General features: G+C 43.8%; 5 protein-coding genes and 1 pseudogene across 6 annotated transcripts; 4 read left to right on the top strand and 2 right to left on the bottom strand.

Annotated features, from left to right (window-relative positions):
• Positions 1-3,051: 3,051 nt before the first annotated feature.
• On the top strand, positions 3,052-20,544 carry LOC121552128 (synaptotagmin-14-like). The gene is made up of 12 exons (XM_041864861.2): positions 3,052-3,064; positions 5,250-5,300; positions 9,198-9,344; positions 11,594-11,749; positions 11,858-12,111; positions 13,558-13,728; positions 15,622-15,795; positions 15,893-15,985; positions 17,296-17,473; positions 17,691-17,747; positions 18,710-18,825; positions 18,929-20,544. Exons 1-12 carry the CDS (start codon positions 3,052-3,054, stop codon positions 19,127-19,129), a joined length of 1,611 nt encoding a protein of 536 aa, XP_041720795.1. The 3' UTR covers positions 19,130-20,544.
• On the top strand, positions 11,369-11,539 carry LOC121553137 (annotated as a pseudogene).
• Positions 20,545-24,855: 4,311 nt separating the features above from the next.
• LOC121552392 (exostosin-like 3) lies at positions 24,856-64,411 on the bottom strand. Its single transcript, XM_041865279.2, has 6 exons — positions 64,204-64,411; positions 33,179-35,797; positions 32,259-32,386; positions 29,432-29,576; positions 27,061-27,189; positions 24,856-26,428 (listed from the first exon to the last, which is right to left on the bottom strand). Exons 2-6 carry the CDS (start codon positions 35,318-35,320, stop codon positions 26,219-26,221), a joined length of 2,754 nt encoding a protein of 917 aa, XP_041721213.2. The 5' UTR covers positions 35,321-35,797; positions 64,204-64,411; the 3' UTR covers positions 24,856-26,218.
• Positions 64,412-67,468: 3,057 nt separating this feature from the next.
• Positions 67,469-72,169, top strand: LOC121552393 (ribosomal oxygenase 1-like). The gene is made up of 15 exons (XM_041865280.2): positions 67,469-67,759; positions 68,059-68,190; positions 68,433-68,560; positions 68,654-68,753; positions 68,840-68,953; positions 69,118-69,224; positions 69,418-69,525; positions 69,673-69,707; positions 69,827-70,005; positions 70,232-70,336; positions 70,561-70,702; positions 70,900-71,020; positions 71,351-71,450; positions 71,560-71,646; positions 71,820-72,169. The coding sequence occupies exons 1-15, from the start codon at positions 67,673-67,675 to the stop codon at positions 71,886-71,888; spliced, it is 1,614 nt and encodes a 537-aa protein (XP_041721214.2). The 5' UTR covers positions 67,469-67,672; the 3' UTR covers positions 71,889-72,169.
• A 280-nt stretch (positions 72,170-72,449) lies between these two features.
• On the bottom strand, positions 72,450-73,760 carry LOC121552395 (NADH dehydrogenase [ubiquinone] 1 beta subcomplex subunit 1). The gene is made up of 3 exons (XM_041865284.2): positions 73,592-73,760; positions 72,878-73,022; positions 72,450-72,628 (listed from the first exon to the last, which is right to left on the bottom strand). Exons 2-3 carry the CDS (start codon positions 73,015-73,017, stop codon positions 72,592-72,594), a joined length of 177 nt encoding a protein of 58 aa, XP_041721218.1. The 5' UTR covers positions 73,018-73,022; positions 73,592-73,760; the 3' UTR covers positions 72,450-72,591.
• Positions 73,761-73,881: 121 nt separating this feature from the next.
• On the top strand, positions 73,882-94,103 carry LOC121552394 (cleavage and polyadenylation specificity factor subunit 2). 2 transcript variants are annotated; one of them, XM_041865282.2, is made up of 15 exons: positions 73,882-74,005; positions 74,333-74,498; positions 74,785-74,944; positions 75,130-75,235; positions 75,357-75,486; positions 79,203-79,318; positions 79,527-79,714; positions 80,193-80,483; positions 83,674-83,774; positions 83,992-84,195; positions 84,512-84,667; positions 86,358-86,580; positions 87,063-87,401; positions 91,494-91,628; positions 93,858-94,103. In XM_041865282.2, exons 2-15 carry the CDS (start codon positions 74,350-74,352, stop codon positions 93,858-93,860), a joined length of 2,301 nt encoding a protein of 766 aa, XP_041721216.1. In that variant the 5' UTR covers positions 73,882-74,005; positions 74,333-74,349; the 3' UTR covers positions 93,861-94,103. The 2 variants fall into 2 exon arrangements, with proteins under 2 accessions (XP_041721216.1, XP_041721215.1); XM_041865281.2 differs by having other exon boundaries at positions 93,502-94,103.
• Positions 94,104-116,839: the final 22,736 nt, after the last annotated feature.

Below are 116,839 nucleotides of genomic sequence, written 5' to 3'. Positions count from 1 at the left end.
CCCTAGTTAATCCCTACCACATTCATGTGAACTCTTCCTTTTCTTTCCTAGATTATTTTCCTTCTTTCCATGCTCCCTTTCCTTTCCTTCTTTCCTAGCTTCCTTTCCTTCTTTCCTAGTTTCCTTTCCTCCTTTCCTAACTTCCTGTCCTTCTTCCTTTCCTTTCCTCTCTACTGGCCGTGGTTAATCACTACCACATAAATGTGGACTCCTCCTTTTCTTTCCTAGATTCCTTTCATCCTTCCCTCTCTCCCCTTTCTTTTCATCCTTTCCTAGCTTCCTTTCCTCCTTTCCTAGCTTCGTTTCCTTCCCTCCCTCCATTTTCTCTCCTCCTTCCTTATCTCATTTTCCTTATATCCTTACCTTTCCTAGTTACTTTTCTCCTTTCTTAGCTCCCTTTTCCTAACTTTTTTTCCTTTCCTCCTTTTCTTTCCTAGATTCCTTTCCCCCTTTCCTCGATCCCTTTAATTTCCTCCTTTCCTAGCTCCCTTTCCTTATCTCCTTACCTTTCCTATCTCCCTTTCCTTGCTTCCTTTCCTTCTTCCTTTTCTTTCCTCCTTTTTTTCCTAGATTCCTTTCCTCGCTCCCTTTCCTTTCCTCCTTTCCTAGCTCCGTTTCTTTTTCTCCTTTCTTAGCTTCCTTTTCTTCCCTAGCTTTCCTCTCCTCCTTCCCTATCTCCCTTTCCTTATCCTTTCCTTTCATAGCTTCCTTTCCTCCTTTCCTAGCTTCCTTACCTTCCTTACCTCCCTTTCCTCGCCTCCTTCCCTATCTCCCTTTCTTTATCTCCTTTCCTAGCTCCCTTTCCTTATTTATAAAATTTCCTCATTTTCTTTCATAGATTCCTTTCTTCCTTTCCTTGCTCCCTTTCCCCTCCTCCTTTCCTAACTCCTTTATTTTCCTCCTTTCCTAGCTTCCTTTCCTTTCCTCCTTTCCTAGGATTAACCATGGCCAGTAGAGAGGAAATGAAAGGAAGAAGGAAAGGCAGGAATTTAGGAAAGGGAGCTAGTAAAGGAGGAAAGGAGCTAGGAAAGGAAATGAGATAAGGAAAGAGAGATATGGAAGGAGGAGAGGAAAGGGAGGTAGGGAAGGAAGCTAGGAAAGGAGAAAAATAAATGGAGTTAGGAAAGGAAAATGAGCGTGGAAAGAAGGAAAGGAATCTAGGAAAGAAAAGGAGTAAAGGAAAGGAAGGTAGAAAAGGGAGCTAGGAAAGGAAGAAAGGCGCTATGAAAGGAGACAAGGAAAGGGAGATATGGAAGTTAAGAAAGGAGCAAAGGAAGCTAGGAAAGGAGGAAAAGAAAGGGAGCTAGGAAAGTAGGAAAGGAACCTAGTAAAGAAAAGGAGGAGTTCACATTTATGTGGTAGGGATTAAAGGGATAAATATTCGGGATCCCTTTAACCACGGCCAGTAGAGAGGAAAGGAAATTAGGAAAGGAGGAAAGGAAGCTAGGAAAGAAGGAAAGGAAAGGGAGCGAGGAAAGGTGGAAAGGAATCTAGAAAATAAAAGGAAGAGTTCGTAGGGGTTAACCACTGCCAGTAGAGAGGGAAAAAAATGAAGCTAGCAAAGGAGGAAAGGGAGTGAGGAAAGGAATCTAGGAAAGAAAAGGAGTTCACATATATGTGGTAGGGATTAATGGCAGCCAGTAGATGGCTATAGTATTGGTTTTAGTTACAGGCTGCTGTGGGGCTGCAGCTGGATGCATCTCATGATGCTCGCTCTGTGTCATTCTGAAAAAAAAAAAGGAAAAAAAAATGTTCTCATGGTACACTTTCATTTTAAGCACATTATCTGGATACTTTTTCCATAAAGTCAAAGCCCGCCATATAGTTACTGTTTATCTGGGCGTTATTACCAATTAATTGTAATCAAGTTGATACCAGCACAAAAACACAGAACATGCAATAATGGAAAAACGGATTAATATTGATAACTACACAATTTCCATTAGATTTATGAAACTATACTGAACAAAAATATAAACGCAACATGCAACAATATCAAAGATTTTACTGAGTTACAGTTCATATAAGGAAATCAGTCAATTGAAATAAATAAATGAGGCCCTAATCTGTGGATTGAGCATGACTGGGCAGGGGTCAGCCACGGGTGGGCCTGGGAGGGCATAGGCCCATCTACTTGGCAGCCAGGCCTACCCACTGGGGTGCCAGGCCCAGCCAATCAGAATGAGTTTTTCCCCACAAAAGGGCTTTATTACAGACAGAAATACCCCCCCATCCCCCTTCAGACGATCCCACAGGTGAAGAAGCCAGATGTGGAGGTCCTGGGCTGGCGTGGTTAAACGTGGTCTGCAGTTGTGAGGCCGGTTGGAGGTATTGCCAAATTCTCGAAAACAACGTTGGAGGCAGTTTATGGTAGAGAAATTAACATTCAATTCTCTGGCAACAGCTCTGGTGGACATTCCTGCAGTCAGCATGCCTATTGCACGCTCCCTCAAAACTTGAGACATCTGTGGCATTGTGTTGTGTGACAAAACTGCACATTTTAAAGTGCACCTGTGCAGTGATCATGCTGTTTAATCAGCTTCTTGATATGCCACACCTGTCAGGTGGATGGATTATCTTGGCAAAGGAGAAATGCTCACTAACAGGGATGTAAGCATCTCCCAAAATTTGAGAGAAATGAGCTTTTAGTGTGTATGGAACATTTCTGGGATCGGTTATTTCAGCTCAGGAAACATGGGACCAACACTTTACATTTTGCGTTTATAATTTTGTTCAGTGTATAAATATGACAAATATTTTTACTTAATGACAGTATGCATTACATAAAATAGCCTATTTGATACACACATAATGCATTAATGTTGACCTATACACTTTTTTATACATAATCCATCATGCAAATGAACAATTATTAAACTATTCATTGCAAATAACCTACTAGTTCTCATCGCACAGTAACCTACTAGTTCTCTACAGTCAGTGTGCGGTGTCGATGAACAGCGTCAAACAATGCCCCCCTCCTTCAAACAGAATAATAACTTACTCCCAGTTTTCACCCCCTTGCCTTGGACCAGTCCGAAACAGAACATCATGGCGATTGATGGTAAGTACACCGCCAACTTGCATGGGACATAGCTAGAATGCTTTGTGACAGTACCATTTATTCAGCAAGATAGATGTCTAGTAATGATATAGATGCACATTGCTGTGTCCGGTCAGCTTGGGCTGTAGGCAGCCTACATAGCAAGACGGAATGCTGAAGAGTAGACGCAAGAGGCAGGGATGTTGCGGTACCTTTATCGGATGCGCGCGCGTGACACTTTACTGAACCGCGCGAAGTGGTGCTGAAGTGGACAGCGACCAATACAATAAATGTGAGTCGGACATTACGTTGTCTTAGCTTAGTCGTATGCATGAACGTGTCCAAATCTTGATAGGCTACACAAATGCTTCGTTAGAAACAGGGTAGCATAGCCTAGTAAGTGTTCAAGTTTATTATAGGATAATAGGATGGGAACTTGAGGAGTGGTGCAGTCAGATAAATGCTGTCAAAGGTAGCCTACCTGTCAGTTTGTCTTTTTAAAGCTCCGAAAATGGATAGATTAAAAGCTGCATGGCTGCTTCTGGGCAATACTGTATGTGATACACATTTATAGGCTACGTGGTCACGTGTTGGTTGCTATCCCATCTCAGCACTGGAAGTGCTGCAGTCACACCTGGCAAATGTGGTGATATGAGAGGGAAGAGAGAGAGGAGAGACTCTCAGCTGTCAGCTGGTGAATGTGCTGGTCCTTAGCCAATACTCATCTATACTTTACTAGTCATTGGTGTAAATACACGAAATGTTTATCAATTTCTTAGGCTTAGCTTTTCTGTAACCTATATCCATTTTTTTTAGGAGGCAGGCTTCGGCTCAACAGAAAATGGCATTGAGAGCAAATAGGAAGCATTTTCTGTAAGCTACAGATATTGCAGAAGATAGAAATGCTTTGCCTATTTTAAAGTGGTTTTGGTTTTTACCTGACTTGTTTGCTACATGCCTGATAGAAAATATAGAAAAAGAGACTGATAGAAAAGCTCTACTGGTCATATAGGGCTACTGTCAAAGTAAAAGCATCATACATTTCTAAGCAGTAGCCTGTTTTGCACTATTTGAGCAACCTCAACGGGGAAGGAAAGCGTTAACCAAGCTGTTAGTCAAGTGGCTTAGACTCACAAGACAGAGTAGTGTAGAGGTTGATTTGTGTGAAAGGAGAGAGGTTGCCTCAGTGCCCTGACTGCCCTTGCTGCCTTATTGACCTCAGTGATGTCTTTCTATTTCCTTCTTCAATGTTGACTTCCTGTGTGTGCTCTGTCTCTGTAAACTCACACTCCATAGGGAGTATAGTACACATTCAGTAGTGAGAGTGTAGTTTGAGGGTGAAGAGCCAAGAGTCGGAGCTACTGTATGACTAAGAACTATAGTGCACTCTCTCTGTAGCCACTCAGAACAGTAAGTCCTACATGGCATAGTGCCAAGTATGTGTCTGTCTGTGTGTGTGTGTGTGTGTGTGTGTGTTTGTGTATTCATGTGTGTTTGTCTTTATTGTCTTATGAGTTTGTGAAGGTTGGGATACGGGGTTAAGAACATTGATCTATTTACAGTGCATTCGGAAAGTATTCAGACCTCTTTACTTTTTCCACATTTTGTTGCGTTACAGCCTTATTCTAAAATGGAGTAAAAACAAAACAATCCTCATCAATCTACACACAATACCCCATAATGACAAAGTGAAAACAGGTTTTTAGATTTTTTTGCAAATATATTATAAATAAAAACAGAAATAGCTTATTTACATAAGTATATACTTTATATAACGTAACAAAATATGGAAAAAGTCAAGGGGTCTGAATACTTTCTGAATGCACTGTATATAAGTATACTCTGTGTTCTCTATTCTATTTTACTTCTCAACGTTTCAATTAAATGCTTTAATGGACAGACACGTTTTGTTCCATTTTAAACCCCTATTCAGTTATGATTACTCACAGATAAGGAATTGAACCCTTTAGTGAATTCCTCCAGTGAAAGAGCTTCTCAATATGTAATGGGACAGTGCCTTGATAAATCTAATTGAATGTAATTAAACACTTGATAACTCCATGAGATTAGTTGGCTCGAGTTAATTAGTGTGACATCTGCCTCAGTAGCCTATGGAGGAGCCAACATAGGAGCCAACATATGGCGTCCTTTAGACCCAGAGCAATATCTTAACCCCTGACCCCTGACGCTCGTACTTACCCCTTAGGTGGTGGTGGGAGGAGCTGTGGCGTGCATGAGCTCATCTGTGCCAGACGAGGTAAGATCGGGGGGCTGTCCTGTTTGTCTGTCTGTCTCTCTGTCTGTACTCTACTGTACTCTATACTTCCTTGACTGTCTGCTTGACTGTACTTGTATCCCCCTAAAAGTAGAGAGATGGCTCCATCAAAGCACTTAGCTATCTGTTTTGCTTGTTTGGAACTTTTGAGTATAGAGGGCTACTCTATAGTTACACACTTCTAGAAGATTCTATATCTGTGTGTGACAGTGGAGGCTGGTGGGAGGAGCTATAGGGGGACGGGCTCATTGTAATGTCTGAAATTAAATTAATGGAACGGAGTCAAACATGTGGTTTCCATATGTTTGATACCGTTCCAAAAAATTCCATTCCAGCCATTACAATGATCCCTCCTCCTATAGCTCATCCCACCAGCCTCCACTGGTGTGTGAATTATGAATGTGTGGCATGTCAAGTTTTAGACCTCTTCTCCAGAGAAGGCAACAGTATTCATGATTTATTTACCACATAGGTTTTGTTTCATATATGGGGGGGCATATGTAAGCAACGTTTGCAGATTAACCACTTGCGTTTAAATAAATGTGCCCTACATTTCCTTAGTAACCTCAAACACGCATACAATGGCACTCTGATACTGGGTCCTGAAAAAGAGTTCAACAAATATTGCCATTGCTACCATGCTCAGCTAGTCAGGCGGCAGGTAGTCTAGCGGTTAGAGCTGTGGGCCAGTAACCGAAAGGTAGCTGGTTCTAATACCAGAGCCGATAATGTGAAAAATCTGTCAATGTGCCCTTGAGCAAGGCACTTAACCATAATTTGCTCCAGGGGTGCTGTACTCCTATTGGCTGACCCTGTAAAACAACACATGTCACTGCACCTATCTGGTGTATGTGACAATAAAGCATTTATTTTTTTGTCTGAATGTAAACAGCGAATTATGCAAAGAGGAAATACTAGAATAAATATGGCCTTTTTTTCTTTTCTTCTTAGCAATATTTAATTGTCATATCATAGACTATTTTTTCATTACAAACATGGTACACATTTGTCAGAGGAACTCAGCTGTTAACATATACTCCATTAGTTGGATGTCATATGTTCATGTTCTTTTACTTTAAATTCGTTTTTTTTTTGTGAACTGCATTTTACAGAATTTTGTTTCTGTTACCTGGAAAACAAATGTAGCCCTGCGGCTTGGGAGTTCAAGTTCAGTTCACATACTGTACAGCAGAACGTGGTTGTTGTTTTCTTTCTCTGATGCTCGGTTCATAGATTGCCCTTGGGAAAACACAACACACACACAAACACATGCACATGCACACGCACATGCACACGCACACGCACACACACACACACACACACACACACACACGCACGCACGCACGCACGCACGCACGCACGCACGCACGCACGCACGCACGCACGCACGCACGCACGCACGCACGCACACACACACACACACACACACACACACGCACACACACACACACACACACACACACACACACACACACACACACACACACACACATACATACTGTACATACACACAAACACACACACACACACGCACACACACCACTACCCATTCACCTCCACCCCTGCTCTTACACACACACACACACACACACACACACACACACACACACACACACACACACACACACACACACACACACACACACACACACACACACACACCAAATCCACTCTTCTGCTATGGAAACTCATCATACGAACCCATCCCATCTGTCAGTATGAGATGAATAAGTCCACAGTATCCATGACTTCACTCACCACCAGCCTCCATTGCCTTATAACAGTAATCCTTAGTGAGTGCAGAGCGGGACAACAGCATCTCACTACGAGTGCTGATCTAGGATCAGCTATCCCTGTCCATATAATCATCTTCATTAAGATCTAAAAGGCAAAACTGATCTTAAATCAGCACTTATACTCTGAGACTTTGTGAATACAGGTTCAGGTCAGGTTAGCATGGGGCTAGCTAATGGCTAACGCTCCACCAGCGTCTGTCAATGAGAGAGGCATCCGGTTACTGCAGGTGTTTGAATTATTTAGGAGCAGTTGACATGCAAACAGCAGTAGCTTAGGAAGTGTCACCACCACACTCAGGTCAGGGACAGGGACATACAGCACAGTACAGTTAAGCCTGGCTTTTGGACTTCAGGGTCACTTCAGGACCGAATTTGACTCAATTACCAGAATTGTCACCAGTGAGAGAGGATGGGTACTGTAACTGTGTCAGGTGTTGGGTGTTGAGAATCAAGGAATTGTTTTACCAAATGCGAAAGATCACCACATGGTCTCGAAGCGTTGTTACAGCTTTTGGTTATGTTGGACTCAATATTAGGATCATAACCAATTTTTGTGGTTTTGGACTTATTAGAAAGTCATTTTCTTTGTGTTAGACTCAATAATTACCTTGGATAACCGGATTACCACTAAGAGGAACAACACACAACACTGCTGTTTTGACAGAATGGAAGAATTCACCGTAGGCTAGACGTGAGGCATTTGAGACACATACTGAATTGAAGGCTGCTAGAATGGAGAAGGTGAGCTGTGCACATGGGTTATTGTTCTCATATCTCTCCCTCTCTTTCCCTATTTTCGCTGAGCTTTGACTATCAGTCTATCCTTTTGGGAGAGAAGGAGACAGGAGAAGCCACTACTTCTTGTCAGTTCTCAGGCTTTAGTGGTCTCTGCCTGTTGCCATGGTGAGAAGAAGAGATAGTCCACGAGAAGTAGTTCCTTCTGAACTCAGTCAGGGTTGGATGAATGGTGGACCTTTTCCTCTGGAGATGTAGTGTGAACGAGAGCTGTAATGCCTTCACTCCTCAGGCAATAGAAGTTTTCATATTGATGATCTTCCGCCCACGATACTCTGCCAACGACCCTTCATAGTTTCTGAATGATTCTCATTGTTTCTGAATTGTTCTGTGGCAGTGCATGTGCATGTCAGATCTAAATGGAGGCTCTCATGTGGACCTTTGATGTATGTTCGTAACCTTTCTGGCAGCTCTGTGTAATTTTTGTAACTTAACGCCCACTCATACACCTGTGGCTATTCAATGGCCTGTATATTGTCCATTAACTACCCTGTTTCCATAACTACAATTCCAACTACAACCCCAAATGAATGGGAAAGATAAGCACCATATCATTTCCAGATCTTATTTGGTGCTTACTCTTTCCATTCATTTGGGGTTGAGGCATATAGATGGATCGACAGAATTGATGGCGTGAGACATGGATTCATCTTGACATCTGACACACTTACATTTTTGACTGTAATATCTCTTTAAAGCTATTTGTGCCCAAGAGTTGGTTTGTCCCTGTTTGTCCCTGTATCTCTGGTCCCCTTTAGCTCAGTTGGTAGAGCATGGCGCTTGCAACGCCAGGGTTGTGGGTTCGTTTCCCACGGGGGGCCAGTATGAAAATGTATGCACTCACTAACTGTAAGTCGCTCTGGATAAGAGCATCTGCTAAATGACTTAAATGTAAATGTATCTGCTTATCAGTGAAACTCAGTACCTCAGAGGCCTCCAGTAAAAATAGCACATCAGCAAGAACAGTGGGATGCTGCTTAGTAACATGAAGTGTTGTTGGCCTGCATAAAAGTGTCTGCTGAGCCTTTCAAGTGAAAAATGAATCACAAACTGAACTGTACTGTGATGGTGACACTATCGGGTCATTCACTAGGGAGCATACTCACACTGTCTCCTTCATTTGTCTCTGTTGTCTTCTCCCCCTCTTCTTTTATGTCTATATATGTCTGTCTGTCTGTTCTCCTCTCTCTCTCTCTCTCTCTCTCTCTCTCTCTCTCTCTCTCTCTCTCTCTCTCTCTCTCTCTCTCTCTCTCTCTCTCTCTCTCTCTCTCTCTCTCTCTCTCCTCAGTGTCTCCTGAGCTGCTAGGGGTCCTGTCTTCCATTGCGGCCTTCATGGCCCTGATGGCTGTCTTTTTTCTTTACCTCAGCAACAAGCTGTCAGTGGAGAGCACAAGTGACCTGTCATGTCTAGACGACTATAGGCCCGACCAGCAAGGTAAACCCGTCAAGGTGTATAACACTCAAAGTCTGTAAACAGTTTGTTTATTGTTCTATGGGCCTGTGCTAGTTTCTCTGACAAAAATTAAGCCTAGTTCTGGACTGAAAATAATATTTTTCTTGTCCAGGTTTAGGCTTAATATGGGTCTAGGAAATTGTCCCAAAATGATACAAATAAATCCATATATACAGTATGATTGTCTGACTATGTGATGAGTACTGAGGATATGAAGAGGCAGGACGCAGACATCAACAGTTTTAAAGGTTTACTTAACACTGAGCAAGAGAACAACAAAGAGCGAGTACACGACAAGACACTAACAATCACACACAACACATCACTGAACAGTCCAGGGCTATATAGTGGTGGTGATGAGATGATGAGGTGCAGGTGCGCTGGAGGTGATTAGGGTGCGTTGGGTTTCCATTCCGGTGTTGCCGAGGTGGTGCGCTCAGTCCGGTGGCTCAGTAGACCGGCGAATCAGAGCTGGTGAGATACATGCTTGTGGGTGAGAATGTTGTGAATAGACATTATCCTTATTCCCTACCACAGATTCTCCTCCTCATACTTGTATAAAGTGTAAGTCATGGATGTCAGACAGTAATACCTGGACCACACACTCTCATGAACCAAATGTCCCTGCCAGAGCTGAGATGATGAGATAATCTAGAACCCACCAGACAGTGTGGAGAAGGACAGAAGCCCCAGTCATCAGCGAATCCACCAAACATGGCGTTCTTCAAGAGCTTCGGTCAAAACCTACCATCTGTCAACATCTCCTCCATCTTGGATTCAGTCAGCAGCAGAGTGGACAACCTAGCCAGCGCTGTCACTGATGCCACCTACAGCGTCAGTGACCAGCTGACCGAGCTCAGCGACCAGGTCATCAAGAAGGTGCAGACAGAGGAGGAGGAGGCTGCAGAAACGGCAAAGGGGGGCCAGGACAGCAAGGAAGGGAAGGCCCAGGAAGGGATGGCCGAGTCAGTGAGGAGCAAAATCAAGCGGCAGGCTTCTGAGGCCTGCTCAAGCTTGACAGACTACAGCTCCAAGCTTAACCAATCCAGTGACTTCGGTTTGAAGAACAACCAATCGAGTGACGTGACCGCAGAGGACTATGTTCCAGCCCAATTGGAATGGGTGTGGAAAGACGGAGGCTGGCGAGCCGTAAAACCAGGGGAGAGTTCTGCGGACGACAAGGAACAAGAAGAGAAAAGGAAGGAGGAAGAGAAGAAGAAGGAGGAGGAGAAAAGGAAGGAAGAAGAGAAGAAGAAGGAGGAGGAGAGGCTGAAACAGGTGGAGGAGAAGAAAAATAGCCATCAGGAGACCATAGAGGAAGAGCCCGAAGATATAGAAACCAGCTTGTCCCCTAAAGAGAACCACGCTACTTGTCAGGACAAAAAGGGCCAGAAAGAGGACAAATCCAATGGGGTCCACCAGAGTGACGACCATAGCGATCCACCACAATCTCCTTGCCATGAGGAAGAGTCGAGAGCATCCAAAAAGAAAAAGAAGGGGGAAGCTGAAGAGGAGGAGAATGAGGTGAGCCCTGAGGGAGATGGAGAGCGGAACGAGACTGAAGCCGCTATATCTCCTGCTTCTGAGAAAGAGAAGAAAGAGAGTGACAAGAAGAAAGAGAAGGGGAAAGAGAAGAAAGAGAAGGGGAAAGAGAAGAAAGAGAAGGGGAAAGAGAAGAAAGAGAAGGGGAAAGAGAAGAAAGAGAAGGGGAAAGAGAAGAAAGAGAAGGGGAAAGAGAAGAAAGAGAGTGACAAGAAGAAGAAGACAGGGGATAAAGGTGAGAGGGTATGCTGCTTCCCTCCAAATGTCTCTCTGGATCTCTCCTCCTACACTCTTCTACCACCTCTTCTGTGACATGTTAATGAACTGAAGTCAAAAGTTCTAATGCTGTCTGTGGCTGTCATGTTTACACTTTCAGTTCTTTCTCCTCACGGCTTTACCTATTTCTCTCAAATGATTGTTATAGATGTTATAGCGGAATAGCTTACCAGTTAGAAATATGATAATTTTCTTCTCTGACGTTCAGCTAAGATCAAGTGTAGTATCCATTCTTATCAGTCTGATATCTACTACTTCTCCTATCTGGAGAACATGAAATAGATTTTTGAAACAGGGAGATGGAATATGGGTTAAAAAAATGCTCCTTACATTTTTGGGGGACATAAGTTGTGTCTTATGTTGGCTGATTGTCATGATGTACTATGATCTTGTGTGTGTATCTGTTTGTCCAGACCAGAGCTGCCCAGACCAGAGCTGCCCAGAGCGTGGCTCTGAGGAGGACAGATCAGGGAGACACTCTGAACCCTCAGCCCAGCACAGAGCCTCAGTCTGGGACAACAGACATAAACCCACCAGTGATCACAGCAGTGAGGCCTCCATTGGACAAAGTGAGAAAATCATTGATGTGACAACAGACATAGAAACGCATGCACACACACACATCCAAGATGTTTACTAAGTCACAGATTAATCGTATCCATCACTCTGTTCCACAGCCGACAATATCCAGCGGATGAGACGGGGCTCTCCACTCAACGAGCTCCAGCCTCCCCCGTATCAGGATGTGGATAGACCGGTCCGGGTGTCTCGCTCGCGGTCGGAAGCAGGGGGCCTTGAGGATTCGTACCCAGACGGCAATGGTACAAGGTGCTCCAGCGAGGCCAGCGTTGACCAGGACACTACGAGTTACCTCAACAAGGGCTATGATGAGGATGTACCTAGTGACAGCACTGCCGTCCTGGGACCAGAGGTGAGCTAGGACAAAGACACTCATACACCAGATGGTGGACTGTTAGCATTTCCTATAGGAAACTGTGTCACGCTAGCCAGGCATGCCAACACTACCTGGGCATGCTCACTGGTGTAACACAAACTCCGCAAGGTGGGGGGGCCCAAACACAAATGTCTCTCAGCCTCATGGCAAAATGTGTAGAATAGCAGGAAAATTGCTTAGGGATTCTTGAAAGTCGGGATAATCCTTGTCCGGCAGGGAAACTATATTTCTATAGTTTACATTTTTATTTTGTTGGATTATTTGAATTTAAAATGTACATTTAGGGGAATTTTATAAGGAAAATATTTGTTTTGGGAATTTTCAAAATACTTTCAATATTATTCATTTCCATGTTGGCTCTATGCCTGGAAATGTACTTGTCCGGAGCAAACAATCCCAATTTCAAACTCTAAAAAGTGTTTAATAATGGATATTAACTGAGAAATTATATTATGTAGTTTCTTGCAATAGCCTTCTGTGACTTTAAAGAATATTGTTTCTCAAAACAATGATTCATAAAAGATGTGTCCGGAGATTTGGTGAACTCCGTCAGATTTGTAAAAAATCCTAAATGAATCAGGAATGAGCAGGGTCAGCTATACCATAAGGACCCCTTATTCATGTCCTCATTACATGTAGTGCAACAAGACCACTCATGGTCTGTAAAGTTATTGGGATTCCATATTTTGTTTTTATTGAACTTTTATGTGTAGAGGCAAAAATATGTCTGTTTTGAGTATCTGTTGTCAACTCCGTCACTGATGGCTAACCCCCTTAAAATATTTTTTGGGGTCAATATCCTGAAAAGATTGTTTAATCACTGTTCTATAACAATTGCTTAAACAATGGAAGTGTTTGCTGTGCTAGACCTAAGGGATAATGTTTGCTTTATAAATGTTTTTTTATGTTCTAAATGGGGGGGCTTGCTCGAACCTTGTGGTTTCATGCATTAAAATGAATCTTATCATCCTCCCTCTCTCCTCTTTCTCTCTTTCACTCTCTGTCTCTCTAACACCCCCCTCCCACAGGATGGTTCACCATCCCATCTCCCCTTCACCCAGTGCTGTGTCCTGCTCTAAGGGCCTATATCTACCCTCACTCTGTGATGTCGCAGATGAGGACTGACTCTAACAGATTCATGCATTAAAATGCATATTTTCTCTCTCTCTCTCTCTCTCTCTCTCTCTCTCTCTCTCTCTCTCTCTCTCTCTCTCTCTCTCTCTCTCTCTCTCTCCTCTCTCTCTCTCTCTCTCTCTCTCTCTCTCTCTCTCTCTCTCTCTCTCTCTCTCTCTCTCTCTCTCTCTCTCTCTCTCTCTCTCTCTCTCTCTCTCTCTCTCTCTCTCTCTCTCTCTCTCTCTCTCTCTCTCTCTCTCTCTCTCTCTCTCTCTCTCTCTCTCTCTCTCTCTCTCTCTCCCCTCACAGGATGGTTCACCCTCCCAGCTCCCCGTGGGCTATGAGCCCGAGCCACTGGCCAAGTACGGCACGCTGGACGTGGCCTTCGAGTATGACTCGGGCGAGCAACACCTCGCCGTCACTGTCACCGCGGCAACCGACATCCCTGCGCTCAAACAGACAGGCAACATCGCGTGGCAGGTGAACTTTACTGTTGTACTTGTCTTTCTTGCTCTCACACTTAAACATATTTTCTTACTAGCACTGATTTTGCTGATAGCGGCTATTTTGAAGAAAGTTTTACTTGCAATGATTGTGATATGTGATCGTACCTTCCTTAGTTGCCAGCACTGACTGCAAGTTGCTCTGGATAAGAGCATCTGCTTCAGTTGAAGTTATATGGAAATTATAAACTCAGCAAAAAAAGAAACGTCCTCTCACTGTCAACTGCGTTTATATTCAGCAAACTTAACATGTGTATGAACATAACAAGATTCAACAACTGAGACATAAACTGAACAAGTTCCACAGACATGTGACTAACAGAAATTGAATTATGTGTCCCTGAACAAAGGGGGGGGGGGTCAAAATCCAAAGTAACAGTCAGTATCTGGTGTGGCCACCAGCTACATTAAGTACTGCAGTGCATCTCCTCCTCATGGACTGCACCAGATTTGCCAGTTCTTGCTGTGAGATGTTACCCCACTCTTCCACCTCGCCCTCACCCTCCGATCCAACAGGTCCCAGACGTGCTCAATGGGAATGAGATCCGGGTTCTTCGCTGGCAATGGAAGAACACTGGCCATGGAAGACATTCCTGTCTTGCAGGAAATCACGCACAGAATGAGCAGTATGGCTGGTGGCATTGTCATGCTGGAGGGTCATGTCAGGATGAGCCTGCAGGAAGGGTACCACATGAGGGAGGAGGATGTCTTCCCAGTAACGCACAGCGTTGAGATTGCCTGCAATGACAACAAGCTCAGTCCGATGATGCTGTGACACACCGCCCCAGACCATGACGGACCCTACACCTCCAAATTGATCCCGCTCCAGAGTACAGGCCTCGGTGTAACGCTCATTCCTTCGACGATAAACGCAAATCCGACCATCACCCCTGGTGAGACAAAACCGCGACTCGTCAGTGAAGAGCACTTTTTGCCAGTCCTGTCTGGTCCAGCGACGGTGGGTTTGTGCCCATAGGCGACGTTGTTGCCGGTGATGTCTGGTGAGGACCTGCCTTACAACAGGCCTACAAGCCCTCAGTCCAGCCTCTCTCAGCCTATTGCGGAAAGTCTGAGCACTGATGGAGGGATTGTGCGTTCCTGGTGTAACTCGGGCAGTTGTTGTTGCCATCCTGTACCTGTCCCACAGGTGTGATGTTCGGATGTACCAATCCTGTGCAGGTGTTGTTACACGTGGTCTGCCACTGCGAGGATGATCAGCTGTCCGTCCTGTCTCTCTGTAGCGCTGTCTTAGGCGTCTCACAGTACGGACATTGCAATTTATTGCCCTGGCCACATCTGCAGTCCTCATGCCTCCTTGCAGCATGCCTAAGGCACGTTCACGCAGACCCTGAGCATCTTTCTTTTGGTGTTTTTCAGAGTCAGTAGAAAGGCCTCTTTAGTGTCCTAAGTTTTCATAACTGTGACCTTAATTGCCTACCGTCTGTAAGCTGTTAGTGTCTTAACGACCGTTCCACAGGTGCATGTTCATTAATTGTTTATGGTTCATTGAACAAGCATGGGAAACAGTGTTTAAACCCTTTACAATGAAGATCTGTGAAGTTATTTGGATTTTTACGAATTATCTTTGAAAGACAGGGTCCTGAAAAAGGGACGTTTCTTTTTTTGCTGAGTTTACAAAATGAGACAAAACATATTATAAACCTTATGATAAGGCATTATAAAGGCTCATACATGCCTATAACAAGCTATAAAGCATTATACCAAACTCTCCTCCTGGAAATCTACCACCTTTATTTAGCACACCTTATCAGGTATGTTAGGTTAGGTTTGGACTGAAAACCTGCAGGACCATAGATCTCCAGGAAGATGGTTGGGCAGCGCTGCTTTAAGTAAAGTGTTACCTATGTAGGTACACCTGGTACTACTGCCCACTAAGAAGCAGCGGGCCAAGACGGGGGTGCAGAGGGGGCCGTGCCCAGTGTTCACAGAGACCTTCCGCTTCTCCCGGGTGGAGCAGGAGGCACTGGCGGACCACGCAGTCCGGTTCCGCCTCTACAGCATCAGGAGGATGAAGAAGGAGAAGGTTTGGGGAAAAAACAAACATGTATGCAATCATTTTTGTAAGTCTTTTTGGATAAAAGCATCTGCTAAATATATTATTATATTATTATTTATGTTAGGTGTTGGGCGAGAAGGTTTTCTATTTGACTAAACTCAACCTGCAGGGAAAGATGACACTGCCCGTTACACTGGAGCCTGGCACAGCACTAATGGTGAGTGGCTGGGGAGATAGGGGTAGAAAGGGGTGTGTGTGTGTGCGTGTGCTTTTTTTGTTTTACTATACTTGTGAGGACTAGAAAATAGAATTCGGACAAGTGACATTTGGCCAGTCCTAAAAAGGAAAAGGATTAAGGTTTAGGAGTTAGGGTTAGGTTTTGGGTTAAGGTTGGGTTTAGGGAAAATAGGATTTTGAATGGGAATCTATTGTTGGTCCCCAAAAAGTCCTCACAAGTATAGTAATACACAACTGTGTGTCTGGTAGGGGTCTGTTTGTGCAATTTCTTGCCAGTAAGAAGTAGCCTGATTTGTATGATGTCCACTTAGATAAATGATCAGTATAGGCTATCATTTACAATGCATGCACTATAATGGTACAGTAACTCGTAGACTAACCTCGTCCACAGGCTCGAATTGCTGGCACATAGAGCCTGGTAATGGTGTGGATTTACTGAGTGACATGATAATCAATTCAAATTCTGAGCAACTCACACGACTATGAGGCGTGGCTCCAAATCGAGGCGGCAAAGTGTTTGTTATGGTGCACCACGGAAATAATTCCCTGGAACCCAAGGTAGTAGGAACACATCGTAGTAGGAACACATAACACAACATCTTTTAAATGGTAGGTTCGTCTAGCCAGCTATCTAAACTTTTAGTAATCATGGTCGAATTACACTCACTCAGATATCATATTAAAACTGCAAACATTTCTCTCCACCCTATAGCAAAATGCGTAGAATTGCAGGAAATTTGCTGTAAAACTGCACATTTTAGTCTCTGCCCCATGGCAAAGTTAATAGAATTACATGAAATTAGTTATACAATTACTAACTCTTCTCTTCACTCCATGGCAAAATGTGTAGAATTGCAGCAAACTTGCTTTAAAACTTCAACATGTTCTCTATGCCCCATGGCAAGATGTGTGGAATTGAAGGAAATTAACTCTATAATGTTTCGCTCGCAAGGCTAGGGCCGGCTCTGGCTGTATGTGTGGGTATGGATGTGGGTCCGCAGACCCGCGAGCCACCAAGGCCCCTCATGATGAGTTCAGATTTTTTGTCGCCCCCACACATCGAAGTTGCCCATCCATGCGCTAGATAGTGATGGAGTGATAGATCAGCCAATTTAAAAAAGCGGTTGTTTTGTCCGCTCCTGTGGCGGTCAAAAACCAGACGGCTCGACAGAGAGCCTTTAGACAAGGCATAGTCTCACCCAATGCAAGCCATTCAGTTGCATTGTACTGATTCCTACCTGCCTCTAACTCTGCATGTGGTGTTGTCTGTCCTCTCCTTTCTCCCTACAGGGCTGTGGGTCGTTGGTGAGTGTGTCTCGTAGTGCAGGGGCTCTGTCCTACCGTTCCACCGGGGACTCCACACCAGAGATCCTACTGGGCCTCATCTACAACTCCACCACTGGTAGGCTCTCTGCAGAGGTCATCCAGGGCAGCCACTTCAAGAACACAGCCTCAGACAAACCTCCCAGTGAGTGGACAATGAACATTAGGACGTTGTGTCTATTTTCTGTTGTGTCTTTGATAATGTTATGGAGTAGTTGGGTAGCTTAGCATTCAAATCCATAGAACTGAATGCATGCTCTTATTCCTATTGTTGTGGGTCTATCAGCTATTTACTCCAGCAGTCTTTATACTCAAACTCTCTTTCCTCCTTCCTTTGTGGCCCTCTGTGTGGTGTGTCCCAGGTGGTCTGTTTTGTTGTATAAAACAGTTAATAGGGGGACAACTTTACATCATGAGAGGTGAGTCCTCTTATCAATCCATACACCTCTTTCTATCTGTACCAGTCGTCGTCACAATTGTGACTCACTGTCTGTTCCTCTCTGTGTCTACTGATAATTTTGGCATATTGGGAAAGAGAAAAAACATCGTATCGTGAAAAAGAACCAAAAAGTGACTGGTATCAAAAAGCGATTCGTATTCTATTGTGGTTCAACACCATTTTTTTATATTTTTTTATTTTACCAGGTTAGTCTCGTTGAGATTAATAATCACTTTTACGAGAGACCTGGCTAAAATAGCAGCACACAAAGTTGCAGACACATTTACCACATAAAACACAAATAAATTATTTTACACATTGAAAACATTGACAGTTCCCCCCAACCCTTTATTTTCCATAATAGTGTTTAAGCTAGCTTTAAACTAATTTATAGGGATGAGCTCCTGCAATTTCAGGACCTTTTGAAGCTCGTTCCAGGCCGAAGGGGCAGAGAACGGGAAAGCTTTTTCACCTAGCTCTGTACGGGTCTTAGGCACAATCAACAAAACACAGTCAGGTGAGCGCAGGCGGTAGTTTTAATTTGTCTGCTGGACAATGTAATTATGCAAGTAAAATGATAGCTGTCTCAATATGGCCTTTAATATAAAAACGTACTAATGATTTAATCTCTGAAGAGCTAAGGAAGGCCAGCCCACTCTCATATAGAGGGTACAGTGATGAGTGAGGGCTTTGGAGTTAGTAACAAACTTCAGCGCCCCATGGTACACAGTGTCCAGCATATGTAATGATGCCACAGGGGCATACATATACAAGATATCACCATAATCAACTACAGGCACAAAATAATAGAATTACAATAGAATATAGATGACTTGAAGATCTTCTATTGAAGATCTATCTACAGCAATTCGCCATTCGTCTCCACTAGATGGCAGCCCCTCAACATCCTCCCCCCTTCTCTTTTTGTCCCTCCTTCCACAGACACCTATGTGAAGCTGACCATGCTCGACTCCAAGGGCAAGGAGATGTCCAAGTGCAAGACGTCGGTGTGCCGCGGCCAGCCCAACCCTAGTTACAAGGAGACCTTTGTCTTCCAGGTGTGTGTGTGTGAGTGAGTGAGTGAGTGAGTGAGAGAGAATGAATACATTTTACATACATGAACCCTGACAAACAACCCACCCCATCTCTGTTTTCTTCCAGGTGGCCCTCTTCCAGCTGTCCGAGGTCTCCCTGGTGGTGTCGGTGTACAGCCGGAGGAGCAGCATGAAGGCCAGGGAGAGGGTGGGCTGGGTGTCCCTGGGGTTCAACAGCACCGGAGAGGAGCAGCAGGCCCACTGGAGCCAGATGAAGGAGGCCGAGGGACAGCAGGTGTGCCACTGGCACACACTCTTGGAATCTTGAACAGGTCTTAATGAGAATCACAAGATTTGATCTCGATGACATAGAATAACCTGTATAAATAATGGTGAAATTAAATGTTTAAATAGGAGGAGGAATATGATGGAGGATCTTGACCTCGGTGTTGAGAGGGGAATTGGTTCCTTGAGCTTCCTTCAGAGATGCAGACGAGGAGCTGAGGAACAATCCGTCCATGCTATGCATATGAACCTGTCATGGGATGTGTGTGAGGGTGCAGTGCTTTGAGAGGCACGTGGATTCCACATGGAGTCTCCGTTCATTAAGTGCTGCTTTAATACCATTTAATCCGTAAAACAGCCACTTAACCTGAGAAAGACTGAATGGTTCTACACTCCACTGGTTCTTAGCAATGACTTCCTGCTCCTGTCATTGTCAATGGTGACTGTCAGACTGATCTTTTTAATACAATAGCTGATAGACCTCAATTATGAACTGGTCCTGAAATGGATACAACCGATCCTGAAATGGATGCAACTGCTACTGAAATGAACACAACTGGTCCTGAAATGGACCATTCAGTCTCAGATTGAGGACAATTTTGTGTAATTCATTTCCCATATTCTGGTCCATAATAGTATATTTGCATGTAATTGTTTACAGAAGATTATGAAAATATGACCATACATATCTCGTACAATGGACCATTTTCATCCTGAACGGAGGACCAAAGAGTGTGTGGAAGAACAACGACCAAAACAAGCCAGCCCCCTCACATTCTTCCGGGGTTGTACTGACCATAGAAATAGAATTACAAGAAGGGACAAAGCCCCTCAGACCACTGCAAATTAAATGATACACTCATGGATTCACTCAATATGGCCGACATGGTAATTCTATTTCTATGGTACTGACTTCAAATGACACCAGCATATTAGTCATTTCTCAACTGACGCTCGCAGCCATCGGTAACGGGGATGATGCAATGGAAGACTGTTACCATGACTTAAAGCCAGCTGGGCCTGTAACGTGCTGCAACAACTATGCTAACGAGCTATGCTTATTTATACACTTTGTTAAATTTGCGTGACATTATGCAATATCAATTTTACTGATTTGTTATTTTTCGTCCTATTTTAGGGGTTTCTTTTTACAGCTGTTTCATCTCCCGTTATAATACCATGTCTTTGTGTGCATGTGTTCAGAACACAAATACAAACTACATTTTCAGAGTGGTCTTACATAATGTGAGTCACATTTAGCATCATTTGAGAATAGAAAAACTATATTTGTTTTGTTGTGGTACACTGAATCAAACAACTCTGTAGCCAATACCATCCTTATAAAAGACCCAGCACCTTTCATGTATTACACATTAGCGCTACAGTGCCTTAAGAAAGTATTCACACTTTTTCCACAATTTGTGTTACAGCCTGAATTTCAAATGGATTAAATTGACATTTTTTGTCACTGGCCTACACACACTACCCCATAATGTCAAAGTGGAAATTGTTTAAAAAAATAAAATAAAAATAAAACTGAAATATCTTGAGTCAATAAGTATTCAACCCCTTTGTTATGGCGAGCAAAAATGTGCTTAACAAGTCACATAATAAGTTGCATGGACTCACTCTGTGTGCAATAATAATGTTTAACATGATTTTTAAATGACCATCTCATCTCTGTACCCCACACATACAATTATCTGTAAGGTCCCCCAGTCGAGCTGTGAATTTCAAACAGATTCAACCAGAAAGACCAGGGAGGTTTTCCAACGCCTTGCAAAAAAGGGCACCTTTTGGTAGATGAAAAGAAAAGAAAAAAAAAGACACTGAATATCCCTTTGAGCATGGTGAAGTTATTAATTACACTTTGGATGGTGTATTAATACACCCAGTCACTACAAAGAAACAGGCGTCCTTCCTAACTCAGTTGCCGGAGTGGAAGGAAACAGATCAGGGATTTCACCATGAGGCCAATGGTGGACTTTAAAACAGTTGTAGAGTTCAATGGCTGTGATAGGATAAAACTTAGGATGGATCAACAACATTGTAGCTACTCCACAATACTAACCTAATTGACAGAGTGAAAAGAAGGAAGCCTGTACAGAAATATTCCAAAACATGCATCCTGTTTGCAACAAGGCACTAAAGTAATACTGCAAAACATGTGGCAAAGCAATTAACTTTTTGTCCTGAATACATTTTTACATTTTAGTCATTTAGCAGACGCTCTTATCCAGAGCGACTTACAGTTAGTGAGTGCATACATTTTCATACTGGCCCCCCGTGGGAAACGAACCCACAACCCTGGCGTTGCAAGCGCCATGCTCTACCAACTGAGCTACAGGGGACTACAAAGCGTTGTTTGGGGCAAATTCCATACATTACTGAGTACAACTCTCCATATTTTCAAGCACAGTGGTGGCTGCATCATGTTATGAGTATGCTTGTAATCAATAAGGACTGGGGAGTTTGTTCAGGATAAAAACTAAACGGAATGGAGCTAAGCGCAGGCAAAATCTTAGAGAAAAACCTGGTTCAGTCTGCTTCACCTTTCAGCGGGACAATAACCTAACACACAAGGCCAAATCTATACTGGAGTTGCTTACCAAGAAGACAGTGAATGTTCCTGAGTGGCCAAGTTTTTATTTAAATCTACTTGAAAATCTATGGCAAGACCTGAAAATGGTTGTCTAGCAATGATCAACAACCAATTTGACAGAGCTTGAAGAATTTTGAAAATAATAATGTGTAAACGTTGCACAATCCAGGTGTGGAAAGCTCTTAGACTTACCCAAAAAGACCCACAGCTGTAATCGCTGCCAAAGGTTATTCTACAAAGTATAGACTCAGGGGTGTGAATACTTATGTAAATTAGATATTTCTGTATTGAATTTAATAAAATGTACAAAAATTTCTAAATACATGTTTTCACTTTGTCATTATGGGGTATTGTGTGTAGGTGGGTGAGAAAATATATATTTAATCCATCAACACTACAGTATGATCTTCCATAGAAATAGAATCTAGTCATTATATTTCTATGTAGAGAATCACTGGTGAAACAGAGCATTATGGGTACTGTAGTTATGCTACAAGGAGTACAGTATGACAAGCAGGATTCCACGCAGCAGTATCATGTGTGTCATGCTGACTCTGAAGCAGGCCTGGACACTGGGTCTATTTCACATTTCACTGTGAAACACGTTTGATGGCTACTCTAGTACTAGCACCACACCCGCTTTACTGTAACAAGAACCCCCTCCTCCCTCTCTCTCTCCCGGCTGGAGATGAGGTGGCTATTCTCTCATCTCCCTGTGATGTTAGTGGTTCAGTGTTTAGTTCAGGCTTGTTGCCCGACGCCCCACACCCCATTCCCATTGGGTCAGGGCTTCTGCAGAGTGCAGCCACAGCTCGCAGCATGGAGTCAGAGATTGGTGACATATTGCCGTGAGATCCACAGTATGCTGACTGAATTAAATCCCATAGTCTAAGCTGAACATACTCATATTGGCTAATAACGTGTGAGGTTAGAGAACGTCAGGAAATGTATGCCTACTGTTTAATTTCTGTGGTAAAGGAGGAGACAAAAGAACAACACGAGTCATAGACACGTTTTAAACTAACGTCGAGAGATTTTAATTCCATGTCCGGCCTTCAACGGTTTGTTTTACCCTGTCATCAGTGGTCCGTCTGGTACAGAACAGGGCAGGCAGCAGTAGTTGCAGGTGGCTGGGAGCCTAGCCCAGGGTCATATTCATTAGGGCACACTAGCAAACAGCTTTAAAGCATTATTTTTTCTTCTCCCCAAAAAAACTAAACGTATTGGACCAACACCAGGTAGGGACTTCCTGTTTGTCTGTTGGGTGCCTAATGAACAAGACCCAGGGCTGGGCGTGTGTGGGGAAATAGTCCCAGGAGTGCCTAGTTTCAGAACACTTAAACACCTAGCTAGAGGAATGATTGGCGGCTGTTTCATGGCCCTCTTTCTTCATCTGTTGACACTAGAAAACCAGCTGTGCCATTGTCCCGAGGGGGAAAACGGGGAGGGGAGGTGGGACTTCCAAAGCACTGCATGAGACGTAACCCGAGCCGACCCCTCCCTGCCCCAGGAAATGTTAGGAGTGTGTCTGTTAACCAGGTAATTATGCAGGCAGCATCTGGAGCTCAAACTCAAGCCACTGGTATGTGTGAGTGCACATTATTGCAAATGGGTCAGTCAAAACCAGGTTTGAGCACACACCCAGACTGTAGTTGTCTCCAAGACCTGATCTAAGATCAGTTTTGCTTTTCACCTATTAAAAGGTTCAGGTTAGGATTGGCACAGGTTAGAGCTGATCCTAAATTTGTGTTTTAGGGCCAGTTCTAAGTCGAGCGGTCAATGCCACATATTGGTTCTCGTTAGTGTTCTAATGAGGCCCCCCACTGGACATACACTGGTTGAATCAACGTTGTTTCCACGTAATTTCAATGAAATTACGTTGAACCAATGTGGAATAGATGTTGAATTGACATCTGTGCACAGTGGGCCAGTGATGCAAGGTCAGTCAGGCGAGGAGGTTCCGTTGACCAAGATCACATTTCATTTTATTGCAGTCATCATTTCTATTCACAAAGTTAACCCCTTCAGAAGCAAGCCTTAGTATATCCATTTAATATATTCAATTCAATAAATATACAGAAACTATGGGGACGATAATGTGGAGTGCCATAGTTTTAACCTCCCAGAATCAAATAGATTACTATTGCTGATCAACAGTGTCATCATATCTCCTGAATCATCTCAAATAAAGGATCTAGTGTTACAGTTTAGATCCTTAAGTAAAATCAATGGAATGATGCCAGAAAAGGCCAACGTACGTTAATTAATAAGGTCTGTACAGGCACTGCCATTTCAATAGGCGAGGGGGGGTGGTCAACTTATTTTTAGGAGGGGGAAGACCGTCTAAAAGGGGTGGGGGGCAGGGGTGTACCAGACTGCATCCCATTAACAAGCGTTCACATTGTGCACTTTGCAAAATATTGTGCCGTTTATCAGCAGATAAAAATCGTACCTATTTGGCAAAGAAAACATTCACTGAGCATCAATCGTTACAAAATGAAACTTGAGGGACCTGACGTGTAGACGCTGTACAGAGAAGCAGCTCATTTTGGAGGTTAATACTGAATGGAAGTGTGATCTATGACATGATTGGCATGAGTATTGGACCATGACGACAAGGGATAAAAACACCTAAATATCTTCAGTGTCGAAATAAGCTTGTTTTTCACTTCCTTGCACTAAGGTCTGATATATTGATATTTTTTGACTTGTGTTTCCCACAAGTGCCCAATTGAAACCATTATCGAATGCTCCGGGGTGAAGTTTTCCCCTAGGTACAGATCTGGGATCAGCTTCCCCTCCCCCAATCCTAACCGTAAAAAGGTCCAATGCAGCCATTTTTTATCTCACTATCAAATAATTTCTGGGTAACAATTATGTACCTTACTGTGATTGTCTTTAATTAAAATTGTCAAAAATAAACAAAAATAGCTTCTTAGCAAAGAGCAGTGGTCTGAGTAGGGATGGGAAAACTGAAAATTAACTGTTATTGGCACAGAGGTTTGGAACGGTCTTATTTACCGCCTGGTAATGTAACCAGGCAGGCCAAAACTCCCTCCCACCAAAACAGGCAAAAATTTCAGTATTTTCCAACAGCTCTTACACTAAAAGGGCATTATCATTTTCACAGTATTATTCCAACCTCACAGTGTGGAAATATATATATAAAACACAGAAAATGCACATTTTGGACTGCACTGGGCCTTTAACTATTAGTGGGGGAAATGCAAAACTGAACCTAGATCAGAATCTAGGGGCAAATTCACCCTACTCCATTACTGAACACATCATTAGGACTACATAGGAAAGACTACTCAGTCATTTAACATCAACCATTGATAGGTAGCCTAATACCACCAACATCCAAAAAGTCACAAAAAGCCATGTAAATGCTCAATGACAGCTGGTGACAACTATTATGAAAACAAGTAGGCCTACTAGGTGTTTAGGTCCAATGTAAAGCCTTTGTAGTCTGCTGTAGGCTTAACAAACCTGTTAGATAATTCCTTTCCCATAAATTAATTTTCCTATGAATATTTGCTAGATTTATCTGGTAAACATATAGAACTTGTGGCCTAATGGTCCTGTTCTTTAGTCTCCATCTGTAGTCATTGAGAGGCAGAGTGACAAACAGGACACTGTCTGGGGTTAGCTTAGGTCTGCCCATAGAAATATAATCTACTGTGAGAATGCCATGTTCTGAGGGGCTTTGCCCATTCTAGTAATTCTAATTCTATGGGTCTGCCAACGCCAAGATCATCCCACGTCGAGATTGAGATTTACAAAATTAAAACACCACGTTTAAAAAAAACAAGATCAGCGAATAAAATACTTCTGCGACCATCAGTGCTTCTCTCGCGGTTTCATATACAAGAGTAGAGTATATAAATGTAAAATGAATAAAAAAACAACAAAACAAGAAATGAGTGCAATGGACAAACCGTATATACCTCTGCCCCTTTGTTTCTCTCCCAAAAGGTGAAATGTTTAGCTAGCGATTCAGGAGCTCAGGGCCCACTACAACAGTCCACTGTCTCTCTCTCCCTGTGTCAGTTTAAAACCAGTCCGTTTACATTGTCAGTTTGAGTTTGGCTCTGAGAGTCAAGTTAAGTCCTTGGGTAGGCAGTGTTACCACATCTCTATCCTCTTTCTCTCCTTTGTAGGCCCATAAAAGGTGGGGCAAAATGTTTTCTCTGTAGTGGTTGCTGATAAAACACACATGGACAACATGAGGGAAAAAAAAATAAAAATGAAAAGGCTTCTTGATTGGCAGCGGTCCTTCTCTGCTTCCAGCCTATCAGTGGTTCCAGTAAAGGTGTGAGGGGCGGGTCTGAGAGGGTTCAGCCAATTAACTGGAGAGGGTTCTTATTGTACATTCTAGATCCAATTCTTGGGTGTAGGCCCTCACCCCCAAACCTCCATCCATCTCAGAACCAGCCCTCTCTTCTCCCTCCTTTCTTCCGTCCTGCCTGAGTTCCTCACTCTCTCGCTCCGTTCTGCCCAACATTCTTAGCTGGGCCTAGCCCTGGGCTAGATGAACTTGAAGCACTTAGTCTTGTCGTGGGGCAGACGCGTCTTGAAGAGCACAGAGTCCACGCGGAACTGTGTGTAGAGTAAGGGCATGTAGCCGTACACCTTGACAAAGAAGTTGATGCACTTGTGGCGCTCGTGGAAGTGAGAGTCGTCGTGCGACAGGGCCTGCGGGCAGCCGGGGCAGCGGAAGGTCCAACGAGACGTCACCTAAGAGGGAGGAAATGGAGAGGGTGTATCTGTGTGTATCTAATTAAAATGCTACAACCATTTTGATTGCTTTGTCGATACCATGAACATGTGGTCGTAAAATATGGTAGTGTGTGCCAATGAACACTGGGACAGAATACTTGCACATAATTGTATACCACGACCCATATTACAGGGCATAAAATTAGGTTGACTCTTAGGGTTGATTCTTCAGGAAAAGGAAAGTCGTTCATTAGTTACAGGAGTTTACTTCCACTGCAGGCATTATTCACGAGCCTTATTCCTACCAGGGCCAACTTGCCGTCAACTCACACACGCCATCGAAGCCTGTCCGATTTTCCTGAACAAAACACCTGGGAATATTACAAGATTCCAGGTCTCACAATGTCCCCTGGCTTGATTGGCATAATTAGTCCGCTAGTCATAAATGTCTCGCAAACAGATGTCGAGGGAAACGAAAGCGTATGGCAACAATCCAATCTTCTTGTGTTCTGATTTATAATTTGCAACAGAATATTGAGCATGTCAGGTTGAGGAATGGTCGGCTAAGGGAGCAGAAATATAAATAAACAGTGCCCGGGGTGTGTGTGTCTTTTTGAGTATATGTGTGTCTGTGTGTGCGCCCCACTGACCTTGATAGGGGGCTTTCGTGTGATGTGCGACACCAGGAAGTTCATGGCGATATCCTCGCAGTTGATGTACTCATCCACCATGTCGCGGATGGCCTGGGGCATCACATACGAGTACAGGTACGCATAGTACTGCAGCAGAGACAAAACATATAAGGGAATCAACCGGCGTCCTGTTCATTAGAACACACAACGTTATAAAACATTTTGCAACAGAAAATGAAAATGAGGGAGTCAAGCATTGGACAAGCAATCTTTTCTTCCGTTTGGTACCTAATGAATATGGCCCAGGTACAATGAGGAAAGGGTGAGACAGGTCAGACCAAAATAAGTACAAGGAACTTGTGGAGAGGAGGGATGAGGGTGATGTATCTTATACAAGACAGGTAAGTTAATATACAGTGCATTCGAAAAGACCCCTTCCCCTTTTCCACATTTTGTTACGTTACAGCCTTACTCTAAAATGTATTAAATAAATAAAACTCCTCATCATTCTACACACAATACCCCATAATGACAAAGCGAAAACAAGTTTTTGCAAATGTATTAAACCTAAAAAACAGAAATACATTATTTACATAAGTATTCAGACCCTTTACTATAGACTCGAAAATTGAGCTCAGGTGCATCTTGTTTCCATTGATCGTCCTTGAGATGTTTCTACAACTTGATTGGAGTGCACCTGTGGTAAATTCAATTGATTGGACATGATTTGGAAAGGCACACCTGTCTATATAAGGTTCCGCAGATGACAGTGCATGTCAGAGCAAAAACCAAGCCATGAGGTCGAACGAATTGTCCGTAGAGCTCCGAGACAGGATTGTGTCGAGCCACAGATCTGTGGAAGGGAACAAAAATATTTCTGCAGCATTGAAGGTTCCCAAGAAAACAGTGGCCTCCATCATTCTTAAATGGAAGAAGTTTGGAACCACCAAGACTCTTCCTAAAGCTGGCCGCCCGGCCAGACTTAGCAATCGGGGGAGAAGGGCCTTGGTCAGGAAGGTGACCAAGAACCCGATGGTCACCCTGACAGATCCACAGAGGAACTCTGGAGGGATGGGAGAACCTTCCAGAAGGACAACCGTCTCTGCAGCACTCCACCAAACAGGCCTTTATGGTAGAGTGGCCAGATGGAAGCCACTCATTAGTAAAAGGCACATGACAGCCCGCTTGGAGTTTACCAAAAGGCACCGAAAGCTCTCAGACCATGAGAAACAAGGTTTTCTGATCTGATGAAACAAAGATTGAACTCTTTGGCCTGAATTCCAAGTGTCACGTCTGGAGGAAACCTGGCACCATCCCTACGGTGAAGCATGGTGGTGGCAGCATCATGCTGTGGGGATGTTTTTCAGTGGCAGGGACTGGGAGACTACTCAGGATCGAGGGAAAGATTAACAGAGCAAAGTACAGAGAGATCCTTGATGAAAACCTGCTCCAGAGCGCTCAGGACCTCAGACTGGGGCGAAGGTTCAACTTCCAACAGGACAACGACTGTAAGCACACAGCCAAGACAACGCAGGAGTGCCTTCGGGACAAGTCTCTGAATGTCCTTGAGTGGCCCAGCCAGAGCCTGGACTTGAACCCGATCGAACATCTCTGGAGAGACCTGAAAATAGCTGTGCAGCGACGCTCCCCATCCAACCTAACAGATCTTGACAGGATCCGCAGAGAAGAACGGGAGAAACTCCCCAAATACAGGTGTGCCAAGCTTGTAGCGTCATACGCAATAAGACTCAAGGCTGTAATTGCTGCCAAAGGTACTTCAACAAAGTACTGAGTAAAACGTCTGAATACTTATGTAAATGTGATATTTCAGATGATGTATTTTTTTTAACCTGTTTTTGCTTTGTCATTATGGGGTATTGTGTGTAGATTTATGTAGCTCAGTTGGTAGAGCATTGCGCTTGCAACGCCAGGGTTGTGAGTTCGATTCCCACGGGGGGCCAGTATGAAAAAAGAAATGTATGCACTCACTAACTGTAAGTCGCTCTGGGTAAGAGCGTCTGCTAAATGACTAAAAATGTAAAATGTAAAACTTTTTATGAAGGGGTAAAAACAATTTAACCCATTTTAGAATAAGGCTGTAACACAACAAAATTTGGAAAAAGTCAAGAGGTCTGAATACTTTCCGAATGCACTGTATAATATAATAATATCTTCCATTTAGCAGACGGTTTTATTCAAAGCGACTTGCAGTCATGCATACATTTTACGTACGGGTGGTCCTGGAATCAAACCCACTATCCTGTTGTTGCAAGCGCCATGCTCTACCAACTGAGCAACAGAGGACCACCAAACAGAGCTGTGTGTAGCATACAGGTCAGGGCTCACAGGGTTGAAAGGTGTCATGACGGGGATGGAGAAGGGGCTGTACCTTGTGAAAGAAGGCGGCGCCCGTCAGCACCATGGAGAGTTCACAGGAGTAGTTGGAGTTGTAGAGCCATGATTGGTGGTTGACATCCCAGGCATGGAATCTCCCGGGGAAGCCCACGATGCGGTCCCTGGCTTCCCGCCACACCCTGATACACACAACCGGACCAAGAGAAACAATAATTACTTATCACGCCCTGATAAAGACAGTTATACAGTTAGATTCAATGACGGAGAGGAAAAGTCAGCATTATACTGGGGAGAATGCGCTGAGGAGAATTGCATCAAAATGTGAGCACAATATCAACTCAGCAAAAAAAGAAACGTCCCTTTTCAGGACCCTGTCTTTCAAAGATAATTTGTACAAATCCAAATAACTTTGCAGATCTTCATTGTAAAGGGTTTAAACACTGTTTCCCATGCTTGTTCAATGAACCATAAACAATTAATGAACATGCACCTGTGAAACGGTCATTAAGACACCAACAGCTTACAGACGGTAGGCAATTAAGGTCACAGTTATGAAAGGTTAGGACACTAAAGAGGCCTTTCTACTGACTCTGAAAAACACCAAAAGAAAGATGCCCAGGGTCCCTGCTCATCTCCGTGAACGTGCCTTAGGCATACTGCAAGGTGGCATGAGGACTGCAGATGTGGCCAGGGCAATAAATTAAAATGTCCGTACTGTGAGACACCTAAGACAGCGTTACAGGGAGACAGGACGGACAGCAGATCGTCCTCACAGTGGCAGACCACGTGTAACAACACCTGCACAGGATCGGTACATTCGAACATCACACCTGTGGGACAGGTACAGCATGGCAACAACAACTGCCCGAGTTACACCAGGAACGCACAATCCCTCCATCAGTGCTCAGACTTTCCGCAATAGGCTGAGAGAGGCTGAACTGAGGGCTTGTAGGCCTGTTGTAAGGCAGGTCCTCACCAGACATCACCGGCAACAACGTCACCTATGGGCACAAACCCACCGTCGCTGGACCAGACAGGACTGGCAAAAGTGCTCTTCACTGACGAGTCGCGGTTTTGTCTCACCAGGGGTGATGGTCAGATTTGCGTTTATCGTCGAAGGAATGAGCGTTACACCGAGGGCTGTACTCTGGAGCGGGATCAATTTGGAGGTGGAGGGTCCGTCATGGTCTGGGGCGGTGTGTCATCATCGGACTGAGCTTGTTGTCATTGCAGGCAATCTCAACGCTGTGCGTTACAGGAAAGACATCCTCCTCCCTCATGTGGTACCCTTCCTGCAGGCTCATCCTGACATGACCCTCCAGCATGACAATGCCACCAGCCATACTGCTCATTCTGTGCGTGATTTCCTGCAAGACAGGAATGTCAGTGTCCTGCCATGGCCGGCGAAGAAGCACTGCAGTACTTAAATGCAGCTGGTGGCCACACCAGATACTGACTGTTACTTTTGATTTTGACCTCTCCTTTGTTCAGGGACACATTATTCCATTTCTGTTAGTCACATGTCTGTGGAACTTGTTCAGTTTATGTCTCAGTTGTTGAATCTTGTTATGTTCATACAAATATTTACACATGTTAAGTTTGCTGAAAATAAACTCAGTTGACAGTGAAAGGACGTTTCTTTTTTTCCTGAGTTTATATGTACATATTGTATTGTACATGCAGGCCTATAATGAAAATCATGTAGCTGACAACACGGTCTCTACAGCTTGTCAGCAAGGACGGCAATCTACAAGGAGAAGAGACGTAAAGAGGTATGTGTTGTGCATTATTTTCTTTCCCACCCACTCCATTGGCCCTCCTCACCTCTGACGTGCACACAGACACACACACAAGAGACTACAAGGAGTGAGGAGTATCAGCTCCTATGTGCAGCTATCAGACGATATGTTCCAAATTCCTACTTCTGGAAATGTCCATAAACGCTTGCACATGAAGTTTAAACTCTTATCAAACATCAGTCCTATTCCTTGGAGATCTAGCACATTCACGCTATATAAACTCCCAGTAGGAATTTAGCAGTTGTTCTAGGTGAGGAAAAAATATTCCAGGATAATTGATGACAAATGACTCCATTCCTACAGTGAAGCATTCTGCCTGCCTGGGCATGCTGCAACAGTGGCAAAACCATTTGACAATGCTGCAGTCGGGGATTTGGGAAGCTGTTCAATGGTCATCAATTCTTGATATTTACCCATTGATTATTGATGAATGTAATTTATAAATAAATGCCTTATAGGCAACGATCTGTCTTTATCATAACCCAAAATATAGGCTAAGGTTTAATTTCTCCATTGTTTACAAACATCAAAGAATGTAAACAAAGTACATATAGCTTCAAAATATGGTTAAAATATGAACAATAGAGCGCTGTCTATGGATTTGAGAGGCGTTACATTTCCCTAGCTCAGCTGTTCCTTTTCTCTTGTATTTTGAATCCCAGAATTTAGCTTTACACATGGCCCTGATATGATATTCAAGATGAGGCAAGTCTAGTACTGTATGCTCATGTGGCGCTTGAAAAGTCAACATGGTCCATTTCTCTCTTGTTATTCTGTCAGGGTCAGTTACATTAGTGTATGTTTTGGTCTACGCTGTGCTACTGTGCTAAAAATGCTTTTTAATGTCAGTGTGCGTTGAATGTTATTTAAATTGTTTTACTTTTGGAATAAGTGTCAATTCACACAATGCTTGTCAATATCTGTAGACAGATCATCGGTCTGCTGGGTTCCAATGAAAAATGGATCTCTTTGAAAATCAATGAGGTACAAAACAAAATACATTTTCTTTCTCCAAAGAGCTTTGGATTCAATGACTGGTCCCCAGACTCCCCTCTAACTGACCTGAACCCAAACATAATCTCGTCGTGGCGGAGGTGGGCGTCGTCATCGATGGACAAGATGGCCTCCGTCTCCACGGCGTCCCAGGGCAGGAAGCGGTTGTTGAGGCTGTTCTTCTCCGTGCGCACCACCTGCAGGACAGGAGAAGTGTTAAAGGGATCGTTCACAATTTTTTATTTATTATTTTCTTAATTAGTTCACTGTTAATACAATCCCAAGAATGTGTGCATGTCAGCAGTCAAGTTTTCAAAAACAGTATGTTTTGCATCATTTGAGTGAACTATCCTTTTAATGTGGAATTTCATTAAAGTATATATGGTAATGGTCCAAACCACTCCGCCCCCCTTTCTCAACACCTTTATTAGGCTAACCCATCTAACAAAAAACATGAAAGTATGGAATTATCTATTAGCATTCAATAGTAACACGGTTTTTTAAAATGTGTTGACCAATTAGGCTATTCATTCAAGATCATTAAACTATCCTCCCATATCTCCCTGCACAGAGGGAATATCTTTCCTATAGACTGTAATTGGGATACTTGAATATTCTGTTGAAGTTCCCATCTAAAAGACAGACCTTTTCTGTGGACTTCACACTTTCTATTTCCTTTATATCAGCTGGTGTAATTTGGCTGGCTGCCCTGCAGAGTTGTAAGGAACGTTTTTAAGTGAAGCAGGGAGAGCAGATCAAATCAGCTTCAGCAGCTAGACTGATGTACTTGAGCACACTCTCAGACACACAGCCTCCAAGACTGCTGCACCACATCACAAGTTACACTATTTGCATTTCAGAATGGGCTAGACGAGCCAAGCCTTTCAGATCATTCTCTCCCATTCAAGCATATTGTTCAGTCTGAGCAGTGAGCAAGCACTAAGCACCGGGGGCATGTTGAGTATTCAGCGGCGGTGGAAGGTACTCACCACGATGGGCAGGCCGATGTCTGGCCACAGCAGGTCGTCTGAAGGAGGCTTAGGGGAGTTCCACACCACCACCACCTTGTTGAGGTAGGGCAGCCCGTTGAGCCTCTCCAGGGAGTTCATCAGCACCTCCTCCCTCTCATAGGTCAGCATGACCACCGTGAACTGCTCCCGGGGCACGTTACCACCCAGCGCTGCCTGAAACTCCTTCCCCGAGCCCCCCGCACCGCCGCCAATGGGGCGGAAGCCCGTGCCCGAGCCCAGGAACTTGGCCTCCGAGGGCAGCACGGGGTCCAGCGGCGTGTGGGGGAACAGGTGGAAAGGCCCCGGGGCACGGTTCCAGGTCTGGTAGGTGTTGGTTGACGTGTAGGTAAAGTTGCGGAGGAAGCGCGGCGAGGCGTACGGTGGCTCCGTCTCCACAGGGCCCAGGTCCAGGTCGCCATTGTCGGCCAGGTTGGCGTCTGTGCCGGCCATCTTGCCTGCCTTGTGTGGGATCTCCTGGGCGGGCTCCTCGCGGATAGGTGCGGCGGGCACCTGGATGCTGGTCCGAACACTGGCCAGGATGGTGCCCAGTACATTCTCTGAGGTGGAGAAGTATGTCTCCCACAGGAAGCGGCCCTGCCGTCGCATGGCCAGCAGGTCGTTGTCCGATAGGCTGCGCAGCAGGAAGTGCAGCTCAGTGATGCGGGGCTTGGGCACCATGATGGCTGCCTCGCTCCAGCGGATCAGCTCATGGTAGGGCAGCCTGGCGTGGTCCCCAAGCACCACAGGGATGGCCCCCACCTCTAGGGCCTCAAACAGCCGCATGCTGCTGCCTGCCGAGGCCACCAGCTGACAGTCCCCGGGGGAGATGACCAGGGCGAAGGTGGAGGCCTTGAGGACCTCCAGCCGCTCCTCCCTCTCTCCACACAGAGCCCACTCGGTAGGCAGGCTAGGCCGCGGGGTCTTACAGGTGAACTCCACCAGCACCTTGTCCAGGTGGCTGTCCTGCACCGCCTTGAGCGTGCCGATGATGCGGTCGTCGTAGTCGGCTGGCGCGTCTCCCTCCATCTCCTCCTCAAAGGACTGAGGCGGCCCCTCCTGCAGGCTGCTTTTCAGAGACTCCACCCTCTCGCCCTGAAAGGTGAACAGGTACTTCCTCTTGACAGGCACCTGGGGTGGCACCTCAAGGAAGTTGGGCTCAGAGAGGGCATGGACCAGCGGGGACACCACCAAGTCGAAGCCCTCACGGTACTGCTGCTCCAGGAAGGTGGACTGGGCCATCGCCGCTCGGCCCGTGCTCACATTGTACAGGAAGTTCTGCGTCATGGATTTCCTGGAAAGATGGACCAGGAGGTGGTTGTGTCCGTCGGACCTCCAGTAGGGCAGAGCTTTCAGCTGCTTCTCCAGCTCAGAGGGAGCCGGGAGGGGGGAGGAGGGAGTCTCCTGCAGCTCCCCAACCAGCACCACATACAGACAAGCGATGCTGGGGTTGTCCGTCACGTAGACGCTGCTCTTTACCGAGGCGGCGAAGGCCTGCTTGACTAACGGGTCCAGGGACTCACCCCAGGGGTAGGATGCCGGGTCATAGACGTACACAGGGAAGCCAGAGGTCAACGGGCAGCGGGCGTAGTCAAAGCAGGAGCGCAGGCGGCAGGCACGGGCAGACTTAGGCGGAGGCAGGCCCGGGTCGTCCTTGTCGGGTAATAACCTCACGGGCAAAGAGAGCTTGGGCTGGTTCTGGGCCATCAGCTCCTTGTATGAGTGCTCCGTCTGGCTGATGACATTCTTGAGCTGCAGCAGGTCCTGCTTGGCGCTGTCGATGCTCCGCTTGCACGCCTCTATGCGCAGGTTGAGCCGGGAGATCTCCCCGTTCAGCTCCTGCCGCTTGGCCTCCAGCTGCAGCAGCTCCTCGCTGACTGACTCACGGATGCGGCACAGGTCCTGCACGTGCTTGGCTTCGCACAGTTCGCCGCCGGGCCGCGGGCCGAAGATGCGCTTGTCGGGGCCACCCGCCTCGTCGATGGTGGTGAGGTAGTAGTGGGCGATGAGTGGGAAGAAAACCAGGATGAAGAAGAGCATGAAGCTGAGCCAGGTGAGGCGCACGCGCCGCAGCAGCCACGGCTGGCCGCCGGCCCCCACCCCGCCACCGTTACGCTGCATCATTGGTTAGCTATCACTGTTATCACTGGGCTTAGCTCAGCGCTGTGCCGGAGTCTCTAGTAGTCCACAGGGATCAGCAGCCATGGTGCAACCTCGTCAACACGGTGAAATAGTGTGGCCGCTAAACCAACATAATTGTTAAATCGACTTGTTTTGTCCTTAGAATATGTCATCTGAGTGGATCTACTTGATCTTGGTTTTCCTTTTGGTATCAGATGTAGGGGGACTTCATCTTTGTCTTGCTGGTGTGCCATAGTCAAATCCTTGCCATCGTTCCTCTTGTATGGTGTATTTTTATTTCTGACCTATGTGCGCAAAGTGTTGGGGGAGGGGAGCCCCTTCTGGGAAATGCTGGGGAGGAGGGCATGGCTGGTCACAGTCCTGCAGAGTGGCATCATGGGCCGGTTGTGCCCAGTTGGGTCTGTCGAATAGCGAAAGGCCTCCAAATTCTCCTCCAACGTTGAATAACAAGACCTGAAACTGATAAAGAGAAACTATGTCAAAATGAGAATATGTAAGGTCACATAGTTGGCCTTCTAGGTATACCAGAAAAGTCCAGCCTTCACGTCATAGCCCAAATAAGTATCATACCAGAATACTGATGATATCACTAGGATAAATAACATTCTTAACAATAAAATTGTGTGTGTGTAACATCTGTTTTAAGTTAATAAAAAAAAAATCTCTACTCACTGCATCATTTTTACATGAATACAAACTAGCCGATGTGAAAATGTATGTCCCCAAATAATGCTTCTTTGATGGTTCAAACATGACTCTTCATCATGATAACACAGCCTAGTTTTTAATTTCTCTCCACAGGCCTGATACAAAGATCCGTAACTTATCTGATAAGCAGCACTGTACGTACTGCATCAAAACTGCTGACACAAGGTAAGGTTCATAGTAACAGCATCTCATCCCTCTAGACAACATCCTCATTAGGAACTAGCGATTTCTCCTCATCGCTGGCTCTCACAGGCTAAATCATGAAGGAGACAGGTCTTCCTCTTGAACAGCTCATTTCTAAAAAGAGACTGCGGAATCACAATACCAACTAGGCTCTGTGTTGGAGGAAACAGTAACAACAACGTTTTGGGTTTGCAATCAGCAAACCATTAGCAGATAAATCAAAGCGCTGATAGGAAAGACATACTGATTAAATGGTAAGGGCAGCCAGGGACAGGAGGAAAGACCAAAAAGGACATTTTGGGCATTAGTTCTCAGACAAGAGTCCTAATGCATCAGATAAGAATGAAAATAGCCTACTCTCTGGCAGACCAAAGACAAAAAAAAAGGCATGGAATACTGAAACTAATCAATGCTGGTTCTCTACAGTCTCGGGGAAAGCCAACGAACACAAACAGGACAGAACTAGACTATTTTTCTGAAGGCCAGAGAGTACCGTATCTTCACTGCAACATGTTGGTAAGATAGGCCTTCAGCCAAACAAGCCTTATCAACTAGGCCTACACACTAAACCCAAAACACTGTGTTCCCTGATAGGGCCAACATTACAGAATGGAGTTCAGATTGAGATTTCACACGGACAATACAATGCATTCGGAAAGTATTCAGACCCCTTGACTTTTTCCACATTTTGTTACGTTACAGCCTTATTATAAAAATTATTAAATACATTTTTTTCCTCATCAATCTACACACAATACCCTATAAAGACAAAGCGAAAACGGTTCTCAAACAAAAAATGTAAATATATAAAAAAAGAAAAAACTGAAATACCTTATTTACATAAGCATTCAGACCCTTTGCTATGAGAATCGAAATTGAGCTCAGGTGCATTCTGTTTCCATTGATCATCCTTGAGATGTTTATACAACTTGGAGTCCACCTGTGGTAAATTCAATTGATTGGACATGATTTGGAAAGGCACACACCTGTCTATATAAAGGTCCCACAGTTGACAGTGCATGTCAGAGCAAAAACCAAGCCATGAGGTCAAAGGAATTGTCCATGGAGCTCCGAGATAGGATTGTGTCGAGGCACAGATCTGGGGAATGGTACCAAAACATTTCTGCAGCATTGAAGATCCCCAAGAAAGTGACATCCATCATTCTTAAATGGAAGAAGTTTGGAACCACCAATACTCTTCCTAGAGCTGGCCGCCAGGCCAAACTGAGCAGTCGGGGGAGAAGGGGCTTGGTCCGGGAGGTGACCAAGAACCCGATGGTCACTCTGACAGAGCTCCAGAGTTCCTCTGTGGAGATGGGAGAACCTTCCAGAAGGACAACCGTCTCTGCAGCACTCCACCAATCAGGCCTTTATGGTAGAGTGGTCAGATGGAAGCCACTCCTCAGTAAAAGGCACATGACAGTCTGCTTGGAATTTGCCAAAAGACACCTAAAGGACTCTGAGACCATGAGAAACAAGATTATTTGGTCTGATGAAACCAAGATTGAACTCTTTGGCCTGAATGCCAAGCGTCACGTCTGGAGTAAACCTGGCACCATCCCTACGGTGAAGCATGGTGGTGGCAGCATCATGCTGTGGGGATGTTTTTTAGCGGTAGTGACTGGGAGACAGGATCAACGGAAAGATGAACGAAGCCAAGCACAGAGAGATCCTTGATGAAAACCTGCTCCAGAGCGCTGAGGACCTCAGACTAGGGCGAAGGTTTACCTTCCAACATGACAACGACCCTAAGCACACAGCCAAGACAAAACAGGAGTGGCTTCGGGACAAGTCTCTGAATGTCCTTGAGTGGCACAGCCAGAGCCCGGACTTGAACCCGATCTAACATCTCTGGAGAAACCTGAAAATAGCTGTGCAGCAATGCTCCCCATTCAACCTGACATAGCATGAGAGGATCTGCAGAGAAGAATGGAAGAAACTCCCCAAATACAGGTGTGCCAAGCTTGTAGCGTCATACCCAAGAAGACTCGAGGATGTAATCGCTACCAAAGGTGCTTCAACAAAGTACTGAGTAAAGGGTCTGAATACTTACGTAAATATCATATTTTCAGTTTTTTTCCCAAATATAAATGAGCAAAAAAATCTAAAAACCTGTTTTTGCTTTGTCATTATGGGGTACTGTGTGTAGATTGATGAGGGGAAAAAAACAATTTCATCAATTTTCGAATAAGGCTGTAATGTAACAAAATGTGGAAAAAGTAAAAGGGGTCTGAATACACTGTGAATACACTGTATCTGTTAAATGATGCAGCAACAACCATGCTTGAAAATAGGGAGAGGTACTCAGTGATGTGTTGCTGGATTTGCCTCAAACATAACGCTTTGTATTGAAGACAAAAAAATAATTTCTTTGCCACATCTTTTGCAGTAATACTTTAGGGCCTTGTTGCAAACAGGATGCATGTTTTGGAATATTTTTTTATAGGCTTCATTCTTTTCACTCTGTCATTTAAGTTAGTATTGCGGCGTAACTACAATGTTGTTGATCCATCCTCAGTTTTCTCCTATAACAACAATTAAACTAACTTTTTTTAAATCACCATTGGCCTCATGGTGAATTCCCGGAGCAGTTTCCTTCCTATCCGGCAACTGAGTTAGGAAGGACGCCTGTATCTTTGTAGTGACTGGGTGTATTGATACACCATCCAAAGCCTAATTAATAACTTCACCATGCTCAAAGGGATATTCAGTGTCTGTTTTTGTTTTTTTTACACACATCTACCAATTGGTGCCCTTCTTTGTGAGGCATTGAAAAGACTCCCTTGTCTTTGTGGCTGAATCTGTGTTTGAAATTCACTGCTCGACTGAGGTACCTTACAGATAATTGTATGTGTGGGGTACATAGAAGAGTTAGTCATATAAAAAATATTTTAAAAACGATTATTGCACGCAGAGTGAGTCCATGCAACTTATTATGTGACTTGTTAAGCACACATTTACTCCTGAACTTATTTAGGCTTGCCATAACAAAGGGGTTGAATACTTACTGACGCAAGACCGTTTTAATGCCTGGATTCCGTGAGGGCCCTAATGATCTTATTTGGTCCAGAATGAGGCTCTCCACTACCTATTGTTTCTGGAGTGATGATTCACCATCTTCATCTAATTCTTTAAATAATTTATTTGCAGATAATCACCAAAACGCCTAGGCCTACCAGTAGCCTATGCAAATTAGGGAGCCAAATGACCGAATCTCACCGATGCGATTCGGTAGACTACACTGACTGACGAGCCTCACTTTAGCGTCACTGTCTGGCAAGACCGGACATCCTAGGAAAGGAAACCTACAAAATCCTTTGGTTTACTTGTCCCGATGCGATACCATGGACATTTAACCACGTTGCATGATTTATTCAGTCAGTTCGACACCTGTTATAAACTAGTCAACACTTGCTGTTCAGTTGTCAATCAACCCTAATTGCTCCTGTAAGTCGCTCTGGATAAGAGTGTCTGCTAAATGACAAAACAAAAAAAAAACGAACAGTAAATAGCCTAGCCTACTATGCGCCATGACTCCGCGTGGCTGGCTATGTGAAACACGGCAAAGAAAATGAATGAACGTGTCAGATAACAATAATTAGGCTAAGTCGTGGATTTCGACTAATTGTTACCACTTACATTACATGGGACGTTCAAATTCACGAGCATCATGCTCTCTCTCCCTCCCCAGTGTAAATAAAGTTGACTGCAACCAGAGATCTTAATATAATGACGAGATGCTGATGTCCCCCAGGTGGCTAAAAATAACTGTCTGAAAGCCACACCCCTACTAAACTACACCTCCAGTCTTCAGATCTGACCCGCTGGGTCATATCTTAATAACTCAGCACCAAAACACATCATCAACAATCCAACCTGGCTCTTTTTAAAGAAAACCCAACTAAGTGACCCAACGCCTATAACCCAGCAGTTGGGTCAACCAAACAACCCAGCATGTTTTAGTGTAGTGGCTATAAATAAATAGACTGAAACATGGGGTTGCCTATCTGCATTTACTCAATTGGGCTCATCATTAGCTAGATCCCAAATGTGATCTTTTAACTAATTAATTTTATGTTCCAAAGAACTTTCACAAACAGTTCATATAATGTAGGCCTACCTGTTTGGGAAACTTGGGGTAATGTGATTCCAGTTCATCTGTTCTTTTGTATAGTTCCCACAGTTATTCATTGGATGGTTCTCCCATCGATTGGGTTCGCACCTATAAATATCTGGGCATTTGGATTGACAAACATTTAATGTTTAAAAAACATACGGATGAGCTAGTTAAAAAGCTAAGATTTAAATAGATCCTTCCTCTCCCTAAATAGTAGGAAGCGGATTGTACAGTCAACTTTCCTGCCAGTTCCTGACTATGATGACACCATTCAGCTGTGTAGTGTTAGGGCAAAAACCAAAACGTGCACCCCTTGGGGGTTTGGGAAACGCTGCTAGGATATTCTACACGCAACAGACCGAAGACCGCAGAAGAAGGCACAAGGGTGCTCATATGTTTTGGTAATATGCATCTCGCAGTCTTGTCTTGCAAATTCCCCAAGTAGCCTAAAGTTTGCCTCTTCCTCTCTGCTTTTATTTGAATTACACAACTTCCCCAGGCCTTTATAGCCTATCAGCTATAACATGGCAAATAATATTTTTTTGTGATAACTGAACTGTGATTTGAATTAAGTGGAGAGAAAAAAATGAACCAAAAAATTGGTTAGGGATTTCTCTTAACGTTAATGATCCCAACTTTGTTTAAACGTTTTAATGTTAAAACCTTCGCACACCTAGTCTCAAATGGTAACTCCCTGCTTAAATAAAGGCTAAAATATACACTATATATACACATAAGTATCTGGACACCCCTTCAAATTTGTGGATTCGGCTATTTCAGCCACACCGGTTGTGAACAGGTGTATAAAATCGAGCACACAGCCATGCAATCTCCATAGACAAACATTGGCAGTAGAATGGCCTTACTGAAGAGCTCAGTGACTTTCAACGTGGCACCGTCATAGGATGCCACCTTTCCAACAAGTCAGTTCGTGAAATTTCTGCCCTGCTACAGCTGCCCCGGGCAACTGTAAGTGTTGTTATTGTGAAGTGGAAACGTCTAGGAGCAACAACGGCTCAGCCACGAAGTGGTAGGCCACAGAAGCTCACAGAACGGGATCGCAGAGTGCTGAAGCGCATAAAAATCGTCTGTCCTCGATTTGCAACACTCACTACAGAGTTCCAAACTGCCTCTGGAAGTAACGTCAACAATGGTCTGGGGCTGTTTTTTTTGTTGGTTCGGGCTAAGCCCCTTAGTTCCAGTGAAGGGAAATCTTAACGCTACAGCATACAATGATATTCTAGACGATTCTGTGCTTCCAACTTTGTGGCAACAGTTTGGGGAAGGCCCTTTCCTGTTTCACAATGACAATGCCCCAGTGCACAAAGCGAGGTCCATACAGAAATGGTTTGTCGAGATCGGTGTGGAAGAACTTGACTGGCCTGCACAAAGCCCTGACCTCAACTCCATCGAACACCTTTGGGATGAATTGGAACGCCGAACTGCGAGCCAGGCCTAATCGCCCAACATCATTGCCCGCCCTCACTAATGCTCTTGTGGCTGAATGGAAGCAAGTCCTCGCAGCAATGGTCCAACATCTAGTGGAAAGCCTTCCCAGAAGAGTGGAGACTGTTATAGCAGCAAAGGGGGGGACCAACTCCATATTAATGCCCATGATTTTGGAATGAGATGTTCGACAAGCAGGTGTCCACATACTTTTGGTAATGTACTGTAAAAAATAAAAAAGACACCCATGTCACCAAAAGTAAATGTAGACTGTTTTAGCATCTTTAAAATGGGCCTCGACAGATTATTTATTTATTTTTCTCCCATATTTCGCCACAGCTAAATGACTTCAGCGGAAACACTGATTCACACACACAGCATTGATCAAGCCAGACACAGTTAATGTGAGAATCAATGATAATCTAATAATCGGCGTTGCAAGGCAGTGTTAAGCTCCTAATAGAGGGCAGCGCCGTGGTGCTGTCCGTTTGCACTTGCACTTTCGGAGAAAGACAACCACAAGGAGGAACCGGCTGAGGCTGTAAAAGGCAGCCCGGAACGCATTGCATTACAGCGGCACGCATTAAGATGCTGTTTCTTTGTCTTCACCTTAAAGCGGCTACATCAACAGGAACATGTAAAGCTCAGCTGAAAACGTGAAAGCTTGGGCCAGCTCTATTTCAGCTCATTATCAAATCAGGAGGCAAAGGCTCTTCTCCCAGAAGGGGGGAGAGGCAGAAGCACAGTCTGATGACCCAGATAAAGGATATTTTCACTTAACTGCTGAGCAGCCAGTCGATGGGTTAGTCAGCAGATCGGTGCTCAGAGCTGGGGAACAGAGCCGTCTATGCATTTGCGATTTCAAAGTTAATTTCATTTCGGCCTGTATAGAGAGGCTGCTATGAACTCGTGAGCTATTAATGTTTAGCTAACTTTCTTAAGTGATAGAATGTGTGTCAGGTGACAGAGATGAGGCAACTTGATGAAGTTGGTATAAGGGGAGTAAAAAGGGAGAATTGAGCCTAGAATCACGAAAAGGGCTAAATGTAAGCCTAGTTAGTTAGCATGGAAGGCTTTAGGCCTATATCTTTATGGTAAAGAGTAAAACCAGGCAGGTCTAGACTGGGCTCCTCAGAGTGTAGGTCCCTATAAAATCTGTGATGCGGAGAATACGGACAGAATCACAGAATCCAGATATAAAAATTGAATTCAGCAATATTCAAAAATGTATTTAACTTTAGTAGGTAATCAACTGAATGTATTGAACTAGAAAACGTATTTGCCCAAGATTATGATAAGACATGAAGAAAATGCATAAGTGATTCATATTTCCCTTCAACTTTCTGAAGAGGCATTGGCGCAGGAATGCCCGTCTGTGTGTGTGTGTGTGTGTGTGTGTGTGTGTGTTTGTCTACCACTTTGTGTAGCTGTTAGCAATGATGCTAACTAATGACAACTGTCTTCCGGTAGATGGAAAGGCTTTCCCAAAACTCTTCTCAATTAAATGTTAAAATTGGACGTTCTATATAAAAAAAGTGTGATTGAGAGTGAAACCTTAAAAAAAGAAAAGAGAAAAAAAAGGAATTGGGTAAAAAATAAAACCAGATTTTATAGGGCCCTAAGAGAAGTGAGTAAGGCAAGCGTCAGTGGCTATAGTTCCAGAGGTTGAGACGAGTTGAGCCACCACTGGCTAACCCTCCAGACATAGTTTAAGAAGCAAACAGTCAGAGGAACAAACTTCCCGGTTCCCACACTATACTTTCGCCAGGCAAGCGACAAGTGCCTCTCTAAATGTTTAAACAGTCTCTCTGCACATTGGCTGGGTGAGTGTGAGAGAGGGAGCCCTAGGACACTTCTGGCCAAAATATCATATCATGCTATTTAAAAGAAATTGGACGGTATGACGGTATTTTTATGTTTTTGAATAATAGAAGTTCGAAATATGCTTTATGAGTAGTGCGTGACCCTAGGGTGGCAACACATACATTCTAAGTGATTTCAATGGGTCTTTCTCATTCTGATTGTTTTATACTGTTCAATTCAACTTCAACCAAAATCAATTTTCAATTTCTGCATTTCCTGCACTAACTTGAGATCATTTCCACACTGCCACGTAGGGCTGCACGATATGGGCAAACAATCTAGGCCTTATTTTTAACCAAATGTTGCAATTGCGATTTGACTTGTGATTTAGAGCAGAACACTTGGGTGAACTGTTGGAATCATGGAAATATAATGATTATTCTAATTCTATAGTTAGAATATAATAGTGGGCACTTTGAATACAGTGTTTGACATGACAACAAATGAAAATGCCAGGGAGGAGTTATTGTGACAGGGTAGGAACCAAGTGTTGACAAGTGTTTCTTAGGGGACCCTATAATCTTTGGCTAGATTGCATTTTTTCTCTTAACATATTCTTGCTTTGCGTATTCCTCTTTGATTTAGAAGATACTGTTGCACATAAAACATGCAGCTGTAGGTCTGCACCACCACTGGTATTATCAGGCTGTATAGCTAGTTACGTTTGCTCTGACCCAGTACATTTATTAGCTAGCTAGCGATTAGTATTAGCGGTTAACAAGATTTAGGCCCAACTTGGTAAGAAAAGACAAACTTGCTGTTTGCAGATGTAAGAAACTAATAGTGTAATTATAGGGCGCTAGTGGATTTATATTAAGATGCAAACTGAAAACACCATCGTTGTTATCAACATTGTTGCATGTGCTGCATTGACCATGCAGACTGAACGCAAGTGTCTCGTGGTAGAGGAACAACAAATGCACTCCTTGAGTGACAGGGGGCGGGACTAGGTCTGTGTGGAAAGCGGCATTGAGAGAGAGAGGAGAACGATGACTAAAGTAGCGAAGTAAACTATAAAAATGGACGTTGCACACGGCGAATCACATTTAACAAACCAAACATTCAAATACCGTTATAGAAGGTAAAGTAAAAACCCAAACTGGTCCGTGCATCAATATCGGTATATCGTAAAATACGGTATACCATCCAGCCCTAGGAGAGAAGGATGGCAGAGACAGAACTGGCAGTCAGGCACATCCAGAGTGTGTGAGAGACAGAGCGAGAGGAGATTAGATGCGAGTGGCCTCATATAGACCGGGGGGCATTGTTTCAACTAGATTTGGGGATGGCAGGAAGAAAGGTTTTGTAGCTTGTCTGCGGTTGTGTGGGTAATGAAAAAAACACCACTGAAAAAAGTCTGCACAGACCTGAGGCCTGCCTGGCTGCAAAGTTATTTTGAATGTGAATTTGACAGAGAGCGAGACAGAAAAACAGTGAGATCCGGGGGCAGACAGAAGGAGAGATCACACAGCCTGTATTGTTAATAAGGCCCAGTGTAATGTGTGTACTCCTCCAGATGGGTAACGAGATCTCACTCAAATATTCAGCTCTTTGATTTTTCTGTTATTCTTCAGTTCTTGCATCGGTGTTGAAAAGTAGCCTACAGTCCTGCAACTCGCAACAACTTATTATATAGGTCTTAAAGGAAAGACTCACACATTTAGAATGTTATATTGTTTTTCTGCAATTCTGAGTGATGTTCTATCGATTCCCTGGGTCATTTAATGTTTTCATGTGTTCCTGAGTTATTGGCGTTCAAGAAGGCAGAAATCCGTCCGGTATGACGTAGCACCATGATAAACTCGCTCTCACTACACTGGAAGTTAATAGTAATACGACTTTTAGATCATCTATCATACATGTCAGATTTCAATACTGGCCGATGTCATAACATGGGAGGATGTCTTCTCTCGAATGAGCCATTTATCATATTTTTTGAAATATTCCTACCTCGAGAAATGTGTAGTTTAACGGAGGGTCTAGCACAGGGGTGTCAAACTCATTTTAGCTCAGGGGCCACATGGAGGAAAATCTATTCCCAAGTGGGCCGGACCAGTAAAATCATGGTATATATAACTTAAAAACAACAACTTCAGATTGTTTTCTTTGTTTTAATACTATCAACATAAAACATAAAGCTGGAGCCTGAGGACAGCGTGTCCAAAATAGTACAAGCACAACATCACTATTAATCATAAAACACCTGAAGTTTATTTGAAAATTCTAAAGAAAAAGAACACAAACACACAATGCCTCAGTGATTCACATAACTGTTTCACAGATCACAGAACTATATCAGGGTGTCTCATGCAGCACTTTAAGTGGGGTTGCATAGTTTATTTGACTCCTGACACCTGGCATCTTTTAGCTTTCACCAGCGCATCAATATCAGGCGTCACATCCTGAGTGGCAGCCAACTTCAGGATGTGATTCAAGTGCTTGTGCGTGAGCCTTGAGCGCAGCTTTGTTTTATTCATGACGTTATCCATCTTTAATGACTTGCAACACAAAGCCTCCTGGTGCAAAATACAGTGAAAAGTCCAAAAATCACGTCCTCCATTTGCAGATTGCACTTTCTCTCTGAACTTTGTCACAACGCCTACTTTTTTTCCGATAATTGAGGGCGCACCATCTGTAGCCAGGCTGACAGCGCGGGACCAGTCCACTCCGACCCTGTCCAGCGCGCCGACGAGTGCAGTGAAAATATCAGCTGCTGTCGTTGTATCTGTCATCGGCACCAACTCCACGAACTCCTCGGTGACGGTCAATGTGTCATCAACTCCGGCGGATGAAAATGGCCAGTTGTGCAACATCTGTAATGTCCGTGCTTTCATCAATTGCAACCGAAAACGCAATAAATGACTTTACTTTTTGCTTCAACTGGCTGTCCAAATCCACTGAAAGATCGGAAATCCTGTCTGCAACTGTGTTTCTTGTCAGGCTGATATTTGCAAAAGCCTGGTGCTTGTCAGGGCACACAATCTCTGCTGCCTTCATCATGCATGTTTTTACAAATTCACCCTCACTAAATGGTTTTGAAGCCACTGCGATTTCATTAGCAATGAGGTAGCTAGCTTTCACTGCAGCGTCACTGATGTCTCGGCTGTGAGTAAACACAGACTGCTGTTTCTTCAGACCCACCAACAGTTCATTCACCTTCTCTCTTCTCCGCTGTCCTTGAAAGTTGTCATCATTTGTCGGCATGAAGACTCACATAGTGGCGACGAAGGTTATATTCTTTCAGCACTGCAACATGCTGTGAACACACCAAACATACAGCTTTCCCATTCAATTCCGTGAATAAATAGAAGGATGACAATTTTTCTTGGAACACTCTGCACTCTGCGTCCACTTTTTTCTTTTTTGACAGAGACATATTGGGGCAATGAGGGTGCCAAAGCACATAATGTTAAAAGTAGAAGCCGTAATAAATATCGCGGGCAAAACCAAGTAGCTCATCCGGACTGGCTGCACTTGCTTGACCTATTTGCTCTGCCCCGGTATAAACAGTTTGCTTGCTTAACACAATTGCTATTGCGCCATCCAGTGGACACAATTGGAACAGCAGTTTCTTTTATTGAAAAATTGCAGCTCATTTTTATACTTTACAAAATCATCTCGCGGGCCGGATTAAACCCGTTTGCGGGCCTGATCCGGCCCGTGGGCCGGACGTTTGACACCCCTGGTCTAGCACATTTTTCCTATTTGTCTGCCTCTATAGTCCAGGGTGCATTGCATGGTGCCATCTCCAGAGATATTATAGAAAGGAGATAGGAATCCAATGAATGAAGGAACGTATAACGCAGCTAGCTAGCCAGCCAGCCAGCCCATAGAGAGAGCATTGCATTGTGGATTTTGTAGTCGACTTGAGCTGCAACAGATTTCCACAACGATTTTCCATGTTGCTGCCAACCTTACTATAACGCCAAAATGAAACATCTGTTCACAAAAAATATTGTTCACATATTAGTGTTATTTAACAATGTAAATTAAAGGAATTAGTGGTTTTGGGTGGATTTTTCCTTTAATTCACACTAAGCGGCCTTTATATGATATGGTTAAGCTTGCTGACCATTAAGGACAGGGGGCCTCGATATACCTTGAGGGGGCATCATCGTTGAGCCGATATACGGCCCGTCATAAACAGTGAACAGCAGGAGGGATTTAGGAATCCAGAATCAGAATACACAGACTTTGCACAGAATGTCTGAGTTTGCTGCTTGCTGAGGCAGCAACTGGCACAGGCCTCTGGAGGTGCTCTGCTACTGAACAGATGATCCCAGCAGATGACACTGTCTGCATCCCAAATGGCACCCTATCCCCTACATAGTGCATTACTTTTGACCAGAGCCCTATAGGCCCTGGTCAAAAGTAGTGCGCTATACAGGGAACAGGGTACCATTTGGGACACAGCCACTGTGTGAGCACTAAGTGAGTACTGGGTAAGAACAGTTTCTGAGAAATGCTCAAACTGTGCCTGTGCATGTCTGATTTTCTAATAGGGTCCTTCCCTTTGTGTTTCAGTAAACTACCAACTGAAATCACTGTAATTTCACAGCAAGGAGAAGAAGAACTCTCAGGAGAAGAAGAATGAGGAAGAGGTGGAAAGCAGCTGTGGAGCAGGGCACAGGGCTGTACAGGACTGTGGGAGGGAGTGGAGAGCAGCAGCTGTTCCAGCCATGGCTCATGCCTCATCTGCAGCCAGCTGACTACCCTGAGGGCCTCTCTCTAGCTGAGTTACAGTGGACCCACAGAGAGAGGAGGAGAGACACAGAACTTTCTTCTTCTAGGACTCCTCATTAATAGCAGATAACTCAGCACCGATAACTAACAATGAGCTGGATTGTGATTAGACTGTGTCTGTGGTGGTGCGCTGGAGCCTCGCATATTGTCTCTACCTTTTTGCTGTTGAGCAGGTCCTGTGTGGCTTAGTTGGTAGAGCATGGCGCTTGCAATGCCTGGGTTGTGGGTTCGATTCCCACGGGGGACCAGTATGTAAAAAGTATGAACTCACTACTGTAACTCGTCTGCTAATTGACTAAAATGTAAAGAAATATGTAAAAATGGTGCGTACAGTGTGTTCAACTGACAGATGGGCCTGGGTGCCTCCAAGCCACCTCTTCAAATATGCCAGATTATAAGAGCAGTTTCAGTGTAGTCCTATTGAGATGTGGACAAGAACAGAAGCAAAAGCCATGATGCATAATTTAGCATGTTGAGAAAAACTATGTCCAACCAAGAAATACTGGAAACATAAATGTGCAGGCTAGCTAACTAATTTTGATTGGGCTTTATTTACCTTCAACTCCCTCTGCAGAACAGACAACCTATGCTGCCTGTGTCTCCCCAACAACGGGGTTTCTCAATGCAAATCAGTGCACACACATCAAGTGTGGCCAGCTATTGTTCACTGTCGAGCTCTATCTTTGTTTGGCACTGTCTGACACGTCTCGTGACAAATAAATTATAATCGCGTTTCGTTTTTGTTGTCGCGAGACAGAATCCTCACACAACCAAGTGAAGAACATTGTAGTGTGTGACCCCCCCGTGCACACCACTACGGTGGCAACTACAGGAAAGACGGTGGTTTAATGTGAGAGGCTCAGCGATGTTAGGATTCTGAAAGTCGTGCAGTGTCTGCCTGCCATTAGAAAACTAGGCGATGCATGGTCTGTGTGATGCATTGGTGCACCCATCGTCAGGATGAGCATCTTTACAAGCGGATTTATAAACTAAAGGGCTGTGAGTGATTGCCATTTGACCCTTTCATTACTACATTCAAATTACAGACAAAGGCCTCATGGTCCTCGTTAAATCATATGTGCCTGCCTAATTCGGCTAGATAGAGGAGGGAGTGGGGTAAGTTAGTAGACACTAGACTAGCCTACATGTTAAAGTATGGTTCTGTACACAGACAGCTTTATAGAGCAGCAGGGCAAACATCTATTGTTATTAATGAAATACAGCATTAAAAGGTCTGCAAGCAATACATCACAAGCATGAGAGAGAGAGAGAGAGAGATAGAGGTGAAACTGCAGTAAATGCAGAAGCACTGACCAGAAAAATAGAGCGAGAACCTTTCAAGACCATTTCCCTAAAATATTTATGACACGAACAGACTGAAAAACACCTCATTTTAAAGCTCCTTGCTTTATTCCCAGTTACCCTTGCAGGCAGCTACATTAAAATAATTTTGAATCATGGGAAACATTTGTTACAGAGGGGGTAGTGCGGGCCCCTCCTGATAACAGCTGTAAATCCACCGGGAGGAGATTCAAGGCCTGAGGATGACCAAGGGCTTCAATTGAAATGCATTACATCTCTTTCCAATCACAGCCTTCTCTCACTTATTCTCTGACCGGGAGTCTTTTGCATAAGTGTATTGGCTTTAAAGCTCAACACTAATTTTCTTATGTCATTGAATGCCCCCTTAAAATTGACATTTCTACTCTCTCTTTTTTTTTTTTTTACACTTTAGGCTGCAGATTAAAAAACTGGCCGTAGGACTCAGACGCAGTTCTAGATGAGGATGCATTGGCGCCCATTAATCATGAGCTGAGGACCAGCGCACGCTTTGGAATTTGAAGGGCAGGGCAACCTTAATTAGTAAACCGGGCTGTAATCAAGCATTATCTCCAGCAATGCGAAGCCAGATATTACACCCCACAAACACTTCAACAGCTTAGCGTTACAGCATTACAACAGTTCATTCAAGGAAAGGGAAAGAATAATTAGAGAGAGAAAAAAGGGGAAGTTCCTTTCTGTATTCTAGAGTGGAGGCGGCTGGCTTCAGTGATTGATTCCATTTCAAATTCCCTGTAGCTGACGCTCTCTCTTGGAGTGTCAGATAGACACGCACGCACGCACGCACGCACGCACACACACACACGCCTCTCCCTCTCTCTGGTCAGGATTGACATCCGCAGCGGTGCGAGTTGCAGCCATCCGAGGCGAGGCGCTGCAGTGAAGTGCCCCAGGGCAGAGGGCACAACAGGAGACGCTGGCTGTCTGTGCTAATGGAGAACTGAAGCAGAGAGCAGCAGAGGAAGCAGCACAGGCTAGGTCAGCTCTATCTATGGCACACAGACAGACAGCACTGCAGTCAGCCAGCAGGACATAGTGCCAGGCAGAGCACTGAGACCAGTTTAACCCACAGGCAGGATCTGTCAAGGAGTGCAATAACGAAAAGGCAACCACACAGAAAAAAACAGGTGCTCTGAAAGTTAATGCCACAACATATTAAGTCTACCTGCCGAACATTGTCAGTGTAATCACTCAAGCTTAGTCATTATAACTGTACAGTCCTATAGTTTCCTTTTGGGAGGTTGGAGTTTGTGCCAGAACTCTCAATTTCTAACAGGTATGAACACAGAAGTTAATCACGCAGCTGACCAAATGAAAGGGACACTTAGAGATTTTGGCAATGAGGGCCTTTATCCCCAGAGTCAGATGAACTTGTGGATATCATTTTTATGTCTCCTTGTCCAGTATGAATGAAGTTCGAGGTCGTTTCATGAGCCAATGCTACTAGCATTAGCGCAATGACTGGAAGTCTATGGGTATCTACTAGCAGATACCCATAGACTTCCAGTCAGTGCGCTAACGCTAGTTAGCAATTAGACTAGTTAGCAACTTCCTTCAAACTGCACGCAGAGACAAAAATGGTATCCATGAGTATATCTGACTCTGGGGAAGTAGATAAAGGCCCTCATTGTCAAAATCCCAAAGTATCCCTTTAAGCAAGATTTTACTTCTGGATTAACAGAGATTAGAAGCATCCCATTGGAAACAGCGGTGTAAAAAATCTGCCAAATTAGCCTAACACTTGCACACTGCAAGCCAGTTCTAACTAAATAAATCCTCCCTCTTGTTCTCTGGCAGCAGCGGCAGCCCTGGTTTCCAGGGCCTCCTGAGAGCCTCTCTCTCTCTCTATCCCAGCCTAGGCAGCTAGCTTAGCCCATCACAGACGGAGGTAAGCCCTGCCAACAGCTGCCAGCCCCTAGCCCCAGCCCACCCCCTCCTCCCAATTCTCCAGACACTGATGGATTGTGGGAGAGGAGCCAGGGTGATTAGCCCCTACCATGGGGGAATTACTTCGGTATACCGCCCCAATGGAGATGGCACCCAAGTCTTAATAGTTAACGGAAACATTCACACGTCATATACCTACATTTCACTTGTATGCATTTTGTATGTCAATGAAAGAGCAACAGTGGCAATATTTGGTGTTGGAGACTGCCATTGATCCATTCCAGTAACAAGTAAGCAACATTCCAGCAGTATCTAGCGAAACGCTTTTTGTTGTGAAAGGGACCCACGTAGACCATGTCCTGTTCATTGACAGCCTATTCACAGGACTTTATGTTCTGCCATCCCTCTAACACAACACACTGACTGGGCTTCCATTCAAATATTTACCCTTGGCCCGTGCTAGCCTAGCTATTTATTTTTAACTGCTTTCATCTTCCATCGGGATCCTCCGGAAAAAAAAGAGGGCAAACGGGGCTCCGGAAAAATGTAGCTCGGGAGAGGAAGGATTAGCTAAGTAATCCCGATAGTGAAGCGGGGCCAGGATTTAACATGCGTGTTCCTCTGCTATCCACCGTCTCTGCCAAGAGCACATGAATTCTGCCACCTCGCTCTCTCACTCCCTCTCTCATACCAACATTCTATCACAGTGCAATACCTTTACTCTTCATGCTGATTTCATCTGCCAACGATCCATTCATGTTCTCTACCTACAGTTGACTACTCTGCATATTCTTTGTAACGCAATGCAATGAACTACAGAAGTGGCGCTTGGCCCATATAAATACCTTTTCCCTCTGACAGAGCGAGAAAGAGAGAAAATAAAACAGACGTTGATGAGTAAGGGTTTAGAGCCCTCCCTGCAACACGAACATTCATCGACAAACACAGCCAAACTTCTGCACTCTCTCAGCGCTGTCGGGGAGAAAGTCGAGCAGACACTGCAAAAGGCAACACCTCTGGCTTATTTGCTCATTTATTGTCATTAAGCTGGCTCCAGTAGACATACTTACACATTAAAAATGAAGTAATTCCCCACGCACATAGACTCCTGAGCAATGGATCAAACGAAGCAGCTGCATCCATTCTCTCACAGGAGTTTCATCACCAGCCTAAGATCACCATGCGCAATGCCAAGCATCGGCTGGAGTGGTGTAAAGCTCGCCACCATTGGACTCCGGAGCAGTGGAAACGTGTTCTCTGGAGTGATGAATCACGCTTCACCATCTGGCAGTCTGATGGACGAATCTGGGTATGGCGGATGCCAGGAGAATACTACCTGCCCCAATGGCGCCGGAGAAGATGGCTGCCGTTTTATAGCCCTCTAACCAATTGTACTGTTATGTGTGTATCTGTTATGTTCGCGTTATTTGTCATTTATTCTGTACATAATGTTTCTGCCACCGTTTCTTATGACCAAAAAGAGCTTCTGGATATCAGGACAGCGATTACTCACCTCGTATTGGACGAAGATTTTTTATTCAACGAGTCGGACGCGAAGGATATTCTACAGACACCCAACAAGGCCCAAATCCCAGTCATTTGCATGAGAAAGAGACAGCGATATCGTGGACGTAGGTCGGGGTGCCTTGTAAGGATCTGACGGCGAGCGAGTAAACTGCCTCTTCCATCAATCCAATGTTCAATCATTTGAAAATAAATTGGACGACCTAAGATTAAGGTTATCCTATCAACGGGACATAAAAAACTGTAATATCTTATGTTTCACCGAGTCATAGCTGAACGACGACATGGATAACATACAGCTGGCGGGATATATGCTACATTTTTACATTTTAGTCATTTAGCAGACGCTCTTATCCAGAGCGACTTACAGTTAGTGAGTGCATACATTTTCATACTGGCCCCCCGTGGGAAACAAACCCACAACCCTGGCGTTGCAAGCGCCATGCTCTACCAACTGAGCTACACGGGGCCTACATTGGCAGGATAGAATGGCTGACTCCGGTAAGACAAGGGGTGGCGGTCTGTGTATATTTGTAAACAACAGCTGGTGCATAAAATCTAATACTAAGGAAGTCTCTAGGTTTTGCTCACCTGAGGTAGAGTATCTCATGATAAGCTGTAGACCACACTATTTACCAAGAGAGGCAGCGCTCCTAGTGGCCGGGGACTTTAATGCAGGGAAACCTAAATACATGGAAACTAATTTCTACCAGCATGTTAAATGTGCAACCAGAGGAAAACAATTACTTTAGACCACCTTTACTCCACACACAGAGACGCGTACAAAGCTCTCCCTCAGCCTCCATTTGGCAAATTTGGCCATAACTCTATGCACCTGATTCCTGCTTATAAGCAAAAACGAAAGCAGGAAGCACCAGTGACTCTGTTAATAAGGAAGTGGTCAGATGACGCAGATACTAAGCTACAGGACTGTTTTGCTAGCACAGACTGGAATATGTTCCGGGATTCTTCCGATACCATTGAGGAGTACACCACATCAGTCACTGGCTTCATCAATAAGTGCATCGATGACGTCGCCCCCACAGTGACCGTACGTACATACCCCAACCAGAAGCCATGGATTACAGGAAACATCCGCACTGAGCTAAAAGGTGGAGCTGCCGCTTTCAAGGTGCAGGACTCTAACATGGACGCTTATAAGAAATAACGCTATGCCCTCCATCAAACTGGCAAAGAGTCAATACAGGACTAAGATTGAATCGTACTACACCGGCTCTGACGCTCGTTGGATGTGGCAGGGCTTGAAAACTATTACAGATTACAAAGGGAAGCACAGCCGTGAGCTGCCCAGTGACACAAGCCTACCAGACGAGCTAAATCACTTCCATGCTCGCTTCGAGGCAAGCAACACTGAAGCATGCACAAGAGCATCAGCTGTTCCGAGTGACTATGTGATCACGCTCTCCGTAGCCGATGTGAGTATGACTTTTAAGCAGGTCAACATTCACAAGGCCGCAGGGCCAGACGGATTACCAGGACGTGTACTCCGAGCAGGTGCTGACCAATTGGCAAGTGTCTTCACTGACATTTTCAACATGTCCCTGACTGAGTCTGTAATATCAACATGTTTCAAGCAGACCACCATAGTCTCTGTTCCCAAGAACACTAAGATAACCTGCCAAACTGACTACCGACCCGTAGCACTCACTTCTGTAGCCATGAAGTCCTTAGAAAGGCTGGTCATTGCTCGAATCAACACCATTATCCCAGAAACCCTAGACCCACTCCAATTTGCATACCGCCCCAACAGATCCACAGATGATGCAATCTCTATTGCACTCCACACTGCCCTTTGCCACCTGGACAAATCAAATCACATTTTATTGGCCACATGCGCCGAATACAACAGGTGCAGACATTACAGTGAAATGCTTACTTACAGCCCTTAACCAACAGTGCATTTATTTTAAATAAAAAAGTAAAATAAAACAACAACAAAAAAGTGTTGAGAAAAAAAGAGCAGAAGTAAAATAAAATAACAGTAGGGAGGCTATATATACAGGGGGGTACCGGTGCAGAGTCAATGTGCGGGGGCACCGGCTAGTTGAGGTAGTTGAAGTAATATGTTCATGTGGGTAGAGTTAAAGTGACTATGCATAAATACTTAACAGAGTAGCAGCAGCGTAAAAAGGATGGGGTGGGGGGGCAGTGCAAATAGTCCGGGTAGCCATGATTAGCTGTTCAGGAGTCTTATGGCTTGGGGGTAGAAGCTGTTGAGAAGTCTTTTGGACCTAGAGGAAGAGGAACTACTACGTGAGAATGCTATTCATTGACTACAGCTCAGCATTCAACACCATAGTGCCTTCAAAGCTCATCACTAAGCTAAGGATCCTGGGACTAAACGCTTCCCTCTGCAACTGGATCCTGGACTTCCTGACGGGCCGCCCCCAGGTGGTAAGGGTAGGTAACAACACATCTGTCACGCTGATCCTCAACACGGGGGCCCCTCAGGGGTGCGTGCTCAGTCCCCTACTGTACTCTGTGGTCCTCTGTAGCTCAGCTGGTAGAGCACGGCGCTTGTAACGCCAAGGTAGTGGGTTCGATCCCCGGGACCACCCATACACAAAAATGTATGCACGCATGACTGTAAGTCGCTTTGGATAAAAGCGTCTGCTAAATGGCATATTATATTATTATATTATACTCCCTGTTCACCCATGACTGCATGGCCAGGCACGACTCCAACACCATCATTAAGTTTGTCCACGACACAACAGTGGTAGGCCTGATCACCGACAGCGATGAGACAGCCTATAGGGAGGAGGTCAGAGACCTGGCCGTGTTGTGCTAGGATAACAACCTCTCCCTCAACGTGATCAAGACAAAGGAGATGATTGTGGACTACAGGGGGAAAAAAAGAGGACTGAGTACGCCCCCATTCTCATCGATGGGGCTGTAGTGGAACAGATTGAGAGCTTCTAGTTCCTTGGTGTCCACATCACCAACAAACTATCATGGTCCAAACACACCAAGAGAGGGCACGACAAAGCCTATTCCCCCTCAGGAGACTGAAAAGATTTGGCATGGGTCCTCAGATCCTCAAAAAGTTCTACAGCTGCACCATCGAGAGCATCCTGACTGGTTGCATCACCGCCTGGTATGGCAACTGCTCGGCCTCCGACCGCAAGGCACTACAGAGAATAGTGTGTACGACCCAGTATATCACTGGGGCCAAGCTTCCTGCCACCCAGGACCTCTATACCAGGCGGTGTCAGAGGAAGGCCCTAAAAATTGTCAAAGACCCCAGCCACCCTAGTCATAGACTGTTCTCTCTGCTACCGCACAGCAAGCGGTACCAGAGCACCAAGTCTAGTTCCAAAAGGCTTCTTAACAGCTTCTACCCCCAAGCCATAAGACTCCTGAACAGCTAATTATGGCTACCTCGACTATTTGCTTTGCCACCCCACCCCCCTCTTTTACGCTGCTGCTACTGTTTATTATTCATGCATAGTCACTTTAACTCTATCCACATGTACATTTTACCTCGACAAACCGGTGCCCCCGCACATTGACTCTGTACCGGTACCCCTGTATATAGCCTCCCTACTGTTATTTTATTTTACTGCTGCTCTTTAATTATTTGCTATTTTTTACTTAACCAACAGTGCGGTTTTTAAGAAAATAAAAAGTGTTAAGGGCTTGTAAGCATTTCACTGTAAAGTCTACACCTGTTGTATTCGGCGTATGTGGCAAATTAAAGTTGATTTGCAGTGCCAACTGTAAAGTTTGGTGGAGGATGAATAATGGTCTGGGGCTGTTTTTCATGGTTTGGGCTACACCCCTTAGTTCCAGTGAAGGGAAATCTTAACCCTACAGCATACAATGACATTCTAGATGATTCTGTGCTTCCAACGTTGTGGCAACAGTTTGGGGAAGGCCCTTTCCTGTTTCAGTATGACAATGCCCCCCAGTGCACAAAGGGATGTCCATACAGAAATGGTTTGTCGAGATCGGTGTGAAAGAACTTGACTGGGCTGCACAGAGCCCTGACCTCAACCCAATCAGACACCTTTGGGATGAATTGGAACGCCGACTGCAAGCCAGGCCTAATCGCCCAACATCAGTGCCCAACCTCACTAATGCTCGTGGCTGAATGAAAACAAGTCCCCGCAGCAATGTTCCAACATCTAGTGGAAAGCCTTCCCAGAAGCGGAGGCTGTTATAGCAGCAAAGGGGGGACCAACTCCATATTAATGCCCATGATCTTGGAATGAGATGTTCGACGGGCAAGTGTCCACATACCTTTGGCCATGTAGTGTATTTTTTTAGAGGTGGAATGAAAAACAGACCTTTCTTTCACAAATTGTGCGCTAAAGGATTAACAGATACTCTAAATGATGATTCTTTAACTAAATATTTAAATGTATATCATTTAAGAAGATTTTATTTGTGGTTTACATGATAACCACTAAAAAGCAACTAAATCCTCTATAAATACGAAAGTAAATACAAAACACTTGTTCAGTTTACCTTAGGTACAACTTAAAGATGTGTCTATCTATGGCAGTGGATAAGAATGCAGAAGTGTTTTTGCTGAAGCACACTAATAAACAAGAAGGCTGAATGAATTAACCTCTACTGGATCGGTGTCCCTTATACGGGACGGTTGTTGCTCAATATGAGATATGTGACTAGAATGGTGTTGTAAACAACAGCCAACTTTCCGGGACATAGACATGTCTTATATGGGCAGAAAGCTTAAGTTCTTGTTAATCTAACTGCAGTGACCAATTTACAGTAGCTATTACAGCTAAAAATACCATTCTATTCTTTGAGGACAAAACAACAAAACACTTATCAAGGCAACTGGTTTGGTACATTCACCTGTGAAGGTAAATAATGTACTTACATTCAGTAATCTTGCTCTGATTTGTCATCCTGAGGGTCCCAGAGATAAAATGTAGTGTGGTTTTGTTTGAAAAATCAATTTTTATATTCAAATGTAGGGAACTGGGTTCTACAGTTTGACCTGAGTCCACACCCACCCCGCCATCTAGATGTGTGAAGGTTAGTGTATTTTCTGTAGGGAAGCTAATGATCTATCATTTATGACATTCATGGGAGTGTGCAAACTTAAATTTTGTATTACCATAGCATTTTTGTATGTTCTCTATAGTTACAGTGGGGGGAAAAAGTATTTAGTCAGCCACCAATTGTGCAAGTTCTCCCACTTAAAAAGTGAGAGGCCTGTAATTTTCATCATAGATACACGTCAACTATGACAGACAAATTGAGATTTTTTTTCTCCAGATAATCACATTGTAGGATTTTTTATGAATTTATTTGCAAATTATGGTGGAAAATAAGTATTTGGTCACCTACAAACAAGCAAGATTTCTGGCTCTCACAGACCTGTAACTTCTTCTTTAAGAGGCTCCTCTGCCCTCCACTCATTACCTGTTTTAATGGCACCTGTTTGAACATGTTATCAGTATAAAAGACACCTGTCCACAACCTCAAACAGTCACACTCCAAACTCCACTATGGCCAAGACCAAAGAGCTGTCAAAGGACACCAGAAACAAAATTGTAGACCTGCACCAGGCTGGGAAGACTGAATCTGCAATAGGTAAGCAGCTTGGTTTGAAGAAATCAACTGTGGGAGCAATTATTAGGAAATGGAAGACATACAAGACCACTGATAATCTCCCTCGATCTGGGGCTCCACGCAAGATCTCACCCCGTGGGGTCAAAATGATCACAAGAACGGTGAGCAAAAATCCCAGAACCACACGGGGGACCGAGTGAATGACCTGCAGAGAGCTGGGACCAAAGTAACAAAGCCTACCATCAGTAACACACTACGCCGCCAGGGACTCAAATCCTGCAGTGCCAGACGTGTCCCCCTGCTTAAGCCAGTACATGTCCAGGCCCGTCTGAAGTTTGCTGGAGTGCATTTGGATGATCCAGAAGAGGATTGGGAGAATGTCATATGGTCAGATGAAACCAAAATAGAACTTTTTGGTAAAAACTCAACTCGTCGTGTTTGGAGGACAAAGAATGCTGAGTTGCATCCAAAGAACACCATACCTACTGTGAAGCATGGGGGTGGAAACATCACGCTTTGGGGCTGTTTTTCTGCAAAGGGACCAGGACGACTGATCCATGTAAAGGAAAGAATGAATGGGGCCATGTATCGTGAGATTTTGAGTGAAAACCTCCTTCCATCAGCAAGGGCATTGAAGATGAAACGTGGCTGGGTCTTACAGCATGACAATGATCCCAAACACACCGCCCGGGCAACGAAGGAGTGGCTTCGTAAGAAGCATTTCAAGGTCCTGGAGTGGCCTAGCCAGTCTCCAGATCTCAACCCCATAGAAAATCTTTGGAGGGAGTTGAAAGTCCGTGTTGCCCAGCGACAGCCCCAAAACATCACTGCTCTATAGGAGATCTGCATGGAGGAACGGGCCAAAATACCAGCAACAGTTTACAGAAAACGTTTGACCTGTGTCATTGCCAACAAAGGGTATATAACAAAGTATTGAGAAACTTTTGTTATTGACCAAATACTTATTTTCCACCATAATTTGCAAATAAATTCATAAAAAATCCTACAATGTGATTTTCTGGATTTTTTTTCCCTCATTTTGTCTGTCATAGTTGACTTGTACCTATGATGAAAATTACAGGCCTCTCTCATCTTTTTAAGTGGGAGAACTTGCACAATTGGTGGCTGACTAAATACTTTTTTTATCCACTGTATGTACTTAAAAACCAATTTTGCACATTTGGGAAAACTCCCAGCAGACTTGATACAAAATATTGTGTAGTGATGTAATTCTTCACTGGATCTGAAACTTTGTGCACACACTGCTGCCATCTAGAATCCTACATCACTGTCTGGCCTTTCTCTTGCATTTCAAAGATGATGCAACAAGAAAAATAGAACATATTTTATATTTTTTAATAATACAAGTTCTACATTTGCTTTATGAGTAGTGCGTGACCCTAGGGTGGCAACACACACATTCTAAGTGATTTCAATGGGTCTTCTCCATTCTGATTGTTTTATACTGTTCAATTCAACTTTAAAATATATATATTTTCAGCATTTTCATCAATTTCTGCATTTCCTGCACTCATTTGTGGTCATTTCCACGTAGGGTTGCACGATATGGGCAAACATTCTAGGCCTTAATTTTAACCAAATGTTGCAATTGCGATTTGACTTGCGATTGAAAGCAAAACACTTGGAATCAGTGGGCACTTTGAATACAGTGTTGTTTGGCAACGAATGAAAATGCCAGGAGGAGTTATTGTGACAGGGTAGGATCCAAAGTGTTCCCTATAATCTTTGGCTACATTTAATGTTCTCTCTTAGCTACTTCATGTAGCTAACATATTCATGCTTCGCATATTCCTCTTTGATTTAGAAGATAATAATGTTGCACAAACAACGCACTGATTTAAGTCTACACCATCAATGGTATTATCAGTCTGTATAGCTAGTTACGTTTTCTCTGACTCAATAATTTTTTTTGCTAGCTAGCTGTCTAACTAGCTATTAGCAATATTAGGTAACACGATTTAGGCCCAACTTGACAAACTAGCCTATTGCAGATGTAAGAAATACAAACTAATAGTTAGTTATAGTTATATTAAGAAGCAAACTGAAAACACCATCGTTGGCGTCAACATTGTTGCATGTGCTGCATTGACCATGCAGACTGAACGCAAGTGTCTCGTGGTAGAGGAACAACAAATGCGCTCCTTGAGTGACAGGGGGGCGGGACTAGGTCTGTGTGGAAAGTGGCATGTACAGAGAGTGAGCGGAGAGAGATGACTCAAGTAGCGGAGTAAACTATAAAAATGGTTACACACGGTGTATCACATTTAACCATTAAACCAAACATTCAAATACTGTTAAAGAAGGTAACGTAAAAACCCAAACCGGTCCATGCAGAAATACCTGTATATCGTAAAATACGGTATAACACCCATCCCTACGGCCACATCACTCAAAGCTTGGGCTAGGCGATCGAAAAACATATAATATTATGTTCTAAAAGCATTTTCATAACACTACATTCAACAAGGTTACATAACATTGACCTGTAAAAAACAATGTTGATTTGAGCGTTTCAGTTCCACTTTAAGTTATACATAAAGGGTCCTTTCCCCCTTCTGATAACCAGGTGGCAAATCGCATCTCTGCATGTCTGGCAGACATATCAGTGTGGATGGCGGATCACCACCTCAAGCTGAACCTCGGCAAGACGGAGCTGCTCTTCCTCCCGGGGAAGGACTGCCCGCTCCATGATCTCGCCATAACGGTTGACAACTCCGTTGTGTCCTCCTCCCAGAGTGCAAAGCACCTTGGCGTGACCCTGGACAACACCCTGTCGTTCTCCGCTAACATCAAAGCGGTGACCCGATCCTGTAGGTTCATGCTCTACAACATTCGCAGAGTACGACCCTACCTTACACAGGAAGCGGCACAGGTCCTAATCCAGGCACTTGTCATCTCCCGTCTGGATTACTGCAACTCGCTGTTGGCTGGGCTCCCTGCCTGTGCCATTAAACCCCTACAACTCATCCAGAACGCTGCAGCCCGTCTGGTGTTCAACCTTCCCAAGTTCTCTCACGTCACCCCGCTCCTCCGCACACTCCACTGGCTTCCAGTTGAAGCCTGCATCTGCTACAAGACCATGGTGCTTGCCTACGGAGCTGTGAGGGGAACGGCACCTCCGTACCTTCAGGCTCTGATCAGTCCCTACACCCAAACGAGGGCATTGCGTTCATCCACCTCTGGCCTGCTGGCCCCCCTACCTCTGCGGAAGCACAGTTCCCGCTCAGTCCAGTCAAAACTGTTCGTTGCTCTGGCACCCCAATGGTGGAACAAGCTCCCTCACGACGCCAGGACAGCGGAGTCACTCAACACCTTCCGGAGACACTTGAAATCCCACCTCTTTAAGGAATACCTGGGATAGGATAAAAGTAATACTTCTACCCCCCCCCACAAACATTTTTATATATAAATATTGTAAAGTGGTTGTCCCACTGGCTCTCATAAGGTCAATGCACCAATTTGTAAGTCGCTCTAGATAACAGCGTCTGCTAAATGACGAAAATGTAAATGTAAAAATTTGACCTGTATCAGTGATTTTGACCAGATAGACAGATCTCCTGCAGAGGAGGAGCACCTTATGTACTCACCTATGGTTATAACTAGGTATCTAAATTACCTCACATACACTACCAGTTAAACGTTTTGACACACCTACTCATTCCTGGGTTTTTCTTTATTTTTACTATTTTCTACCTTGTAGAATAATAGTGAAGACATCAAAACTATGAAATAACACATACGGAATCATGTAGTAACCAAAGTGTTAAACAAATCAAAATATATTTTAGATTATTCAAGGCAGCCACCCTTTGCCTTGATGACAGCTTTGCACACTCTTGGCATTCTCTCAACCAGCTTCATGAGGAACGCTTTTCCAACAGTCTTGAAGGAGTTCCCACAGATGCTGATCACTTGTTGGCTGCTTTTCCTTCACTCTGCGGTCCGACTCATCCCAAACCATCTCAATAGGGTTGAGGTCGGGTGATTGTGGAGGCCAGGTCATCTGATGCAGCACTCCATCACTCTCCTTCTTGATCAAATAGCCCTTACACAGCCTGGAGGTGTGTTGGGTCAGTGATAGTCCCACTAAGCACAAACCAGATGGGATGGCGTATCGCTGCAGAATGCTGTGGTAGCCATGCTGGAATGAGTAGGTGTGTCCAAACTTTTGACTGGTACTATATATATGCCATTTAGCAGACACTTTTATCCAAAGAGACTTACAGTCATTTGCGCATACATTTTAAGTATGGGTGGTCCCGGGACTCGAACATACTATCATTTACCGCGATGCTCTGAAAACTGAGCTACAGAAGACCACATAACATTTGGTTTGAAGTGACAATATTTGGGCATGCTTTTTGAAGCATCCTGCCATAGGCCCTACCACTCCCATTGTTTCAATAGCAGCGATGCTAATGCTGGCTGTGGGGTAATTAAAGAAAGAAAACTAAGCCATATTCTCTATCACTTTCTCTTAGGATCAATGGATGAATCACTCAATAAAATGAAGTATATATATACATTTTTGGTGTACCGCCCCTTTTACAGAATATACAAATTAAGTGTAATTTTGCTCTGTTTTGATTATTTTAGATTACATGTCTAATTATGTTTTTGCTATGATTGTTGCTTTTCCCACTAGTTTCTTATTGGTAACAAAATAACTCTAGTTTGTAACCCATGCATGTAAAATATCAATATAGCTAACATATGAAATACAAATAAACTATAGTGCTAAGGCAAACTGAGGTGTGCAATTACCTCTAGTTAGTACCACTATTACTAAGGGGTATCTTTTTTTGGGACCGCTACTGAAGCTTACTGTAACAGAACAATATAACATAATTATCCTAAATCCTTGTTGTTGGTGTGGTGTCACCCTTCTTTGTACCATGATTCACTCCATGCCAATGGTACTGAATTGGCAAAGTATTGTGGCAAGCCAACTTCATTGCAGCATGCAAATCAAATGGGGAAAAGACTAACAAGTTGCATTGACTAGGTAACCAGCTAGCTTACTAGTTAGCTGCAATAAACAGCATTTTGCTGGCTTGTAACACAGACACCAAGTACTTTTGTCACCTTAATCATTTAACGTTTATTTTAAAAAATATCAGCTAGCTAGCTAATGACTTACTGCTGGGTTGACGTGTGTTTCGTGTCATTCAGAGGGAGAGATCAAAGCAAACACGCTCGCGAGGGTACCAAGAACGACCGACACACACACAGTGCTAACGCGCCAGCTAGCTGGCTTTTAAGAGCATAATACTAGAGGCGAAATAGCTAAGTTCATTACTGAATAGTTAAGAGTAATAGACGTCTCCGCACAACAAGAAAAATACAAGAGAAGGGGGTTGGAGAAAAGGCAAAGGGGAACCATGTCTCATCTGAACAATAAACCAGCTAGCCACAACAGGCATGTATTTGCTAGCAGACGAATGCTAGTTAGCTTGCTACTCACCCGGTATGAAGCTCCAAAATGTCTCCAAATAAAACCTTCAAAAGGCTTCAAAAATATATGTCGCGTTATGCAAGTTGATAACAAAATGGCATGCTCGGTCTTGAATGTAACCATGTACGCGTAGCTAGCAAGATCTCCCTATGTGCACGATCAATTTTACAGTAAGCTGCATTGTTGGAGAAGGCTAGGCAAACATACTGAAGCATTCTGGGAGTGGGAGTTGCTGTACCTTGGACAAACTGTAGGTGAAGTGCTACACCCTGTGGCCATAAAAGGTACTGAGCAGTTGTGGTCGTACTCAATATCAAATCAAATCAAATGTATTGGTCACATAGACATGGTCAGCAGATGTTATTGCGAGTGTAGCGAAATGCTTGTGCTTCTAGTTCCGACAGTGCAGTAATATCTAGCAAGTAATATTTAACAGTTCCACAACAAATATCTAATACACACAAATCTAAGTAAAGGAATGGAATAAGATTGTATAAATATATGGATGAGCAATGTCATTGTAAGAGCGGCAGAGGCTAAGATGCAATAGATAGTATAGAATACGGTACATACATATGAGACGAGTAATGCAAGATATGTAAACATTATTAAAGTGGCATTATTAAAGTGACTAGTGTTCCATTTATTAAAGTGGCCAGTGATTTTCTAGTCTGTATGTAGGCAGCAGGGCCTCTGTGCTAGTGATGGCTGTTTAACAGTCTGATGGCCTTGAGATAGAAGCTGTTTTTCAGTCTCTCTGCCCCAGCTTTGATGCACCTGTACTGACCTCGCCTTCTGGATATAATGAGTATGCCCACATGATGTACAGTCGTGGTCAAAAGTTTTGAGAATGACACAAGTATTGGTCTTCACAAAGTTTGCTGCTTCAGTGTAATTAGATATTTTTGTCAGATGTTACTATGGTATACTGAAGTATAATTACAAGCATTCCATAAGTGTCAAAGGCTTTTATTGACAATTACATTAAGTTTATGCAAAGAGTCAATATTTGCAGTGTTGACCCTTCTTTTTCAAGACCTCTGCAATCCGCCCTGGCATGCTGTCAATTAACTTCTGGGCCACATCCTGACTGATGGCAGCCCATTCTTGCATAATCAATGCTTGGAGTTTGTGGGTTTTTGTTTGTCCACCTGCCTCTTGAGGATCGACCACAAGTTCTCAATGGGATTAAGGTCTGGGGAGTTTCCTGGCCATGGACCCAAAATGTCGATGTTTTGTTCCCCGAGCCACATAGTTTTCACTTTTGCCTTATGGCAAGGTGCTCCATCATGCTGGAAAAGGCATTGGTCGTCACCAAACTGTTCTTGGATGGTTGGGAGAAGTTGCTCTCGGAGGATGTGTTGGTACCATTCTTTATTCATGGCTGTGTTCTTAGGCAAAATTGTGTGTGAGCCCACTCCCTTGGCTGAGAAGCAACCCCACACATGAATGGTCTCAGGATGCTTTACTGTTGGCATGACACAGGACTGATGGTAGCGCTCACCTTGTCTTCTCCGGACAAGGTGTTTTCCGGATGCCCCAAACAATCGGAAAGGGGATTCATCAGAGAAAATGACTTTACCCCAGTCCTCAGCAGTCCAATCCCTGTACCTTTTGCAGAATATCAGTCTGTCCCTGATGTTTTTCCTGGAGAGAAGTGGCTTCTTTGCTGCCCTTCTTGACACCAGGCCATCCTCCAAAAGTATTCGCCTCACTGTGCGTGCAGATGCACTCACACCTGCCTGCTGCCATTCCTGACAAAGCTCTGCACTGGTGGTGCCCCGATCCCGCAGCTGAATCAACTTTAGGAGACGGTCCTGGTGCTTGCTGGACTTTCTTGGGCGCCCTGACGCCTTCTTCACAACAATTGAACCTCTCTCCTTGAAGTTCTTGATGATCCGATAAATGGTTGATTTAGGTGCAATCTTACTAGCAGCAATATCCTTGCCTGTGAAGCCCTTTTTGTGCAAAGCAATGATGACGGCACGTGTTTCCTTGCAGGTAACCATGGTTAACAGAGGAAGACAATGATTTCAAGCACCACCCTCCTTTTAAAGCTTCCAGTCTGTTATTCTAACTCAATCAGCATGACAGAGTGATCTCCAGCCTTGTCCTCGTCAACAATCTCACCTGTGTTAATGAGAGAATCACTGACATGATGGCAACTGGTCCTTTTGTGGCAGGTCTGAAATGCAGTGGAAATGTTTTTTGGGGATTAAGTTCATTTTCATGGCAAAGGGGGACTTTGCAATTAATTGCAATTCATCTGATCACTCTTCATGACATTCTGGAGTATATGCAAATTGCCATCATCAAAACTGAGGCAGCAGACTTTGTGAAAATTAGTATTTGTGTCATTCTCAAAACTTTTGACCACGACTGTACAGTGCAAGCAAAATAAAACAATACATCCATAAACAGTCGATGTTATCATTTAAACAGTTAAATTATGTAAACCTAGGGGTATGTAGCAGGGGCATCATATTAAGCACTACAGCCTCTGACAAAAGGTATTGACTAGTCTTGACGCATGGTACATGGCACAGGGCAGGAGGCACTGTTTCAAACCCTCTCCAAACACTAAACTATTATGGCATTAGGCTTAGCAAGTATTGAGGGAGGCAGCCAGCTACCAATAAAAGCACATCTATCATGTTACATAGTGAGAGGCATTCAAACTGCCCTGCTTGTAGACCATGCATACCTCTTTTGAGCAAAGGAAATTCATACATACATTTTATTTACTTATTTTGTATGCTTTTTCGTCAGTAATTAAATATAGAGCAGCATTAATAAAGTAAACACTCAGGAAAGGCTTTAAAAGTAGCCTACACCTTAGAAACACAGATGAAAGGGGGTTAGTTATCATAATATTAGGTACAAACCAATTATGTGTTTAAACCCTGGATGACACATGGAAGCCACCGCGCAGCCATCTTGGGACTCCAAGTGTAAAATATTTAGGAAGCTATAGAAATGCATTTATCAATTTCTACATTCGTTTTTGACACGTTTATTATATTGCAGACACCTTAATGCATACTTTTAAATTATATTATGTGAGCAAAACATAAACAATTACAAATTAAAAAACAGTACTTTTTTTAGAGTACAAATGTAGCTGTTCTCACTACTTAAACACATATAATTTTACCCTTGAAACATTCCATTGAAATACTGTAGAATTCCGTTAATTCCTATGGGCTGTGCCTACTAGGGAGGGGCAATATGGCCAACCCGTGGCGTCAAAGCCACTCAATGGCCAATACAAAGCAATTAGCAGTCCAGGGTTTATATACGTCATTGGGACAAACAATAGGAGTATGACCAGAGATTGCTGCATCTGACAGCCTGCACAGTAGAGGACGATAAAGTGCTTTATCAAACTGGAGTTTGCTGATTTACAATAAAATAACTGTAGGAATATCCCTGTTGTCGCACTATTGATGACGTGAGGAATGAGAAAATATTCGACAACATGGAGAAGAAACATGTGTCAGCTTTTGCATTGTACCAAAATGCGCTATTAGCATCGACTCCTGAAGTTAAAACATCAACTGTGAAGGTACTTGGGGTTAAGTTATTACTACTGGTGTTTGCTCGCTTGCAATTTCAGATAGGCTATGTTTTGTAAAATGTACTTTACAGTGTCCTGTTTTGTTAGCCGGCACACATCAACTGTGTTGCCAAACCAACTGAAGTAGCTAGCTAGCAAATGTATGTAATTTGAAGTAGTGCAAATGTGCATATAAGTAAGGATCATCTGTTTAATCTGTTATTGCTATATGCATCTGCTCAAGTGACTGCTGATTGCCTAAAACCATTTCAAGGCTGACTGCCTCTGCCTACTGGATGCTTTTATAGATTACAGCAAAGAAGCGGAAGGAAAATGGTATCCAGCCCCCCAAATCCATCAAAAAGACCAAAAGGAAACAGATGGGCAAGCAGGTCATCAAAGCGGCACAGAGAGAGAAGAGTGTGGAGAGACTGGCAGAGGTTAGTTTGGAGCATCAGCATATAGCCTATGTAATTGTATGACTGTGGTTCCCTAGGTTTTTCAGTCATTGTGAGTGTTTGAGATAAACTACATTGTATTCAGACTAAGCAGAATCACTGATCTACAATCGCTTTGCATCCCCAAATAGATCGCTACTCATTGTGATCAATATAAGCTATTCTGTGCCTCGCCTGGTCAAACTGATCAACTTAAAACACACTGATTGTCTGGCTGTATGCAGGAGGTACAGTGCGGAGAGGGACTAGATGCTCTGCTGAGTGAACTGGCTAAAGTCAGCAACAGCAGGGAGAGAGCAAGCAAACTTTTCCAGTGGCTCATCCACCCCATTCCTTCCAAGAGCTTCTTCAGGTAAGGATGCCTGTGTAGCCTTTCACAGTACAGTATTGTACTAGATTGCACAGGGAGATATCCTTTGTTAACTATTGACTTCCTTGATCTTAGAGATACATGGGAAAAGAAGCCAGTTTTGATCAAACGTCAGAATCCAGACTATTATACGGGACTGTTCTCCACAGCAGAGTTTGATTGCATTTTAAGACAGGTAAGGTGTCATGACTACCTACACATCTTCTGTGTTTAGTGTCATTTTTGTTGATCAGATAAGGTTTTTGCTATTGATATTTTCAGGATGATGTTCAGTATGGGGTGAACCTGGATGTCACCAGCTACACAAATGGCAAAAGAGAGACACACAATCCTCCAGGGAGGGCGCTCCCATTCACTGTATGGGACTTCTATGAGGTAAAAAGCCAAATGAAAGTCTCCTGATTTGTCAAGTTTCATTTACAAAGTGTGAGCAAGTGTTGGTTAGATCATACCAATATCTGTGTAACATGTTCTAGTTAAAGTCCTTAGTACCTCAACATAATATTGAAACCCAACCTGTTATGTTCCATGTCATCCAGAGTGGTTGCTCCCTGCGTATGCTGAACCCCCAGGCCTTCTCCTCCACTGTGTGGAATGTGCTGTCCATCCTCCAGGAGCACTTTGGCAGCATGGCAGGAGCCAACGTGTGAGTGACCCTCTCTGACAATCTATCTGACCAGTGAGATGCTCTCACACAACATTGAAAGTTATTGAACATGTATGGGACTGAACATAATTTCCTCCTTGGATGACAAACTATTATATTGTATTCTTACCACATGCTGAATGCTGATGCACTTCATGATATTTCAGTAAAAATGTATTTTTTTTGTCCCCAGGTATCTGACACCTCCAGGAACACAGGGCTTTGCTCCACATTATGATGACATCGAGGCCTTTGTGGTTCAGCTGGAAGGGAAGAAGCACTGGAGAGTTTACAACCCCAGGTGACTGTTAGTCTAAATCTAGTTTGTCCCAAAAAGGTGATCAGCACCTATTGCATGCAGCAACCCATTTTGAACATGATTCATGTCAGTACACTCTGCTGAGAAACTAATATATTTTGTGGGATGTTTTTTCCTGTCACTTTTCAGGTCAGAAAATGAGGTCTTGCCTGTCGTTTCCAGTCGTAAGTAGTCCTTTGTCCACTATTGTGCCTATGAATAGACAATCACGACAGATCACTCACTCCCTTGTACCTCAGCCTCAGCCTCAGTCCTTACAGATGGCTTGGTATTCCTCCTCCAGCTAACTTTAGCCAGTCAGAGATTGGGAAGCCCATCCTGGATGTAGTCCTGGAGGCTGGGGATCTCCTTTACTTCCCCCGAGGTTTCATCCACCAGGGGGACTGCCTGTCGGATGCTCACTCCCTCCACATCACTGTCTCATCTTACCAGACGAACAGCTGGGGAAACCTACTGGCAAAGGTTTGTTATTAACCCGCTTAATCCTATGCATTGCTTGTATGGGACACTGTCCAGTTCTTTGTCTAATTTTGTATCAATAAATACATTTTGTGATGTAGATTGGTCATGGATTAATTTACACAGAGTTAAAATATTGCAGGATATAAAATATCTATACAAAAACATGCCTTTACTTGTAATTATAGGCTTGTATTTTGTATGATGCAGAACATGATCTCTTTGACAGGTGGTCCCAGCAGCCCTAGAGATGGCCATGGAGGATGATGTGGACTTCAGACGAGGCCTGCCTGTGGATTACCTGACTTACATGGGGGTACAGAACTCTGACAAGGTACTTCAGACACCACCATTTACCTGTGCCTGGTTTCCAATGTACAATGAACCTCTAAGCACCCACTCTCAGCAGGGGTGTGTTCAGAAGGGTGACATTTTGAAGATGGAGATGTAACAGAGCTGACGCCTATGCCCCATTGCAAAGAACGTCTGTTCTACACAATATATTTATATCTGAACATAATGTAACGTTGCACCCTCAATCTACCTGTGTGCTTATAGGAGGATCCACGCAGGGCCCAGTTCCTATCCAAAATAGAGGGTCTGATGAAGAAGCTATCAACCTTTGCCCCTGTGGATGCTGCTGTGGATCAGAAAGCTAGGGACTATCTCCATGACTGTCTACCCCCAGTGCTCACCGCAGGTACCAAATAAGGTTTTACTTGAAATTGTGATAGGTGGTTGTTTTACCTACTTTAGTTGAACACTTATTGTAAGTCACTCTGGATAATAGCTGCTAAATGACTCAAATGTAAATATTTACTCTAAAATGTCACATTAAATTGACTACTGTGACTGTTCCACATGGCCAGTGTAACTGATTCTGGTGATTATCCACAGAGGAAAGGGCCAGCAGTGTCCAGGGAGCTCCTTCCAGGTGGCAGGATGGAGAGGCTGTGGACATGGGTGTGGCCATCAGGGGCCAGACCAGAGTCAGACTTGTCCGTTCTGGAATCGCCAGGTAGATCTCAGCATGAAATACAAAAGCATGGCTCTAAAGGGTTGACATTTTCAGAAAAGACCCTGGCTCTGTCGTAGCCGGCCGCGACCGGGAGACCCATGGGGCGGCGCACAATTGGCCAAGCGTCGTCCAGGTTGGGGGAGGGAATGGCTGGCAGGGATGTAGCTCAGTTGGTAGAGCATGGCGTTTGCAACGCCAGGATTGTGGGTTCGCTTTCACGGGGGGGCAGTATGAAAACTAAAAAAAATAATGTATGCACTCACTATAACTGTAAGTCGCTCTGGATAAGAGCGTCTGCTAAATGACTAAAATGTCAATGTGCCGCCGCAGGTTATGCAGTGATGGAGAAGCAGTTTGGCTTTACTACACTGCCGACAACTCCAGAGTCTACCACAAGGAGGAGCCCAAGAGCTTTGAAATAAAAGCAGAGGTATGAATGATTCGGTCTCTGTAATTGCCTTGCTAATATAGCAGTGATGTGTGCCTGTCTGAGATGACGCACTGCAGTGATAGCCTTTGTTATGATGTAACTTTTTCAGCACACAGATGCCATGGAGTTTCTGATCCATGCGTATCCAAAGTTTGTGACAGTGGGCAGCTTGCCATGCGAGTTGGCTGAGGACAAGGTGTGTTTCTCAACATGTTATGCAACATTGCTAAAACATGTATGCTTTCTTCTGCATAAAATCTAACCACTTATGCATCTCTGTAGTGCATGGTCAAGCCTTGATGATATACAGTGATTGTGTTGGAGTCTGCAATGCAGTTTTCTTAAAGATGTAATTCCCTGCTCTTCCAGGTGTCCTTGGCTGAGCTGCTGTTTGAGAGAGGGCTTATTCACACTGCAGAACCTCTGCAGCGATCCTGAAGGGACTCCAATACAAGTTTCACAATAGCTATCTGCTGCGCTAGCATCATTCACGTCACACTATGTGTAGGTAGAATTGTTATCTGATTTTAGGACAGCAGTCAAATTAAATGAGTAGTGCATCAGCATTGCCCTCTACAACAAACTCGTCTAGACTCTTCAAACTATATTGTGCAATGCTGGCACTCAAAATTATCTAAAGTCATAGATATGTAATAGCCCTTTAACAATGTTACCCTTTACCTGTTCAGTAAATATTGAATTAAACTCAATTGCATATTGGTGTAAAAGAATCCTTGTTTTTGTGTGTTGCAAATGTCCAACTATGCCTTATTACAGGGTTCTTCAATTCCGGTCCTGGAGGGCCGAAACACTTCTGTTTTGTATTTCTACCTGGTAGTTAATTGCACTCACCTGGTGTCCCAGGTCTGAATTAGCCCCTGATTAGAAGGAGAGGATGAAAAACAGAGGTGTTTCGGCCCTCCAGGACCAGAATTGAAGAACCCTGCCTTATTACTATAGTTGTGTATACTTAAATCACAAATTAGTGACTAGAGCGTGTTTAGATGAAAGGGACATGTTTATTGGTCGATACAGTGACGGAAACGTATCGGGGTGCTTAATTTGAAGACCATCCAGAAAATGTAAATCACACAACAGGAGATGTGACTTCGGCACAATAAATATTCAGAGACAGGTGGGTCTACTTCCAGGTGACTTCCTCGCCAGGCTTCAGCTCCCTATAAATTGGGGAGAATATTCAGAGAACCATTAGTGCCCACTTAGATTATTGCTAAGAATGTATCCTTTCTTATGAAGTCTAGATACTGTCATGCCTGATTCACACTAGGCCAAAGCCATATTGGCCTGGTTTCGCATCCACTATAGTTGCGGGAAAGGACAATGTGAAAACAAAATATCTGTGCCAGCACAGTATGGTTCGCATCTATAGTATCAGTGTGTGTGGGTGCTGCAGATTTATAACTTACCTGCTGTACAATGCGCTTTTGTTTCTGAAAGCGGTAAGCTTCTGATCCTGTGCTCTGTCCATGTAGATCCCGATCACAAAGCCAAGGGGTACAAATATGTTCACCCAATGGTCACGCATCAGGGCAGCAAAGTTCACCATACTTCCTGTTGTTGGTGTCAAAACACACGACATTGTTTGTATACTGTACAACACATCTTTGGTGCAGCTATAGCTGTGTGGCAGCATATCAAGTTAGCATACCAGTCTATTTCCGATGCCAATTTCATAATCAGTTGGTAAAGGATGAACGTCATAACATTACGTTGTGATTCATTTGGCAATCAATTAACTTGCTACAGTAGTTTAAGATAGCTAGATAGCTACCATAGCTAGTTTGTGTCCACATAACCACATCAGCAAATACACTCATTCAGGTAGTTACCGGTAACCATTTATTTTAGTTAGCCAATAACTATCGTCAACTATCGTTTAAGTTATTAACATGTGTTATTAATCTAAACCAGCCAAGTTAGCTCACCATGTACTCAAGAGGACCAGCTGGCTAACGTTAGCTAGCAAGCAATATGCCTCGGTTCTTCCCACAATAATTATACAGTAGGTTGCAATTGCATGATATACATTTTAAGTATTGCACTGCTATAGAAAGACATAACGACTTCAAACTAAGAAGTAACATAGGAAGGCATACAAAAAAAAAAAGGTGAAATTGTACCTTGCCTTGGCCTTCTGCTTCTCTTGCTCACTGGCTCTCAGAGGACGTTAGACCGTACCAACTGCTCTAAAATGGTGCTGTTGCCTTCTAACAGTAAAACATCTAAATACTTTTGAATTCAATAGGCCTTGAACTTGAGAATATTACAACATTCGTCTGGGGAATAATTTTAATTTCAATGTAAAAAAAACTTGTGCCTTTCTTCTTTGAAAAAAATGTTATTCTATTGACGACACGATAAATATGATTTGATGGTACCTCCCAGTGACCTTTCACATTTTCAGCGGCAAGCTTCCGCTTAGTTGAAAGACGTTGACAATCGTTGCTGAAAATGTCATAATATTATAATGTTTGACTGTTCATGTTATTGATTTCTTTGCTCAATTTTAGTGATAACTTATATGGCACTTTATGGTATGTTACTCGTTAATCTATGGCCCATTTTTATAGGACAATTTGTCTGATAGCCAACTTGGCATGCTAGCTAACGTTAGCTAGCTTGGACTGCTAACATTCAATAGGTAGCTTGTCATCTCTAGCTAGCTCTGTATGATGAATAGTGTTAATAATTGCTGTGTAGGTGTATCATGTCCATGGACCATTTATGGACCATGTCTGTTCACATTTTTATAAAGATAAGACCTGTTCGTTGTCAGTCATATTTGCTGCATGTGAAAGTGGTTCCAATATAGCCATATTCTTGATAACTATTTGGAAATGGTATGTGTCTTGTCCCTGCAGTATGACAGCTGAGGAGAATGACTTCTATTATCAAACTGACCGCTGTGTCGGGGGTGCAGGAGGAGTCTGCCCTCTGCTACCTGCTGCAGGTGGATGAGTTCCGCTTCCTCCTTGACTGTGGCTGGGATGAAAGCTTCTCTATGGACATCATTGATGCCATGAAAAGGTAGAACACACATCATAATCTAAGCCAGTAGTTCTCAATGGGGTACTTGGCCTATCCAAAGGGAGTACTTGGTAAGACTCAGAACATAGGCCTAATGATTATTTACACATGAAGGGGTACATCAGGCAGAGCAAAATGTGATTGGAGGTACGGATTATGCTATCTAGACATCCCATTGATTCCTGAAGTCAACAACTAGAACATCCCATTGATTCCTGAAGTCAACAACTACAACTTGTCCCTGTCAATCAGATCTCTTACGGGCCATTCTTTCTCTTATCAATAGGTATGTCCACCAGGTTGATGCAGTGCTCCTCTCCCATCCCGACCCCTTGCACCTGGGGGCTCTGCCCTACGCCGTGGGCAAGCTGGGCCTCAACTGCCCCATCTACGCCACCATCCCCGTCTACAAGATGGGTCAGATGTTCATGTATGACCTGTATCAGGTAAGGGCAGGAGCATGTTAACCTGGTTCCAGATCTGTTTGTGCTGTCTTGCCAACTCAGCAGGACAGCACAAACAGATCTGGGACCAGGCTAGGGGATGTGGGTGATGTCCAACACCCTATTGAACAAGAGGTGACAATGCACTGTAAAACTATTCTCACTATTGTGATCTGTTGTTTTGGTAGTCGCGCAACAACACTGAGGACTTCAACCTGTTCACCCTGGATGATGTGGACTGCGCTTTCGATAAAATCCAGCAGTTGAAGTACTCCCAGATTGTAAATCTGAAAGGTCAGTAAACCATGTATCAGTCTTAAATAATGATTGAATGGTGATATATACTTTCTATTGAGTAATCTCTTTGTTCAAGCTGAAACACTGGTTCAATCAACCTTTCTACTTTTCTGGACAGGGAAAGGACATGGTCTGTCCATCACTCCACTTCCTGCTGGTCACATGATTGGAGGGACAATCTGGAAGATCGTGAAGGATGGGGAGGAGGAGATTGTTTACGCAGTGGACTTCAACCACAAGCGAGAGATGTGAGTAGAGACTGGATAGAGCATGTTTATTTAGCTGCTGAACCTTCAAGGTACAGTACATTACCAAAGGTATGTGGACACCTGCTCATCGAACATCGCATTCTAAAATCATGGGCATTATTATGGCATTGGTCCCCCCTTTGCTGCTGTAACAGCCTCCACTCTTCTGGAAAGGCTTTCCACTAGATGTTGGAACATTGCTGCTGGGACTTGCTTCTATTCAGCCATGAGCAATTGTGAGGTCGGGCACTGGTGTTGGACGATTAGACCTGGCTCGCAGTCAGCGTTCCAATTCATCCCAAAGATGTTCATGAGGTTGAGGTCAGGGCTCTGCAGTCAAGTTCTTTCACACTGATCTCGACAAACCATTTCTGTATGGACCTCGCTTTGTGCATGGGGGCATTGTCATGCTGAAACAGGAAAGGGCCTTCCGCAAACTGTTGGAAGCACAGAAACTGTTTGAAGCACAGAATCGTCTAAAATATCGTTGTATGCTGTAGCATTAAGATTTCCCTTCACTGGAACGAAGGGGCCTAGCCCGAACTATGAAAAACAGCCCCAGACCATTATCCCTCCTCCACCAAACGTTACTGTTGGTACTATGCATTGGGGCAGGTAGCATTCTCCTGGTATCCGCTAAACCCAGATTAGTCTGTCGGACTGCCAGATGGTGAAGCGTGATTCATCACTCCAGAGAACGCGTTTCCACTGCTCCAGAGTCACATGGCGGCTAGCTTTACACCACTCCAGCCGACGCTTGGCATTGTGCATCATGGCTTGTGTGCGGCTGCGCAGCCATGGAAACCCATTTCATGAAGCTCCTGACAAACAGTTCTTGTGCTGACGTTGCTTCCAGAGGCAGTTTGGAACTCGGCAGTGAGTGTTTGTGTTTGTATTTATTATGAAGCTCGGTGCATTCAACATGTCAATACCTCTCATAAATACAAGTAGTAATGAAGTCAGTCTCTCCTCCACTTAGTGCCAGGAGAGATTGACATGCATATTATTAATGTTAGCTCTGTGTACATCCAAGGGCCAGCCGTGCTGCCCTGTTCTGAGCCAATTGCAATTTTCCTAAGTCCATTTTTGTGGCACCTGACCACACGACTGAACAGTAGTCCAGGTGCGACAACTAGGGCTTGTAGGACCTGCCTTGTTGATAGTGCTGTTAAGAAGGTAGAGCAGTGCTTTATTATGGACAGACTTCTCTCCGTCTTAGCTACTGTTGTATCAATATGTTTTGACCATGACAGGTTAAAATCCAGGGTACACAAGCAGTTTAGTCACCTCAACTTGCTCAATTTCCACATTATTTATTACAAGATTTAGTTGAGGTTTAGTGAATGATTTGTCACAAATACAATGCTTTTAGTTTTAGAAATATTTAGGACTAATTTATTCCTTGCCACCCACTCTGAAACTAACTGCAGCTCTTTGTTAAGTGTTGCAGTCATTTAAGTCGCTGTAGTAGCTGACGTGTATAGTGTTGAGTCATCCGCTTTACTCAAAGCCAGTGGCATATCGTTTGTAAAGATTGAAAAAAGTAAGGGGCCGCTGCCCTGGGGAATTCCTTATTCTACCTGGATTATGTTGGAAAGGCTTCCATTAAAGAACACCCTCTGTGTTTTGTTAGACAGGTAACTCTTTATCCACAATATAGCAGGGGTTGTAAAGCCAAAACACATACGTTTTTCCAGCAGCAGACTGATCGATAATGTCAAAAGCCGCACTGAAATCTAACAAAACAGCCCCCACAATCTTTTTATCATCAATTTCTCTCAGCCAATCATCAGTCATTTGTGTAAGTGCTGTGCTTGTTAAATGTTCTTCCCTATAAGTGTGCTGAAAGTCTGTTGTCAATTTGTTTGGTCGAACACAATTATTTCCAAAAGTTTACTAAGGGTTGGTAACAGGCTGATTGGTCGGCTATTTGAGCCAGTAAAGGGGGCTTTGCTATTCTTAGGTAGCGGAATGACTTTTGCTTCCCTCCAGGCCTGGACGCACACACTTTCTAGTAGACTTAAATTGAAAATATGGCAAATAGGAGTGGCAATATCATCCACTATAATCCTCAGTAATTTTCCATCCAAGTTGTCAGACCCCGGTGGCTTGTCATTGTTGATAGACGCCAATAACCTCTTCCACACTCACTTTACGGAATTCAAAATTACAATGCTTGTCTTTAATAATTTGGTCAGATGTACTTGGATGTGTAGTGTCAGCATTTGTTGCTGGCATGTCAGGCCTAAATTTGCTAATCTTGCCAATGGAAAAAGTAATTAAAGTAGTTGGCAATATCAGTCGGTTTTGTGATGAATGAGCCATCTGATTCAATGAATGAGTTTTTTCCCAAAATTTCATTTAAGGTGCTCCAAAGCTTTTTACTATCATTCTTTATGTCATTTATCTTTGTTTCATAGTGTAGTTTCTTCTTCTTTTTATTCAGTTTAGTCACATGATTTCTCAAATTTGCAATACGTTTGCCAATCGGGTGTGCAGCCGGACTTATTTTTACATTTTAGTCATTTAGCAGACGCTCTTATCCAGAGCGACTTACAGTTAGTGAGTGCATACGTTTTTCATACTTGCCCCCCGTGGGAAATGAACCCACAACCCTGGCGTTGCAAGCGCCATGCTCTACCATTCCTTTTGCCTCATCCCTCTCAACCATACCATTTTTCAATTCCTCATCAATCCACAGGGATTTAACAGTTTTTAGTCATTTTCTTAATGGGTGCATGCTTATTAGTAACTGGAATAAGCAATTTCATAAATGTGTCAAGTGCAGCGTCTGTTTGCTCCTCATTACACACCACGGACCAACAAATATTCTTTACATCAACAACATATTTGGCCCAGCCTTTGGAACTTTGGTTTTCCTAGATATGGCTAATATATTGTGATCACTACATCCGATGGATCTGGATACTGCTTTCAAGCACATTTCTGCAGCATTAGTATAGATGTGATCAATACATGTTGGTGTTTTTAATTCCTGTGCTGATTGTAACTACTGTGGTAAGTTGACTGATAACCTGAACCAGGTTGCAGGCACAGGTTACAGTTTGAAGCTTTTTCTTGAGTGCGCAGCTTGATGAATGCCAGTCAATATTTAAATCACCCAACCGAGGACAGATGATTTTTACGTGGTTGTGTGGCCTACGATTTTGCGGCTGAGCCGTTGTTGCTCCGAGACATTTCCACTTCACATTAACAGCACTTAACAGTTGACTGGGGCAGCTCTAGCAGGGCAGAAATTTGACGAACTGACTTGTTGGAAAGGTGGCATCCTATGACAGTGCCACGTTGAACGTCACTGAGCTCTTCAGTAAGGCCATTCTACTGCCAATGTTTGTCTATGGAGATTGCATGGCTGCGTGCTCGAGTTTACACACCAGTCAGCAACGGGTGTGGCTGAAATAGCCGAATCCACTATTTTGAAGGGGTGTCCACACTTTAATATATAGTAGTTTTTTTTGTTTTTTTTAGTAGTTTGTCTGTTACCTCGTCACCTTTTTTTCCCTTACATATTTTGTATTTTCTATCGGATAGAGGAGAGACAGTGGGCAAGATGATATATGTTACGAAGGCAGTAGGCCAGTTTCGAACCCACTCCAACAGTGGCATGCTGTAGGCGGCGGCACTGACCGCTAGACCACCCAGGCCACACCTCAACACTTGTCGCCTATTTGACGTATTGTAAATCTTTCCTCCAGCCATCTGAATGGGTGTACATTGGAGTCAGTGAGTCGTCCCTCTCTGCTCATCACAGACTCCTTTAACGCTACATACGTGCAGCCACGTCGCAAACAAAGGGACGAGCAGCTTCTAAGTAAGTTAATCAACTCTCAATCGTGTGCAGTAATGCTATCCTGATCACAAATGGGTTTATGCTGTCTTGCCAACTCCTGTAGTCACTGTCATGTCATGGCCATGGGAGTTGGCTAGACAGCACAAACATATCTGGGCCCAGGCTACAGTAATACCTATTAGTTAAATATGAAAACATTTTCTGATTCGCCAATCATTACCCCCTTTAGCCAATGTGATGGAGACGCTACGCGGCGATGGCAACGTGCTGATTGCCGTGGATACGGCGGGCCGTGTGTTGGAGCTGGCTCAGCTGCTGGACCAAATCTGGAGGACGAAGGACGCTGGGCTCGGGGTCTACTCTCTGGCCTTGCTCAACAACGTCAGCTACAACGTGGTGGAGTTCTCCAAATCTCAGGTCTCAGCCACACACACACCCTTTCATTACATGGTCACCCAGTACAAGACAATCTTCAAAATACTTTGTTTGTTTCAGCCTTCCTGCAGTGCCAGATGGGTGGGATTTGCTCTTTTGGGACTATTCCATTGGTTCAGTTGCACCATGCAAGCTCAATGAAGCAGAGCTAAAGTATTTGAAAGATCTCAAATAGTATCTGAACCCAGGTCTGTAGCATATACATGTCTCTAGCTCACTCACTATGAGGAAATGTGATCAAATGTGTGCTAATGTTCACTTTTCAATAGTGCTCACTGATCAGTCATACATTTTGTGAAAAATATTAAAACGATTGCATTTTGTGGCATGGAATTCATATTTCTCACAATGTTGTTGTTACAAACGGCGCATGTCCTGCTAATATTGTGTGGTTATCCTGTCATTGTAATAGGCATGGTAACAATAGTTGTGATTCTGACTGTTATATTCTCCCCTACAGGTGGAGTGGATGAGTGACAAGCTGATGCGCTGCTTCGAGGACAAGCGCAACAACCCCTTCCAGTTCCGCCACCTGTCCCTATGCCACAGCCTGGCCGACCTGGCCCGGGTGCCCAGCCCCAAGGTGGTGCTCTGCAGCCAGCCCGACCTGGAGTCTGGCTTCTCCCGCGAGCTCTTCATCCAGTGGTGCCAGGAGGCCAAGAACTCAGTGATCCTCACCTACCGCACCACGCCCGGCACCCTGGGCCGCTACCTCATCGATAACCCCGGGGAGAAGATGCTGGACCTGGAGGTGAGACTAGGACAGAGGTCGGCAACTAGGTTTGGCTTCGGGCCAATTTTTCTGAGCTAGTGGTTGCAGGCCAGAACATAATTAGCATAATAGCAGCCCAATTCATAGGCCTACACTACAAATGTAACACCATTGGTCCAATGCAGCCATTTTAATCTCAATATCAAATAATTTCAGTACCTTACTTAGATTGTTTCCAATTAAAATGGTCAAACAAAAACAAAAATAGTTTCTTAGCAAAGGGCAATTTCTCAAGCAAGAATTTTGCTAGGAGTGGTCTGAGTGTGGAGGGGAAGACTGAAAATTAGCTGTTATTGGCCAAGAAGAGGTTTGGAACTCTTTTCTTGGTCTATTAACTAATTTGCCGCTTGATGATGTCACCATTGAAGGCCAAAACTCCATCCCAGCAAAACGGGCAGAAAGTTTTAAACAGCTCTTACACTAAAAGGGCATTATCATTATTTTCACAATTTCACAGTATTATTCCAACCTCATAGTGTGGAAATATATATAAAATACAGGACAATCACGCTTTTGACTGCACTGGGCCTTTAACACATCTGGTTAGTATACTGAACAAAAATAAACGCAACATGCAACAATTTCAAAGATTTTACTGAGTTACAGTTCATATAAGGAAATCCGTCAAATGAAATAAATTCATTAGGCCTAATCTATGGATTTCACATGACTGGGAATACAGATATGCATCTGTTGGTCACAGATACCTTAAAGAAAAGTAGGCGTGGATCAGAAAACCAGGGAGTATCTGGTGTGACCACCATTTACCTCATGCAGCGCGACACATCTTCTTCGCATAGAGTTGATCAGGCTGTTTATTGTGGCCTGCTCCTCTTCAATGGCTGTGCGAAGTTGCTGTATATTGGCGGGAGCTGGAACACGCTGTTGTACACGTCGATCCAGAGCATCCCAAACATGCTCAATGGGTAATATGTCTGGTGAGTATGCAGGCCATTGAAAAAACGGGGACATTTTCAGCTTCCAGAAATTGTGTACAGATCCTTGCGACATGGGGCCGTGCTTTATCATGCTGAACCATGAGGTGATGGCAGCGGATGAATGGCACAACAATGGGCCTCAGGATCTCATCACAGTATCTCTGTGCATTAAAATTGCCATTGATAAAATGCAATTGTGTTCGTTGTCCGTAGCTTATGTCTGCCCATACCATTACCCCACCGCCACCATGGGGCACTCTGTTCACAATGTTCCCAAACACTGGTCAACCGTGGTCTGCGGTTGTGAGGTCGGATGGATGTACACTCTCTCCCTCCCTTCCACACACACACTCTCTCCCTCCCTTCCACACACACACTCTCTCCCTCCCTTCCCACACACACACACTCTCTCCCTCCCTTCCACATACACACACACTCTCTCCCTCCCTTCCACACACACTCTCTCCCTCCCTCCCTTCCACACACACTCACACACTCTCTCCCTCCCTTCCACACACACACTCTCTCCCTCCCTCCCTTCCACACACACACTCTCTCTCTCTCTCTCTCTCTCTTCCTCCCTTCCACACACTCTCTCCCTCCCTTCCACACACACACTCTCTCCCTCCCTTCCACACACACACACTCTCTCCCTCCCTTCCACACACACACACACTCTCTCCCTCCCTTCCACACATACACACTCTCTCCCTCCCTTCCACACACACACACACTCTCTCCCTCCCTTCCACACACACACACACACACTCTCTCCCTCCCTTCCACACACACACACACACTCTCTCTCTCTCCCTCCCTTCCACACACACACACACTGCTCCCAACTTTTAAAACGTTAGGCACCAAACAGAATGTAAGGAGCACCAGAAATACATAATGTTTGATATAGTTTAGTCTTTCATTAGGCCTATATGAATCCTACATTTGAAGCACTTCTCATGAGTAGCAGAACCTTTTCCTTTCTTCCTGTGCCAATCAAATTTACCTAAACCTTGTGTCAAGTTACCAGGTTGTTAGCTAGCTAGGTAACGTGACTGAACAACGTTGTTTGTTATCAAACCAATAGTTAGCGACCCGGGATTAGTTTAAAACGGCCCGCGACATGGTTTCTGAAGTTATATAAAATGCGTGCGAATCTCGATAATATGGGTAATCATTTTTAACCGTATAGGCTAGAGACAAGCCGTTTTCTTTGCTGTAAAGCTGCAAACATTCTTGTTGCGGTGCTCCATTACCCCTCCCTGACACTGAGGCAGTGAACTTGCAAACTCTACTCAGACTGGTCTGTGCTCTTTGTTATAACAGCCGATGAAATGATACAATGTGTCAGCATTGCTCACTTTGCGCACTAATCCAATGTAACAAATGTACAATTCTAACAACAGAAGACTCATCAGGGTCTGGGTCTGCATCCCCGCTCGCCATCACGGTTAAATTATATTTAAATAAACTGACGGAGGAATAGATGCGCGCAAAGAGCAGACAGAGAGAAGGATGCGGCTGGCTGATTACAGCTGACACAGGTGATATGCGCTTGAAAGGGAAGTGGATATTATTGGACTAGAGACTAGTGGCTGTTGCTTAAATTCAACCGAATTTATAAACAAAACTAACTTTATAAACATTTTATAACAGGCGCCAGCAGGTTCTTTATATCGGTAGGGCTGAAAAAGTTGGTAGTATCATTTGAAACCGTACTACGGTATTCTAAAATGTTCTAAGTATCATGAGGTTTTGGTACCGTACCGTGGTACCGGTATACCGTGCCACACTTCAGCATAACAAAGCACGCTTGCCTTATTAGTTGACTGTCTCTTGACTGTCTCTCTCTCCTCATGAACTGAAGTTAAAATGTAACTTTTGCATTATTTTGGTGGGGTAACTTCTTCTTGGGACATTACATTTGGATCCGATACTTAAAAACAACATTTTATGCATAATTAATATGGGGGGCTTTGGGGGGCCCAAAAAATTGGAGGCCCCTGCTATAGGAGAAGGCTGTAGGGGGCAGAAGAGCAGCCGTGCGGCCATTTTGGCACAGAGTGATAGCGTTTTGGATGTATTTATTTTGGTGCAGCGTGTCCCTAGGGCTCTTCCTGTCTCTGTTTCCGTCTCAACTCAAGCGTGGAACAGCTTGATGTGTCACTGGCGTTCGCGCTGTTCCTCCCCTTATTTATTTTTGTCATTTCATTTTCTTGTCATGTTGACAGATTAGAAAACGGGTAAAGCTGGAAGGCAGGGAGCTGGAAGAATACCTGGAGAAAGAGAGAATGAAGAAGGAAGCTGCCAAAAAACTTGAACAAGAAAAAGAGTGAGTCACTGACACTGTTTCTGTGTTTTGGGCCTCAGCTTATTTACAATATTTGGGCACTGTGTGAATAATATTCCCAGAGGTGGGTATCGTTCTGTGTGTGTTGCGCGCATGTGCACAGATTCATAAAGTTGGTCTCCGGGAATGAAGATGTTTTGTCTTTGAGTTGAAGAAAGACAGCGAGATTGTGTGAGTCTAATATATTTGTGTCTCTCAGGGTGGATGTGGACTCCAGTGACGAGAGCGACATGGAGGATGACCTGGAGCTGCCAGCGGTAGTGAAGACCAAACACCACGACCTGATGATGAAGGGAGACGGCGTCCGCAAGGGCAGCTTCTTCAAACAGGCCAAGAAGTCCTACCCCATGTTCCCAACCCACGAGGAGAGGGTCAAATGGGATGAGTACGGAGAGATCATCAGGTACTGTAGTCAGTTAACTATTACCCTTTTCACACTAAGGCACTGATCCAAACTGAGCTGTGCTGACCTGGTTATGCATCAACCATAGATGCTGGAACCGTGCTGGACAAGACGATGTGAAAGGGAAATATCAGCGCCAGTACAGTTCAGTCGGCACAGAAGTGTAAACATGCTCTACACTCACTGACTTTTACCTCACTAGAACCTAGAAATCGAAACATGAGATCCCTTTGAATAATGACCTATGCATTGGATTTTTTGTTGAAGCGGAGCTAACTTCACAAAATGATGTATTAATGAATATGACTGTCTCCAGACCGGAGGACTTCCTGGTACCAGAGCTCCAGGCCACAGAGGAGGAGAAGAACAAGCTGGAGTCAGGCATGGCCAAAGGAGACGAACCCATGGACCAAGATTCCTCATCCAAAGTACCCACCAAGTGTACCTCCACTACAGAGAACCTAGAGATCAAGTAAGTGGGCCTACCCACCTAAATTTAAAGCAGACTTCTTCAGAGAGCCTCATTGCAAAAATCAATATGACTCATATTTATATTCTAATGATTTACAAGGAAGACATAGTGCTGAAACGTGTACGTTTGGGATTTTAATGATCCTTGTGGACATGCCAAGACTAAAAATATATTTTAATTTGCAAAGAATATTAAAAGCGCCTTATTCTTTTTCTCTAATATGATTTTTTATTTATTTATTTTATTTAACCAGGTAAGCCAGTTGAGAACAAGTTCTCATTTACAACTGCGACCTGGCCAAGATAAAGCAAAGCAGTGCGATTACAAAACAACAACACAGAGTTACATATGGAATAAACAAAACACAAAGTCAAAAATACAACAGAAAATATATATACAGTGTGTGCGAATGTAGTAAGTTATGGAGGTAAGGCAATAAATAGGCCATAGTGCAAAATAATTACAATTTAGTATTAACACTGGAATGATAGATGTGCAAGAGATGATGTGCAAATAGACATACTGGGGTGCAAATGAGCAAAATAAATAACAATATGGGGATGAGGTAGTTGGGTGGGCTAATTTCAGATAGGCTGTGTACAGGTGCAGTGATCGGTAAGCTGCTCTGACAACTGATGCTTAAAGTTAGTGAGGGAGATAAGTCTCCAGCTTCAGAGATTTTTGCAGTTCGTTCCAGTCATTGGCAGCAGAGAACTGGAAGGAATGGCGGCCAAAGGAGGTGTTGGCTTTGGGGATGACCAGTGAGATATACCTGCTGGAGCGCATACTACGGGTGGGTGTTGCTATGGTGACCAATGAGCTAAGATAAGGCGGGGATTTGCCTAGCAGTGATTTATAGATGACCTGGAGCCAGTGGGTTTGGCGACGAATAAGTAGTGAGGACCAACCAACAAGAGCGTACAGGTCACAGTGGTGGGTAGTATATGGGGCTTTGGTGACAAAATGGATGGCACTGTGATAGACTACATCCAATTTGCTGAGTAGAGTGTCAAGGACCCCCTCTCAGGCAAACCGGCGACCCAGGGACCCCCATCATACGTTAGCAAGAAAAAGAAATGTCTTGTCATCAGGTGAATGTTAATGGCATGAAAAAGTAATCAACTTTTTTTTAAATGAATAGCTTTGGTAGATCATTTTTCATTATTTTGATCTCCCCACATAATTGGAATAGGAAGTATTAGCTAGAAAGGTAACTCAAACACATTTTTTGCTAAGAGTAGCTGGTTAAAGAAAGGTTAGCCATGTTTTGGCAAAAATGTATGTCCAAGTCAAGAAAGCTTACCAGCAGCCAGTGGCACTTGTAGCCTGTTCACGGGTGCTTTTTCAAAGCCTATGCCAGATACTCCAGTGAGTGTAATTTGCTCAATATTATGAGTTAAGAGATAAAGTTGGCATCATTAGAAAGAACATTCTCCTCTTTTCTACTGTAGGTACGTCATTCAAAATGTGTTTATTCTACTGTTCCTAGCGATATTAATAAAAACATTGAAATAAAACATGTTTTATATAAATTATAATTTTCGCGGACTCCTTACAGTATCTCTGCGGACCGCCGGTTGAATACCACTGATAGTATTTTTTTTACATCACATTTAAAATCACTTTATCCTAATAATGCATATTTCAAATATATGGAAATGATACATTCTTATCTGATCATTCTATGCAGAGCCAGGGTGACGTACATCGACTACGAGGGGCGTTCGGACGGCGACTCTATCAAGAAGATCATCAACCAGATGAAGCCGCGGCAGCTGGTGATCGTGCACGGCCCTCCCGAGGCCAGCCTGGACCTGGCCGAGTCCTGCAAGGCCTTCACCAAGGACATCAAGGTCTACACGCCGAAGCTGCAGGAGACTGTGGACGCCACCAGTGAGACACACATCTACCAGGTCAGTCAGGGGTTAGGATTTTATACAAAATGCCATGGTAATTCAAGATATTTTGGGACAGATGCCCTGTATGATTGTGAATAATTGACCAATTGACATAGAATTTTGTGTTATCACAATTCACCAATCAGAAAGTTGATGTGCTTTAGTAACTGTAACTAATCTAACCCAGGTCAAGACATCTTAGAATTCTGAACATGACAATGGGTCAATTGTGTATAAGGTTTATAATAATAATATTATAATATATGCCATTTAGCAGACGCTTTTATCCAAAAGCGAGTTAGTCATGCGTGCATAAATATTACGTACAGGTGGTCCCGGGAATCGAACCCACTATCTTGGCATTACAAGCACCATGATCTACCAACTGAGCTATATGGGACCCAGTTAAGCAGTTTGCTTGTGTACAGAAACATTTTAATGTTAAGCTTAAGCACTTATACTATATATACATAAAATATTGTATTCTTCCTCCCCAGGTGCGGTTGAAAGACTCGCTGGTGAGCTCGCTGCAGTTTTGTCGCGCCAAGGATACGGAGCTGGCGTGGATCGACGGCGTGCTGGACATGCGCGTGGTCAAGGTGGACACGGGTGTGCTGCCCGAGGAGGGCCTGGTGAAGGGCGAAAAGGGAGCCGGCGAGGAGGCTGCGGAGGATGGTGAGCTGGACATGGAAGTGACCCCTGCTGACGACGGTGCCACAGACCATAGCGTGGTGGCGCAGCAGCGCACCATGAAGACGCTGTTTGGCGAGGACGTGCGCGAGCCGTCGGACGAGAGTGATGTCATCCCCACCCTGGAGCCCCTGCCCGCCCACCAGGTGAGAGATAGAGGGGAAGAGGAGATGAGAGAGGAAGAGAAGTACCTTAGAGAGATACTGTGGATAGACAGAGAGGAGGGTAGAGAAGAGGGGAGGGTTGGCTATAATCCCTCAGTTCAGCCAAAGGGAGAGAGGTGATGGGAAGAGTGCAAAAAGAGGTGGCTTTGTCCTCAGTAGAAGAGGATGGGAGAGATCTGACCCCAAGGGAGAGGGAGACAAGAGAGTTGATCCCAGGACCGTTTTTTATTCAGAGAGGGAAATGATGGGTTGACCTTGTTGGGACATAAAGGCGGAGACAGATCGAGGAGTGCCGATATGACAATAGACCCAAAGAGCAGTAGAATGCACAGGAAGAAAGCTAGCCTGTGGTTAATTTAGCAAGAGAGAGAAGGGAGAGCACCGAGTTCAACTGATCTGAGATCAGATGTATAGAACATTTTAGTAATGGGGGGAAATATCGATAGTTACATATCGCAATATTATTTTTGGATGATATGATATCGATATTTGACTCCCAAGTATCGATTTGTATAAAAAATATAATATATTTTATTTAGCTAGATAGCGTTAGCTAGGTAGCGCTAGTCGGCTGTACCTGCGCCAAAACTCTGGTATTTTTCATCCAATAGCTTGTTCTCCATCTTCTTTTTAAATAGTGAGCCAACATGTTTTCAGCACTTTTGGTTCCATGACTGATCAAAACTCATTTTCTCATGCTATCTTGTCTCTGCAGCAGACATATAGTGAGCAATTTGTTTGGAACATCAAATCGCAATACATATAGAATCGTGAGAATCACAATACATATCGTATCGGCACCGAAGTATCGTGATAATATTGGATCGTGAGGTCCCTGGCAATTCCCAGCCCTAGAAAATATGGTTATGGTTCCACAGAGTCCACAGTCAGAGTCAAGCTGATCTGAGATCAGATGTAAAGAAGCTATGAAGTTGTAGTTGCACTACAGGGCTCCAAACGGCGGCCAAAACACTTGCATTTGCGACCCTTTGATTTGGCAGTGCGACACCAATTGTTTATTGATCGCTAGGGTGCCAGTGAAAAAAGATTTCGCTGGTCCCGTCAGTTTTTGGTTCACAATTTCCTTTAAAAATATTTATTATCATAATTTATTCAAACAGCAATCAATGTGTATGCAAACCAGGTATTCAAAAAGTTTGGTCCAAAGTCTTGGTTGAATCTTTGCGATGTGCAATTCGGTCATCAATTAAATGTTGACTGCAAAGTAGGCCTACCTGGCAGAATAATTTAATGATGATTTGTATCAATCACAGGGCATTTGTTTTGCAAACTCTGCCATCACATGTAGCCTACACTGTACATTGTAACCTACAGTACAAAAACACAGCTAGCCAGTAACAGTCTAGTAACAGTCTCTTACTAGGTGTGGAATTGAATTAAAGGGAAAAACAAATAGTTTTGTTTTTTATTGTTCCCAGACCTCTAAAGTGGTCTGCTGATGTGGTTCAAGCATTGTTGTGGACTTGGAACATCACATTTTTGTATTTTTTTTCTATTAACAAAAAGTGTGATTTTGAGAGTAAAATCCTGAAAAACTAACTCGGAAACCTGGATCATAAAACCGGGAAAACAGAATTTTCCAAAAGATAAAAAATATTTTATAGGGCCCTACAACTGTAGAGTGACTGTTAAGAATTGCTACCAATAACACCCTTTTTGAGATTGCATAAAGGTTTTATTTTTCCCCCTCCTAACAACAATGTACACTATATATACAAAAGTATGTGGACACCCATTCAAATGAGTGGATTTGGCTATTCCAGCCACACCCGTTGCTGACAGGTGTATAAAATCAAGCAACGGCTCAGGCGCGAAGTGGTAGGCCACACAAGCTCACAGAACGGGACCACCAAGTGCTGAAGCATGTAGCACGTAAAATCGTCTGTCCTCGGTTGCAACACTCTCTACCGAGTTCCAAACTGCCTCTGGAAACAACGTCAGCACAATAACTGTTTGTTGGGAGCTTCATGAAATGGGTTTCCATAGCCGAGCAGCCGCACACAAGCCTAAGATCGCAAGATGCGCAATGCCAAGCGTCGGCTGGAGGGGTGTAAAGCTCGCCACCATTGGACTCTGGAGCAGTGGAAGTGCGTTCTCTGGAGTGATAAATCACGCTTTACCATCTGGCAGTCCGACGGACAAATCTGAGTTTGGCGGATGCCAGGAGAACGCTACCTGCCCCAATGCATAGTACCAACAGTAAAGTTTGGTGGAGGAGGAATAATGGTCTGGGGCTGTTTTTTATGGTTTGGGCTAGGCTCCTTAGTTCCAGTGAAGGGAAATCTTAATGATACAGCATACAATGACATTCTAGACCAGGCCTGGGTAATTCCAGTCCTCTGGGGCCTGATTGGTGTCACACTTTTGCCCCAGCCCCAGCTAACACACCTGACTCCAATAATCAACTAATCAAGTTTAAATCAGCTGTGTTTGCTAGGGATGGGGCAAAAGTGTGACACCAATCAGGCCCCCGAGGACTGGAGTTGCCCAGGCCTGTTCTAGACGATTCTGTGCTTCCAACTTTATGGCAACCGTTTGGGGAAGGCCCTTTCCTATTTCAGCATGACAATGCCTCTGTGCACAAAGCGAGGTCCATACAGCAATGGTTTGTCGAGATCGGTGTGGAAGAACTTGACTGGCCTGCACAGAGCCCTGACCTCAACCCAATCGAACACCTTTCGGATGAATTGGAACGCCGACTGCGAGCCAGGCCTAATCGCACAACATCAGTGCCCGACCTCACTAATGCTCTTGTGGCTGAATGGAAGCAAGTCCCCGCAGCGATGTTCCAACATTTAGTGAATAGCCTTCCCAGGAGCGTGGAGGCTGTTATAGCAGCAAAGGGTGGACCAACTCCATATTAATGCCCATGATTTCTAAATGAAATGTTCGATGAGCAGGTGTCCACATACATTTGATCATGTAGTGTACCTGAATGTCATGCTAATTTAAAAGATGGCTAGTCATTATTAGCCTGGTTCTATATGAAATGCAGGTTCATTATGGGACGCAAGTCAGGTCATTCTGCCACGCAGCCATGAAAAATTGGTGCGATCAAATCATGTGCTGGTGCCATCAACTGAAAAAGTGGAAAAAGTTTGTCTAGAGCCCTGAACTAATCCACAGAGAGTCCAACTGATCTGAAGTCAGATTTACCAATATATAAACTGTACGGTTGTGGTTCCACAGAGTCCATTCAGTTCAACTGATCTAAGATCAGAGATGTTTTCAATAAGGGATATACTTTGTGAACGTTAGCTAACACATTCCATTTGTTTTGTGTTAGCCATGAAGTTGCGAAATGTCACTATCGTTAGCAAAAAGCCTGAGAAGGTAGTGTGCAGCGAACATAGGTGTCTTTTTCGGCTCTAAACTGCCACTGCTATTACATGTAGTAGGAATAGCAAAGTAATTTGCAGTTTGATTATTGCCTCTAAAATGCCACAGTAATCCTTAGAAAATATTTGATGTTTGATGTTTCACTGTAAGATTTTGGAATGTTCATACCCTGATGAAGACAGCTTGTCTGTCGAAACGTTGGTTATTAAATTATTGCATCTGAGCTCCTAGAGTGTGAGGCTCTCCTTTTTCTTTTTCAAGCATTCAAATTGTTTAACTGAAATTGTTACTCAAAGGCTGCATTTACACAGGCTGCCCAATTATCTTTTTTTCACTAATTACATATTTTGACCAATCAGATCAGCTCTTTTGCCAATAAATGGTCCAAAAATCTGAATGGGCTGCCTGTGTAAATGCAGCCTTAGTCAAACATAGTCCTTAGAGTCATACTGATCTGAGTTCAGATGTACAGAAACGGTATGGTTGTGGTTCCACTAATCCACATAGGCTGCGTTTACACAGGCAGCCCAATTCTGATATTTTGGCATGACCGTGGCAAAAGAGCTCATCTGATTGGACAAAAGACCAATTAGTGGAAAAAATATCAGCATTGGGCTGTCTGTGTAAACGCAGCCATAGAGTCCAACTGGTCTAAGATCAGTTGTATAGAATGTGTTCTGGTTCTAACCAATACACACCCTGTCTAACTCACAGATCCCAGGCCACCAGTCGGTGTTCATCAACGAGCCGCGACTGTCCGACTTCAAGCAGGTGCTGCTGAGGGAGGGCATCCAGGCTGAGTTTGTGGGAGGAGTGCTGGTGTGTAACAACATGGTGGCCGTCCGCAGGGTGAGTTGTCTGTCCGTCTGTCCTTCCCCCCAGCACAGTACAGCCACAGTCATTCATTCAGTTCATTCAGCTCTCTTTGACAGCATTAGCCAACACCATCCCTGACCTGCTGTATGAGAAAGGGGAAATGGGCCCAAAGGGTGCATGGGGTGGCATGTTTTTCAACAAAAAGCTGGGATACAAAATGGCATCCTATTGCAGACCTATTATATACAGTTGAAGTCGGAAGTTTACATACACTTAGTTTGGAGTCATTAAAACTCTTTTTTCAACCACTCCACAAATGTCTTGTTAACAAACTATAGTTTTGGCAAATCGGTTAGGACATCTACTTTGTGCATGACACAAGTCATTTTTCCAACAATTGTTTACAGACAGATTATTTCACTTATAATTCACTGTATCACAATTCCAGTGGGTCGGAAGTTTACATACGCTAAGTTGACTGCCTTTAAACAGCTTGGAAAATTCCAGAAAATAATGTAATGGCTTTAGAAGCTTCTGATAAGCTAATTGACATCATTTGAGTCAATTGGAGGTGTACCTGTGGATGTATTTCAAGGCCTACCTTCAAACTCAGTGCCTCTTTTCTTGACATCATGGGAAAATCAAAAGAAATCAGCCAAGACCTCAGAAAAAGAATTGTAGACCTCCACAAGTCTGGTTCATCATTGGGAGCAATTTCCAAACGCCTGAAGGTACCACGTTCATCTGTACAAACAATAGTACGCAAGTATAAACACCATGGGACCACACAGCCGTCATACAGCTCAGGAAGGAGACGCGTTCTGTCTCCTAGAGATGAACGTACTTTGGTGCGAGAAGTGCAAATCAATCCCAGAACAACAGCAAAGGACCTTGTGAAGCTGCTGGAGGAAACAGGTGCAAAAGTATCTATATCCACAGTAAAACGAGTCCTATATCGACATAACCTGAAAGTCCGCTCAGCAAGGAAGAAGCCACTTCTCCAAAACCGCCATAAAAAAGTCAGACTATGGTTTGCAACTGCAGATGGGGACAAAGATCGTACTTTTTGGAGAAATGTCCTCTGGTCTGATTAAACAAAAATAGAACTGTTTGACCATAATGACATCGTTATGTTTGGAGGAAAAAGGGGAACGCTTGCAAGCTGAAGAACACCATCCCAACCGTGAAGCACGGGGGTGTCAGCATCATGCTGTGGAAGTGCTTTGCTGCAGGAGGGACTGGTGAACTTCACAAAATAGATGGCATCATGAGGAAGGAAAAATATGTGGATATATTGAAGCGACATCAGTCAGGAAGTCAGTTTGACCCAAGTTAAACAATTTAAAGGCAATGCCACCAAATACTAACTTCTGACCCACTGGGAATGTGATGAAAGAAATAAAAGCTGAAAGAAATCATTCTCTCTACTATTATTCTGACATTTCACATTCTTAAAATAAAGTGGTGATCCTAACTGACCTAAGATAGGGAATTTGTACTAGGATTAAATGTCAGGAATAGTCAAAAACTGAGTTTAAATGTATTTGGCTAAGGTGTATGTAAACTTCTGACTTCAACTGTATGTATGTACCTATTATCTAACTTTAATTTAATTGAAAACCAATTCTTATTTATTTACAAGAATGCTCTGGGGAAGGAACGATGACACAAAGGATTAAACAATCTATTTTACTCTGTTGTAAGTAGTTTGTAGACTGAAGGGGCAAGACTTAGAACCTATGTGCAAACAAACTATTTCTGCTGCGTACAAAAGTCAGCACCACTCCATCTCTATTCCACATCTATTTGTGGATGTAAAAGGAGAAAAAACAGTTGTTGGGAGCTTTCGGTGATTATGCGTGTGACCCCTCTAACCCTTGTCAATATCGCCATCCCCCCTGTACAGACGGAGGCAGGGCGCATCGGCCTGGAGGGTTGTCTGTGTGATGACTACTATAAGATCCGTGAGCTGCTCTATCAGCAGTATGCTGTGGTATAGGAGAGAGGAGCAGCCGCAGAGACGGCGTCGGCCATTACATGATCACACAGAGACATTCCGTTTGGAGGAGAGAGAGTGGAGAGGAGAGCAGACTATACCCAGAGGACCACAGTGTTCTAGGTGTTCTCCACACACAGGCTACCTGAGCTCCCCTCGAGCGTCTCCAGCTGTTTTACTTCCAACCGCTGTGTTGATTTTTCCTTTTTTTACCCCCTTTGTCTGTTTACTGTTGTTATTTTTATTGTGCGTCTTTCCCCCTGCAGTGAGAGACAGATGGGCTCTCCCGTAGTGACCTCTCCTCCATGCGAACACATGATGTGCGAACGAACGGTAACCCTTAGGGTCTTTTTTACCTCTCCTCAAACACCCTCTGCTCTGCACTGGACTGGAGAAAGCTCACCACACATACGCTGGAGAGTGCCAACATCGCTTCACATAGGCTGGAATGGGTAATCTTTTTTTTATTTATTTTTTACGTCTCATTAAATTCCCTTTTCTGAACAATTTCATTGGTTTGTTTCCTATATATTTGCTGTGGGTTGAGAGAGGGGAGCCAGACTTGTAGGTGTACTGTATGTAGGTTTGGGGTCAATTCAGTCAATGTTTCAATGAGGGCAGTTTACTTCCTGAATTGAGTGAATGGAAAGGGAATTGACCTCAACCCTGACTGAATGTAGTACCATTGCATGGGCTTTGCTCTACTGTACTGCTGCAGTTACGGTGTGATAACACCAGATGGAGACGTTTTTCAGCCATTCTCTCCCTCTGCCTCTCTCTCCCTCTGCCTCTGCCTCTCTCTCCCTCTCCCTCTGCCGCTCTCTCTCTCCCTCTGCCTCTCCCTCTGCCTCTCTCTCTCCCTCTGCTTCTCTCTCTCCAAATGCCTCTTTCTCCCTCTGCCTCTCTCTCCCTCTGCCTCTCTCTCCCTCTGCCTCTCTCTCCCTCTGCCTCTCTCCCTCTGCCTCTCTGTCTGCCTCTCTCTCTCTCCCTCTGCTTCTCTCTCTCCCTCTCTCTCCGAATGCCTCTCTCTCCCTCTCTCTCCGAATGCCTCTCTCTCCCTCTCTCTCCGTCTGCCTCTCTTTGCCTCTCTCTCCGTCTGCCTCTCTCTCCCTCTGCCTCTCTCTCCCTCTGCCTCTCTCTCCCTCTGCCTCTCTCTCCCTCTGCCTCGCTCTCCCTCTGCCTCGCTCTCCCTCTGCCTCTCTCTCCCTCTGCCTCTCTCTCCCTCTGCCTCTCTCTCCCTCTGCCTCTGTTTGCCTCTCTCTCTCCCTCTGCCTCTCTCTGCCTCTCTCTCTCCCTCTGCCTCGCTCTGCCTCGCTCTGCCTCTGCCTCGCTCTGCCTCTCTCCCTCCCTCTGCCTCTCTCTGCCTCTCTCTCCCTCTGCCTCTCTCTCTCCCTCTGCCTCTCTCCCTCCCTCTGCCTCTCTCTCTCCCTCTGCCTCTCTCTCTCCCTCTGCCTCTCTCTCTCCCTCTGCCTTCCTCCCTCTGCTTCTCTCTCTCCCTCTCTCTCCGAATGCCTCTCTCTCCCTCTCTCTCTCTCCGAATGCCTCTCTCTCCCTCTCTCTCCAAATGCCTCTCTCTCCAAATGCCTCTCTCTCCCTCTCTCTCCAAATGCCTGTCTCCCTCTGCCTCTCTCTCCCTCTGCCTCTCTCTCCCTCTGCCTCTCTCTCCGTCTGCCTCTCTCTCTCCGTCTGCCTCTCTCTCCGTCTGCCTCTCTCTCCGTCTGCCTCTCTCTCCGTCTGCCTCTCTCTCCCTCTGCCTCTCTCTCCCTCTGCCTCTCTCTCCCTCTGCCTCTCTCTCCCTCTGCCTCTCTCTCCCTCTGCCTCTCTCTCTCTGTCTGCCTCTCTCTCCCTCTTTCACACACAGCAGCAATTCCAGGGTTGAGAGATGACATTGTCCCTGCAGTGATATCTTGGGGAATTAGCATAATTCACTCAGTCATGTAAATAACAAGCTAAAATAGTTAATTCTCTAATGCTTATATTTCAGGTAACTGAATTGAGGTTATATAGTTAAAATTATGAGACTGAGAGAAAAGTGAAAATATATTTTAAATGGCTTGCTGATTTGTGTTATCTTCTAACCACGTATAAGGTCAATGTTATTATCCCTGTGAAGTTTAAATGAACCATTGTATCAGGAGACTGCTTGGGGGGGTGGGGCTTTTTTCTCCTCGGCTGCGGTGTGTCATTGGCTGGCTAAAGTCCGCTGCTGCAGCAGTGGTGGCACGTCTCAGCCCATTACGCTCACAGACAGTCAGCGTTGTGCGAATCCCCGGGGTGGCCCCTTGCCTAGCCGCCTTACCACATGGGCAGCTGTGGTATGTCACTGCCGTGGCTCTACCCACAACAAAGCAGCCCCCCTTACCATACACACACTCTCTTTCTCTCACATACACTACACACACACATACAATCAGTGACCTATCATAATTGGTCAAAGCACCTCCCCTACCATACACACACTTTATACACACTGAGTGACATCACTTCACCCTCAGTCATTGTAGACTACAAAACTCCGCCCCACCTATGGCCCCGCAGCCAGTTGGAGTACGGTGGGCCACAAACATTTTAGTCTGGGCCGACCCGACGAAGCGAACGGACGGTGGGCAGAGGGAGAGGGGGATCATGCACATGGATGGAGGGAGTTACAGGCATGAGCAGCATGGATGGCTGGCCCACTGATGCGCAGCTAGGCTAGTTTCATACAGAACAGTTGCGTAACATATAGTTTTGCACTTTAGGAACATTAAAATTTAAATGCCCTTTTTTATAATCCATGGCACAAGCACACACAAAAAAAATATGCCTTTATTCTCTCTCTCTCTCTACCTCTCTCTACCTCTCTCTCTCTCTACCTCTCTACCTCTCTCTCTCTCTCTCTCTCTCTGAACTTCAGTAACCCCTTCTGTGACAGTCAGAGAGAGATAGAAAGAGAGAATGGGATAGAGATAAAAAGAGAGAGATGGAAAAAGAGAGTGGCTCCTGCCCAGTCACTGCTTTTCATTTTGATAATTGACGGCGGGAACGCCAGAAAGGTCCATCAGCGTAATCCTCTTAGCGTTCATAATGTTGACTGTCACAGAAGCCCCTGTTTTAATGTAACGAGCAGCTAAGCATGCCTTGCGTGGCCATGGGACTCCATGAAGCGCCCTGGTCCGCTAAGGCCCCACTTTGCCCCCCGGAGGCAGGGAGGAGACCTGCAGGTCCTGAGCCCTGATTCCGTCCCAAATGACACCCTATTCCCTAATGCACTACTTTTGACCAGAGCTCTATGGGCCCTGATTAAAATAGTACAAGTAGGACACTATAGAGGGAATAGGGTGCCATTTGGGACGCACAGCCTTTCTCCCCCGCTCACTCAACAAGTGCCCTTATAATTTGTCCCGAGATCAGGTTAAATTTGCGAAGGTAAGTCACTGTTGTTGTGATTCCTGAGTGCCATGGGATGGGAGGAGGACAAGCAAGGATATTAGGACAAAAGCAAAGTCACAAATTGGCCATCTACTGTATGTATATCCATTCATAGCTTTGTGGAGGATAAATTAATTCAATCTAATCTGCTGAATTCCTGGTGGCCACTCTCTTTCTCTCGCCCTCTCTTGTTCTCTCTTTCTCCTCTCTGTATTAAACTGACCACTTAATGCTGCAAGTGACATCAATGGAATAATGTGAAATAGGAGTGGGTTTCTAAGAAACAAGAATGTTCAAAACATAACATATGGCACAGACACACAGAGCAAAATCTCACAATTCCAGCTTTTGTTGACTGGGCTTCCGAAGGTATGCTATGTTTGAGCAGTTCCATGTGGGTGTGAAACATCCCTGATTCCATGCATGCGGGTAGGACGAGTAGGGATCAGCTTTCCCTTTCTCTTTCCCTCTCTTCCTCTTTCTCTCTACCTCCCTCCTTCCCTCCCTCCCTCCCCCCTTCCCTCCCTCCCCATCTATCTATCCCTTCCCTCCCTCTCTCCCCTTTCTCTACCCCTCCCTCCTCTCTCCCTCCCCCACCCTCTCTCCGTCTCTCTCTCTCTCTAATTCCCTCTACTCCATGGGGCTGGGTAATCCCCCTGTGCCAGTGTCTTCAAGCCATAATGGCCCTCAGCAGGGGAGCCAGTCATGCCCACCCACTTGTAAGACACATGGAGGGGGCTGGGCTGGCTCAGGGGGCTGCATGGGCTGGGGATGCGATGGGCTGAGCGTTCTCCTTTGAATTACACCATTACCAAGGTGATCCTCTTACGCAACCTGCTCCTTACACCCGCCCACAATCCATGTGAGCTCAAATCCATCCACATTTTGCCTTTGTGATAAAACAATGGTGCTTTTTGTTGTTTATGTGCATTTGTGGATGGAGGACATCGGGCTGGGTGATATGATGGAGCTGTGGGCGGCGCACAATTGGTCCAGGTTCGTCCAAGGTAGGGGAGGGTTTGGCCGGAAGGAATGTGGGTTCGTTTCCCACGGGGGGCCAGTATGAACAAAAAAAACACATAAAAAAACATGGATGCATTCACTAACTGTAAGCCGCTCTGGATAAGAGCGTCTGCTAAATGACGTAAATGTAAATACAGCTGATCGTGTGTGTCTGTGACTGCATGGATATTATCTTGTCAAAAAGACAAACAGAAATGTTCCTACTCAAAACCAACCTGAACAGTTGGTGTCTGTGACCTGAGGCGATGCTAGCTAGTGCTACCTGGATGAGGGACGTTTTAGCCCGTAGCGGTCATCAGAATGGGACCTGCCTCTCCAGCTCGGCCTAGTCGGCCTACATCAGTGGGAAAGAGCGTTATCTGATTTGACACGCCTGACAATGCCGTGAAAGTAACTATAGCTGTTGATGATAGTCATGATAAATGTAACTCCAGTGGCAAGAGAAGTAGGGCTGTAAGGGTTCAGTGCATGCATCCCAACTAGCACCCTATCCCCTATATAGTTCACTACTTTTACAAAAGTAGTGCACTAACGGTATGTAGAGAATAGGGTGCCATTTGAAAGCTATCAGATACAGAAGCCTGTAGGCCAACACAGTCGTAGGCTATAGCCAGGGGTGGAAATGGAAAAAGTACATCTGGAAAGGATGTAAAATCCTTGAATTCACCATAAAGGGTGACTGCACTTCCTGATTTGCTAGCAGCCATGACTGAATTCAAACGTGAGTTTGTTTCGGAGTGTGGTTTAATGTGGGTGTCTCTTGTGTGTGTGTGTGTGTTCGCAGGTGGGAAGAGTTAGCCAAATGATTTCACCAATTAGCTTCTGCCAGCAAGTGTGTGACCGTGGCAAGGGTGGTTTAACTTTGAGTAGCCTATCCGGGGATAGTTAGGGACCGTCAATAAATTACGCAATGTAGATGAGACATTTTCATGTTGCACACCTTTTAGTTTTCTCATTAAATGCTTTCAATATTTGTATATGAATTTCTAAAATGTATACTTTAGTTGGTTTGAGGTTTTTAAGTCATTGAAATTTGAAAGTATTTGAATTGTAACATATTTTCCCATGTACATCGTGTAATTTACCCATGGTCCCTAACTAGCGCCATAGGGATATTCAAAGTCAATCTAAATTGACCATGGGCATTACGATTGGGTCCCGTGCAACTGCACTCAGAATTGATGATTACTTGTGTGCTGCCAGCTGTGGGCAGGATTGAAACAAACCCAACCTTCATTTACATTTCGATAAAGTCACAACCACAAGTCTCATAAAACTCTGTTTTGGACGAGATTGACTTTATGACCCAAATTATCCTATTTACACTTTGTAGTCAATTTAGACTGTAGAATAAATGTTTCGGACTCATATCGATGCCACATAGGGATGGGCCTGGAGAAATGTAACCACTCTCAAATTCATAGACAGCGCTTTGGATGCAAGGACTGACAATCCATGATGTCAAAATTATAGTTTTAACCATGTTTTGAGGCTATACATTGTTTGTTTACATTAACATAATTGACAAACATTGGAGTAAAACACGCTTATTTTTGGGGTTCTGATAGGGTATGACAGTTGAACTTGTGAAGAGTCATGGCACCCCTACCGGACTACAACTTCTTCCAATTATCCTAGGCCATGCCCCTTCCCTCCACACCTGTTCCCACTCCCTAATCACCTCTATCTTTTTCACCCCTTTTATTCCCCATATAAGCTGCATGCTCCTTCCTACCTATACTATTTCAGTTTATGTTCGGTGGTGCCACGGGTGGCCCTAACCTTCCATTGTGCGTAAATTATGATGATGTAAGTGCCATTTGTTATTATTTGTGATAGGGAAATGACGTTTCCTGAAGCATTTCAGGCCAATTGTGTCATAGGTTCATTAACCGAGGCGTTGATCAACAGTGTACAATAGTGGCACCTGGGTAACACTTTACTTGACACCCAGTGTCATAACACGGTCATAACCGCTGACATAACTTGTCATAATATGGTCATAGCACCATCATGGCCCATACAGTTACACCTGTTGTGAAACATATGGCTTCATTTTATGGCTGGTTATGACTCCTACATAAGAGTCAACCCACATTTATTCAAATTAATGTTTTCCCTGCCAAGAAGTTTGTTTCTTAAATCCTTTGTTGTAATGAATTTTTTACAGTCATGTGTTTTTCATAATATTTTAAATAACTTGTAGAAAATAATCATAAGTCATCAGCAACCGAGCATTGGGGTGCGTGCATAATTTAATATGGTCAATATATAAACAAATATATAACATAAACATACTGTTGACAAGTAGGCTATGGTGTAATGGAATGTTTTGCCTTGTGTGGTAGGTTTTGTGGGTTTTGACACTCTTATGTAGGTGTCACAACCAGCCATAAAATAACTACAGTGGTAGGTTTTGTGGGTTTTTACAGTCTTACAGTGCATTCGGAAAGTATTCAGACCCCTTGACCTTTTCCACATTTGGTTACGTTACAGCCTTATTATAAAATGGATTAAATAGTTTTTTCCCCTCATCAATCTACACACAACAACCCATAATGAAATGTTAGCAAAAAACTTAAATATCATATTTACATAAGTATTCAGACCCTTTACTCAGTACTTTGTTGAAGCACCTTTGGCAGCGATTACACCCTTGAGTCTTCTTGGGTATGACGGTACAAGCTTGGCACACCTGTATTTTGGGAGTTTCTCCCATTCTTCTCTGCAGATCCTCTCAAGCTTTGTCAGGTTGGATGGGGAGCGTCGCTGCACAGCTATTTTCAGGTCTCTCCAGAGATGTTTGATTGGGTTCAAGTCCAGGCTCTTGCTGGGCCACTCAAGGACATTCAGAGACTGCTTAGGGTCTTGTTGGAAGGTGAACCTTCGCCCCAGTCTGAGGTCCTGAGTTCTCTGGAGCAGGTTTTCATCAAGGATCTCTGTACTTTGCTCCGTTCATCTTTCCCTCGATCCTGACTAATCTCCCAGTCCATGACGCTGAAAAACATCCCCACAGCATGATGCTGCCACCACCATGCTTCAACGTAGGGATGGTGCCAGGTTTCCTCCAGACATGATGCTTGGCATTCAAGCCAAAGAGTTCAATCTTGGTTTCATCAGCCAGAGAATATTTGTTCTTGTGGTCTGAGAGTCCTTTAGGTGCCTTATGGCAAACACCTGTCTGGACATTCTACCACAAAAGCCTGATTGGTGGTGTGCTGCAGAGATGGTTGTCCTTCTGGAAGGTTCTCCCATCTCCACAGAGGAACTCTGTAGCTCTGTCAGAGTGACCATTGGGTTCTTGGTCACCTCCCTGACCAAGGCCCTTCTCCCCCGATTACTCAGTTTGGCCGGGCAGCCAGCTCTAGGAAGAGTCTTGGTGGTTCCAAACTTCATCCATTTTTAAGAATGATGTAGGCCACTGTGTTCTTGGGGACCTTCAATGCTGCAGACATTTTTTGGTACCCTTCCCCAGATCTGTGCCTCGACACAATCCTGTCTCAAAGCTTTACGGTCAATACGTTCGACCTCATGGCTTGGTTTTTGCTCTGACATGCACTGTCAGCTGTGGAATCTTATATAGACAGGTGTGTGCCTTTCCAAATCATGTCCAATCAATTTAATTTACCACAGGTGGACTCCAATCAACTTCTAGAAACATCTCAAGGATGATCAATGGAAACAGGATGCACCTGAGTCTCGTAGCAAAAAGGGTCTGAAAACGTATGTAAATAAGGTATTTCCGTTTTTTATTTATTTTATTTTTCATTATGGGGTATTGTGTGTAGATTGATGAGGGGAAAAAAGCTATTTAATCAATTTTAGAATAAGGCTGTAACGTAACAAAATGTGGAAAAAGTCAAGGGGTCTGAATACTTTCCGAATGCACTGTATATATAAAATATATACAGTACCAGTCAAAAGTTTGGACACACCTACTCATTCCAGGGTTTTTCTTTATTTTTACTATTTTCTACATTGTAGAATAATAGTGAAGACATCCAAACTATGAAATAACACATATGGAATCATGTAGTAACCAAGAAAGTGTTAAACAAATCAAAATATATTTTATATTTTAGGTTCTTCAAATAGCCACGCTTTGCCTTGATGACAGCTTTGCACACACTTGGCATTCTCTCAACCAGCTTCACCTGGAATACTTTTCCAACAGTATTGAAGGAGTTCCCACATATGCTGAGCACTTGTTGGCTGCTTTTCCTTCACTCTGCTCATCCCAAACCATCACAATTTGGTTGAGGTCGGGGGAGTATGGAGGCCAGGCCATCTGATGCAGCACTCCCTCACTTCTTGGTAAAATAGCCCTTACACAGCCTGGAGGTGTGTTGGGTCATTGTCCTGTTGAAAAACAAATGATAGTCCCACTAAGCCCAAACCAGATGTGATGGCGTAGCGCTGCAGAATGCTGTGGTAGCCATGCTTGTTAAGTGTGCCTTGAATGCTAAATAAATCACAGACAGTGTCACCAGCAAAGCACCCCCACACCATAACACCTCCTCCTCCATGCTTTACGGTGGGAACTACACATGCGGAGATCATCCGTTCATCCACACCACGTCTCACAAAGACACGGCGGTTGGAACCAAAAATCTCCAATTTGGACTCCAGACCAAAGGACAGATTTCCACCGGTCTAATGTCCATTGTTCGTATTTGTTGGCCCAAGCAAGTCTCTTCTTTGTATTGGTGTCATTTAGTAGAGGTTTCTTTGCAGCAATTCGACCATGAAGGCCTGATTCACACAGTCTCCTCTGAACAGTTGATGTTGAGATGTGGCTGTTACTTGAACTCTGTGAAGCATTTATTATGGGCTGCAATTTCTGAGTCTGGTAACTCTAATGAACTTATCCTCTGCAGAAGATGTAACTCTGGGTCTTCCATTCTTGTGGTGGTCCTCATGAGAGCCAGTTTCATCATAGTGCTTGACGGTTTTTGCGACTGCTCCGTATTGACTGACCTTCATGTCTTAAAGTAATGATGGGCTGTCGTTTCTCTTTGCTTATTTGAGCTGTTGTTGCCATAATATGGACTTGGTCTTTTACCAAATAGGGCTATCTTCTTTATCCCCCCCCACCTTGTCACAACACAACTAATTGGCTCAAACGCATTAAGAAGGAAAGAATTTCCACAAATTCACTTTTAGGAAGGCACACCTGTTAATTGAAATGCATTCCAGGTGACTGGAATGAAAATGTATGCACTCACTAACTGTAAGTCGCTCTGGATAAGAGTGTCTGCTAAATGACTAAAATGTACAAATGTGACTACCTCATGAAGCTGGTTGAGAGAATGCCAAGAGTGTGCAAAGCTGTCATCAAGGCAAAGACTGGCTATTTGAGGAATCTGAAATGTAAAATATATTTTGATTTGTTTAACACTTTTTTGGTTACTACATGATTCCATTTGTGTTATTTCATAGTTTTGATGTCTTCTATTATTCTACAATGTAAAAAATAAAGAAAAACCCTTGAATGAGTAGGTGTGTCCAAACTTTTGACTTGTAGTGTATATATTTTTTAATATATTTTCCTTTATTTTTTCCCCCTAACTCTACCATCCCTCCCCTAATTGGAGTAAACTAATGGACAACAACTCTTAGGCTTCTACTTCCAACTTATACATACTATATACTTTTTACGGACACAGTATACTTTACAATAGTCTCTTTTGTTTGTTTTTAGTCCCGTCCTTCAGCTCCACTCAACCCCTCCCATCTATCTCTGAACACCATCCAGTTTTGATTTCTATTTGCCATATATTTTTCAACAGTGCTGTGATGTTTCTGAACCTTTCTATTCTCATAGATTCTACATATTGTTAAAGATACACATTTTTGCTAAGAGTATTATTAGATTGTTCATCGATTGACTATGACTTTTTAAATCACCTAGCTATTTGCAGAGTTACCTCCAGGTAAATGTTGCAATTCTTCAGCCATACCTGAACCTGTGACCAAAAACAAGCTACATATGGACAGTACCAAAACAAATAATCTAATTATTCTGTCACTTCGCAGCAAAATCTGCAGAGCTGGGACGGTTGTATCCCCCATATATATATATATATATATATATATATATATATATATATATATATATATATATATATATATATATATACACTGCTCAAAATCATAAAGGGAACACTTAAACAACACAATGTAACTCCAAGTCAATCACACTTCTGTGAAATCAAACTTTCCACTTAGGAAGCAACACTGATTGACAATAAATTTCACATGCTGTTGTGCAAATGGAATAGACAACAGGTGGAAATTATAGGCAATTAGCAAGACACCCCCAATAAAGGACTGGTTTTGCAGGTGGTGACCACAGACCACTTCTCAGTTCCTATGCTTCCTGGCTGATGTTTTGGTCACTTTTGAATGCTGGCGGTGCTTTCACTCTAGTGGTAGCATGAGACGGAGTCTACAACCCACACAAGTGGCTCAGGTAGTGCAGCTCATCCAGGATGGCACATCAATGCGAGCTGTGGCAAGAAGGTTTGCTGTGTCTGTCAGCGTAGTGTCCAGAGAATGGAGGCGCTACCAGGAGACAGGCCAGTACATCAGGAGACGTGGAGGAGGCCGTAGGGAGGGCAACAACCCAGCAGCAGGACTGCTACCTCCGCCTTTGTGCAAGGAGGAGCAGGAGGAGCACTGCCAGAGCCCTACAAAATGACCTCCAGCAGGCCACAAATGTGCATGTGTCTGCTCAAACGGTCAGAAACAGACTCCATGAGGGTGGTATGAGGGCCCGACGTCCACAGGTGGGGGTTGTGCTTACAGCCCAACACCGTGCAGGACGTTTGGCATTTGCCAGAGAACACCAAGATTGGCAAATTCGCCACTGGCGCCCTGTGCTCTTCACAGATGAAAGCAGGTTCACACTGAGCACGTGACAGACGTGAGAGTCTGGAGACGCCGTGGAGATCGTTCTGCTGCCTGCAACATCCTCCAGCATGACCGGTTTGGCGGTGGGTCAGTCATGGTGTGGGGTGGCATTTCTTTGGGGGGGCCGCACAGCCCTCCATGTGCTCGCCAGAGGTAGCCTGACTGCCATTAGATACCGAGATGAGATCCTCAGACCCCTTGTGAGACCATATGCTGGTGCGGTTGGCCCTGGGTTCCTCCTAATGCAAGACAATGCTAGACCTCATGTGGCTGGAGTGTGTCAGCAGTTCCTGCAAGAGGAAGGCATTGATGCTATGGACTGGCCTGCCCGTTCCCCAGACCTGAATCCAATTGAGCACATCTGGGACATCATGTCTCGCTCCATCCACCAACGCCACATTGCACCACCGACTGTCCAGGAGTTGGCGGATGCTTTAGTCCAGGTCTGGGAGGAGATCCCTCAGGAGACCATCCGCCACCTAATCAGGAGCATTCCCAGGCGTTGTAGGGAGGTCATACAGGCACGTGGAGGCCACACACACTACTGAGCCTCATTTTGACTTGTTTTAAGGACATTACATCAAAGTTGGATCAGCCTGTAGTGTGGTTTTCCACTTTAATTTTGAGGGTGACTCCAAATCCAGACCTCCATGGGTTGATACATTTGATTTCCATTGATAATTTTTGTGTGATTTTGTTGTCAGCACATTCAACTATGTAAAGAAGAAAGTATTTAATAAGATTATTTCATTCGTTCAGATCTATATTTTATATTTATATTTTAGTCATTTAGCAGACGCTCTTATCCAGAGCGACTTACAGTTAGTTTATTTTTCATACTGGCCCCCCTTGGGAATCAAACCCACAACCCTGGCGTTGCAAATGCCATGCTCTACCAACTGAGCTACATCCCTGCCGGCCATTCCCTCCCCTACCCTGGACGACGCTGGGCCAATTGTGCGCCTTCCCATGGGTCTCCCGGTCGCGGCCGGCTACGACAGAGCTAGGATGTGTTATTTTAGTGTTCCCTTTATTTTTTTGAGCAGTGTATATATAACATTCTATTGGTTGCAAGAATTTTGTATAGTCATTTAAATAGAAAAACTAAGTTTTGAATCCAGCGTTGTTTTGTGTATCAGTTTATAAACCATGTGCCATGGAATAGGTACATCTAAAATCTCTTCCCAACTATTTTGCAATCTATATGGCACAGCTGTCAATTATTTTGTCCTTTAAATGAAACTGTTATACTTTTTAATTTATCACAATTTTCTTTAACCAATTTTGGTATTTAATGCAGGGCCGACAGACAAGTTCCTTACTTCTCCCCCTTCCACTTGCCTCTTCCATTTTTGCGGTAATGCTGCAATTAGTTGGTTGTAATTTTGAGTAGAGCAGACATTTCCATATATTTTTCTCAGCTGCATGTGTGACAACTCCACCAGTCCTATTTATGATATCATTTACCTTTTTTAAACATTTTTCCCAAATATATATATATATATATATATATATATATTTTAAAATCAATTTGTATATTTGAGTTCAACCATAATATTGGTTGTAATATTTGTTCTGTCTTTTCTGGTGGATTAAACTGAAGTTGCAACCAACTTTCTATGGCTTGTTTTAAATATAGCGATATTTTGGAGATTATTTCATTTTCAAATAACCGAAAGTGAGAGGTAATCTGAATAAATGGAATCACTTTGTTAAACACTTTGTTTGTCATAGACGGACAAGATTAATATGAGATGAAAGGTGAGTTCCAAATGAGTTCAGGAAGCTAAGCTAGAGCTCTGACTTTCACAGTGATGGGGTCAGACGTTTTGATCAAGAAGGGTCATACGTTTTGATCAAGAGGGATCTTTAGAATATATGCACATTTTCTCTAACACTAAACATACAGATATGTATTTTACAGTTAAGGAAGGTGAAATCTTAGTCATTTTATAATTTGATTATATTTTAGTTTAAGTAATTTCAAGCCTTATTCATACAGTTTTGTTACAGGAAATACATCATTAAATATTTCATTTTTATCATATTTGAGCTTGTGTCCTCAAAGGTGACTACACCTCAGCAATTTATAACTTTTTACCAGAAAGTTGAGATTTGAACCTTTCTTGGAGTATGCAGCATTACTAGTTATTGTTTATGTCCCTTTCATGATAAATAATTACTTTTGGGGATTACGTAGATTACATTTTTGATTACATTTAACTGGTTGTAATAGCATTTGGACGGTTTTCACAATTTGATAAATGGTTATAATACCAAAATATAATCCACAGACATGGACCTTAATGAACATTATTAGACATCACCATCCCAAAGTGGACAAATGTGAAATGTGGCACTCTGGCCCATCGACTACTGTGCTTTATGGTGATGGTAGATGTTGTGTTCTTCTAAAAGTTTGCATCTTGAGTTCGTTAAGAACAGTTGCAGTAAAGTAATCAGTAGTTTGAAGTACATTTTCTCTTCTGTTTGGTCATTGTATTATCATACACTCATTAACAATGCCCATTCACAACTTATTGAAAATATGTATTTGTCTAAAATATAAGAGGTAGCTAAATGTGGTATTCACTGCATATGTTATTATGACCCCTATGCGCTTAGTTGGGCCAACATGATTGGAAAAGGGAAAGGAGGATACCTAGTCCGTTGCACAACTGAATGCATTCAACCGATATGTGTCTTCCGCATTTAGCCCAACCCCTCTGAATCCGAGAGTTGCGGGTAAGGCCTTAATCGACATCCACGTCATCGGCGCCTGGGGAGCAGTTGTTGGGGGTTAACTGCCTTACTCAAGGGCAGAACGGCAGATTTTTCCACCAGGTATGAAATTGTATTTTGTATTATCAGGGAACAATCTCTTTTATTTGTAAGATTTGATTTTTAAAAAATCAACAATACAAAACATACACAAACAACAACATCAACTACATCACACCTGCCCAGAGACACATGCTCTCACCCCCATCTCCAGCGCCACATGGCCTCAAACTGCACCATTTTGTTTCTTTCTGTCGCCCACTCACTTTCAACATGTAGGTAATAAAGCATTTGTCCTTTCCATTGTGTTAACGATGGAGGATTGGTTGATTTCCAGTTAAGTATCGTTTTTTTTCAAGATGATTGACGAGAAAAGTATCGTCCATCCCATCGGGTATCTCACTGCACCCTCGCATGCCATGTCTTGACATATGCAGACAGACAGGTTAAAAGTACATTTACATTGTAATACTTCTGACAGCCAACTTTAACTCTTGGACTTTATATAACTTTTGGACTTCATAACATTCCCAGAAGGCATGGATTATTGTGTCATTGTTTTACATTTAAGACATGTCTCTGCCGTTTTGCTGTAAAATGTATGAATGATGTCTGTTGTATAATAATTTATACTGAACAAAAATATAAACGCAACATACAACAATTTCAAAGATTTTATTGAGTTACAGTTCATATAAGGAAATCAGTCAATTGAAATGAATTCATTAGGCCCTAATCTATGGATTTCACATGACTGGGAATACAGATGTGCATCTGTTAGTCACAGATACCTTTAAAAAAGGTAGGGGCATGGATCAGAACCAGTCATTATCTGTCTGCTGTGACCATTTGCCTCATGCAGCGTGACAAATCTTCTTTGCATAGAGTTGATGCCTGTGGAATGTTGTCCCACTGTGAGAAGTTGCTGGATATTGGGGGAACTGGAACACGCTGTCGTACATGTCGATCCAGAGCATCCAAAACATGCTCAATGGGTGACATGTCTGAGTATGTAGGCCATGGAAGAACTGGGACATTTTCAGCTTCCAGGAATTGTGTACAGACCCTTGCGACATGGGGCTGTGCATTATCATGCTGAAACATGAGGTGATGGCTGCGGATAAATGGCACGACAATGGGCCTCAGGATCTCGTCACGGTATCTCTGTGCATTCAAATTTGCCATTGATGAATTGTGTTCATTGTCCATAGCTTATGCCCATACCATAACCCCACCATCACCACCATCATGGGGCACTCTGTTCACAATCTTGACATCAGTAAACCGCTTGCTCACACAACACCATACAAGTTGTCTGCCATCTGCCCAGTACATTTGAAACCGGGATTCATCCGTGAAAAACACACTTCTCCAGTGTGCCAGTGGCCATCGAATGTGAGCATTTGCCCACTGAAGTCGGTTACGAAGCCGAACTGCAGTCAGGTCAAGACCCTGGTGAGGATGACGAGCACGCAGATGAGCTTCCCTGAGACGGTATCTGACATTTTGTGCAGAAATTATTCAGTTGTGAAAACCCACAGTTTCATCAGCTGTCGAGGTGGCTGGTCTCAGACAATCCTGCAGGTGAAGAAGCCGGATGTGGAGGTCCTGGGCTGACGTGGTTAAACATGGTCTGCGATTTAGTCCGGTTGGGCGTACTGCCAAATTCTCAAAAACGACTTTTGAGGCAGCATTTGGTAAAGAAATGAACATTCCATTTTCTGGCAACAGCTCTGGTGGACATTCCTGCAGTCAGCATGCCAATTGCACGCTCCCTCAACTTGACTGTGGCATTGTGTTGTGTGACAAAACGGCACATTTTAGAGTGGCCTTTTATTGTCCCCAGCACAAGGTGCACCTGTGTAATGATCATGCTGTTTAATCACCTTCTTGATATGCCACCTGTCAAGTGGATGGATTATTTGGCAAAGGAGAAGTGCTCACTAACAGGGATATAAACAAATTTGTGCACAAAATGTGAGATAAATAAACTATTTGTGCTTATGGAACATTTCTGGGATCTTTTATTTCAGCTCATGAAACATGGGACCAGCACTTTACATGTTGCGTTTATATTTTTGCCTTGCCTTTCTATTTGACAAATTCAGGTATGTTTATCCCGTTCCGTTTACTTACATTTAAGAAACGTTTTTCAACGGGAATCAGCGGAATGAATACACCCCTGATCACAGGCAAACAGTTCACTTTCATAGTCACAGGCAAACAGCATGATCATTTTGCTTGTATTATTCCATCTCGCATCTACACGTTCTCCTCCTCACCTTTTCTCTTCGCTGGTGAACTTCAGTGCACAACGTGTCAGCTGTCTGACCAGGCGAAAAAACATGCCATCATAACTGCTACCGCAACACACAGCCTACATCGTTGTCACCATATAATAGCTAACGTCATAGTCAACATAGCTACTAGAACTAATGCGTTAGTAATACCGCTACAATCATGCAGTAAAGTTTACAGTCAGCAAGCAGTTTAGCAGTTACACCGGCAGGCCCCAGTGGCAATAATTTAATAAAACCAAAAGCTTACCTTGACTTGGAAGAGTTCCAGAGTTGGATAGCCATAGCCAGCTAGCTAACATTGTATCCCTCTCTGTTTGAGCCAGGTGTTTGAGTAGGCTAAACTAGCAGGCTGCATTGAAAGTGAAAAAATTACAAAATACTATGAAATATAGCTAGCTCTCTCTCTCTCGTTCTCTCTCTTGCTTTTCCTTCATTTTAAAAGAAATTAATTTATTCAACTATTCTCTTTCTCTCTCTTTGAGTCAACTACTCACCACATTGTATGCACTGCAGTGCTAGCTAGCTGTAGCTTATGCTTTCAGTACTAGATTCATTCTGATCCTTTGATTGGGTGGTCAGTTCATGCTGCAAGAGCTCTGATAGGTTGGAGAACGTCCTCCGGAAGTCGTCATAATTACTATGGAAGTCTATGGAAGGGGGAGAGTACCATGAGTCTCCTAGGTTTTGTAATGAAGTCATTGTACCCAGAGGAGGACGGAAACTAGCTGTCTTCCGGCTACACCATGGTGCTACCCTACAGAGTGCTGTTGAGGCTACTGTCGTGACGTGACTTATATTAATATGGTGACTGTTATTTATTGAATCAACTAACTATGTTTAATTGTCATTCGATTAAATTAATCATGTAACAATTAACTCATTAGGAATTTGGGGCACCACGGAATAAGTTGTTTAACGAGTTACCATCTCCCGAATTAAACTCTTAGAAGATATATGTTATATATCGATAACAGTCACTTATTAAATAATTACCTCATCAGTCTCATTCTGAACATCGCATAATCCTTGAACCTGCAAGAACCCTAACCTTATTGATGAATCAGCAATACACAAATTGCCTTAATTGTTTATTTACTAACTAACTAAATAATAACACGGAATACAAACACACACACACAGGTTATTGATTACTAACGTAATACAATGAGAACAGGTCCCTAGTGGACTGGACGAACAGTAGCATGAAGGCTTGGGTAGAAGGAGGGTCAGAGTGGAAGAGAGAGACAGAGATTCAAACTATCGTTGTTACTTTGGAAACTACGCTCACGGAAATACAAATGCTTAGAACCCTAATAACTGCTAATTCGGAATAGAAATGCAACATGTATTTATGTGTAGCTGTCTTCGATAGTTGAGTTGATGATGTAGGACTCTGGTTTGCCCACCAGAGATCCCAATGTCCTTGGTAGAGTTTCTGGTCATAGTGGTGGTTAGAATGGATACTTCAGCGTACCCTGTAGTTCGTAGAGTTGATCTGTTAGAATAGATACTTTAGATGTACAAACGGTTGTCTGAGAGGGATTGTCCTTCCCAACTCGTGTCTTTAGTGAAAGTTCTCTAGACTACTATGCATGCCAGCTGCAGACTGAGATGATAAGGTCTAGTGTGTTGTCTTCTTCTTCACCTCGTGTAGAGTTTCAGAGTTTCAGAGTTCACCATTTTGCCATATTCAGCTCGCGCTGCATGTCGGCTGGTCAGTAGAGTTTAAACCATTTTGTAACATTTAGCTAACGCTTCACGTCTGCTGGTCTGTAGAGTGTCAACCATTTTAAGCCGAGGGGCTTCCTGGTCATGTAGAAATTCAACCATTTGCAACATCCGGCTTACACCGTAGTGTGCTTGGTCTGAGGTGAATTTCGTCACGAGGGGTTTTATACTTGAGTAGAAAAGGGGGCGTTTCATCATGTTTGTGCTCATCTGTGCGTGGATAATGAAACAATATTCCTACTTAAAAGAATGTGGGAAATGGTCGGTGGAGACTTAAAGAACAATCTTGTCAAATTCGTTACTATGTTGTGATGTCATTAAAGACGGTGGAACAACATAACTGTATCTCTGGGGGTGTACACTTCCCAGTTATGAGGATTGCATCTAATTGTTGTATAAAACGAATGATTAAGTATAATACTACTTTTGTGAAGATAACAATGTGATTTTAGCATTCTAGATGAGATGATTGTTTTCCATAGTTCCATGTTCTCAGTCAGAGGCCACACCCAGATGAGCACAAACATGATGAAATGCCAAGTCTCACCGAAGTGGGATAAGGACACTCAAACCCTTTTTGAGAAAGTGGTTCAACAGAGATCAAGGACAGCTACGCGTAAATATATACAGTGGGGAGAACAAGTATTTGATACACTGCTGTTTTTTGCAGGTTTTCCTATTTACAAAGCATGTAGAGGTCTGTCATTTTTATCATAGGTACACTTCAACTGTAAGAGACGGAATCTAAAACAAAAATCCAGAAAATCACATTGTATGATTTTTAAGTAATTCATTTGCATTTTATTGCATGACATAAGTATTTGATACATCAGAAAAGCAGAATTTAATATTTGGTACAAAAAACTTTGTTTGCAATTACAGAGATCATATGTTTCCTGTAGGTCTTGACCAGGTTTGCACACACTGCAGCAGGGATTTTGGCCCACTCCTCCATACAGACCTTCTCCAGATCCTTCAGGTTTCGGGGCTGTCACTGGGCAATACGAACTTTCAGCTCCCTCCAAAGATTTTCTATTGGGTTTAGGTCTGGAGACTGGCTAGGCCACTCCAGGACCTTGAGATGCTTCTTACGGAGCCACTCCTTAGTTGCCCTGGCTGTGTGTTTCGGGTCGTTGTCATGCTGGAAGACCCAGCCACGACCCATCTTCAATGCTCTTATTGAGGGAAGGAGGTTGTTGGCCAAGATCTCACGATACATGGCCCCATCCATCCTCCCCTCAATACGGTGCAGTCGTCCTGTCCCCTTTGCAGAAAAGCATCCCCAAAGAATGATGTTTCCACCTCCATGCTTCACGGTTGGGATGGTGTTCTTGGGGTTGTACTCATCCTTCTTCTTCCTCCAAACACGGCGAGTGGAGTTTAGACCAAAAAGCTCTATTTTTGTCTCATCAGACCACATGACTTTCTCCCATTCCTCCTCTGGATCATCCAGATGGTAATTGGCAAACTTCAGACGGGCCTGGACATGCGCTGGCTTGAGCAGGGGGACCTTGCGTGCGCTGCAGGATTTTAAATCCATGACGGCATAGTGTGTTACTAATGGTTTTCTTTGAGACTGTGGTCCCAGCTCTCTTCAGGTCATTGACCAGGTCCTGCCGTGTAGTTCTGGGCTGATCCCTCACCTTCCTCATGATCATTGATGCCCCATGAGGTGAGATCTTGCATGGAGCCCCAGACCGAGGGTGATTGACCGTCATCTTGAACTTCTTCCATTTTCTAATAATTGCGCCAACAGTTGTTGCCTTCTCACCAAGCTGCTTGCCTATTGTCCTGTAGCCCATCCCAGCCTTGTGCAGGTCTACAATTTTATCCCTGATGTCCTTACACAGCTCTCTGGTCTTGGCCATTGTGGAGAGGTTGGAGTCTGTTTGATTGAGTGTGTGGACAGGTGTCTTTTATACAGGTAACGAGTTCAAACAGGTGCAGTTAATACAGATAATGAGTGGAGAACAGGAGGGCTTCTTGAAGAAAAACTAACAGGTCTGTGAGAGCCGGAATTCTTACTGTTTGGTAGGTGATCAAATACTTATGTCATGCAATAAAATGCAAATTCATTACTTAAAAATCATACAATGTGATTTTCTGGATTTTTGTTTTAGATTCCATCTCTCACAGGTGAAGTGTACCTATGATAAATAAATAAAAACAATTACAGACCTCTACATGCTTTGTAAGTAGGAAAACCTGCAAAATCGGCAGTGTATCAAGTACTTGTTCTCCCCACTGTACATTACATTTCTTATCCGAATGAGCGGTGGGTAGGGTGCTAAGTATTATGATTACAGTGAGCGTAGTTTCCAAAGTAACAACGATAGTTTGAATCTCTGTCTCTCCCTTTCACAAACAGACCCCTCCTTCTACCCAAACATTCATGCTATTGTTAGTCCAATCCACCAACGACCTGTTTTCATTGTATTATGTTAGTAATCAATAACCTATGTGTGTGTGTGTTTGTATTCTGTGTTATTATTTAGTTAGTTAGTAAAAACATAATTAAGCCTACGAACATTCTATTGTATAGACTCCCATAAAACAAGATATATATAAAGGTGTGAAAAACATAGAAAGCTACTTTTTTTTGCGAGGTTATCATATATCAATTTGATAAGGGGCTTGTGGGGAACAATTTAATACCATCAAACCTTTGCCACCCCAAAGTGGACACATTTCTCCGCTGGCCTATATACTACATTAAGCAGCGGCTGAAATCATATTAAAAAAGCCTGTGGCTCATTGGCTTTATTGTATCACTCCAGCCAGGCCATATAGAGTGGTCCTTCTTCAGAGAACCTCTCCACTCCCGCATTTGTCCTATAAGTTTCCCAGTCGAGCCGCATCATATTTTGGATCCTGTTTCTGCAACTTTGTTGTCTTCCCAGAATAAATGGGCTAGGCGGACTGCGGGAATAACCTTTGATCTGCCTCAGTGGGATTCTTTGCAGTGCTTTGCTCTTTCCTTTCCCTGCACTTCCTTTCTGCTCGGCAGACAGAAGTACAGTGGTTTGTGAAAGTATTCACCCCCCTTGGCATTTTTCCTATTTTGTTGCCTTACAACCTGGAATTAAAATAGATTTTTGGTTTGTATCATTTGATTTACACATCATGCCAACCACTTTGAAGATGCAAAATATTGTTTGTTAAACAAACAAGAAATAAGCAAAAAAAACAGAACTTGAGCATGCATACAGTGAGGGAAAAAAGTATTTGATCCCCTGCTGATTTTATACGTTTGCCCACTGACAAAGACATGATCAGTCTATAATTTTAATGGTAGGTTTATTTGAACAGTGAGAGACAGAATAACAACAACAAAAATCCAGAAAAACGCATGTCAAAAATGTTATAAATTGATTTGCATTTTAATGAGGGAAATAAGTATTTGACCCCTCTGCAAAACATGACTTAGTACAGTGGGGAAAAAATGTATTTAGTCAGCCACCAATTGTGCAAGTTCTCCCACTTAAAAAGATGAGAGAGGCCTGTAATTTTCATCATAGGTACACGTCAACTATGACAGACAAATTGAGAAAAAAAAATCCAGAAAATCACATTGTATGATTTGTTATGAATTTATTTGCAAATTATGGTGGAAAATAAGTATTTGGTCACCTACAAACAAGCAAGATTTCTGGCTCTCACAGACCTGTAACTTCTTCTTTAAGAGGCTCCTCTGTCCTCCACTCGTTACCTGTATTAATGGCACCTGTTTGAACTTGTTATCAGTATAAAAAACACCTGTCCACAACCTCAAACAGTCACACTCCAAACTCCACTATGGCCAAGACCAAAGAGCTGTCAAAGGACACCAGAAACAAAATTGTAGACCTGCACCAGGCTGGGAAGACTGAATCTGCAATAGGTAAGCAGCTTGGTTTGAAGAAATCAACTGTGGGAGCAATTATTAGGAAATGGAAGACATACAAGACCACTGATAATCTCCCTCGATCTGGGGTTCCACGCAAGATCTCACCCCCGTGGGGTCAAAATGATCACAAGAACGGTGAGCAAAAATCCCAGAACCACACGGGGGGGACCTAGTGAATGACCTGCAGAGAGCTGGGACCAAAGTAACAAAGCCTACCATCAGTAACACACTATACCGCCAGGGACTCAAATCCTGCAGTGAAAGACGTGTCCCCCTGCTTAAGCCAGTACATGTCCAGGCCCGTCTGAAGTTTGCTAGAGTGCATTTGGATGATCCAGAAGAGGATTGGGAGAATGTCATATGGTCAGATGAAACCAAAATATAACTTTTTTGGTAAAAACTGAACTCGTCGTGTTTGGAGGACAAAGAATGCTGAGTTGCATCCAAAGAACACCATACCTACTGTGAAGCATGGGGGTGGAAACATCATGCTTTGGGGCTGTTTTTCTGCAAAGGGACCAGGACAACTTATCCGTGTAAAGGAAAGAATGAATGGGGCCATGTATCGTGAGATTTTGAGTGAAAACCTCCTTCCATCAGCAAGGGCATTGAAGATGAAACGTGGCTGGGTCTTTCAGCATGACAATGATCCCAAACACACCGCCCGGGCAACGAAGGAGTGGCTTCGTAAGAAGCATTTCAAGGTCCTGGAGTGGCCTTGCCAGTCTCCAGATCTCAACCCCATAGAAAATCTTTGGAGGGAGTTGAAAGTCCGTGTTGCTCAGCGACAGCCCCAAAACATCACTGCTCTAGAGGAGATCTGCATGGAGGAATGGGCCAAAATAACAGCAACAGTGTGTGAAAACCTTGTGAAGACTTACAGAAAACGTTTGACCTGTGTCATTGCCAACAAAGGGTATATAACAAAGTATTGAGAAACTTTTGTTATTGACCAAATACTTATTTTCCACCATAATTTGCAAATAAATTCATAAGAAATCCTACAATGTGATTTTCTGGATTTTTTTGTTTTGTTTTGTCTGTCATAGTTTACGTGTACCTATGATGAAAATTACAGGCCTCTCCCATCTTTTTAAGTGGGAGAACTTGCACAATTGGTGGCTGACTAAATACTTTTTTTCCCCACTGTACTTGGTGGCAAAACCCTTGTTGGCAATCACAGAGGTCAGACGTTTCTTGTAGTTGG

Source organism: Coregonus clupeaformis, chromosome 36 (genome assembly GCF_020615455.1).
Source record: "Coregonus clupeaformis isolate EN_2021a chromosome 36, ASM2061545v1, whole genome shotgun sequence".
Taxonomy (NCBI): domain Eukaryota; kingdom Metazoa; phylum Chordata; class Actinopteri; order Salmoniformes; family Salmonidae; genus Coregonus; species Coregonus clupeaformis.
This window is presented reverse-complemented; position numbering and strand designations above follow the sequence as displayed.

Bases quoted from the DNA above. Each gene is read 5' to 3' on its own strand.
- LOC121552393 (XM_041865280.2), top strand. From the start codon at position 67,673: ATGGAGAAGAAACATGTGTCAGCTTTTGCATTGTACCAAAATGCGCTA. The intron at 70,006-70,231 runs GTTTGTTATTAA...TCTCTTTGACAG, and splicing joins GGGGAAACCTACTGGCAAAG to GTGGTCCCAGCAGCCCTAGA. The intron at 71,021-71,350 runs GTAGATCTCAGC...GTGCCGCCGCAG, and splicing joins GTCCGTTCTGGAATCGCCAG to GTTATGCAGTGATGGAGAAG.
- LOC121552394 (XM_041865281.2), top strand. From the start codon at position 74,350: ATGACTTCTATTATCAAACTGACCGCTGTGTCGGGGGTGCAGGAGGAG. The intron at 74,945-75,129 runs GTAAGGGCAGGA...TTGTTTTGGTAG, and splicing joins TCATGTATGACCTGTATCAG to TCGCGCAACAACACTGAGGA. The intron at 80,484-83,673 runs GTGAGACTAGGA...TCATGTTGACAG, and splicing joins AGAAGATGCTGGACCTGGAG to ATTAGAAAACGGGTAAAGCT.
- LOC121552392 (XM_041865279.2), bottom strand. From the start codon at position 35,320: ATGATGCAGCGTAACGGTGGCGGGGTGGGGGCCGGCGGCCAGCCGTGG. The intron at 29,577-32,258 runs GTCAGTTAGAGG...TGTGTGTATCAG, and splicing joins GAGATTATGTTTGGGTTCAG to GGTGTGGCGGGAAGCCAGGG. The intron at 26,429-27,060 runs GTCAGTGGGGCG...CCTCCCTCTTAG, and splicing joins CACGAAAGCCCCCTATCAAG to GTGACGTCTCGTTGGACCTT.
- LOC121552128 (XM_041864861.2), top strand. The intron at 13,729-15,621 runs GTGAACTTTACT...TTACCTATGTAG, and splicing joins CAGGCAACATCGCGTGGCAG to GTACACCTGGTACTACTGCC. The intron at 15,796-15,892 runs GTTTGGGGAAAA...TATTTATGTTAG, and splicing joins GGAGGATGAAGAAGGAGAAG to GTGTTGGGCGAGAAGGTTTT.
- LOC121552395 (XM_041865284.2), bottom strand. From the start codon at position 73,017: ATGGTGAACTTTGCTGCCCTGATGCGTGACCATTGGGTGAACATATTT. The intron at 72,629-72,877 runs GTAAGTTATAAA...CCCAATTTATAG, and splicing joins AAAAGCGCATTGTACAGCAG to GGAGCTGAAGCCTGGCGAGG.